Below are 144,179 nucleotides of genomic sequence, written 5' to 3' on the forward strand. Positions count from 1 at the left end.
TCGTGGTCTAAAATTCACGTATGCTTTCGCATATCAAGTATGGACTATGCTAGTTTGGACTGGCTTATATAAAACATAAGCCATAGAGCAAAAGAAAGGATGCCTTGCCTGTATACTGGTAATCTCCTTGATGAAAAATAGAAGTTAGAATGCTCCTTTACTTCTTTAAAACGCGAGAATGCCATAATATTCCGATGTTCTTTTCTACCTGTGAAGAGATTTCTGAAGAAATGTGTAGTGGCAAACTCCTTCTGCGTTTTACATTTGATTGAACTCGGAAAGCACAAATTGTTGAATAATATCATAATCAAACTATAAAGTATTGTGCAACATCATTTCTTATGCGCCTTCCATGGCTTTTTGTAAAAAAAATAAAATAAAAACAAAAAACAAAAACAATCCTTGCAGGTTTCCATTATATCATATGTAATAATTTGGTAGTTAAGTGCATCATTACCTACGTGTCTTTCATTTCACGCTGACATTGTTCATAATAAACATAGAGAAACGTACGAAACAAAAATTAGCCACGACATTTTGGAATTAGGACAATAAGATGGCTGCAAGGCACATGCACGAGGAATTTAAATTGACCCAAGGCAAGACTCGTATACCCTCACTTAATCCCTTACCTAAAGGAACTACTATAATATCCCACCAAGAAAAGCTGTATCTATACCACAAAAGAGGACAAGGTTTAATGTTCGAGCATGCCTGCATGCATGGCGTTCAAGAGCGCAAGGCAGTATCGCCTCAAACTTCAAACTTTGTCTATATACCGTCAGATTGGGAACATTCGAGGTCGAGAGATCAGCGAACGTGATCATGACCAAAACTGTGTTTACTTATATTACTCCTATCATTCTCTCAACAAGTCCGTTCAAAGTCCACGAGCAAGACATATCTACTCTGCGGTGAATGGAAATACCCAGTTTCCGTTTAGCAAAGAGAAGTTCACACTTAAAGGAATTTTGCTAGTTCTTGATACAGAACAGGGTGATTAGTATAATGAACTTGATGCAAACGTCGTTACATACCATCTCCCCCTCTCTCGCCACACCTCCCCACGCCATATTTCATGCCACTATTTTACTTTATTTTTCTTTCCATATACTACCATCATGTTACCATCGATATAATGAAAGTGTATACTTCCAATGATTAACTTGTACGGTACATGGATTGTAGTTTTGTAAGCTATGTATTAATGTATTGTAGTAATGTAACGTGACTTCGTGAGGGGACTACACTATACAAGTTCGCTTTTTAGCAGCCCCTCAATTTTCATTTCCACCAAGTCCTTTATGAAACGAGATGCATTATAATGTTACATGATCTGTTATCATTTGACGTTTGTATTACCTATGTATATTGATTGGAAATGAAAATAAAACATGAATGAATGGATGAATGAATGAATCACGATACGTGTTCTTACCACTCGCTTCACTCTGTCGTGACCCCATCTCCTACACAATAAACTAGCCTTCCGATTCTACCCCCTGTTTCCAGCCAGAGTCTGTGTTACACCTCCTTTGTCGTCTCAGTTCTCATACTACCCTCTCATCATGCTCGTGAACAGCCCGTTTGAAAAATAGCGTATTTGTTTACTGGTCTGCAAACCCACATGTACATTATCTTGATTAATCTTTCAATCAAACCTGTGAATACTGAATTGTTTTCCTGGCTAGAAAACTATTGTTAACTGGTTTTGAAGGTGAAAAGCCACCACACCGCAATTACACCAGGCAGTACACTTCAGTGACTTTTATCCATATACCTGCCTGTTACAAGATGACTATAAACAATTTCGTAAGAGACCCTACATCATATCACTAAACTCTTACAGCCTCCAATTACACACCTTTTCAAGCTTAAAAACTCAGTGAATGAATGCTCAGCAGATAATGATTATATTCAACTAAAAAGTTTTTATATACGCATAAACCAACAAGCATGTCATAAACATTCATATACATACACATTGCTCATCAAATTTTAAGATAGGATTTACAGACAAATAAACACACACATATTATTTCTTAAAGGGAACGCAAACCCAAAGATTGAGTGAAAGCAGTAACATTAGTAGAACACATCAGTGAAAGTTTGAGGAAAATCGGGTGCAAAAGTTATGATTTTTTAAGTTTTTGGTGTTGGAACTGCTGGGTAAGAAGACTACTAGAGGTTATGACGTATGAGCGGACTATAAAGAAAATATAAAGGGAATTCCATAATAATTCACTTTTCATGAAAATTACACATTCAATCAACTTGATACTGACATATGTTAGGGGTAGCACTTATCCCCCCTGCTTTCTGAAAGCATTTAGTTAAGTACTCTTTCATGTTGCTAGAAAAGTGAATTTTTGTGGAATTCCTTTTATATTTTCTTCGTATTGTTGTCCACTCATGCGTCATAACCTCTAGTAGTCTCCTCATCCAGCGGTTCCAACACGACATAAAAATTCATAACTTTTGCATCGAGTGTCCAATTTTCCTCAAACTTTCACTGACGTGTTCTACTAATGTTAATGCTTTTACTTAATCCACATTGCTCTTTGGGTTTGCGTTCCCTTTAATGAGAGAGATATTTTTACAAATAATGATACAATGCATATCACCTACACGATGACAGTAACGAAACACACACGAACATATGAACATGCACACACACAAATATATATATATATATATATATATATATATATATATATAATAAATAAATATAATATATATATATATATATATATATATATATATATATATATATATTGCTTTATGTGTGCGTGTGTGTGTGAACGACATGTAATGATGCTACCGATTTACGTTTTTGTATTATAGGTAACTGGTGATTCTCTTCGTCTTCACATAGGGCAGATATGTAGCAGAAATTGGTCGAGATGCTCACATCCGGCGGAAAGTATGAAATTTGCATTGGGGTATTTTGGGGTGCTGATTTCAAATATTGCCGGATCCAAGAGATCTGACCACGGGGTCGGCCGCCATTTTGAATTCCAATATGGCCGTCATCAAAAAACAAATTTAAAGATCCCTATCTTCAGTTCTGAATGAACTGTGGCACCAAAATTTGGTACCCAAGAGCGTTTTGACATAATTTATTATTGAATATAATGACTGATCAATATGAAGTGTCTGACAAACATCGAATGGCCGCCATTTTGAATTCCAAAATGGCTGCGAAGACAAACATCACGACTGACATTCACGGGCATGCCAAAATGTGCAGCAAAAATAAAGCATAATGCACCTTTCACTGACGTCACAATGTAAATACAGCAGCACGCACTCAATCAGTTACAAACGCGCGCTCAATCATGTAGCCCAATTTACAAACCCGAGATAGAGATTTTCGACACTCCAACATGATAACTATGTAGGAAAGTTCAAATTGGCTGCTGTGCAGTTTGTCGGACATATCAAATAAGTCTGTTATTGAAGTCATCATATCACCACGCATTTATGTATCAAATTTCAATGGCTTATGTCATTCAGAATTGAAGATAGGGATCTTTGACGGCGGACATATTGGAATTCAAAATGGCGGCCGACCTCGTGGCCAGATTTCTTGGATCCGGCAATTTTTGAAATCAGCGCCCCAAAATATCCCTATATGCAAAATTTCATACTTTCCGCCGGATGTGAGCATCTTTCTCACATATCTGCCCCACAATAAAAGGCTATAATAGTTGTAAAAAGTACAATGAATATTATAAGTTTGAATAAACTTAATGTTCATGACATTTGATTTTAAGTACTAGTAGTCATTTCGAAACAAGATGAATGTAAACGCCGTGAGATTGTATTGACGTAAACTACGTTTCAATACTCTAAAGTTTGTTACATTGTCATATTTTCAAGATTTTTTTCCTCTTTTTTCTAAGCTTTAATCACCTATTTGTTTGTTTGTTTGTTTGCTTGCTCGCTTGCTTTACAATGCCTCCAGTGTATGCTAACAACAAGCTGGGCATACGGTTTTATATGAAGTATCGATAATATTTATGCTTCACTAATAGGGTGTTTATTTCATAAGACTTCATAAAACAAAGAGAATTGAATGAAAGGTTGGCTGAGATTGGCCAAGTAGTTGTATAAAGAAAAGGTGAATGATATTCCAAGTCAACAATCATCGTTAAAATTAAATCTGGCTAAACAAACAATCAAACAAACAAACCGGTAACTAGAGTCATGAGATGAACAGCTCCTTCCTTTAACGTCTCAAAAAATACAAAAAAGTGAAGACGTCGTCGTTCATTCTACTCCGTGTAATAAACCTGACCATATCGCACTGCTTTCTTTCTTATTATATTTTTTGGGCTGGAAAATGTTTTTATAACAATAAACACAATGTCTGTTATATCAGAATGCCCATCATTATCATCTCTCATGTTAAAGAATGCATTTAACAGGGATAAACAAAGATTTTGATTTACCCCAAAATATCATGTGGGTTCAGAAAACGCAGAAATATTAGAAGAATACAGGAGTAAAGTTTGTGGAATCACTCGAAGGGTTCACGCGTAGTGTGTTAAAAAAGAATAGTTCAAAACCATGTGCCATCATTGATCGATAAGAAATCTACAAACACAGTGTGATAGTATCAGAGTAAAGAATATTACATTTCTCTGATTTTGATATAAACCAACTACCCTTATTATCATTGCATGCAGGCATGCAATGTGTATTTTTGTCTGCTTGCAACCGGCAAAGTACAATAATTAATTGTGCTCTTGATATTAACAATTTAACCACTGATAAGAATGATTATGAAAACAATATGAAAGAATGAGGAAAATACATCCGTTAACACGATATGTCAGTTATAAGCCGAATGAATGTGCACTTTCATAAAATCATCAGATAGATTATGTAGACTTCTCTTCGTATTTTTTGGTATTGTATACCCATACCGTGATACCACCGACTATACGATGACATGGATTTAACGCAAACTGTACAAAATTTCTATTTTCCCAAAGAAATGTCTGATTTGTACCAAACTTCACAAATGGGTTAGTCTACATACATCAGTATACTGAACGCACATAATTTATGTCTTGGGTAAATTCCCCTTCAAAGTATCAACATGCAGGCTTGACGAGCTCATGTAAGAGACATTACTAACGGAACGACTTAACTGGTCCCTGTTCAACAGATGAATAGGTGAGGGGAATCAAAGGAAGTTGAGGGCACTGATAATTTATATATAATGTACTTGCGTTGATTTTTACTATTTTCATTCTTGCCCCTGGGGCTAATTAGAACAAAAAAATATTCATTTTCTACTGAAAGGTGTAAGAACAGTCAAAGCAGGATATCACAATAATACTCATATCGCATTTTCTCCATGACTGGAAAACTAAAAGATGGGTTCTCTCTGAAAATGAGTATTAGGAGCTGAAATTAACTGAGAAAAGAGTAAAGAGAAATTTGCAACGGGAGAAAGAGAGAGAAAGAAAGAAAGCAGGAGAGAAACATATACACAATACAGGCAATAACAATGACCCAGATGGAGAAAGAGAGAGTGTGTAATAGAAAGAATGATACCCGATAAACCCGAATAATGATATGATTGACGTTTTGCATCAGTTTCTTTCACTTCTTGTGTCTATATAACGCAATATAGACTACAAACGCCTCGTCCCTATCTTGTTACACTCATTCCCATCCACGCAGCATGGACCATGGCCCCAGTTGCATTTCTCACATAGGTGACACTTGTGAGGGGGGCCTTCGCGGATTTTGTTGGGGTCCTTATTCCTTCTGATACCACGCTGACGGTCTTCCATTCTATGAAAATAAAAAGGCAACAAAGGAAACATAATAAAACATAGAGTATGAGAGGGGATCACAATTTAACCTGATAAATGAAATAAATCAGAAGGCCATACATTTAAAGAGACATTCACAGTAATGACAGACAAACCACACTTTTGTGCTTCCATCCCGTTTGAGACTCTTTCTTCAAAGCTTTGCCGCTGTACATGAGGCATGCATCTTGTGTCTAATCAGCATACACTTGTTTTTTCAGTATTTATTTTATTTCCATTCCACGTATTCATGCACATACTTTTTTCAGCTCTCTCAACTCAATACAAGGATTTCAAAGTTTTCTCTAGTTTCCAAAGGAACGAGCATCAGAAGTCTGGAATTCTCTGGCTTTACCTCTTTAAGGCTGTCCTGGTTATTCTTCGAAACTCGTCGTCCTTCATGTCCATGTTGTAAGCATTGTCACATCTTCTGCACTTCTGTTTCCAAATAGTGACGTACTGAGGAAGTAAAGGTTGGCAAAGACATATTTCATCCGTTGTCCTATAAATCTATCTCAGACTCTCAGAACTGATGCATTTCGTTAATCTGAATGTTAATTGAATCGCTACAATGACTAGTAAGGAGACGCAACGACCAATCGTGAGACTGGGAACATAATTGACTAATGTAAATTCAGGAAAATCGCAAATATCACTGTATCTTGAAATGGTTTTCAGGGATGAGAGAGCAAGCTTCTATAGTGGAAAAAAAAACTTTTAATGAGACCCAGCTCCTCGTGGGAAGAAGCTTCTCATGTGTCATGGGAATAAGCTTCCGATGAATAGAAAAAAAAGAAGAAGCTGCCAATGGGAACAAGCTATAGTGATGGGAACAATATTCTAATTGGAACAAGCTTTGCAGGAAGTTTCTAATTGAGACAGGCTTCGAATGAGAACAATCTTCTGTAGTAGGAACATTTTTTTTTTTTTTTTAATGGGAACAAGTTTCTAGTGGGAAAAAGTTTTGGGAACATGCTTAACTCAATCAAACGAACAATCTTCTTTTGAGAAGCTTCTAATGAAAAAAAAAATCTCTCAGTGGAACAATTACTTAGTAATGGAACCAAGCCTCTAATGGGACTTACTTTTTCGTTTCGTGACAAGGGCCTAAAATTGAAAGACACGCTGGTGTGATGACTGGTCCATCTGTTCTTGCATTTTCCGCATTTCCCCTCTCCTTTTCCTTTGGTGTCAATCTTAGCGTTCTTTTTAGCGATATTTGCCAGCTTCAGTGATTGACTATCCTCCCATGTAGCAATCTCTTGGTGTATTATCTCTATATAGTCCATTCTGGAGCAGACAGAATATCAATATAAAATGTAATCTTCTTCTGATTGCTTTTTCATTCAAGTTCATTGTCTGTACAAGGTGATCTCGGCTATTTGACACAACACCATGTCCTCGGTCATATTCAGCGTAAAAATTATTTCCGGAAACAAATTGAATTATATGTTACACACTCACACACACACATACGCACATACATACATACATACATAGACATACAAACACATTTGCGTTAATGTCATTAGATAAAACGATCTCGATAATCGCACATGTAGGATTGTATAATTACACAAATAAGATTATGGCTGAAACAAATAAGTGTCTTTATAGTTATCATAATCATAATTGAATCATTTGTTCTTTTGTGATATTGTCAATTTTCCCTGAAAATTTTCCTCAAAATCCTTCATAACTGTTTGAGTTATTATACAAAAATATACAGACAAACAATCCAGCACCGGCAACAACATTATCTGCTTGGCCGTGGTAAAAAGGTGAAACATAAAGAATATTGTGTTAGTTCATTAGGAGACGTGAGAGCTTAAGTCTGTCAGCCTCAATGTGTATTTGGGACTAATATATGATATCATCATGCAGGGTAAGGAAAAGAAGTTTATCTAAATCCCGGTCTTGATGAATCCATTACCATTCCGGCCAGTTGATTTACTCCATTAAATAAGGCCAACTTAATTGAACATGGCATAGTGTTCCACTAATAGAGCTTAGATTTTTCAACAGCCACAGAAGGTCATCGGGAGCGCTATGCCTAGAGCTAACTGTTTTGGTGACACCAGGACAGATGTGGTTGAGTTCGGCCTATCGTATAATATATGCTTATTTAGTAAAAGGGTTTCTTTAATCGATAAATCATTTTAGTTTTCCTTTCATGATAGTGTATGCATAAAATCCTCAGGGAAACAGAAAATAAATCAAAAAAATATGTGTGGAAAGGTATTTTTCATAATTATTATATCCTTTTAACAACAGAAACGATACAAAAGAAAGCAAGAGTCGGTGTACGTGATGTTTTGATTTAATTTCCACAACTTCATAATATATACTCATGATGATTTTCATAACGATGTTACAATGATTAAAATAAGACAAGAAACACAATAAGAATAACTGTGATGATGATGCTGATGATGCTATATTATTCTCATTTAAGCTACCAACCTAACAAATTTCTGCACATTTTCTCCGCACAATGTGAAATACAACTATACAGAGTCGATTGGAATAATGAACCATAACGCTGGTTGAAAAATGATATGCTGCATGTGTTCATATTGTTTATTTGTTCGTTTGTGTGCGTGTGCGTTACGTTTTATTTTTGTTCTTGCGAACTAGCTATAAGTCGCTGTACACGCACTGAACTCAATAACCAAAGAACTGAATACACCACCGTATGACCGAGGCAGAAGGGCACAACAGCGACTTCATCTAAACTAATAAACAGACGGCTGGTATACAGCACCTTTAAACCAGACAGCTAAAAACAAATAGGAGACAGTGATCCTTCTTCCAAAACATTATAGGACCTGATAGTCGATATATACGCTCACATCAAACATCCGTTCTGTTACTTTTCTCCAACATAATATCATTATACAATGCATATAAATAGTCATACTATCAGCTTCAAATACATGCATGCATGCAAGGTATCATAATGAAAAACAGTCATGCCGTCTGTTTTCAGTGAGATGTATTTACATTTAATTGGTTAGAAGATATCGCCATTTCCACAGGAAAAACACCATGACAAACTTAAGTTTCCCGTCATTAAAGGGTTAAAACACATTCAGCTAACTCTGCAATCTACTTTTTATCGCTCTTTCTTTTCCTTATCAGTACTAGGAACTAAAGTCACCTCTTTGCTGAAGGCACGTGCTGGTTGGAACAGCTCTCAGAGATGTCGACTCGTGGCTCGGATTGTCCCGATTCTTTCGTGGTCACTTTAGCACGAAAAACAGACTCTGTTGAAGAAGAAGAAGAAATGTCATTTTTATGAACCAATATGGAAGTGATGTTAATAAGAATGATGATGATGTTAATATAGTAATACTAACAATACTGGTTTAACAATCACAGCTGCTAAGAGGAGTGTGAGCCGCCCCACTTCTGACAAAAGTATTATCCACAAAAAAGATACTCACATGACATATATACACATAATATAAAGGGGAAAAACTCTTTTTATTATTCTGTTGAAAACGATAATATTGCGTACAGTTGGTCCGCACGAAGATCTAGAATTACTGTATCGAAGCACGTGACACCATGATCCTTGACTCATAGTCACAGGCTATTCGTCTTATGGCAGGAAGTATCTAGTAATCTGCCTTGAAAACTTGGATATTATTTGATTTTTAGAAGTGTTTTAGGAGTAGGGACCCTGTTATTATTACCTAGATTTTTTTTTTGCATGACATCTCAACGATCAAATTTGACGGGGGCGCCACCTACGTCAAGCTTTATGCTTCACGAAATGAATTGTTATGAAAGATTGATTGAGTAAAATTTTTTCTCTCCTTGCCAGCCCCATCGTTTCTTTTCATAGGCCACAACATTATTGTCGCTAAGTGGGTTACCAACTATGCATAAACATCTACCTATCAAGTTAATCAAATAGATGACTGAATAAATTAATGAATGACTGAATAAATGAATGAATGAATAAATAAATACATAAATAAATATGCATATATATAAGCAAATGAATAAGGCACTCATGAAGAAATCATGCTGTCTCTGCCAAAGCAAAGTACATTCTAACGATAAACTTCTTTCTTAGTTTCTTTAGATAGTTTAAAGTAGCCGTAGCTCGGAGTCGGCGGGGATGGGAGATAAAGCGTTGGGAGAAAGAAACAAGACGGAAAAAAAAAAAACACACACACGAAACGAAACAAGGCAAAAGCAAAACATAAGCATCTTCCTCGTGGCAGGTTCATTCGTGATTTCAAAGAATTTGTTAGTAGATCTACGAAACACCTAGGAAAATTGTTATAGTTGATCATAAGCCTCAAGGATCAACTAATTGATTCGTGCATATACTTTATAATGTATTCGACGAACTGTCCTTATGAGACAAATAAAAAAAATCAAAATTGACAGCCTGTACCGCTTTGGAACGAGTTTTCTTTTTCTTCTTTGATGTAAATAAATAAGCTATTAAATTGGATTGAATTGAATTGATTTACAGAAGGCAGAAAGCTTTTCCATTTGAGGTCAAAGAATCTGACTGGTAAATGGTTGATTGGTGGTCCAACCCTTGACATTGATTTTGTGAGTGTACACTTTGGGGAGTATACTTCCTGTGTGCCCTTCGTCTTACTTGTTTAATCAGTCACATCACGTACCGTCCCTTTAATTTCATGTGTTAGACTCCACATTGGACTGTTCCAAGTCCGACCTGATGGTGATTCACAACCCGAGTCTTTGCGCTCATAATATGAAATAAATGAGTCAATAAATACGTCTTATAGACAAACTAACAAGTGGATTCATCAATAAATGGATAAGTGTATTAATTGATGAAAAGAAGTCAAGACTCTGAAAAGATAATGCAGGAGTAATGTGGTAGAGAAAAGTGTGAATGATCGAGTCAAGATGGAAATCGGCAAACGAAGTTTGTTCTTGTATTTATTATCCACTTTTGTCCACAAGTATGATGCAACGGTGCAGTGAGAACGTGCAAAACGAAATAATAAGCATGGTTGATAATGTAATATAGGCGATTTTGTGGGCTAGCTTGGACTCTCTTACCTGAAAATTGTCTTGTTATGGTGACCAGTTTTAGCCCACTTGCGCAGAGCAACTTTGCGTACCTGCTTCCGAGGAAACACATTGCTTTTGTATGGTTATTCTGTGAGATAGTCCATGGAATCTTATACCTTCTCCTCCAAAAATCAGGTTGAAATTTACTTATTGGAGGGAAAATATCGTACATTCGCCATACAAACTGGGTAGTTCTACTACGCATGTTGGCACTAGACTTGGCAGCAGCGCTATAATGTGAATAAAATCATGTGCATGTTATGACAACGTGAATGGAGTGACTTTGGCGGAAGTTGAGGTACATTGAATGTCAGCCATACTGCGGCCATACTGCGGAAACAATCGGTACAACGGACTGACTCATACTCTCTGAAAGTACGCAGCAACTGCATAAACGTAAACGGGACCTAAATACACCAATCGTAATGAAAACACAATATTCTGGTCTTAATTCACACAGATTTTGTTAAATCTCGCGATGAAACATTTTTTTTTACCTGTTATTTTTGTTATTGTTAAACATTACCATTGCAATGAGTCTGAGTTGAATGTATTGTTTTCAAGTTCCCTACAAAATATAAGGAAATTTACGTGTCTTTGTCAATGGAACAGGTATACAAGTATGTGCAAGTATTGTTGTAAAGTAATTAATCATAATATACTCTTCATACTGTGTGTCACTCTTCACAATGTCATGTTTATGACACTGAAAAATGAAGGAGAATAGAGTGAGAGTAAGCGAGATCATAATCCTTTGCGAATATAATAATTATGTGAAGACCAACAATTTCAAAAGTGAGTCAGAGAACAAAAAAACAAAAAAAACAGAGGTAAACTACCCTTAAAGAAACTGCTTACCTGGGATGCAATTTCAAAATATCTCGTCAGCTGGGAGTGACGCAGTTTTGTGCTAGCCCTTTTGGGGTTTGTTTACTGATACCGAGTCATAGAGTCTGCGTTGATAAGTGTTGGTGAGTATAACTGCAACTCATCGCCCGCGCACGCACAAAGCGATTGCGAAATTTTGACTCATGTTCTGCCAAAATTGCTCAAGATGTTTGCATCCTGAAGTCAGCGATCTTAAACACGTGAAATTTATGAGTGGCCAATTTATGGCAATTTAATGGGACGATTTGCCTTTAGTTGTGATGAGGATTCAGGTCTTAACCTTTTGCGAGATATTTAGAAATCAATGGTATGAAATATTAAAGAGCATAAAATACTAAGAAGATTTTTAAGAAGTTTATTTGGTTGAAATTATTGTTGAAAAAGCTGAAATATTGAGGAACAAAATGGTCCCAATAGAAGAGGGGTACTGCCTTTTATTAGGACAACTTGTATCACTTTGTTTTATGTTATCTCTGCCATTTCAAAACTGACTTTCATCAGAAAAACTCTGAATTCCTATTAGTATAGTATGCTCTCTACTATTTCGTGTGAATGGTTTCTAATTACCTATCAAAAAGTTCAAACCTGAATCCCCATCTGAACCTAAACTATACCAGCCCCTTAAGTCTCTCTTTTTTAAATTTATTTATAATACCCCACACCAGCAAATACACATTTTTTTCAATGGTATACATTATTTATTTTCATTCAAACGAAATATGGGGATTTAGGACAGTAATTAAAACTGGTATTTCTGTACCACTAGAAAAAAAAAACACAAGCACTCACCGGTGCATACAGATACACAATGAAAGCCAAATAAAGATAAAACAACACTTAATAATCACTGATCCAAATTTCGGTGCGTTGAAGATTTTGCATAGTTTGTATATTTTCCATCATCTCATCAGTTTCTTGTTATTATGATGTCAGAAGAAAAGTACATGATCACGCTATTATTTCATTTTATCATTACTTTGCAATGTTAAGTTAAAAAAAAGGAAAACTAGAGTTAAATCGTTAGAATCCAAGTAGTGGAATAAAAACATCAAACATGATATTAATTATATTGACCTTTGAACGCAGCATTATTTTGCACTTTTACATGTTAACGTGAGCTTAAACTTCAAACTAAGTACAACAGTCAAACTATAACGCTGACACAATCAGACAAAAGAAAAACGCTTTAAGTGTTATCAAATCGTATATAAAATCCTAACACGAAGAAAGCACTTGTTACAATGTTGTACTTACTATTTTAAACTATGTACAGGTACATGCTCTCCCGTTGTTGAATTTTTGTTGGAAAATAAATGAAAGAAAGTAAAAAATGTTGGTTGCAACCACAGAAGAAAACTGGACGAGATGATGGCCTCAAGACTCTCACATTGGTTGGTGTACATACAAACACAGTAACTTTTTTAAATTCTTTATTCGAATTTCGTTTATTTTCATTCACAAAATTTTACATTTAAAGAACAATATCACTCTTACTTTATTAAAAAAAAATACACAAACATTGTGCAAACATACATTGTGACTCTTTTTTAACCAAACACACGAAATCCGTTTTTTTTCTTTTTTAACACACATATAATGATTATATACATTCTCGCAAAATACCTGCCAAACGCTGATTTGATGGTTTGCTCAAGGCAACTGGGCACATTCCATTACTTGTTTCTCGATAGAAAAAAAAAATCGACGCCATTTGCGAGAACACACACGCCACGCACACACCACACACACACACCCACACACGCCAACATGCACCCTCAACCGCCCCTATGCCTTCAGCCCTTTAAGTGATGTGGAAGTGGTGGAGTAATAAAGAGAGAGAGAAAAAAAAAAGAACGACAACGATGTGACAATAACTCGCAGATACGGCAAAATCAAGAGAGAAAAAAAATATCATATCTCATCCTCACCATGCATCATATTATTCCCACGACATGATGGCAGTAACAAAACACACAAACGCAAGAACACACGCACGTGTGTGTGTGTGTGTGTGTGCGTGTGTAAACTTGTAATGATGTTGCCAATATATGCTTCTCTATATAGGTAACTGATTTAGAGTTCTCTTCGTCTTCACATCATTAAGAGGCTATTACTGCAAAAAGTAAAATACTTTAACAAATAAACTTAATGTTGATGACATTTGATTTAATTTCTATTTGATTTGATTTATTCACCCTTTGTATGGTATTATTTACAATTCCTTTTTTTCTAGCAATATAATCAAGCATAATATATACATATACACACTTTTTGGTTTTGAGTATAGTAGTCATTTTGAAACAAGATGAATACCATGAGATTGACGTGTATGGGCTACTCTTCAATACTCCAAAAGTTGTAACATTTTCATGTTTGCAAGATTTTTTTTTTCTCTTTTAAGCCTTATTCAACTATTTGCTTGTATGTTTTTATTTTCTCAATGCCTCCAGTGTATGTTAAAAACGAACTGGGTATACGGTCTTACATGAAGTACCGAAAATGTTTATGATTCACTGGGGTATTCTTTTCATAAGACATTTCCTTACTTTTCTCTTTAACATTGAATTTAATTTTCTAAACAGAGAGAAGATAATAGTATGATGATTGGCTGTGATTGGCCGAACAGCTGCAAAGAAAAGGTTAATGATATTCCAAGTCAACAATAACTTAATCTTATCAAAAAACATAACCAACCAGTAACTAGAGTCATGAGATGAACAACGTCTCAAAAAGGTGAATAAGTCGTCGTTCATTCTACTATATGAAATATATCTGACGATATTGCACTACTTAGATGTAATGAGTTTATAAAGCTTTTCGTTCAGAACCAAGTGCCATCATCGCTGGATAAGAAGGCTAAAAAAAAAAATAGTTTGGCGTCACAGTTAGAAATCTATTATCTCTCATTTCCATTAGAACAATAAGATTTACAGAGTATTAGGTACACACACACAAAAAAAAAATCATGATACAGCGGACAATACCTCGACATGACAGTAACCATGGTAACAAAACACACTCGAACATACGAAAACACGCGGTGGGTGTGTATATCATATATATATATATAATTTATATATATATATATATTGTAACGAAATTCGGTGGAACCGATTCGATTTAACCGTTTCGATTATAATTTGTTATGATCGATTGTGCCTATAGCATAGAAAGGGGGCACGATTGGAACGTTTGGCAAATGCTGTAATGTGGTAGTGCATTATTATGAGTTTTAATATTTATCATTAGATATGTGGTTGCTTGTTTGTCATGGGCAAGTTTGGATTATTTCAATACCAACTTCGGTTTAGACCGATGATACATGCCGAAATATAGCAGCCATGTACAAGAGATATTGTTAAAACGTATAATCATTGTACGACTTTTGTAACCACGCCAACATTGTAAATAATTTGAACGAGTACAGCGGGTATATTCCGCGTTGCTCACGGCCGTGCGGGATTGCCTCCTTACTCCGCGATAGGAGGAGAGGCATATAAAGTGGCCGTTGTGTGACATAGTCCGCAACAAGTAGCCCGTGTATGATACATTTCCAATGTGTTGTTAATGTTCACTTCTTTGCGTAATAAATTGTACATATGTTCCTGAATTACTACTTTCAATGTGTCTTCTTGGGAATTACCACAATACAACAGCTTGGAGAGTGGTGGTACATGTTCCTGAGCTGGAGCGCCTTTCCTGAGAAGACCAACTAGCAAGTCATTGGATTTTGGGTATAATGGTAATGTGACTTGTCGCATAGTCCGTACCCAATCCAAGTTCCAGTCATCGCCGTTGGATTTCGGGTATATTGGTAATGTGACTTGTCGCATAGTCCGTGCCCAATCCCAAGTTCCAGTCGTCGCCGTTGGATTTCGGGAATAGTGGTAATGTGACTTGTCGCATATGCCCTGTGCCCAATCCAAATTCCAGTCGTCGCCTGAGGAAGTTGGTATACGGTGCGATATAGCACTTTACCCCGTGCCACCAACGATACCTGTGCCACCATAATGATTGTGAAAGGTGTTCCACGTTAGCGTGACTGAATTGGTAGCAACACTTGGTAGCAGAACTTGGTAGCAAGAGTTGGTAACAACACTTGGTAGCAGAACTTGGTAGCAAGAGTTGGTAGCAAAAGTTGATAACAAATAAGTGTACCAACTTAACATCCTCTACAAGTGACGTTTGGGAGTGGCATACTTTAAGTGATGCTGAACTTGGTATGTGTGCCGCTTGTGTTGGTGAGCTGCTTCTGACACAACATAATACATGGTAGCATACAGACTAGTAGTTTTAATAATTTAAAGGGATCGTTGTAAACTGCAACAAAACGAACCCCGCCTACTCGGCCATCCTGACACGGCTCGCGGAGGCATTTGTACAGACAGTCAAATACACTCTCTTAATTCACGACGAGAAGGCGAGTCGTCACACATGGTGTCAGGAGTGGGATCTCTATTTGTAACTTTTGTATGAATTAATGTAGTTAACTGTGTTTTCACTATGGCACGCGAAACGCCATTGTTGGAGTTGTCACTTTTGCTGGAGAGCAAGATCAGTGAAATCGACGACTTGATTGCTCAGGTGTCAGAGTCGGTGCGCAAACAAACTGGAGTAGCACCAACTTCGGTTTCTAACTTACGCTGCTCACCGATGACACTTGGAGGGCGCCCTAACCAGTCGTCACTGCCACCCTCACCAGTGGTGTCACCTCAGGTGTTTGGAGATGCGAATGGAGAGGTGGAGTTGTCAGCTCCGCCATCGGCAAAGCTACTACCTCAGCAGCATCAAACTCCAATGCAGCAGTCGCATTCATCTCGTACAAGTGACCAGCCTGTTACATTTGGAGGACAACCAGATGTAATGCCACACCAGTTTGGCCCGAACCAGCGACGTCGAACAGAGCTCTGGGACCAGAGACGTCGTTATGATGTTCAGGGCAACGGAACCAGCAAACCGGCTGTCATACCAGATAGATATGATGGCAAAGGACCTGTGCTAGATTATCTTTGTCATTTCGAAGCTTGTGCTGGAGTTAACCGCTGGACGGAAGTGGAAGCTCTTCAATATTTGGCTGCCAGCTTGAAAGGAGCTGCTGTCAAAGTACTAGCACAGCAGACGGGACGTCAGTTGACGTACCAAGAACTCGTGAACCGCCTAAAGCGCCGCTTTGGACCTGTTTCGCATTCAGAAGTATTCCTGGCAGAACTGCGCGCCAGACGACGCAGACCGAAGGAAAGTTTGCAGGAGCTAGGTGTCAGGATGAAACATGTATTTCCTTAGGTTTCCAAGCATGTATTGATAGATCACGATAGTTGTTTTTTTTTATTACAGAGAACAGTGTAAGCTTAGATCAATGGAAGTATAATAGCCAAGATATGGTGGGTTTGAAAATTTGCGTAGTTGTTTGTTTATCGTATGCAAATCAGTAGACCATAGGTAAACAGCTGACACGCGACCACATTCCGTGCGCCGTGGTCTGTATAGGACGTATTGTAGTGTCGTACATTCGGTATGGGAGGTTATGCATTTTTATAGTCGAGAGATTGGTAAGGTAGACGTGCGGGGGATTAGATAGAGCTGAGGGGAGAGGATAAGCAGGAAGCATGGACGACCACGATAGGCAAGTCTGCTCTCATCATGGACAATGACCGTGACGCTCGTTGTGCTAACGGTTTACCAGTGGAGGTCGGTGAGCTCTCATCGAAGACAATGATCGTGACGCTCGTCGTGCTGTGCTGAGGGTTTAGCAGTGGAGGTCGACGATCTGGATCCGGCTGGGGAAGGACGGACGATGTCGAGACGTTTTGTGGGGACATCTTGCGAACACAGACAATGCTGTATTGGACGTGTGGTGTATTAGAGGCTGCGTGTTTTGGTATAGCCAATGCAGACGTCGACTACAGTATCTAAGTTGAGTGCTCACACTAATGATAATTTTTATGTGATTGTATAGACTTAATGCCAAGCTCCTTCACGAGGCATCATTACCCTGTTGTAGAATTTACACATGAGTAAATAAACAAAGTGGTGTCAAACGGTCAGTCAAACATTGATTTGTGTGCACGTGAATTCAATCGTGTTTACATCACGGGCTTATTCAAGTTTTAGTGTGGCTGTGTAGCGATAATGGTAGTTATTATTGCTACTAGTAGATGAATTAGCAGGTCTAAAAAAAAAAAATAAAACCACAGAGTGACAAGGTGCTAGGTCACTATGTGACAATTTTGGAGGTCCCACCGAGACCTGCTAACGTTAGATCTATGTTAGGTGGTGTAAGACACAGCCATAGGCTGGTAAAGAAAATTAAAGGCTTCCTTATCATGTGGTTGATTTAAGGTACTATGTAGTTGAGCATGGTATTGTATGCAGTATATGCATGTATTAAGGTGTGTACTGGTTAAGAGTAGACCTGGTTGAGGTTGTGTCGAATTCGCAGTTAAAAGTCTGAGCGGAGTATTCAGTGATTTGTTGTGAATTGGGAGTGGATTTTTCTCCTGGTTGATGTTCTTTTGGTTGGCTGTTGTTGGATGATACGATGGCAACTCCAGAACAAATTAGAGACTTTGCCACCCTTGGTAGGGAACTTGGTTACTCCGGTGGAGAGTTGAATAGTTTCGTGAATGCTCGTTGTGATGAGGCTGCAGAGAAAATGCGGGCTGAGGAAAGAGCCAAGGTCCGGGAACATGAAATGAAAATGGCTGAAATGAGATCGACAAATTCCAGTAGTAGTACGCATGTGGATTTGAGTGGTTTGCACTTGAAAATAGGCAAGTTTGACGAGAATCGGGATAGGTTCGATGCCTATATCAACAAGTTTGAGTTGTTTGCCGACAGTCAGAAGATCCCTACTGAATTCAAGGCCTTATATCTGATTTCAAATCTGAGTGGCAAAGCCCTTAAAGTGGTGAACAGAATGGAGCCTGCTGATAGAGATGATTATGCTAGAGTCAAACAGGAGTTGATGGTGCATTTTCAGTTGACTGAAGAAGGGTATCGCAGGAAGTTTAGGACTGCACGGCCAGAGAAAGGAGAAAGGCCACATCATTTTGCGACGAGGCTCAGAGGGTATCTGTTGCAGTGGATTGAGTTGTCAGGGATCGATGAAGAGTATGATAAGTTGTTTGATCTAGTCCTACGGGAACAATTTTTGAATAATTGTTCGAAGGAAGTGGTGGCATTTTTGAAAGAAAGGGATTGTGATTCAATGGAGGCGGTCAGTAAGAATGCTGATGTGTATGTAAATGCACATGGTGTGCACACATTTGGACAGCAATCAAAGACATCTGATCAGAATCAGAAATGGGGAGGTTCAAAGCCCTCACAAGGTGGTGTGAAAAACACACCAGGCAGTCCGAAACCCCCACAGCGCCCATTTGAAGTGAGGGGAAGGAATCAGCCATCACAGGGTAAGAAGACCCAGTATGGGGCTGGGCGCGGAGATGGCCCGAGGGGTTGTTATCAGTGTGGGAGTCCTACACATTTGAAGAGGGATTGTCCCATGGTACGTGTGAAATCAGCTCAAGCAATGGTTGGTACAGAGGTGCTAACTGAAGGATCAGAAATGACACGGTCAAACATGGATGCTAGCACGCCGTCAGCTGGCAGTCCAGGAAACTCAATAGGTAGTTTGAGGTCAAATGACGGGGGTGGCAAACAGCCACAGGCAACAGGGCAATCAGCTGCGTGCATGCCTGTTGGAAATCATGTGCCCTTGGACGGGTATCAGAAAGTTGAAAAGCTGGGAATGGCTTACGGACAAGTAAGTGCGATGATGAATCGTATGCCAGTTGTTTCAGGCAGGTTATATCCTGGTGAAGTTCCAATTTCAGTACTCCGTGACACAGGATGCAGTACATGTGTTGTTAAGTCCAGACTGGTTGAGAGACATCAGCTGACTGGGAAGTGTCAAACAGTGAGGTTGATTGATGGAACAGTCAAGCAATTTCCAGTCGCCAAGGTAGAGTTAGACTCCCCATATTTTTCAGGTGAGATTGAAGCATTGTGTATGCCGGATTGCTTGTGTGAAGTGATTGTTGGGAATGTCACTGGTGCACGTGAGCCCAATGATCCAGATTTGAAGTGGGTGCCCAGAGGGGGCAAAGCATTGAGTGACGATGCTGATCAGGAGGATGATGGTGGTAGATACGTCATTGGAGATGGTGAACAAACTGTAGATACCAAGGTTGATGGCGTTGACAAGGAAGAGGTTGACAATCTTTCTGAGGTGAAAGAAGATGATCCACAGGTGATGGCAGTCGAAACCCGATCTCAGAAGGAAGACCAGGTGTTGGGCGAGACAGAGTGTTCAGTCAGGAATGATGACAGTGGAGTGCCAGCTGTCATGGCTGTGGAGACACGGGCCCAAAAAGCACGCAGTGTAAAACCCAAGAAGGGGTTAGTTGTGGTCGATTCGGTCAAAGTCGCAGATCCGCCAGAGTTTCGTCAGAAACAGAAAGATGACCCCACTCTTCGAGCATCGTGGGATAAGATTGGTGTGACTGATAATTCCAGGTATCTGTTCCGGGTAGATCAGGGGTGCCTATTGAGGCAGGAAAGAGATCCGGAAAACCCGACAGAGGGGATTGGCCCAAAACTTGTTGTGGTGCCAAAGGCATATCGTGCTGATATCATGCATATGGCACATGAGTCATTGTTTGGCGGTCACTTAGGGATCAACAACACATTGTCAAAGGTAAAGACACAGTTCTTTTGGCCGGGCATGTATGAAGACATTGCCAATTTCTGCCGATCATGTGATGTATGTCAGAAGACCATCAGCAAAGGTAAAGTGCCAAAGGTGGAGTTAGGTAGACTACCAACAATCGAGGTACCATTTCAGCGTATCGCCATCGATTTGATGGGGCCGTTCACTCCCTCTGAACGTGGTCACACCTACATATTGACAATTGTAGATTATGCCACGAGGTATACGGAAGCGATTCCGTTGAAGTCAATAACGACAGTCGATGTCGCAGAAGCACTGGTGACAGTGTACAGTCGAGTGGGTATACCGCAAGAGGTTATGTCTGACCTAGGACCCCAATTTGTCTCTGACTTGATGAAAGAAGTCTGCCGGTTATTGTCAATCAAGCAGTTGACGAGTTCCCGATACCATCCCATGTGCAACGGGCTAGTGGAACGGTATAATGCTGTGGTGAAATCGTCTTTGAAGCGGTTGTGCACAGAGGAGCCACGCCAGTGGGATAGGTATCTTCCTGCCCTTTTGTTTGCTTTGCGAGAGGCACCAAGCTCAAGCCTGGGGTTTTCTCCATTTGAATTACTATACGGTCGGCATGTGAGAGGACCCATGGAGGTTTTGAGAGAGCTGTTGACAAACGATGCTGTCGAGCCAGAAAGAAAGAGTGAGTATGAGTATGTCATCGAGTTGAGAAAGAGACTTGTTGAGTCATGGCAGATGGCACAGGAAAATTTGAAGCAGTCGGCAAAGCGGTACAAGACCTACTATGATCGAGGTGCGAAGAAACGGAAGTTGAAGATCGGAGACAAAGTCTTGGTATTACTGCCGACGGAGCAAAACAAGCTCTTGGTCAAATGGAAAGGGCCATATGAGGTGGTCGGTGCCAAGTATGACTATGACTACGTAGTGGATGTAGATGGCGTGAAAAAGACATTCCACATAAATATGCTCAAGCGATACTTCAGCAGGGTAGCAGAGGAAGAAACTACTGGAAGTTGTTTCGAGGTGTGCCATGATGGTGGTGTAGATGAGTTGTGGAGTGACGAAGGCATGGAAAACAACGATGATGTGGTCACTGAGATACCAGAGATGCCTTGTCCGATTCAGAGAGAGTTCGTTGAGGATGTACAGCTGGATGTTTCCCTAGACGAGGTGAAACAAGAGCAGATCAGACGATTATTGTGTGAGTATCAGGATGTGTTCACAGATGTACCAAAGAAGTCAAGTATTGCAGAGTGCAAGATACACTTGACCACAGACGCACCGGTGCGGTCACCACCATACCGCGTACCCCAAGCGTTGCAAGGTGAAATCCAGAAGGAGGTTGAGATGATGATGAAATTGGGTGTTATTGAACCATCTGACTCTCCCTATGGTCATCCGATTGTGATGGTAAAGAAACCGGATGGAACCAACCGTTTCTGTATCGATTTTCGGCGCCTTAATAAGGTTACGGTTTTCGATCCTGAGCCGATGCCGGTGCAGCAAGACTTGTTTGCGTCACTTGCAAAGAGCAAGTATTTCAGTAAATTGGACTTATCAAAGGGATACTGGCAGCTCCCTTTGAGAGACTCAGACAAGGCCAAGACAGCGTTTCTGACACCGATAGGACAATTCCAATTCAGATACATGCCATTTGGACTTGTCACAGCAGGGGCCCAATTCACGAAGATGATGAGAAAGCTGCTATTGGGTGTTCCCAATGTGGTGACCTATATTGACGATGTGTTAGTGCACACAAACTCGTGGGAGGAACATGTGGCCACACTCTCAGCCGTGTTGAGTAGACTGCGGGAGGCCAACTTGGCAGCTCGACCAACCAAGTGTGCGCTGGGATTTCAGTCCATAGAGTTCCTTGGCCATGAGGTGAGTGAGGGGATCCTACAGACGAGCGAACGTCTCACAAAGAAGATTGCCGAGGCCCCAAGACCGGTGACCAAGAAGCAGGTCAGATCCTTCCTAGGCCTTACCGGCTATTACCGGGATTTTATACCCAACTATGCCGATGTGGCATTGCCCCTCACAAATCTCACGAAGAAGGGAAGTCCCGAGAAGGTGAAGTGGGGAGAAGGCGAAGAACAAGCATTCCTCGGATTGAAGAAGAGCTTGATCAAGCCACCCATTCTGCACCTACCCGACGAGAACAAGGTATTCAAGCTGAAGGTCGATGCCTCAGACACTGGCCTAGGTGCTGTTCTAATGCAAGAACGGGATGGCGAAGACTTCCCAGTGGCTTACGCAAGTCGGAAACTCCTCCCGAGGGAATGTCGTTATGCCACTATCGAGAAGGAGTGTCTTGCGATCGTGTGGGCCATTCGCAAGTTCGAGTTCTATCTGTGTGGCCGGTCTTTCGAAGTCCACACAGATCACAAGCCGTTAACGTACATACAGGCGAAGAAAATGCACAACAAAAGAATCATGCGATGGTGCATGAGCCTACAGGAGCACAGGTTCAGGCTCGTCTCTGTAAAGGGCAAAGACAATGTGGCTGCAGATGCCATGAGCCGCATAGTGTGAACCTACAACACAGAGTAGACGGTCAAATTCAAATGGAACATAGTAAAGCCAAAATAACAAATTCTGACAAACCATTTTTTTTTATACAGTGTTTATTGCATATATTTGACGTCAGTACAGTATTATAAGATTTTTCTTCATGTTACAAAGAAGCATTATTATGGAAGTCTACTTTAAATGTACAGGCAACATGGTTGGCTGTAGACAGGTGTTAATATGGACATATACATGCAGAAAATTCAATAAGTTCAGTAACTCCTTTGTACATGTTTTGTTTGCTAAGAACAAAATGCGCGAAGCAAAGAATATGATGCTTGTTTTTATTTCTGTTATTTCTTTCAGCGTTGCGACAAGACTACACCCGCACTACATCAACGTCGCTATTGATTAGGTGTAGGGCAATCGCATTGTAGTGTGTAATTATGTACATGTACAGATTGTAGTTTGAGTTGTTATCGCATATGTAATGTTTAATTACATAGCTTGGGTTATTATCCAACTATTATTGGATACTACTATACAGGATCATATAGGTGATAATTCAGAGTTGAGGAGTGAGACAGGTTTAATGTCTCTCCTTAGACACCAGATCTTCAGACAGTCGAGAGGTTGCAAGGTTAGCATTGATACTCTGTAATTATGGGGCATCATTGACACACATACATGTATTATCCAAATCTCAAACTTATGTATACATTCACGCAAAGCATGATGTGCAGTGTGAAAAAAAAAATCATGCTGTTCGTAGAATTGTTTTATGATTATTATGTAAGTTTAATAAGTCTGTTTGAACTTGGAATGTGTCACTCTTATTACCAAAAAAAAAAAGGAAATTGGTTTTGTTTGTTTTGGAAGGTTTTATTGTAGTTTTAATAATTTTGGCATTAATTAAAGAGAAGTTGTGATATTTAAGAGTTTCTGGTGGTTTATTAAACATCTACACAAGTGCATATAATGTGACTGATTCAAAACGATAGGCACAGTGGTGATCAGTGTATGTTGCAAGTGTTTATCAATTACATCAGGTTTAGGTGAAACCGATTAGAATTATGTGCTACACATGCGAAGTACATAGAGAGCACATTTTTTTGCAAGCTTATTGTTTGCTTAGTCAGTAGTAGTGAAATCATTGTTTGTCATTAGGTAATGTTTCAGAAAGGAATTAGAACTGGTATGTACAAGGTGTAATTGCTTGATGCACAGGGTTGCATATAATTGTAGGGTATATGGTTGTTTTTTTTTTGTTATAGTTTAATAAAGGTGATTTTCAGTTGCTAGGTTTTTCTTTGTATAGAACATAGCTGTTATACTGTATATGCCAGTGTTTTACAAGGAAAATACATTGTTGTTGTTGTTGATATAATTAAGATTTCCCCTTGAATTATATCTTAAGGTGGGGGATATTGTCAGGATGAAACATGTATTTCCTTAGGTTTCCAAGCATGTATTGATAGATCACGATAGTTGTTTTTTTTTTTATTACAGAGAACAGTGTAAGCTTAGATCAATGGAAGTATAATAGCCAAGATATGGTGGGTTTGAAAATTTGCGTAGTTGTTTGTTTATCGTATGCAAATCAGTAGACCATAGGTAAACAGCTGACACGCGACCACATTCCGTGCGCCGTGGTCTGTATAGGACGTATTGTAGTGTCGTACATTCGGTATGGGAGGTTATGCATTTTTATAGTCGAGAGATTGGTAAGGTAGACGTGCGGGGGATTAGATAGAGCTGAGGGGAGAGGATAAGCAGGAAGCATGGACGACCACGATAGGCAAGTCTGCTCTCATCATGGACAATGACCGTGACGCTCGTTGTGCTAACGGTTTACCAGTGGAGGTCGGTGAGCTCTCATCGAAGACAATGATCGTGACGCTCGTCGTGCTGTGCTGAGGGTTTAGCAGTGGAGGTCGACGATCTGGATCCGGCTGGGGAAGGACGGACGATGTCGAGACGTTTTGTGGGGACATCTTGCGAACACAGACAATGCTGTATTGGACGTGTGGTGTATTAGAGGCTGCGTGTATTGGTATAGCCAATGCAGACGTCGACTACAGTATCTAAGTTGAGTGCTCACACTAATGATAATTTTTATGTGATTGTATAGACTTAATGCCAAGCTCCTTCACGAGGCATCATTACCCTGTTGTAGAATTTACACATGAGTAAATAAACAAAGTGGTGTCAAACGGTCAGTCAAACATTGATTTGTGTGCACGTGAATTCAATCGTGTTTACATCACGGGCTTATTCAAGTTTTAGTGTGGCTGTGTAGCGATAATGGTAGTTATTATTGCTACTAGTAGATTAATTAGCAGGTCTAAAAAAAAAAAATAAAACCACAGAGTGACAAGGTGCTAGGTCACTATGTGACACTAGGACAGAGCATTCGCGAGCTTACATCCATGGCATATCCTGAATTCGAGGAAGCGGGCCAAGATAAATTGGCTCGAGGTCACTTTCTCGATGCAATAGTTGACCGGGATATCCGAATCGGCCTCTTCCGGGCTCAGCCTCGTACGCTCGACGAGGCCATCCAAGCTGCTCTCAACACAGAAGCCTTCCTGCGGATGGAGAGTGACCGTCGACAGTATAACCGGGTCTTGTTGTCACAGGAGGAAGAACAAGACGTGTCTGTGAAGGATGAAGACACTGCTGACAAATCCATGGGGGTGTCTGAAAATAGCACCACCCTCATGATCGAAGCAGTCAGCGATCTAATAAAGAAGAGGGAGAAGGAGCAGCCAGCGCCAGTGCCGAGAAACGACTTGGCATTAAAGACTGAGACACTCCCTACAAGCGAACAGAAGGAGGATAGTCAGCCTTCTAACAAGGAGGACACATCCAAGGAGGGTACGAATCCTCCAGACGACGGGTGCACACCAGCCAGAGAGGCACCCGAACCAGAGATATCTCAACCGCCACTACCTAGTTCCGCAGCTCCACTTCTGTCATCCACGTTCCAGAAAGGACTGTACGTGAATTTGAACGTGAATGGGCAGGAGGTGATGTTTCTGGTAGACAGTGGTGCATCGCAGTCATATGTCTCAGAAGGAATGTACCTGCGAATGAGACCCGAGCGAAAGCCACCACTTGAACCAGTGACAAGCATCGTTCGTCAAGCAGATGGATCTCGGTTGAAAACAAAGGGACATGCAACCATGGAACTTCAGCTTGGCTCCTGCTTGTGCCATGTTGACTTGGTAGTAGCTGACATAGGAGCTGAGGGCATCCTTGGTCTGGATCTCTTGATTGGTCTGGAAACCACGCTAGATTTTGAGAACATGCAGCTGCATACTCCATGGGTATCTCTCCCATGTATAAACAATGAGAAACAGATATGTGCAGCAACGACAGCACCGACGTTGGTAAAAGGGACAGCGCCAGCCAACCTTACCAGCCTTGCTGAGGACGACACGGAGACCACGCCTCTCGACGAAGGCATATCTCAGAATCGTGTGCCGCCACATCTGGTGGACTTCTGTCAATGCAGTTGGACAGAAACTCCCCCAGAAAGCAATTCATCGGCATACCAGCTTCTGAGAGACGACTCAGAGGTGTTCTCTACAGGCCGAGCAGGGACACGTGTCAGCATCAGCGCGACAGCACCAGTGGTTGCGGGAAAGCTACCTAGTGGACATCGCCGGTGTGACGACTCTTCCTCACCTGCACGCTATTCTCGGTCACCGGGAAGACCACCTGATTATCTACCCCGATCGAGGAGCCGCTCTCCGTTGGGGCACGCCCGTTCATCTCGTCATACATCGGATTCATTCTGGCACACCATGCCAGGGTGAAATGCGACATCCTTCGTGTCGACCTGTCTGCTGCAAGGGAGCAGCCAGGTCAGGAAATCAAATGAAGAGACTTTTGAACTCTTAAAAGATGAGATTCTGACGAACAATTAGTCTATATGACAGTTGGACAGCTTTGAACTAAAGACTGTAGTTGTCGCATAACGTTGTTATGGACTGTACGTAGAGTTTTGTAAAGGAGCAAAACGTTCAATAATGTTTATAGTAGTACATTTTTGTTGTCATTTTTGCTCTCTATGGTTCGGCTCCAGGGACGAAGCCTGCATGGGGAGGGAAGCCATGTAACGAAATTCGGTGGAACCGATTCGATTTAACCGTTTCGATTATAATTTGTTATGATCGATTGTGCCTATAGCATAGAAAGGGGGCACGATTGGAACGTTTGGCAAATGCTGTAATGTGGTAGTGCATTATTATGAGTTTTAATATTTATCATTAGATATGTGGTTGCTTGTTTGTCATGGGCAAGTTTGGATTATTTCAATACCAACTTCGGTTTAGACCGATGATACATGCCGAAATATAGCAGCCATGTACAAGAGATATTGTTAAAACGTATAATCATTGTACGACTTTTGTAACCACGCCAACATTGTAAATAATTTGAACGAGTACAGCGGGTATTTTCCGCGTTGCTCACGGCCGTGCGGGATTGCGTCCTTACTCCGCGATAGGAGGAGAGGCATATAAAGTGGCCGTTGTGTGACATAGTCCGCAACAAGTAGCCCGTGTATGATACATTTCCAATGTGTTGTTAATGTTCACTTCTTTGCGTAATAAATTGTACATATGTTCCTGAATTACTACTTTCAATGTGTCTTCTTGGGAATTACCACAATACAACAGCTTGGAGAGTGGTGGTACATGTTCCTGAGCTGGAGCGCCTTTCCTGAGAAGACCAACTAGCAAGTCATTGGATTTTGGGTATAATGGTAATGTGACTTGTCGCATAGTCCGTACCCAATCCAAGTTCCAGTCATCGCCGTTGGATTTCGGGTATATTGGTAATGTGACTTGTCGCATAGTCCGTGCCCAATCCAAGTTCCAGTCGTCGCCGTTGGATTTCGGGAATAGTGGTAATGTGACTTGTCGCATATGCCCTGTGCCCAATCCAAGTTCCAGTCGTCGCCTGAGGAAGTTGGTATACGGTGCGATATAGCACTTTACCCCGTGCCACCAACGATACCTGTGCCACCATAATGATTGTGAAAGGTGTTCCACGTTAGCGTGACTGAATTGGTAGCAACACTTGGTAGCAGAACTTGGTAGCAAGAGTTGGTAACAACACTTGGTAGCAGAACTTGGTAGCAAGAGTTGGTAGCAAAAGTTGATAACAAATAAGTGTACCAACTTAACATCCTCTACAAGTGACGTTTGGGAGTGGCATACTTTAAGTGATGCTGAACTTGGTATGTGTGCCGCTTGTGTTGGTGAGCTGCTTCTGACACAACATAATACATGGTAGCATACAGACTAGTAGTTTTAATAATTTAAAGGGATCGTTGTAAACTGCAACAAAACGAACCCCGCCTACTCGGCCATCCTGACACGGCTCGCGGAGGCATTTGTACAGACAGTCAAATACACTCTCTTACTTCACGACGAGAAGGCGAGTTCGTCACAATATATATATATATATATATATATATACATATATATAATATATATATATACATATATATATATATATATATATAATATATATATATATATATATATATAGAGAGAGAGAGAGAGAGAGAGTAAGTTGTCCACGTGTTGGTGTGATAATGTCATCAAAAATAAAAGTGAAACCAACTTCATGGTGCAATCACCAACAGTTTATTTTGGCACACAAATTTTCCACTCAGAATCAAGAACACTTGAGAAAGAGCGAGTCGCTGGAAAATGTGTGTGCCGAAAGAAACTGTTGGTGATTACAGCATGAATTTGGTTTCAGTTATATATATTATGTGAGTGTATGTATGTGTGTGTATACATTAATGATGTTGCGGATACGTTTTTCTAATAGGTAACTGGTGTAGAGTTCTCTTCGACTTCAAATCTAGCTGCAAAAAGTATAAAACGGTTTTGAGTACAAGTAGTCACCTCTGAACAAGATAAATGTGAATGAGATCGTAATTGACGTGAACAACTCTTCAATACTGGAAAAAGTGTTACATTTGCGTATATTCAAGATATTTTCTCTCTTTTTTGAGCCTTATTTACCTTTTTGTTTGCTCGCTTTTTTATTTTGTGTACAATACCTCTAGTGTATGCTGAAACGAGCTGGGCATACGATCTCAGATGAAGCATCAAACATTTTTTTTTTTTTTGGTGCCTCAATAGGGTGTTAAGACTTTTCCTTACTTTTCCCTCTAACATTCAAAGTTATTTTCGAAACAAAGAGAGACGCTAAAAGTATGAAGATTAGTTGGGATTGTCCAAGTAGTTGTAACGAAAAGGACAATGGTATTCCAAATCAACCATCATCTTTAAAATCTAATCTTGTTAGAAAATAAAACAACTAGTGACTATTATCATGGAATGAACAATTCTGTCCTTCAACGTCTCAAAAAAAAGTGTAGAAGTCGTCGTTCATTCTACTCCGTGTATAACATTAACCTGACCATAGTATGAACTGCACTACTTTCTTTTCTCGAAAATGTTTTTACAACGTATTGTTTGTTATGTCAGAATGACCATTATTATTATCTCTCCTGGCAAAGAAAAAAAAAATGGTACTTAACAGTGATAAACAAAGATGTCATTTACCCGAAAATGTCATGTGGGTTCGATGAATTCAGATACATTAGGGAAGTTTGAGGAAAATCGGACGAAGCGTTTAGTAGTAACAATGTTTTAAAGCTTTTGGTCAAACTAAGCGCCATCATTGCTGGATAAGAAGGCTACAAAAATAGTTTGACGTCACAGTAAGGATCGTTAATTTTTTTGTACAACCGGAACCTTTTTGATTTACACCAACTACCGTTATTGTCATTGCGTGCAGGCCTATATGTGTATATTAACTGTTTGCAATCGGCAAAGTACTATAATTCTTTTAACCCATTATGATAAATATGGAAAATGGGTTGCACAGAATATAAACAAAATATGACAGAAGAAAAAATACACCCGTTAACCCGATATGTCAGTTATAAGTCGAAGGAAATTGCATTTTCATTAAAAAACAACAAATAAATTGTGTTGAATTCTCTTTTCATATCGTCTACCTACTGTCACACCACCGATTATTGTAGCCTTCTTATCAAACAAAGACAGGAACGAATTTAACCCAAACTGTATAAAATTTCTGTTTCACAACGAATCGTCTGATTTTCACCGAACTTCAAAATTAATGACTTGTGTAGTCTGATTTCACTAAATGCTATCATGTCTGGGGTAAATTTCCCTTCAAAGTACCAACGTGCAGGCTTGACAAGCTCAGAGGCATTAATATAAACCGAACAACTGAACTGGTTCCTTTAAATACTTAAACTTGTGAGGGGAATTAAAGAAAGTTTATGGCATTAATAACGGATATTCTTGTATTAATTTCAAGTATCTTTATTTTTGCCTCTCCGGCTAATTAGAAAAAAGAACAGGCATTACAGCTATCCATTATTAGAAAAAAACGTGTAAGAAGAATGATCAGAAATGAACATCATATCATAATCTCTTTTCATCCTTATGACTGGAAAAATGAAAGGTGATTGTCTTCAGAAATGAGAAGTTTATATTATATTTATAAGATTATACTGAAAATGGTGTCAAGAGAAATGCACATAAGGATAGAAAGAAAGAAAGCAGAAGAGAAACATATACAATAACAGTGATAGGGAGAGAGAGAGAGAGAGGGAGAGATGGATAAACAGCGAACGTATAGATTACACGAGAGAATGATGCTCAATTAGCTCAATGCCGTAATACGGTTTACGAATTGCATCAATTTCTTCCATTCCTTGTGTGCAACGCATTATGGACTTCAACTTCAGTGACACGCTTTCCCATGCACGCAGCACGGTCCTTGGCCCCAGTTGCATTTCTCACATAGCGAACACTCATGACGGGATCCATGGCCGATATCAGAGAGGTGGAAAGAGACCCTTGGGATATCGTTTCTGTCCGTTTCCCTTGTGATATTACGTTGACGGTATTCCATTCTATCAAGAAAAACAACAACAAAGAAAACATCAGAATATATAAGGCATCGCAGGAAGTGAAATAAGCACATGAAAAGCCGCTAGGCTACCAAAAAGACTGCATTTGCACGCACACACGCACGCACGCACGCACACACATATTGATATGATATACAAATAATTATATAATATTGGATGGCCTTGAGATTAATACAAGGAAATATTGGACGAGCTATGCACAAATATTGGACAAGTTGAAGACGAGTCCAATATTTTGCTTAGCGAGTCCAATATGTCCTTGTATTAACCGAAAGTAGGACATTCAATAATTATTATCATTATTATCCTACAGAGGATTTTAGCAAAGAATGTTTTCACTTAGGCCTACCCTTTCTGTCTCCGAGTGCTGTATGTTCTCCTACTGTACTTGATCCTGACATGGAGTATGGTACATGTACACTCTAACAGTGCAAGTTTATCCATTTCAGTCTCTGATAAAACATTGATCTATGTATCCAAGGTAGACGTCATGTACTGTTTGACCGAGATCTAGCTAATTTAGACCAGAATTAGATGTATTTGTATCCGAGATCTGAGAAACAATTCACGTCACATCTACCGTAGATCGTGAAAGATCGAATTAGGCTACTACCACAACTAGTGTACTGTAGTCCTACTGTACTTCCATAACGTACATGTACAGTTACTGTAATATGCATATTGCGCATGCAAATGCAAGCGGCGGCCGGCTACATGTATATTTGTATATCGCGCGCGGGCTATCTAGCAGTAGCGCTGAGCATGCAGAGCTGATCAATCTGCATGCACAAAAAAAAAATGCAACTTGTTTTCATCAAACCTAAATTTAATTTCCTGTTATGAAAGTGATATTTTGAAAAATTGTAGGAAAAACAATTTCAACTAATTGATATATGAAATTTATTTGTATAAACACAGAATTTTAGAAGAAACGATATTTTCGTTAAGTTATGATTGACCAATCACAGACGTTTTTACTTCACATTTCAGGTCATCTCGTATATATCTCAACCAATCACGGTGCAGTTTATAAAAACTTTGGGGAATCCCCCTCTTGCCGTCCAATATTTCAAATATTGGTCACCTCGGCAAAAAATATTGGTCGAGTTCAACAAACTTTCTAAGTGGGTCGGAGGTTATGATTTGCATCGACAAAATAATACTTGTAATTGGGCTCTAAAAATCCTCTGTATGGATAATAATGAATGTTTATGAGTGCAATGGACAGAATATTTCATGAGGTGAAAGATAAAAATCATGATCCATTCTACGAGGCTGCGCCTTGTTGAATGGATCAAACATTTCATCTTTCACCGAATGAAATATTCTGTCCATCGCACGAATGAAAAGCATTTATTTGTTTTATATAACGTCTAATATAGATCCTTGTCATTTGATGTTTTATCAATTTAGAAACAAAGAGAGAATCTAAGATCGCGAAAGTGCTCGCTGAGCGCTTACGCTAGCGCGCTGTCGCATACACACACTGCAAACGCAAGCTTCTAGCGCGCTGTAGCATACTACACACACTGCAAACGCAAGTGTTTTACACGCGTGTGTGCCGGGCTCTCAGCGAGCGTGCAATGGACCAAATCGTATGGATCCAAAATTGCACGGTAAATGGAGCCACAATTGCACGGATGATGATGTCATAGTGAAATGGGCCGAATGATCAATGTCAAACAACCAATCAAATGACAAGGATCTCTCCTGGCGTTTTATATATAAATATAGATATTATATATATATATATATATATATATATATATACATATATATACATATATATATATATATATATACATATATATATAATAGCCGAAGTAATGTCTAAAAAACAAAAGAGAAAATCTAGATGTGATTGGAGAACGAAGGACATTATAGATTGAGGTGTACTATTTTTTTTTCATTGTAAAAGGTTACAAGGAATGGAAGTAGTTAATCACAACTTAGGGTTGGTATGTGTGTTTGTTTGGGTTTTTCTTTTTCTTTTTTTTATCAGGGGGATGGATTGATTATCATATCGTTTGTTGATGACTTTTAAACCGGCCAATCGCTGCCTGCACGTTCATATAACTACATGTCCTTTATAGGGCTCACACCCGTAAATACAATGGAATGTCCCAGACCCCTTCACAAATTCGTACCAAAGATACCAAAATAAATGAAGAAAAAAATTGATTAAAAATCAATGATGTAGTTTGGCAAAAAACTGAATAGCTGTAGATATTGAGTATGAATTCCTCTACAAATTGCATTTTGGTTGGAAGATGAAAGCTTTTCTGGTGGAATTTGAGGGGACTATATTTCATTGGGTACGTGTACGGAAAATGGGTGATTTTTTGTGTGACAAGAACTCGTAGTCTGGCTTTGCGGACCCCTGGACAGAATTTGAACTGAATTATCCACCCTCAGAATTTGATGGATGAAAGGGTATATCTAACTTATCCAGGTAAGTGAAGCTGAAACACCTCATTTCTCCCAGCTATTTTACAGAATTTTTTGAAATTTGATTTTTAACACACATCCCTATGGGGAAATATTTATGGGTGTGAGCCCTATAGAGGATGCATGCAATGCACACAAGTCTATGGGAAGTGTTCATCCCATACAAACTCTGCTGGTTTATGTTGATCTATTGTGTCTGATTTCTTCCTCCCTCCCCCTTCCCCTTCCTACCCCCCTACCCCCCCCCCCACCTCTCTCCTCTACCCCCCCCCCCAACTCTGTTTGGCTACAATTTGTTTTCTTATTATGTTGTTGTCGTATAGATAGATCTTTGTACATAGCAGTCATCAGTATCACACAACTTTGAATGACTGTGTTATTTTAATGTATTTCTTTGTTTGGCTACCACTGAAACAGGTCAAAATTCATAAAGTTAGTCTGTTTGACAAAACAAAGTCTTTTCAAGTATTTTGTAGGCAATAGTGTGATGATGACACCCCCATAATCAAAGATTACTGCCTGAATCTAGGTATTCATCTTATGAAGAACTGATCAACACTACATCTTTATCTTTTTTTAAAAAACCTCAAAGGGCATGAGTTTAAGAAATGTCCCTTTGAGAAGCTTTATAAGTCTTGAATGTGTAATTTCCCATATGATGTAGGTGCAAATATCATCAAAAACACATTTATGATGTTTAAAAGTCAAATGAGAAATATGACCTCCACTATAGTGCTCACACCCGTAAATACAATGGAATGTCCCAGACCCCTTCACAAATTCGTACCAAAGATACCAAAATAAATGAAGAAAAAAATTGATTAAAAATCAATGATGTAGTTTGGCAAAAAACTGAATAGCTGTAGATATTGAGTATGAATTCCTCTACAAATTGCATTTTGATTGGAAGATGAAAGTTTTTCTGGTGGAATTTGAGGGGACTATTATTTCATTGGGTACGTGTACGGAAAATGGCTGATTTTTTGAGTGACAAGAACTCGTAGTCTGGCTTTGCGGACCCCTGGACAGAATTTGAACTGAATTATCCACCCTGAGAATTTGATGGATGAAAGGGTATATCTAACTTATCCAGGTAAGTGAAGCTGAAACACCTCATTTCTCCCAGCTATTTTACAGAATTTTTTGAAATTTGATTTTTAACACACATCCCTATGGGGAAATATTTATGGGTGTGAGCCCTATAGTCCACTCCCTGGTGATCGAGATCGTATTGCTGGCGTTGAGGGCGTAAGCTACACCCACAAATCGACGGAAGGATGTCAAAGTTTGCTACCGTCAGAAGGAAGCGAACATAATTCTACGAACAAAAGTCGGGAATTCGTTGGCCTCACCTTATCAAGGCTGCCGCTGTTATTCTTCGAAACTCATCTTCCTTCATCTTCATGTTACAGGCTGTATCACATTTTTTGCACTTCTGTCTCCAAAAAATGACGTACTGAGAAGAAAAGTTTAGCAAAGACATATTTATTAACTTCATATTCCTCATTTTGCAATCCCCTGTTTGGGCTCCCGGAGTACGAGGGAATTGCCAGATAGCTTAGACAGGGTGTCGTGCACAGTGTCCCGCTAATCTCATTCTTCTCACACGCACTTTGTCAGACATTTTTGGTAAAGTACCACACCAAACCATCATTCGCAAAAAGAGGAAGTAGGACTACTTTCATCAGTGTACTGAAGGACACAGGCCTTTATAGTATTAATGAACTGAGGACAGCCATGTTAGATAGACATGTTTGGAGGTGCAACTTCGTTAATGGAACCCGAGTTGGCATAGGCTGAAAGCCAATACACGCCCTCGAATTAGAATTACTATTATTAGTAGTAGTATTAACTTCATCAGATGTCTTAGAAATTTACCTCAGACTCGTTAGAACTGCATGATCCGTTTTGATATTAAAGCTGATTCGAATGTTTGCTAATTTTCCGATGGGAACAAGCTTCTATAAGAACAAGCTCCTTATTAATTATGGAAAGAAGCTTCGAATAGGAATAAGCATTTAAAGGGAGCCGGCCTCTGATGGCAACAAACTTCTAAAAGGAACAAACTTCTGAAGGGAACAGGCCTCCAGTGGAAACAAGATTCTACAGGAAACATGTTTCTAATGGGAACAAGCTTCCACGGAAACAAGCTTCTCATGGGAACAAGCTGTAATCGTGGGAACAATAGGGAACATAAGCTTCTAATGGAACCAATATACAGTGTAACGATCGAGAGTCTGTGGACTTACTTCGTTTCGTGATTTGGGTCTGAAGTTGAAAGAAGCGTTTGTGTGATGACTGGTCCACTTATTCCCGCATTTTCCGCATTTCCCTTCTCCTTTTCCCTTGATGGGGATCCGGTTGGCGTTCTTTTTGGTGACATCTGCCAGCTTCAGCGATTGACTGTCCTCCCATGTGGCAATCTCTTCGAGTATGATTTGTACGTAGTCCATTCTGAAGCCGATGAAATATCAATTCAAATTGTTTATCTTCTTCTGGAGCACCCTTGCAGAATTCATAGTCAACGTAAAATCGTATTCTATCCCGGCATAAAACGCAAAAATTACAGCTGGAAACAAATTAGATTACGTTACAGACGTAGAGGCACACACTCACACATTCACACACAATATTTATGTCGTGAAGGGAGACGAGATCGACAATCAAATATAGTTGTAACTTTATGAAAACAGGAAAGAGGATAAGGGATGAGAAAGTGTTGATATCACCATATCCTCATACATCTTCAGACGTTTGATCCTGGATCAAACTCAAAGTTGCGCTTGATTTTTGTTGCCTTAGGAAGCAAGTTCTTTTAACAAAGCAACTGCATTCAAACGCAAAGTTGATTACGGGTATCTGCATTTGATTTCTCGAGTTGCCTTTAAATGCTAAATTTCTTGAACTGAGGCCTATGATGTGCTCTCATACACAACCTTCTTACAACGGACAACTATCTACTAGTTTATAGAGAGCCACGTCACGGTAAACTCAGAATTACGCAATTCTATACGTCACATTCATGTGAATTTCAATGAATAAGGTAAATCAGCCGGATAGATTTATATATGTGTCATTGAATTCGCTCACTCTCATATGGAAGAGTTTTTCGCATTCTTTGACATGAAATCAACAATACCGAAGCTTATTACTGAGTACGAGTATTAGGTGGAATATTTTTTGAAATCGTCAATCAAAAAGTACGAAATTTGACTATTCGATGACATGGTTAATGGCTGAAATTCTTGTATCTGTCACTCCTTTTTTCATTTTCTTTTGATTATTCATCGTCGGTGGCATACATTTCTGTGGTACTTTTCATAAATATAAAAAAAACCCAAATCTAAGACATCACAGACTATTCCCATGTATTAATAGAGCCTATGTTGTTTCGACTTGTGGAGAAAGAGAATGATATTATATTACATTTATATCTCCAACTGTCGTATACTCTCCCCCCCCCCAGCCCATTCAATTCTGCATGTCTTTTAACAGTTGCCCCTCGCCAAATCATTTTCTTAAACAGTGCACCAGTTTCGCGGCGATTTAAGGTATAAGCCCTAAATAGTTGTAGGTACTATTAAGAAAAACAACAATTAAACGTTTCCCGTTTCCGTTGTAATGTAACAAAATGTAGGGCCTGATACAAATTCTGCACGGAGATATTTCAGTTTTCAAAAGAATAATACATGGTAAACTTTAGTTCTCGTAAACCAAGGGTGAAACACTGCCAACTCTGCATAATTTGCCGTTTCCGTCATACGTTGGCTAGTCTGTCTCTTCCTCTTAACAATACAAACTTACTTCTTTGCTGAAGGCACGTTCTGGTTGGAACAGCTCATCGAGATGTCGTCTTTTGCCACAGATTGTCCAAACTCCTCCGTGGTCATCTTAGCAAGAAGAACAGAATCAGCTGTCAACGAAGAAAAAAAAAAGAAGAAGAAAAAGAAGAAGAAAAGAAGAAGAAGAAGAAGAAATGTTATTGCTGTTACCATTATGCAAATAATGAAGATGATAATAATAGCAGTAATAGTAGTGATAATGATAACGTTACTTAATATTACTACTAATAATGATACAATTATCCTTTTTTCCTATTATGTGATTATCTTAACCATAATCATTGTCATTATTGCTGCTGATTTATCTTTGTTACTCTCATTACATGTATTATGTAAATTATTCTTTGATTTGCTCAGTTAAAAAAAAAAAATGTTTGTTTTTATAACTATACTATGCTCTTAGAATATGCAGGGTTAAACGAAAAAGGTGAACAAAATATCGGTCATAACTAACAACATTTAAATTCATCACTACAGCTACTAAGGTTGTGAGCCTTCTCGCATTTTTTTTTCAAAAGTAAAAAAAAGAATGAGTATTATGCACATTAGATTTTAAAAAACTGCTTTTCTGCTTCTCTTGGAAACGATACCTAATCATTGTTGCGTACAGTTGGTCCACGCGCAGACCTACTGTGAGCACGTGACACTCATGACAATTGATACAGATTCACATGGTAATCTACTTGGATGTATCTAGCAATGTGGCTTTAAGAGGTAGATACAATCTATATCCTAACAATATTATTTGAATTTAAGAAAAGCAGGAGTGCATATTACTCTGGGCTAAACAATAAATGCTGGGACGCCACGTACGTCAAGAATCATATGCTTAAGGGGAGGGATTTTGGGCCAAGATTAATATTGAGCAGACTTCTAGATCTGCTTTCTCTTCTTGCCATCCTCATCGGTTATAGTCATAGGTTTACACTAGATTATCGCTGAGTGGGATACCAATTATGTTCCTTAAAATTAGACCTGTCTAGTTAAATGAATGAATAAATCAATTAGCACTTATGACGAAACCGTGCTTTCTTTGCCATACCAAAGGTGTAACATTGTGCCAACGAACTTTTTTCTTTATTTCTTCTGAGAGTAAATAACTTTGGTTTGAGGAAAACAACGACACGCATGCGTGCTCATTAACTTTTTGGCAGGTTCACTCATGATTTCAAATATTTTCTTTTCACTTAATCTGCACTACTTGCTAGGAAAATTATTATGTGGCTGTACTAAACTTCAAGGATCAATAATGATTAACCCAAGGCTTTTCCTTTTGCCTTGAAGTCTGTGACTGGTGATGGTTGATAAGTGGCCCAATAAAAACCATAAACATTGCACACAGTGAGTGTAGTTACACACTTTGGGGAACATTATGATACTTTCTGTATGGTAATATCTAATTGGCATGCTGGACGCACACGGCACTAACACATAAGGTGTGTCAGAAAAGTTCCAAAACTGGTGTCACAAAAGATTTATTTCAAACCCAAACTTTAACCGAAGAATTTTCACCTTCAAAGTAATCTATCTGGAGTATGTAACAGTGATCTTAGCTCTCTGCAACCATTAGATTTTTTTCTGCATTATTTTTTAAACACATCTTCTGTTTCAGGTCGTCCGGCAATGAGCACAGATCAACGAACAAAAAAGAAGTTTCTGGTACGGTTGGGGAAAACTCAGTCAGAAGCACTGAGATTGCTGCAGCAAGTGTACAGAGATGAGACAATGTCACACACACGTTTATGAGTGATGCAACAAGTTTAAAGAAAGATGAGAGGCTGTGGAAGCTAATCCCAGGAGCGGAAGGCCCTCAACGATCAGGACTGAGGTGAACATTGAACGCGTAAGGCAGATATTGTGCATGGCGATCGTCGGCCGACTGTTTGAATGATGGCAGGTGAGTTTGGCATGAATCGGGACAGCGTCTGGAAGAATCTCACTGAAGATCTGAACATGCCGAAAATCTGCCCAAAGAGAGTGCAATACTCCTGAGTGATGACCAGAAGAATCGACGCATGCAAGTTTTGTGACCAGCTCATTTGCCATCATTAGAACGGTCGGCCGACGATCGCCATGCACCATCTGCTTGATGCACTAAAAAAAACCCACACAAATCTGATGGCTGCAGAGAACTAAGATCACTGTTACATACTCCAGATAGATTACTTTGGAGGCAAGACCTCTTAGTTTAAAGTTTGGGTTTGAATTAAGTCTTTTATGACACCAGTCCTGGAACTTTTCTGGCACACATCGTACATCTTCTCTCCCACTATGTGCCATGTATCGCAAAAAAAAAAAAAAAAAAAAAAATTACCTCTTGGTGAGAAGCAAACCCACGTTCAACACCCGATGAGATCGTCGGCCAAATCAAGCCATGCTTATACTGACGGTATCTTGCTTCCTGGTTGAATCAAATGCACTGCCATTTATGATTTATGCAACAATGGGTATTTCATAAGAATTGTGCTATATAGCCCCTATTACATGAGATTATACTTTTGTTTCGTTCCTTTGTTATTCATTTTTTTTTTTAGCTTCGTTTAATTCTTTACAACAGTGTATTTCTATTTTGCTTTGACTTGAGAAGTAGGACGCCAAAAACAATACACATGAATTTAATAAATGAAAAATAACAAAAGCATAGATAAGGTATTGACATTGATGAATGCAAAAATAAATACAACACATGAATAAACTAACGAATAGATTGGACATGATGGAATGAGTTCAGACTGAGAACGAACGTGCGAGAATCCCTATCAAGTGGATATAGGACTCTGAATGTATAAAGTATGAGTCCAAATGAAAGCCCGGAAGTAAAATTTCTTTCTTCTAACGTTTATCCATCTTGCTGGTCTACCAGTAATGTGACTGTACATAAAAGGGTGTGAGATAGGAGAGAATTTACATGGTGGACAAAATTATGTGTGATCATTGGAGGGCTACTTGTAGGACTCTCTTACCTGAAATTTGTCTTATGGTGGTTAGTTCTGGCTCGCTCTTGTATAGCAATTTGGAGTACCTGCCTCCGAGGGAACGCATTGCTTTCGTGTGGTTCTTCGAGATGGTCCATGGAATCTGATACGTGTACCTCCTGCTCCCAAATTCAGGCTGAAATTTACTAAATGGAGAATAGACATCGAGCATTCGAGATACAAACTGGATAGTTCTACTTCGCATGTCGGCATTAGACTTGGCACGGCTGAGCTGATGTGATTGTGTGCATGATATAATGACAATGTGAATGGAGTGAGTTTAGCGGAAGTTCAAGTACACTGAATGTCAGCCCCAACTGCGGAAACAGTCGGCACAACGGATTGACTCACAGCCCCGGTGAAAGTATACACCGACTGCATAAAGTAACGTAAACGGGACCTAGATACAGCAGATAGGATGTGAACAAGATATACTTAAATCAAGACAAATTTTGTTAAGTCTCCAGATGAAATAAACCGTCTTGTTAATGGAACAGGATGTAAAGCCCCCGTTCCACTATGCCGTTCTCGCTACGATTTGACAATTTTCTCAGGTCGGGAAGGATCGGGTAGAACCTGAGCCGATCTGGACACAGTACGATGTTAGAACGCTCTAAGTACGCTGCAGTTACGACTACCAAGTGCTTGCTACGCTCTTACTACGATGATCGGGAATTAGACATTGCGATCTCTGCCGCTGCCGGTACGCTTTAGAACGATGTAGCTACGCTGTTAGTGCGATGTTGCCGATGTTATCCGATCAATGCACGCTGTATCTACGCTCCGAACGATCTATACGATCTTATCACGCTGTTACCCCGTTCAGAGAGCTGAAAAGTACCCGATGTGCCCCGATGTACCCCGATTCGACTGTGGGTCAGCAGTCAGTCAACTCATTAGCATGCAGAACCGAAGAAATATACTGTGGACCTCGAAGATTCATTCTTCTTTTTTTACTTTTAATTTTTTACAAAGTTGTTGTTGCTTCGTTATTCTCACTACTCTTTCTTCATCAGCGAGCCCGTGCTTCTGTGGCTCCAGTGCCCTGGTTATGACCCACCATTTCCCTCTCCTCTCCCCTCCCCCCCCCCCCCCCCCCTCCTTGTCCACCTCGGACTTACTACCTTCTTCACTACTATATCTTTCTATCCTCTCATCAATTTTTCCCTTACAAGAGAGCCGCCATGTGTTTGTTAATGTGCGTCCGTATGTGTGCATGTATGTGTGTATTACTCTGTCTGTCTTTTTTTTTTTTGCTACCGCTTAGGGAAATTTGTTGTTGTTTTTTGCAATTACATATATTTTTCTCTATGAGGGGACTGCATTCTAATACTACAAGCTCTACATTTTAGCAGTCCCCTCCATTTCCTGTATCTCTTTTACAATGTTATTCTGTTCATCGCATTGTGGTACTGGTTTCATGACGTCTGTGTATATGAGCGTTTCTTTGTATTTTTTTTTATAATTTGTTTGTTGGAAGTGAAATAAATCAACTTGAACTTGAACTTTAAGAGCCTCCTCAACTCACGGTTCTTTTGCAGCAATGCATTGTATAAACAAAGACGTGCTGATATTTCAAAGGATTTTTCTTGATGTCCTTGCTTTTATAGTCCGTCTTCCTCCAGTTGTAGATGATTTCATATTCTTCAAAATTCTGCTATGTCCTCTTCCTCCTCTTTCAGCATCACGTGCAGTCTCTCTTTCTTCGCCTATTGGGTAGCTGCTTCGCTGCTTTCTTCTCTTCTTTTTCTTCATCTCTTCTTCTTCTTCGAAAATTACAGCTAAAATTACTCCCCGTTCTTGTGCCGATGTTACTACGCTCAGAAAGACCTTGTTACGCTCATCCCGCTGCGTTTACGCCGTCATTACGCTCTCCCCGCTGCGTTTACGCTGTCACTACGCTCTCCCCGCTTGCCGTACGATTAAAAATATGTCAATTTTGATCGGGGAGATCGGGAAGAAATTTTGAACCGGTTCAAAATTTCTTCCCGATCTGAAAAACTGCCCGCTCCAACCCCGACCTCCACACGCTGCTGCTACGATGCTTCCGATCCCCGTACGCTTTTGCCGCTCTCTCCCGATCTGCTAGATCGGGACAGATCGGGGTCCAAATCGTGATAGTGGAACGGGGGCTTAAGGAGAAGCTTTGATTTAAGATTGTAATATATAACTATGTCCTTCATTCTGTGTCACTCTTCGAAATGTCATGTTAATGGTCTCGAAAAAGAAAGGAGGATAGAGTGAAGGTAAGAGAAGTCTTGATCCTTTACAAATACAGTACATGTAGTTATGTGAAGACCAATTCCACAATTTCAAAAGTGTCATAGATGTAATCTACTCTTTAAAAATTGCTTACCTATAGAGGATGAAATTTCAAAATATCTTGTGAGCTGGGAGTGACGCAGTTTGTGCTGGCTAGTCAGATATTGGCAAGAATCTTTCGGGTTTGTTTACTGATACCGAGTCGTGTGGGTGAGCGTGGTAACGTAACTGCGTCCCATCGCCCGCGCACGCGCAAAGCAATTGCGCAATTTGGACTCGTCTTCTGCCGAAATTGCTCAAGCAGTTTGCATCCTGAAGTTAACGATATCAGACCTGTTGAATCTGTGAGTTACCAATTTAAGACAATTTAAGTCTCTTATTTCATTTGTTTGATATTGATACTACTTTCAACTTTTAAAGATACAAATGTGGAACTTAAGTGGTAATTGAGTTACTAAATTAGCCGACGATCTGCTTTTTAGTTGAATTCGGTATCTTTTCGCTGACATCTTGGTGCACTGCTACACGGCAACGAGCAAACGGGCAAAATGTTGGCAAGAGGACCTACGATATGAGCAAAAATCAGCTATAGGGCCTTTTAAGGGTCGCATCCATATTGTTAGTCATGATCGTTAATCCAATAGTGGAATAAGGCTTGGTTATCCATGCACTCGTTGCATTTAAGATCCAATAGTCGGAAGTTTTGGTTTTTCCGATAATGAAATACAGAACGATATGCCGCACCTTTGTTCATCTGAAAATTTTAGACTTGTTATTTCAATGCACTTTTTTTTTGCTGTTATATATGAAGAGCGAGAGAGAGAGAGAAAGAGAGAGTCAACACAAATATTTAAGTTATGAAAAGAAAACGTAGCCAGCTGAGTTTAGCGTTTAATGATACGGGAAGACACGACTTTACAAATATGCAGCGGTAACTGTAGTTCTGCTCCCTGTAGAGATTAATCAATATAGACATGCAAACAACCTACCCCCCTCTCGCTCTTTCTCCTTCTCTCACTTCCTTGGTAACTCGTTCAGCCTCTACCCATCCACTCACACACAAACTCACACACACATACACACACTCACACAAACTTTTTTCAATGACATTTATTCATTTCCATTCAAATGATATAAAGAAAGTAACCCACTCACATGTATACACTCATGAAAGCTAAATGAAGATAAAACAACACTTAATAACCGCTGATCAAAACTTACGCGGCCTGGAGATTCTGCATAAACTTAAATAAGTATAAAACATAACTATTCCTATGTATAAAATATGAATATTATATTTCCATCAGAAGCAAAGTACATTATCACGCCATTTATGCTCGCACTTTGCAACGTAAAGTAAAAACAAAAACGAAGAGAGTTTGAAATATAGGAGAATAAAAACATTGGATTATCCTTACATTGACTTTTCGCTGAACAGGACATTTGCACATCCGCATGTTAACGGTAGCTAATTAGTGTAACGTTCAAATTATGTAGGCCCTACTATACAGTCAAACAATGATGCTGATACTAAATGGGACAAAAGAAATGCTTAAAGTGTTATTAAACTGAATAAATTATACTAACACGAAGAAAGCATTTGTTACAATGTTGTATTTATTTTTTATAAGTATATATGTGCACATATATGTTTTACTGTAATTGTTTGAAAATACATGAAATGAAATGAATTGAAAGCAGTATTAGTTGCAACCACAGAAGAAAATTGGAAGAGGTGATGGCCTCAAAACTCTCACAAATTTTCTTTTTTTTTGTGAACAGACAGACATACACACACAGACACACACAGACACAGACACACACTCTGAAAAACATTAGTACAAGGATATTACAAAACTGCAATAATATCGTGCAAAACTAATGTCATATCATCGATTTCATATATATATATATATATATATATATATATATATATATATATATAATTATAAGAAGAAAGAGTCTCAAGTACGCCATGGATCCAACGAGAAGTTTTTTATTACAATAAAAAAAATTGTAATAAAAATCTTCTCGTTGGATCCATGGCGTACTTGAGACTCTTTCTTCTTACAATTACAACATTCGAAGTCCAACACGTAGAAAGTTCCAAGATGAACATTTATATATATATATATATATATATATATATATAACAACTCACATTATCATAACAAAAGGTACCGATTAAAGCTCAGCATATTCCACACCGCTTGTTACAAGTTGAATTGCAAAGAGATGCTGCATTGATCCATCACCACGCCAATTCAACTGAACAAGCACGTGAGAGAAAGAAAGAAAGAAACAGAGACAGAGCGAGAAAGGAGACAGAGACGAAATAGATAAAGGAGATAAGGGGGAAGGGGTAGAGATGTAGAGCTGTACTGTGTTTCAATTATGTGAAAATGTATAATTCTTTGAAGTCAAATTACTTGGATGAGCGTCAAGAACATCGGCACATAGATATCCATTTCTTTTTCCAAAATCTCACTCAAGATTACAATGGTCGTTAAATGCATAACGTGTGACCTTCATTACATATTCTTGAGAAATCGTGTGATGCTTGCGGCTAGGTATATGTACCGTCGTCTCCCGTGTAATGTGCTACATCCTGTCATACTTTCATCTTCTGTCTTTCCCACGCATAATTCTATCTCTGTGGTATGGTACTATAGCATTACAATGATTTATTTTAATTTTGATTTTATTTTATTGTTCTACATTTCAACACAAATGTAATGATACAATCTGTAGAGTATAAGACAAGACATAGCGTCATAATCAAGAGAAAAACAAATTTACAAAGATGAATATGAGGAAAAGGAAGGAGAGGGACGAGGAGGGAAAGAGAGCAAAAAGATAGAAAGAATCAAAGCAAGAAAAACAAGCAAACAACGAGAATGCATTAGAACAAACCAAGTTGATGTTGGAATGCATTCTATTTCTCATCCATTTTAGGGAAATACGTCTTACATCAGTATTTACGATATGCAGAGTGATCAATATCTACTGCAACTGCTTTTCTACGAAAGCTGACATATAAACAATGATTTATTCGAATCATTGACATGATAACGATACAAGAAACGCACGCATGCACACAGAAACCTGTAAAATACTTAGCATAATCAATCAATTGATCAATCAATAGTTATAAAATGATTGAGAGTGACATTACTAACGCTACCAACATTGGAGGTTAACCATTATGTTTTATCATGACAAAGTTCATAGCATTGACGTGAATGTATTCAACGACTACTTAGTGCGTTATACCAATATCTATACTCTCATATATTTTCAATCAGTTTTCTTTCAATTTGTTTAATGATTTAGGTTACACGCAAAATGGAAACGTTTCAATAAACTCACCTGTTAGGAATGAGGGAAAGCAATTTTTTTTTTTTTTTTTTTTTGCACCACGTTTCCGGTGCCACCGGTCTATATGCTAAACTGAGGAGGGTATATAGACTAATAGACAGAGCATTTACAATGTATTTTCGTGGCACTTTTTTGTCACAAATATACTTTTTCCAACGCGCTCTCTCTCTCTCTCTCTCTCTCTCTCCCGTTACGAGTATTTGCCAAATAGAGACACGTCTATAAAATGCTTACTTTAAAGATCTGGTTCCGAAAAGTTGGTTGTATATCATGTCAAATTCTCAAAGATGATGCATAGTTGAAGAAGTTGAAAGAGTCATGCATTGACCAACTCCTTCCTTTGTAGGAGATAAACTTAAAGCGAATGATTATTAGCCATAAGGTTTTCCGTCTCATGAATCAAAGAAATAAAAATATGATTTTTTTTTGGGGGGGGGGGGGCGGGTCAGAATGGCAGGTCTCCAAAAAAAAAAAGTTAAAGGGACCCAAACCCAAAATGCATTGTGGATTGAGTGGTGAAAGCAGCAACATTAGAAGAACACATCAGTGAAAGCTTGAGGAAAATCGAACAATCGATGCAAAAGTTATGAAATTTTAAAATATACGTCATAACCTCTTTTAGTCTCCTCATCCAGCGGTTCCAACACCAAACCTTTAAAAATTCATAATTTTTGCATCGATTGTCCGATTTTCCTCAAACTTTCACTGATGTGTTCTACTAATGTTGCTGCATGCTTCTCTTAATCCTGATTGCTCTTTGGGTTTGTGTTCCCTTTAAGAGAATTCAGCATAAAATAGAGGAAAGTGGGAGAGAAGTAAACGAATTATACAGACAAATATCTAGACGGAAAGAGATTCACAAGTCCGTTGCTATCAAATTTCCCTTCACCAGACTCTTTCCCAAAGCCGCTATTTATATTGGGTCTATGTATTGCAAGCATTCCCACTGATGCAGCATGAACCATTTAGACAGTCCTCACACAGATAGCACAAATGAGGGGGACCTCTTCTCACACGGTTCCCCACTGAGTTCCCTCCTCCCTGTCCGTAGTGTCGCTCTTCCATTCTATCAAGTATATATAGAAAAACAAAGAGCCACTTTAGCTATGTTTATAAAGACATATAATTCATGTGTATACTTTGAGATGCGTTTGAATATACGTATCTTGTATATACATACTTATATCTATCTACGTATGTTTATTTCATGCCTCTACATGCACTAATATGTGTTTTGGGGCAACACGTTCATAAAATTTCTTTTTCTTTTTTCAGTGTCCAAAAAAAAGAAAAAGAAAGAAAGAAACGTACTGACGATGAAATCAGTTAATATTTGTAGATGATGAAATAACCCGTGATAGTTACATAAAAAAAAACTTGCAGGTATCATAAAGTGCTCTAAATACCAAATATTTCTAAGAAGTGTAAAGGAAGAAGACACAAATTACACAATTAAAAAAAACCATTAAGATACTTGTAAAGCATAATGATAAATGTGTGAAAATATGCAGGTATTATAACTGACTATCTAAGTCACTTAAAGTGTAACATATTCAATATTGAATTGAGGCATAATTATTTTAATGATTTTCCATGACAGATGTTTATGAACAAAACATATTACACAGAGAATGTTCGAAAACTATCATTCAGATGCATAAAACATCAAGGTGATGTAAGAACACAATGACATCTAACGTGAGAACACAATGTTTAAACACGAAAGTACAGTGTAATTCTCCGTGTGCTGGACATTAATTTTTTGCAGACATGAAAAGGAAAAGTTCAGTCGTTGTTGTTTTAGTTATACTCTCTGTCTCACCTTTCCAGCGCTTCGATGGTAATGCGCCGAAACTCTTTCTCCGTCATACTCATGACATAGAAAAGTTCACAGAATTTGCAGCCTTGCGACCCAATTTTGTAAACCTGTCAGCAAATAATTTATATCACATAAGATTGTACTTAATTTTCTGCTCATTGTGGATAAATATTTCAGCAGTGATTTGTTTTAATTAGTTTTATGAATGGACACATCTATATAATTCTAAAACTTTTTTTTTGCAGCTACCAGACATTTCTAACTTTCTAATAAAACTGTAGAGGACCAGGTCTTAAAGTTGAAACAGGAATATTTGGGCCCCGCGCCCAAAGTGAGAGAGCAGCATGAACATGTATAATCGTGTTATAAAATTACAGCTCAATTGATGTATCAATAAATATGCGTAAAATGAACCATCCCTAGACTATCTTAGAAATAAAACAGCAACTTTATTTGAACTTTGTTATTTGAACTGAAGTAACTTATAAACTATTAATATCTTACTTCGGTGTTGCCTTGTTATTTACAGCCTCAATTCAATTTGATAAAACGTTTAAAACAGCGATTTGCAAGCCGCATGGTTATACATTCAGCGTGATAAACATGATAGAGCAGTGACGAATCCAGGGGGTGCATCCCCTCTAATTTATCTTAGAATAAAAGAAATAAAAGAAAAAATGAAAGGGGTCGCGTGCGCGTAATGGCAACACAAAATTGGGCTGAAGTCTGGGTTTTTTTATGCATGCCAACCGATGAAACCCAGAATTGACACCAGATATACCTTTTTCCTTTTGCGCCCCCCCCCCCCCCTTACGGAATTCCTGGATCCGCCACTGAAAAGATTTGAATCCCAATGAAATTAGAAAGTATTTTCATCATCATATCATTAACTCAATATACACGCGGCGACCCTCGAAGATTACATACGTTATAATATTTGATAATCCAAAGAATTATATTCGTTATAATATTTGATAATCCAAAGAATTACATAGGATTGAAATACTTCATGGAAATGGAATTGAAGAAACAAAGCAAAACAAAACAAAAAACAAAACAAAACAAAACAATTTGTGTGTTTGATTATTATGAACAATTGATTTCAAATATTGACTCTTTTGGCCGAAATGTTATCGTTATGGGTGATGTCAATTGCGATATTATGAAAGATCCTATAAGCAATGAAACTAAGCATCTTAATCAAATAAACATTATCTATTCTTTAACTCAGATTAATACAAGAGAGCATACAAGATGTTCCGATGCTTCAGTTAGTTTAATCGATCATATGACGACAAACTCTTGCGATATGGTCAAGTCCCATGGTGTTATACGTTCAGGGATAAGACAGTGATCACTCAATTTGTTATTTGATTTAGAATTATAATGTTAGTATCAAAGCCCCTGAGATAGTATCTTACAGAAAAATGAAAAATTTTGATGAAAATACATTTCTTGATCAATTACGATTGCAACCATGGCATAATGTGTACGATAAAGACAACATGGAGGGAGCCGTTAAAGAATGGGAAGAATTATTAATGAAAGTTATAAATAATCACACGCCTATTCGGCATAAACGTGTAAAGAACAGATTCTGTCCATGGATGTCTCCAGAGATCATTGAATTAATCAAAGATCGGGACAAACAGAAAAATAAAGCACACAAAGAAAAGATTGAATTGTTAAAGACGCAAGAGGAGTCCACGAAAATCGAGCTGAAAAGAAAACATGAGGAACTTAGGAATAAATATAGGAAATTACGTAATCATGTTACACTTAGAATACGGAGATGTAAACGATCTTATTTTTCAGATAAATTAGCTTCCGCAAAGACATCTGGTGAAATGTGGAATGTGTTAAAATCTGTTCTCCCACATCGTTCCCCAAACAATTCTCAACATGATAAATCTAATAGTGAGAGATTAGAAGCCAATGTTTTTAACCAATATTTTGCACTGTGGGTCAGAACTAGCATCGAATATTCCATCTGTTTCCCCTTTGTCTCATGCCTCGTATCACGTTGACTCCTCTAACTCTTCCATGCAAACTTTTCCAAAGTTCTCTTTTCAAACTGTTTCTGAAGATGAAGTTAGTGATCTCATCAGAAGCATGGAAAACAAGAAGTCTGTTGGTGTAGATGGCATTTCTATGCACTTGTTAAAAATTTCTGCTCCTGTCATTGTCCCTTGTCTTACTTACCTTTTTAATAAGTCACTCTCAGAAGGCGATTTTCCATTACGCTGGAAACAGGCAAAAGTTATTCCTTTGCATAAATCAGGCGATAAAACATTACCTTGTAATTATCGTCCAATTGCAATCTTATCTTCTGTCTCAAAAATCCTCGAGAAGATTGTAGGCAAGCAATTCTCAGAGTTTTTAAATTCTAGTAATATACTTTCGGAGAAACAGTCAGGGTTCAGGCAAAGGCACTCAACTGTGACAGCTCTGGCACGTGTTTCCGACGATTGGTTAAACGCGTCTGACAATGGTCAATACACAGGAGCAGTTCTAATTGACATGAAAAAGGCATTTGATACGGTTGACATCAGTATTCTATAAAAGAAACTTATGGGTGCTGGTGCGCAAGGAAATAGTTTTGCCTGGTTTGAAAGTTATTTAACCAATCGTCAAATATGTACTTATTTTCGTTCTGAAATGTCTGAGTTTGTTGATGTCAATTACGGCGTACCTCAAGGTTCAATCCTTGGACCATTACTGTTCACTCTTTATATAGACGATATAGTTCAGCAGGTACAACACTGCGACCTACAACGTAGACGATACCATTTTGTATTACTCTCACAAAGATGTTAATTGTATAGATTATTTTCTGAACGCAGATTTGGAACGCATACACGATTGGATGTGTTTGAACAAACTTAGCTTGAATGTCGATAAAACGGAGAGTATATTGATTGGTACCCGTTCAATGTTGACAAAACGCAAAAATTTAAATGTTTATATTAGTGGAAAACATATTCAATGCAAAGAAGCCGTGAAATACTTAGGGGTGATAATAGACCAAGAATTAAAATGGAATGATCATATTGAATATCTTTGTAAAAAAAAATCGGTAAATTGGTTAATTTCTTTGGTCGTCTTCGAGTTTATATTAATGAATGTAATTTGAAATTGATTTCTTTCTTTGTTTGATTACGCAGATATAGTGTATGATTCCTCCCACCTGAAATATACCGATCGATTGCAGAAATTACAAAACAGGGCTGGTAGAATAATACTTGGAATAAGTCCCTATAAACATATATCCAATCATGAATTACAACAAATTTTGAATGGGGAATCCCTAAAATCTCGCCGTATTAAACACACTATATTTTTGGTGTATAAAAGTTTAAATGATCTCAGTGCACCATATGCAAATTTCATTTCAATTTGTTTCACATCCATACAGTTTACGCTCCTCTGGAAATCTCTCCTTACCAAAGCCTCACACTGATTATTGTAAAAGAATGTTCTCATATCGTGGAGCTTATCTTAATGATTTACCACGTGACGTTAAATTTTTAACTTTTTACAATTTGTTTCTTAAAGAAATTGATCAATATATATCAAAATGGCTTAAATTGATATATATATATATATATATATATATATATATATATAAAGGTATCATGGATATTTTGGGCGGGGGGGGGGAAGAGTGAGTCATAATGATGGGATAACTGGGGTTGCAATTTATTTGATTCATCTGGTAGGTGTCAGAGGTATGTTTGCATTTTGTGCTTATCTTAATTTTGATTTTTTGGTTTGATTTAAGGCATATTGATTTTCTTCATTATTATGTACTAGTAATTCATGTCTTTATCATTTTGTGTATCGCAACATTGTTATTTCTAGGACCCCTCTGGAAAACAGCTGTGTTATGACAAACATAGCTGAGTAGGGCTATCCTTCCGTTTATTTTATACGAATAATTTATGAGTTGTGAGTGCAAAGGGCACGAATATCGCACGAGGCGCGAGATAAGCCACTGGTCTATTCAACAAGGCACGTAGCGCCGCGTTGAATAGATCAGTGCCGAATCTCGCGCCGAGTGCGGTATTACGTGCCCCAATGCACGACCAAAATCATAAATTATTCGTTTTATACAACACCTTGTCCACAATCACAGTACTAAATTAGTGACCGCCAACTCAGGAAGGCCCAAAAATAAATGTAACAATTAGGCCGAGAATTGCAAACCACCCTGTGTACTGCTTTCAAACACTCGTCATGATTCAACCACACAGTCACATGAATCACAAACTCCGCAGGGTCTATACCCATTCTACACTAACGTTAGATCGAGTTAGGCCTGACTGTTAAGTGTTATACCCCGTTCCCACTGCCGATCAGATCAACTCGATCAAGCGAGATCAATCCCGATCACCCATTTTTAGCAGAGCAATCCCGACCAAATGCTCGATCGTCCTTCAACACGATCCCTTCCCGACCGCTATTCGATCTTATACGATCCACACCCGACCATTCTCGACATCTCCAGAATTTCTTCTCGACAACCACACAGATCTCTACTCGATCATCCAAATCTACACACAATCAATACACGATCGCTACAAGGTCAATATTCGATTTCTACTAGACTTCTTAGACCAGCTCGACATGACTCGATCTGTGTAAGATCTTGCATCGAACGGGTCGGCAGGTTCGTACTGTGATCGAGTGAAAGAAGAATTGGTTACAGTTATTCGTTTGGTTATGAGACAACTCAGTATTTAAACCTGAATACGGCGTGGCCCAAAAGAGTGCTATAAAACCGACTATTAATTGCAAAAGCATGAATGAACGACAGAAATGATTATCTTTAGTATAGGTTTTCCCGGCCAATTTCGCATTTGATAAAATGTTCATACAATTTAGCGAAAATCCTCGTCACTGCACATTCTGTCATTAAGAATTGCAAGTTGTTCGTTCAATTTAGCATTCCGAGCAATGAGATTTGCACATGTGCCTTTCGAATTCGTAAAACGGGCATTCAAATTGGCACGTGCTCTTCAGTCATTCAAATTCGACAGCACTGGCGAAAGGGGTATTTCAGTCATTTAATTTCGCGTATGGGCAGTCAAATTCCTAACATGTTCATTCAAATTAACGTCATGTTATTTCCTTTTTGAAAAGGTGATAACATTTAAACGCGTGTTTCTATTTTTCATCCACGCACTGCTTAGCAGTGGAAGTATCGTATTTTTGACCATATAACTCGAGTTTGCTGTTCTGTAACGCCCCTTTTCTTTCATACATGACATTTTAGGCCTACATGTACCAATACCATAGTTTAACTTTATCTTCTTACAGTCATGACGGCACAAGTTAGATTCAGACGTATTTCTCAAGGGGACAGAAAAAGAATTATAGGAATATTTGATGATCATAACCTTGACTTCCTAGAACTTTTCCTCCCCTGGCAACCAGCAGCATGCACCTGGAACCACCACAATTTTTATATCATGTATTTACAATTTTCTGTTTGTATTTTATGTCAGCTTGTATTGTATATTGTATATTGAATTGCCGAATAAATGATAATAATAAAATAATAATAACACACGGAATAAAGCGCTCAACGGCGAGATAAGTTGATGTGGCCATGCACATGTTACACTATCTTCGGACTTGAAGAGTCACTAAGCACATTAAAGAAAAAAAAAATGTTGCCAAAATCTCTAAAATGAGTGCGAAAATATGAAATGTAATGACGCTAGGAAAACGATAACTATGTTAAACTAGAAATGTCGCTACGGCGACTGGTGTATGCCTCCGCCATAATGCATGGTTCTCCTAATACGTCTGTAGTACAATGTCTTGACAATGTGTGATGACACTTTCACACAATTGGCAAAATATTAAAATGACAGGTTTGCCACAAATGTGCTGAATGTTCACTTTCCTAGAACTAGGTTCAATTGGATGAATGACTGAAACGTCAGAGTGCAGGTATTTGGGGGAACTGATGATTTTTACTTGACTTTTGACCCTTTTATAAGTTTATGCATTGAGTAATTTTCAAGGTATTGAGAAAAAGTATAATTTCAGTATCAAATGGTAAAATAGTATTATCTAAACCTGGCCTTTTACCTTTGACCTCACAGTTCCAAAGAGAATCACTGTTAGGTAGGACATGCATAAATGTGTAAGTTTCATGATAATGCCTTGAGTTACTTTTGAGATATGGAGGAAGAAGTGCAATTTAGCACTTTCACTTGACCTTTGACCTTTTGACCTTTGACCTTTTGGCAAGAAACTTCCCACAGAATATATATTGGGTTATACATGCATACATCAAGTTAAAAAAAATCCTTCAGGCATTGCATAAATATAAGGAAAGTAGTGATATTTTGAGGAGTTGACCTTGACCTTCGACCCCTGACCTTTGACCCATGACCCCCAACTTCCGTAGATAATCACTGCCCATCGGTACATGCATATATACTAAGTTCCATGAAGATACCTTGAACCATTTGCGAGATATGGAGAAAAACATGAAATTTCAACCTTTTTTTCACAAAATAACCTGTGACCTTTGACCTTTGACCCCGTGACCCTAAAATCCAAACAAAGTATCATCCCCCCAGGATATACCCTCATACCAAGTTTGATGCAAAACCACCTCACGGTTCTTGAGATATCGATAAAAACAAAACGGGACGGACGTACAGACGTATAGGACCTACGGACGGACGTACGGACGGACGGACGACCCGAAAACATAATGCCTCCGGCCACTTCGTTGGCGGAGGCATAAAAAATAAAGAAAGAACCAAACCATAAATATGCGTGCTAAATTGACTGCAAAAGATGTTAAATTGATTGCCAAAAAATGAATTTGAATGAAAGAGAGCAGCATGTCCGTGATCACGTGACTATATCATTCTAAACTGAATGAATGAATAACGAAATGGTGCTTGTTTTACGAATTTCATTTGAAAACGTGTTAATCAGAATGAGGCTAAAGGTAATTTGAATGCTCCAAATGAATTTCAATGAAGAGATCATAGAATTGAACTACCGAACATGTCATCTATGCTATATTTTAGTAAATTGAATGCAGCAATTAGGAATTGGACTGGCAAAAGTGCGAAATTGGCCGGGAAAACCTACAGTTGATAGAAGAACACTTCCTATTTTGAAACCGCAACCATCAATTCTCATGCAGGCGTTTCGATTCTATAGTCATTTTCCCTGAAAAAAACGATGACAATGACTGATCACTACTGTTTGTGAGCCACTCAAAAAGGTACAAAAAATGCATTCAGTTGTATTCATTCATTTTATCCGTTTTCAGTAGCTATTTTGGACGCGTTCGTTATCAGTTTTTTACGGCTTCACTATCGCTCAGTCAAGTAGGATATCAGTGCCCAAAGTTACAGACTTAGTAAATCACAAATTTTCATGGAATCAAAGCGCCTGCACGAAGATTGACTATCATTGTTTCAAATAAAATTTTAGGTGTTCTTTCTATTGAATAATGTAACGATTTCATTCAGTCGCTCATATCTTTTTAGATAAGAGACAGTTTTGTAGCACTCTGTCTGCCGGGACACCATGTATAATATAATAGGTTCGTTCATATGCATTCAATATTTGCAGTGGATGTGAAGAATAGCAAATCTAAGTTTGATGTCTCATTAAAAAAAAAAAAATGTTGTCCCCACCGCCAAGCTTCGTAAGTGCATTACATATAGGCGGGCTGAAATTAATTTGGTCTAAAATGAAACATAGGCCTATATGCCCATAAACGCATTATATAGAGTTGAAAAAATTGACTGTTCTACAACCCTAGTGAGTCGTGTTATCTTTGTCATTATTGTTCTCATTATTAAAGAATGAAAAAGTGAATGAAAAATATTAATGTATTCATTGATAAAGTATAGGCCCAAGAGTGTGTAAAAGAAAAACATTTATCATATCAATTTTTAAATTCACGAAGTGTGCTGATATGTGGAACAGAGTACATTATTATGAAAATAAAACAATATAACATTTTACACTAGCAAAAAATGATGAAAATCTTGGATGTACATTTTTTTTTTGTCAGCTCATCCCAGCCTATCGATAGCAAGGTGGACTTCAAGCAATGTTCATACATCACAACTCTCGATAAAAAAAAGCAAAATTGTAACGTCTACGTAAATAAATGTAAAGTAAGTCACTGAGCATTTATGAATCTACTTTACAACTACTGTTTTAACACGTCAGCGTAAGAATAGATTTTATATCAACGTAACCAACTTCAACTTTGAAACAGACAAGCCAGCAAAAGAATTCAAAAAAACATTTCTCAATTTATAAGTAAAGTAAATAATCTAGAAAATTTCCTTTCACGTTACAGTCATATTACCAGAACACCTAATTTTTCTCAGTTTCAGTCGTGTTTCCTTTCTTTCTTCTGGTATTTTTGTCTGGAGAGTCTAATTCTGCCATGTCTGCTGTTTAGGTTTTATTGTCTTTTCTCTCTTCTTGGCCCTTTTCTTTTCTTCAGTGGGCCAGGAGTGACTGAAGATACTGACGACATTTAACTTTTGAACGTGACCAAGGACTGCATATATTTTTTATTAATACCTGAACAATAAATGAGTGCTAAGAAAGTACGTCTGCACCTGCTGCAACAACACCATTGTCAAAAGGTGCTCGGTATTTGATCGAGTGCCGGTCGAAGTATGATCGAGTTTAGTCGAGTATCAATCGATAGCAGTCCTGTATCGGTCGTGTAGCAATCGAGTTATTCATGAAACTGATAAATCCTGGATCGAGATGATCTGAAATCAATCATGTAGCGTTCGAGTATAACTCGAGATGATCGGGAACTGAGCTCGGGGAAAAATCCGTCCCGACCACACTAGATTTCTATACGACCGATTCCCGATCAGCTCGATCTCTTCTCGATCACTACCCGAGCTGTTGGTGTTCGGGCTTCCTACTCGAATATTTTGGACATGTCCAAAATTATCGTGAAGGAAGCAGGAGCGATGCCGATCAAGGTAGATCGACCCAGAATACCAATGCCGAGCGAGCCCGACCAGGCCAAAAAAGCTTGATCGGGATTGATCGAGTTGATCTGATCGGCAGTGGGAACGCACCATATATAGGCCGATCTGAGATGTCGGTAGATCTAGTCTAGACTTTGTCTATTTCCGAAAATGATTTTGTATAAAACACAGAAAAATAATCAAATTACGGTTTCTCAACTTGAAATGAAGTCTTGATTTTGGGATCACTGTGGTCCACGTAGATCAGAGTCAAAAGTAAAAACACAGCAGTAGGTAAGGCCGCAATACATGCAACTAGCTAGGTAAAGTAGCTGCGCGTACACGTTAACGTTGCAGTACTACTCCGTCGCGCCTGGTCTGTGAGACTTACCGGCAGCGCAGCGCAGCCGGCCAGCAGGTAGTTTGCTGGCGCTTTGCTAGTGTGAGCCACAGAACTGTGTGAGCGGCCATGCATTAGTAGCCCCCCGTGAAGCCGTGCTATAGTACCTTCGAGCCGTGCAATAGGCCCATGCCAGGGGCCTATTGTATGGCTGTCACTCTCAATGAGTTTGATAGGTATTTTCTATTGAATGTCATGTGACATGTTCTTGGCCAATCACAATTCGACATCATTCTGAGGTGTTGTATAATATGTACTATTTTGTTTATGCAATGATTATTGACATTATGTAATGTGACTTTTTAACGGAAAATAAATTCAAATCAATTCAAATCAAAAACTCTGTGAAACTCTCAGGAACAAAGTGTTAACGTGAACCACTAAAAATGCATGCATACTTTGTCGTCCGTCTCAGCCCTAAAGTTGAAAGACACTCTTGTGTGACGGCTGGTCCACTCGTTTCCGCAATCGATGCAACTGGCCTTCCCTTTTCCCTTCACTTTGACCTTGGCGTTCTTCTTGGAGATATTTGACATTGTCAAATTTTGACTATCTTCCCATTCCTCGATCTCCTCGTATACGATATACACGTAGTCCATCCTGCAGGCGAGAAAATGATATAATATTATCTCCCTTTATTTTCTTACCGGTGAATCTAGTCCCAATTCGAGCTCTTCTTCTTGGATACGCGAGGCAAAAAATGAGGAGTATCAAAACATAATCTCAAATTTGTCTTATGGTGATAATTAGTTTTAGCGAATTCGTGTAAAGCAACTCTGAGCACCTGCTTCCGAGGAAACATATTGCTTTTGTATTGTTCTGTGAGATGGTCGATGATGTTTCACCTCAAAAATAAAAAGACTTTGAGCCGAAAACGTGCGTTTATAACTTCATGTCATTGACTTAGTTACAACGACGATATCAGATTGTGATCTGGATAAAGATCGATAGTGCTGTCTTATCTCCCTTCCTTAGAAAATAAAGATAGTTCAAACCAATGGAAAATCCAATTGTATTTTCAATTCTTTTTTCTTTTCTTCATTATCTCTCTCTCTCTCTTCTTCTTCTTTTTCTTCTTCTTTTTTCTTTTTTTTGTGTGTTTATGGGTATCCCAACTATGTTACAAGTTTTACTGCCAAACATTGCAATAGATGATCCTCTGAGTTCTTTGCGCCGTTGAAAGCTCCACCGGTGTGCGCTTTAAACCAATGCTCATTAACAAAGTCAACTGATACCATGGGGTTGAATAGGCGTCATTCTCTTCAGGCTATTGATCAAGTGCAGTTATCAATACAGTTCACATGATAGTTTAAATTTTCCAATTGATATGAAACAATCTTATACAATATTTTCAATCGTGTTTTTTTTTTTTTGCCTTCAAACAACTCAAAACAGTCTGATCTCATGCGTGCACAGTTCCACTTCTTCATATAAATCCCAAGCATTGCTGTTTTTGTTTTATTTTGTTTTTGGTTGCTTTGGCTGTTATTGCGCTTTCTTTTCAAACTATCCACGATCAAACTGCTGATATTCGCTGGAATACGGATGTTTTGCCTAGTTATGATAGATCTTGTGGGCTAGATTTATTCATTGCTGCTGAGCATCGCGACCAGTGCTGGCTGACGTTTCTTTAGATGACAGGCCAGTGGAGATAGTATCCAACTTCACGGACTGCTGGGTTGCTCAGGTTCCTTCTCAAGGTCTAATCCGTAATATGTCAGGGTAACATATGACTTCGGACCCACTTTCTCCTTGCAGATTCCTAGTCTTCACTCTTAAACTGATGATGGGATTTGAACCCTTTCTCCAATCTCCAACTCCGGAAGGGCACTGCCTATTTGTCATGCTGCTTTTTGGCGAGTTGCTTCCGGTGTATATTTTCTGGTACTCCCTCTACCACTTGTGGCTTAAGCAGTGCTTCAGGCGTTTGTAGGAGAGTAATCATTCGTCGTGCCATCAACTTCTGTGCTGGACTATCTCAGTGCTGTCAGGTGTGTTCCTCCAATCTAGGATGTGTCGGAAGACATCCTCTCCTTGCCTTGCAGTTGTCTTCCCGATCATCCTTGCGATCTTTACTGCATACTCCGCCTTTCCATTGCTTTGTGCATGCAGTGGTGACGAAGTCAGATGCTGACACTCCCAGTTGTATACAAATTTGCTACTGAGTTGCGCTACTGCGCAACTCAGTAGCAAACATTCTGCGACTGACGCAAACCTTGCGTTAACATTGCGCTACTGACGCAATGTTACTAGTCACATTGTCCAGTTCTCAGTAGGCCTAGTCACTGTAATGGTCGACTGTGATGACAGATAATCATCACTCTTCAGTGAGAACAGGTTCTTTGAGACAATAGTTCATGTTGCGTTACCTTTTCTCTCACTGTTTGACTGCATCGTAGGCCAGAACAAGACATCTCTTGCTCTGCAAACACATGCTTCCGTTCCCAGATGGCTGCTGTGGATCCTGCTCAACATCAGCTAGGGGCCTCATTGCTCTGAGTACAATAGCCTCCATTGCCTTATACAGAATTTCGCTCTGCACAGTTATTTCATTTTTTTTTTCATGTTCAGCCTACAACAGGCACTTCGACTCTGATCTCCGGCGAAGTGTTCATGACAATGTGTGTCAAGGTCTAGAGAACTGCATCTCTTTGTGTTTCCTAGTGTAATTGGAGTAATGTGGCATCACTGATCCTCACATACTGACTCTGGTTGATTTGTTCCAGCTCATAATAGATCTGGGGTTTTTTTTCCTTCCAGTGTCATGCAGGTAGGCTCTGCTGAGCCAATATGCAAGCAGCATATCCTTCCCTGGGCAGCACTTCAGCTGGTCAATGTCGTATTTCTGTAGCCGAAGCAACATTCTCTTCAGCCGCGTCAGGGCATTGTGAAGGGCTCTCTTGAATACCGGGACCATCGGCTTGTAGTCAGTACTTACTGTCACCTTCCTCCCCTGTATGAACAGATCGAACTTTTCTGCGCTGTAAACTAAGGCCAGGCATTCTTTTTTAATTTGAGCATAGTTTTGTTCGGTCTTTTCGAGGGTTCTTGAGAAGAAATAGACTAGTTGTCCATTCTGAAGTTGTGTGGCTCCAAGCCCTTTCTCTGATGCATCACGTTGGATCGTCACATCTTTCTTCACGTTGTAGTACTTCAGTATAGGAGCCTTTATCAGTGGACCTGTAACTCATCGAGAGCTTTTCATGGTCATCTCTCCATTCGAAACGGACATCTGCGTATGTCTAGTCTCGGCAGAGATCTGGACAAGTACGTGACACTTCCAAGGAGTCGTTGTACAGTACTCTTTTCTTGTCTATGGGAGGTGGCATCTCCGCGACTGCCTCCACCTTATCTTGCTCTAGCTTGAGGCCATCACTCGTCAAGAGATGTCCCGTGTACGGCGTTTTGCTGAAGCGCAGCCGCAGATTCTTCTTAGCCAGCAGCTTCAGGTTGACCTTCCGTGCTCTATCCAGGAAGTTCTGGAGATTTCTGTCACGGTCAATCAGGGCTTCCTCCTGTGTAGCTCCACTGCCTAACACCAAGAAGTCATCTACTACAACTTCTACGCAAGTCAGTATTTTAATGATCTCAAGTTGGCGGCGCTGAAACTCTTCCGGCGCTGTCGATATGTCAAAAAGCATGTGTTGCCATCGGTAACTCGACCGAAGGGTGCAGTTCACCGCTTACCTACCGAAAGCCATCCTTGGCATCCAGGACCTTCGCTCTTTTTACATGTCTTCCAATAAGCTGGATATCTTTCGCGGTCTCCCTGAACCGCTGAATCTGCATCAATCTTTCTGCATGCTGACAGACTCTTTCCAGGATTGTTTTTGTCCTTGTTTTGCTTCTGCTTTGCCGAGGACGTACGCTTCCCTTCAGCTTCATCATTTCTGGATTTCGTTTGCACAAGGTGAATGCTTTCTTCAACTTGTACAACTTTCTAGGTGCTCATCTCAATCACTTCTGGAGTTGCTATAGCTTTCTTGAGGGTATGTGTTGTGTCTTGCTTGAAGGACATGGTCGGTTGTCTCAAACGCACAATGTACTGTCCAATACATTCATTCCGCTGTTGGTTTGCATTATGGAACATATTTCTGTCATAAAACACATTTCTTGATGGTGCAAAATGATAACTCAGTTTTTCGAGAATTCTCTCAAGTGTCCTTTTCTCTTCATCACTCATTGGCAAGAAGGTATATCTAGACTGTCCTTGCACTCCTGTCCTATCATCACTGCTCGAAGAGTGGCTACTTGCACCGTCTCTGGCTTCTTATTTAACTCTGTGGCAATAAGGTAATCGTCCCGTGATTCCTTAAATACCCTTTCAGATTGTTTCAAAATTCCCCTTGCAGTGCAGCACATCGGCTGCAGCGCAGAAATTTGACGAGACGCCATTCTAAATTGGTAGGACTATACGGACACTCGTGCAAATTCAAAAATCGTACTTACAAGTTTAGGGTGCAAGTTCCAGCGCTATGCAATGGTTTTACTAGTCAAACTCTGGTTCAGGGTAGCAGCAAGTGTTTTTCCTGAGGATTTATATCACTCCAGCACTAAACGGCACTACGGTACCTCTGATACGATGTTTCGCTTTGATATGAAGAGACTACGAGACGAGAATGTGCGTTTATAACTGCATGTTATTGAGGTAGGCACAACGACAGTACCAGATTCTGATCGGGATAACAATCGATAGTAGTGTCTGTCACACATGGCATCCGATGGAATCGTCCTGCTCCCCCGGGCCTGCTCCCAAATCAAATTGAGCTTAAATCAAAGGAATGGTATAGTATTGGTTGAGATGAGGTTAGGGCTTTTAACTTTTTGCCTGGATACCAAGAAACCACTTATGAAATAATACAGAGCATACCACTTTAAGAGGAATTCAAAGCTTATTAGATGACAATCGGTTTTAAAATGGCTGAGATATCCAAAAGCAACGCCATCTTAATAAAGGTGGGTATCAACTTTTATTAGGATTGCGCTGTTTTGGATATTTCTGCCATTTCAGAACCAATTTCCATCACATTAACGTTGAATCCCTCTTGGAATTACATGTTCTTTCATATTTCATAAGGGGTCTCTCATTATCTCAACAAAAATGTTAGAAACCTGAAGTGAGGTATCAACTAAAACTATACGATCCCTTTAACTAAACAATGTGAATGGAGATAGATACCGAGCATATTCGCGATGCAAAATGGAAGGTGCTACTGCTCGCATGTCGGCATTGCTTGGCAGCAGAGCTTGTGTGACTACGTGCATGATATGACAACATCAATGGAGCAAGTATAGCGGAAGTTCAGCAACATTTATTGTCAGCCCTGCTGCAAAAACAAGTCACACCACGGGTTAACTCACAGTTAAGCATGCACCAATTGCATAGTATTATAGGAGCGTACGTCGGTAAAAGGGACCTATATACACCGCCGATATATGATGAAAACAAAATATTACTTTTCCAATTGAAAGAGATTTTGGTAAATCATCTAAGAAAAAAAAAATCGGATTGATATTCTTTCGCCCTATATACGCAGTATAAATATTTTGTTCAACACCGGCATTAAAAGTGTAATCGAGTTGAGTAAATCCTCTTATCATGTCACATACAATATATGGGGAGGGGGTGTTTGTATTTCTTGTTGTGAAAACAAGATGTAAGAAGACGCATGTATCATCAAATTACCTCTTTTGCAGTATTTTGATAATTCTATTGCTCTTCAGACTTTGTCAACCCTAGAAATACCACGAATACTATACATTGTAATTCACATTGATGGAATTGCACAAAAAGAGAGGATAGAGTGGAATCAAAAGAGAGTTTAGAAGCTTTACATATCACATACGAAGACAATTTTAAAGTGCATCAGAACAACAACAACAACAACAAATCACAAACAACACAGAGGTAATCACCGTACGTCCCCATTGATCAGCTTACCTTGAATGCAGATTTAACAATCTTGTCAGCTGGGAGTGATGCAGTTTTATGCTGGCTTGTCAGACATTTGCAAAATCTTGGAGGTTTGTTTATTGAGAACAGACGAGTATAGATTGCTGAGAACGTATTGTCTGCGTTTGTTGTGAGCATGCTATGAATGAGCTTGACAACGTAGCTGGGTCTCATCGCCACGTAGGCGCAAGTGACTGCGCAATTCCGGAGTAGTGTGAATTGTGAAGTCAGCGATTTTTAAAGGCCCTGTCTCATCTTTCCGGGCAAGCCTTACGTGTGATTTGCGGGGAGCAATTTTTGCTACCCGGAGATCCCCGCAGATGGCCCGCACATGACAGTACATAGTACGTATCTCCCCTGTAGTCCCCCGGAGGTGCGCACGCAAATCCTTTTTACCCGCAGCCATGTTTAGGCCCTGTCACACCTTTCCGGCGAGCTACGCGGACTTGTTGCGTATGGGGATTTTCCAGCACGCAGGACATTTATTTTTTTTTTTTTAAGGATTTTAAGGATTTTGGCGAGTTTCGCGTGCGTCCTACATGCTGAACCCGTGCCACGTACGTTCTACATACGTGCATTCCGTGTGACCTGCGTGTCAGGCGCATGGGTGGCAAGTGAGGGCAACGGCTGGCAACTTGGTGAAGGAATCCCTCTGAAGGAATTTGATATGGCAGAACTCCCACAGAATGCCATTATCTTGGCCGCAGCCGACTGTCAACTAACCAGCAGAAAGGCAGTAACTGACCATCAGCATGCACACAGAACTGACCAGCTACACGGATATTGGCAGTTTCGACACCGTTCCTTGCCAGTAAAACACCCGTATTATGCTTGTAGTATGCCCGCAGATGACACGCGCTTCCGGCGCATAGGCATAGATCCAGGGGCAACTTACGTACTTCAAGCGGGTCAACTGCTTGTGACTTGTGGCGGCTACGGGCTTCCTACGGGGGTTTTGCGTGGACCTCTGCTGGCAATCCCCGCGAGTCACCCGGAAAAAGTTTTGAGCATGCTCAAAAATTGGCTGCGGGTAAATTGCACGTGCTTGAGCAACTACGAGTGGCTATACAGCCTCTTCAGCTACTACTGATGGTCAGAGGGTGGATGAACCGACTCGTCGATCTAAGCCCTATTATCCATATTTTGATATGTGTTATGATTTTTTTTTTGTCGCAACACGAATACCAGCATATACAGGAAATTCAATATACATTCAAAGGATTGTTTACAGGTTTATTCACTCACTTTGAGTTATATATGGATATTGTGGATGACTGCAATATTGTTGAATTTTGAATTAAAGTCATCAAGCATTTTTAAGATACTTTGTGGGATAGTTCACAAACAAGATTTTAGCCAGTTTCGCCAGTGGATTGGATTATCAGCAGTCAAGAATTGGGGATCCCTTTGATATCAAGTGGACATTCACTGGGCCAAATGATTACGATTATTTGGAACTCATTAAACGAGTCAGTCATTTCTAAACTGCATAACTTTTCAGTTAACCCCATGTAGATGGATAATTCTTGCGCAACCTTATCTCATGTCTCTTACAAAGTGGCCAGTGTTCACTAAAGCATTAAAACACATTTTCAGACGATTTTTGGGAGTCATGATGTGATAATTGGGACTTCTAGCTTTACCCATGTATAGTTTGTCAAAATTTTATCAAAAAACATTTGGGGGCTACGCCAAAAAAAAAAAAAAAAAAATCATTTCTGTTGTGTTGTTGTTGGGGCTTTTTTTTTAGGGGGCACCCTGAGCTTCACATATCGGTGCCATATTTCATAAAAGCTCTGAAAAGGGGAATAAAGAAGGTGCATATTAAAAAAAGGAATTAACTTTGAAGAGCTATCATTTCATTTAATTGTCAGCTATGGAGAGCGCAATGTCAGTTGTGAGTTTGGAAGAACTCTTCTTCTTTCATTGAAATCTATTATGTTGACAAATGTCATGCATGACTGACTACATGAACTTTAAAGACAGCAATGAAAAATTGCATTTTTTCACAGTTTGAGTGTTACACGAAGGGCCAAATAATTAGGATCATTTAAAACTCGGCTAAATCACTTCATCATCTTGTAATTTGCTTTGAAAAACAGCTGGGATTGTGATAGATTCTTTGAAATTATGCACATCAGGTATAATCAGGTATGGTCTAAAGTTTGCTGTGACAATGTATATGTCCCTTCACTGTGTCGGATTTATCAATGATGACTTTTTATAGTCAATTGCCATTGAGTTGCTCGCCATTACTCCAGTGGCTTGTCACATAATACTCGACTCAAAATGCTGTTTAGTCCTGTTCACTCGTACCTTGAAATGTTTGTGTCAAGTTAAGTCATTTAGTTGAAATATTCAGTAAAGTAAAAAAAAAAAGCGTCGCAAGCCTTAGTCAATAAATCCCAATCCAAATGATATTTTGCCCTTCAGCGCCAATAAGGTGTAAATATCCCTGAATTTTAACTCAAACTAGATTCTTATATCAACAGAAACGACCAAATCTTCAAGCTTTCAGTACATTGTTAGACAACATAGACCCCTATACGTTTTCTTTTTGTTTCTGTGCCGTCCTTATTTGGAACTGTCTACCATCGTAACAACACCACTGCTGCTTTCTATCAAGAGGCTTCCCTTCCCATTTTTAGAAGGATGAAGCCTCACATAGGCGACATAATGCTATAAGTTGAACAACATCTTTTACTTGCTTATGCATCATGGTTTTATTGTATATTTTGGTATCATAACACAAACTGTCACTGCACCAACTCATATCTCATTGTAGTTGTGCAGGTACAGGTTTTTATAGGGAACATTTCGTCAAGTGACGTCAACATGAATGTCAGCATAATATTTTGGAATCATCAATGGACATCTGGAGGCGTCTCTACGGCTTTATTCCTGCACTTAGAGTTACTCTCCTGGTGTATGGAATTGTAGATGACTACAATTTCAGGATTCTGAAGTACAATTATGGTCAGGTGAAGGTTTCTTTTATCGACACCGTTAAAAAATTCAGAAAACATTTCATGCTACATACTGCCCACATTTTAAAAAACGTATATTACGTAAAAAGAAGTTTGCGCAAGAATTCACTATCCATTTTGGCTAACATGAGAAGTTCTCCAGCTGAGAAGTTGCGTATGGTGATATGACGAGTTTATGATAAATAATGATGGATATGATTTTGTGCGCTCTATGTTCTATATGATATAGTATTATGTACAAAATGAAATTGCATGCAACAGTTATCATAATATGTTTTATTGGGGAAGTTTTAAAAGGATTACCCGCTGGTGATCTGCCTTAATTGATAATGAATTATCAGGGTTCTGTTTTTGTGCTGGGCATGACGTGGTTTACGACACTATAATTCAGGAAGAGAAATACGATAATTCAGAATCAAACACCTATCCAATCAATCAATCAATCAATCAATCAATCAATCAAACGCTAATTGATGGTTCAATCAATCGCTCAGTTACACATCTACACACAGAGAGACACACAACCACCCCTACACGAGCTACCAGGAGCACTGCTACAATCACAAGACATCAACATCAGCAGATGTTACTATCAAAACAGCTTCAGTGGCCAAAATGTAATCGAAAAGGCAATACATGATCACTCACGCATAACCTCATGAATGCACAAGCTATGTTATTCAGTGCACAAACTCATGAGTTTCATGTCTATTATTTATCATAAACTCATTAGACAAGTCAGTCATTTCTAAACTGCACAACTTTTCAGTTAACCTAATGTAGATGGCTAATTCTTGCGCAAACTTATTTCATGTCTTTCACAAAAGTGGTCAGTGTTTACTCAAGCTTTAAAACACTTCCAGACTACTAGTATTAAAACTTGTTGTTTGTGTTTGTTTTGTTGTTGTTCTTATTGTTGTTGTTGTTGGTGGTGGTGGTGGTTGTGGTGGTGGTGGTGGTCGGTGGTATTTTTTTTTTTGGGGGGGGGGGGAGGCGTGGAGGGCACTCTGTACTTCATATACCTGTGCCATGTTTCACAAAAGCTTTGAAAAAAAGGACAAAAATACAGTGTGTTTCAAAAAAAAGGTAATCCAACAATGGAGGGCTATTATTTCATATTTATTGCTAATTGCATATCGAATCAAATATGCGATATTTTCCTCTAACATTTGGACTGTAACTATAATACAAAGGAAAGCAGAGTTTTGAAAATCATTCACTGTTGTCACCTTATCCCCATACGCAAATCAAAAATGCTTTAATGGCATGAGTAAAAATGGTAACTGAAACTATTTCACAGTTGTTTATTTGATTTTCTGGTCTGCCAGATAAATTATCAGCAGGAAAGTTATCATGCAAGTCAGTTACCGTGATTTTCTTGCATGACAAAATCTACAAGCAATGATGTGTAAATTTACATTTTCTATGTTTGTTATATTATGAATATGGAATTTAAATGAAACTAACCAATCAACACCCAAATAAAGTTGTTACCTTTAGACTTTTTTGCATTATGACTCAATCTCTGATGTTCATCGTAACAGACATATTCTTGTCATGTTGTCATGGTACATTGACACTGGGTGGACACAGTGGGTTCGTTACCTAAATTCCAATGATCTACATTGCACATGTAAAATCCCACATTAAATACACAAACAAACGACTAAAGGGAAATGACCTACTCTAATTACATTACTGTAACAACGACGACTTGTAAGCTATGAACCCAGAGCACGGTAATTTTGAATGACTCGACGTTTTAGCACAATTCTGATATAGGCCTACCACATTCACAATGGGTATGGAAACGGAAGTTTTAAGGATAATCAGGCAGGAAAAAGGACTAAAAGAAAAGGCCCTATAACATTAAGAGAAGGAAAAAAAACAATTTTATATATGTTTGAGATTTGAGTCACGGAAATTTTAAACAGTTTTACACTTACCTTTACCTCGAAATTTCCTTAGAGACACTTGTGCGGTGTAACATAGGAAGGCTGGACCAGCCACTCAACTTACGCATATTGCTTATGGCGCCTACGGATAGTAGTGTGGGTATCGCGAAACAGCGAAGCGTTAACGGGGATTCCCCACTGTGGGCAATTTAAACAATGTATTGTTTTGGTAAGCAGGTTTACGTCATTCAAATTCATGAAATTCTTTTACGTCAGCCATTTATTATAATGTACTGAGGCGACGAAGGCATGGCAACTGAAAGCTGGATTCTTCACAGCCTCCTCACAGCATAATAATTTATGTATATATGTATTATGCAAGAGATCGATCCTGACCAAAATCATATTGCATTACTTTCTTAATATTTTATCATATGAGTATATTCAATTGTATAAAGAACAACAGTTAGGACGATCCAGCTTTATACATCCGTACATTGTAACACTTCTGTCGATAGATCAGGAGTACGTTGTATGTAATCTGTACACTGCTGTGATGCCAGACGCCCCACCACCTTACCACTTATATGCCCCAGGTGATTTCACACTACCATTATTGTTACCAGCATTATTGTTACCAGCAATCCGAAGGTAGACATAATTCATAAGTTGTTCTTATTACTATATCTTGTTGTTAATAACCGAATGAATTATATGCTGACCTAAAAAGCATTAAATCGGCAACATATTACACTAATTAGCATATAATTATCTCATTGTGTTTGAAATTATGGTAATGTATCAATATTTTATACTTCGGAAGTGTTATACAGGAATTGAATCTTTTTTGTATGCTACACAACACATGTGTGTTGATGAGATGATGTTGGATTCCATTTCCGTGTTGAAGTATTAGATTGATTTGTGCAAAGGTAATATTTCAGAAGAATTATATCATTTATCATCATCTCTTCAAATTAAATAACATTGCACTGTCGCTTCGCGGTTAATCTGCGATGGAGCAACGTGAGGTAGAGAAAGAGGCAATGAACCTGGCAGGTTTCTTCATTAATGATAATTGATGGAAAATATGAATTGCGTAATTTTGGATTATTGAACATCTTTAGTTCGACATTTGAGCTTAAATGGAAAACAAATCGAGCTTAATGCAGCATCCTTTGTCACAATCACGAAGAATAAGACTCATATGTTAGTACAAGCTGTTTCCCTAATTATCTTAATGATGATCGTAATGACAATGATAACAATAGTAATCACTATGAAAGTAACAAAGACAATGATGTCAGTTTATCAGCTTATGGTCTTGATATACAGAATTGCCTCTTCAATGTTGGCACTGGTCACTCTAATGGCCCTGTTACTTCTACTAATGAATACTAATACCCATACTCCTGAGACAAAAAGGACATTGAGAGAGAGAGGGGAAAAAATTGTCAAAGTATGCATTGGGGCAGGATTTGAATTCATGCTTTCCTGTTAAGAGCATCAAAGGCAGCATCAAATTTCTCGTCAGTGCTGATTTAAGCCTTCTTTCAGATATATCTCGAACTTTGGGAACTTTTGGATCGGGACATCTTAATGCAGCAGACCTTCTACTTACTGAAACAGGTCAGATATTGCTTGCATGGGGTTTGTATTCGGCTTCGGTAATATTGATGTTCTTTAGTTTATAGAGCGAATAATAGATTGCTGAACGTCCCCGGACAATCATTTCAAGAGACTTACCAAGAAAAGATGGTAATGAAGAAGAATTCAGTCATTATGATAACTTCAGTGAACTGCCGTTTGTCTTCCTGGCTTAATCATTGAACAATATGAAATAGTATCTCGGGGACACTTATCTAGAGATCATTGTTGTTCAGAGGGGAATAGTATACTGTAATATAGCAGATGATGTCCGGGTGGTTGATTAGAAATAAATGATAAGAAACAGAAACATACTCATGAAAACACTTTCACACACGCACAAACACACACACAACCATATCATATATAATCATAATATTATATGCATATATGTTTGTACAATTTATATATATATATACTGCGAGCCGACGTCCACCTCAAATCTAATTTCTTTAACTATATATATGTACGGGTGTATCATAGATGCAAGAAATGTGCCAACGTTTGAACTTCAAGGTCGTGGAGACATTATGCAGGCTTAAGACAGTATAATTTGTCTGTATAGATCCTGATGAAGGCCGACACGGCCGAAAGCTCGAACACAAAATAAAGGAAATAGGAAAAACAAGCTACGCCTCCCGTGGCATACTAATCACAATGTCTTACTCTTATATAACATATATATATATATATATATATATATATATATATATATATATATATACATATGTAATATACATGGCGGCCCAGAAAGAACGGAACACTTAAGATCTTTAATTTCAGAAATATCGTTGCAAATATGTCATTATCTTGCATACTATTGGAAAGGCCATTCTTTTTCCAATAGAATGACACCAAATTCTTAAATTTTGGTTGGTGCGTTATGATTTCAGGACCATTTTTGTCAACCCTTGCAATTTTCAAAATGTGATCATTTTGCACTCGCAGAGATACCGAAACCAGCGAGAATTTGGCTTGCTATAGAACCAGTAGCGTTCACAATGTGTGGAATGTGGGACGGAAGTTGATCGTTATTGTCCGTTATTATTGTGAATAATGTGAATGTCATTGTGAATATCATTGTGAATGCTACTGGTTCTATGGTAAGCCGAATATTTGCAATAATATTGCTGAAATTAAACATCTTAGGTGTTCCGTTCTTTATGGGCCATCCTGTATATGATATATATATATATATATATATATATATATATATATATATGATATATACAGTGTATTGTTTATAATAATGTATATATACATATATTATATGTACATATATATATATATATATATATATATATATATATATATATATATATACATTTGTAATAGGTCTAGTATGTATTCATGTTTGTAGTCCGCGAGTTGGTACCAATACAGAAGAGATGACAAAGGAGAGGAGTACGGCAAACAGTGATATTTATCAATACCAAATTTCGACGCATTTATACATCGTAAGAAAAAAAACACCACAAATTGAAATATTTGATAAATATCATGACAATTAATTAGATAGGATGTTTGTACATTCATCTACATTATTAGTAAAGTTTTTTTTTTTAGTGGAGTGCTAAGATTTTATGTTTAGGTTTATACAAGGAAAAAAGAATTTGAGATTTAGTTTATTGTTAGTGTATAGATATTATATAAGATTTGATGTTATATGATTTGATATTGTTAGTGGATTGTTGTTCATTTTAATGAGAAAGTTAAAGTGAAGTTTTTTGGAGGAGAAATTAAGAAGGTGTAAAAGGAATTAATGGGAAATGGAGTAAAATAAAGGTATAAGAAAGATAGGAGGGGAAGGTAGGGAGAGAGAAGAGAGAGAGAGAGGGAGGGAGAGAGAGAGAGAGGTTGAAGAGAACGATTTGTATAGTAAAAGGTAAAGAGATGAAAAAAATAGAATGAGATAAAGTTGCATTATTATGGTAGAAAGGTATGTTTTCAAATCAAATATTGCATATTTTAATTTGTTCGTGTATGAATGTATTTTTTGGTAAATTTGTTTGTGATTATGTTACGGTACTTGTCGAGTGTGTTTCTTACTATGTAAGATGCATTTACATGTTTTTCTGTATTGTCCTTTGTTTGTCTTGTGCCTCCTGTTGTTTAATCCAGGAGACAACCTTGGCCTTTCATGTTACATTGTTTGTTGATATGGCAAAGAATGTTGAACAACAACAAAAAAAATAAACTGTGACAAATGTGTTATTATTGACAGGTATAATAAAGGGTTTGAAAAACCAAGTACTGTGACTTCACTTTGAAAGTTCACTGAGTCTAACATATTTGATATTGAATTGAGGCATAAACCTGACTTTACCTATGACACCCCAGATTCATGAAATCATTACATCAATCATAGACGTATACCTAATTCTAATGTTTGATAAATTTTGATCATAATAACTGGCAGAGAACACACCGAGGAGTTAAATACCCAACAAGAACACGTCGAACCATAGAAATGCATATCCATATCTTCACTGTGACAATAGGCATGATAGGAAAATGTTCGACGGTCTTTAGCTAGACTTATTGTATGAATCGATAGTGATTCATTCCCAACGTATAGAGATGACACAGCCGTTTCTGAAACATGAATATGAGATTCTCTTTTCAGCTCAATAAAACAAAGAAAAAGTCTTTTCTCTCTATTTGCTGCCAACGATCTAACCTATCACTACCGTCAGACCTCAGTATTTGTTAGTTTGTCATGGCGTTTGTGTCCACCAAATCAAATCGAATGTATGAAGATAACAAAAAAAAAATGGTTAGGCAATTTGCATCATTCAAGAATTAATATAAAAGCATATTCTCTAACAGAGAAAAAAATCATTGTTTTAATACCATCAGGTTATGTACTGTATAAATGAAATACACCTATCCTTCAAAAGGGTTATCCCATGAGATCGACATCTACGAGTCATACAGTCCACGAGTTCGACATTGGAAAAAAAAAAGGTCCATGTGTCATACAGCCCATGAGTTCGAAACTACGCAAATAAAGCCCATGAGTTCACTCTAGGTATCAAAAAAGAGCCCACGAATTACACAGACAGAACAAGGGGCTTAATGTGTCGGTCTCGTGGGCCTTGTTTGCTTGGTGTCGAACTTATGGGCTGTATGACTCATGGGCTGCATGACTCGTGGGCGTCGGTTTCGTCCCCTATCATGAGCGACTGAAATAGTGAGAAATTCTTGAAAGACGTTTTGTTTGACTAGTAAAGATCCATCATGAAAATTGCGTATCAAGCACTAGACAAAATGTGGTCTTTCTGGAAAATTTAAGAAGCCAGTTACAATGGCTTTTGTCTAGCTGCCTTTTTTTTTTTTTTTTTGCTTTGCTTTGCTTTGATTTTTTAGGGAACGAAAAGAAGAAAGCAAAACATTAAGCTGTGGTTCTATTCTGCACAAGAAGCTGAAAAAATGAAGGTTGTTGAAAATGATTGCCTCTAAAGAGTTCATAATATTCTGATTATGCTACTTGTTCCGTCCCTGCTATTGATCAAAACATAGGAATGCGGACGCTTCAATGCGATTCCTGCAAAGATAAGAAAGAAAACAAAGTTTCCGGGATCATGGTGTACACTGTTTGATTTGTCTCAAAACTGTCACATTTTTATACACACGATGATAACTATTGCTTTGTTCTATTCTCCACGATTTCCCATATCCCTCAATATCTCACTCTAATTGGTGGTTGAAGACCTCTTCTTCCAGCACTGAGTTTTGCCGTATTCACATTTTTCACAGAGACTACTCTCATGCGGAGGTCCAGCTCGACGTCCGCCATCATCGTCGACGACGTCATCATCGTGCCTGAGCATCGGATTCCGGTATTTTTTCTCTCTGTGTATTGACGGGAAAAATGTCGTGAAAATGTGAGCTAGGGAGTGCAAACTGCGAGACGTTGTATGATGTGCAAGCGGCTGATTCTTTTTTCGAGGGGGGGGGGGGGGGGTGTCAAACACATGAGTTTGATACAGGCCAAAGAGATTATACCTATAGAGTAAGTAGTCGCCATACGCGTGCGTACAAATAGTGCGTCCAAAATTGAAGAGGGAGCGCACACTCAGCTCCTGGCACTGGATCTAAGTCTACGTTCAAGTCATATCTTCTCATATCATATCTGGAATGATATGTTATTCTTCATTACACATTTTCATTTTTAGAATCACCATGTGGTTAATTGTTTAAATATTAATTTCTACGATGATTTCATATCATTTGAACCATTTGGTAGAGTCCAGACCTTTTTGTTGTTCGCAAAATAAATAGTGGAAACTTGGGGGTAAACTAGACAGTACTTGAGCATTATGACGTTTGTTTCGCGTACATTCCCACTCATGCCATAAAATCAAACAACATCAGCACCATTATGACGCTTAAACATGACCATTGTGACGTCACAATGAAACAACGCGCGGTCACTGCGCCGAATATTCAAGTCGAGCGCATAAAACAGTGCGCTGCCATCTATTGATTAATAACTGTACAGGATCCGTGCAATGGCGGCTCCCACAACGCGAAATGGCAGCTCCCTCGCGCGGCTGCCTCCCCACCACAATCTCTTTGCTCCCCACTGGACTACGCCCTCTTGTGGTATAATCTCTTTGATACAGGCATTGTGCGCATTTGTTTGTTACACTGAGTGCGCTAAACTACTGGTGTTCATCAGTATAAGCTGATATAAGTAAATGCGTTAGATTCAGAGCTATAAGCATATCGGCACATTGATACATCCAGGAAAAAAGAAACAATGCAAAACATGCAAAAACAAATGCAGATCATAAAGATAAGACTAAAATCAAGAAACCTCACAATTCTTCTTCAGAATTATGGTTATAGTACAGCGCATTTAACTCTATTGTTAAATGACTATGCCCAAGTTCCATCAGGGCTTCTGTGTTTTTTGTTTTTCATTTTTTATTTTTTATCTATTTCTGTTTATTTATTTATTTATTTTTTTATTTTCATTATTATTATTATTTTTTTTTTTTTTGGGGGGGGGGGGGGGCTTTGTGCCCATTTGTTTATGATATAGGCCTATCTTTAATTCAACTGCCTTCAAATTTTCAGTTTAGCCGAAGGATTATACCATCATTATAATATCGTCACTACATGATAGAGTGTATTCAGCGAAATGGATTTAGGTCTAGGGAAGAGTTATCAACTTCAACACAATGTATGATATTTTGCTCACATAAACTTATCTGCATGAAATTAAGAGTAAATGAACTTGAAACGACATTTTTTTTTCAAGTTTATGAGCTTGCTGGCTTGTTGTAAGTGAGGGACATCGGACCGTATCAAAGTATGTGTAAAATAATGATCAACAACACTGCTAACTTACTGCTCTATGGCCTTTTCGACGAGTGACTGGAATTCCATACCGTTAAAGGACATTATAATCGGCGTGTCACACTTCTTGCACTTTTGCTTCCAGATCTGTATGAGAATAACGAAAGGAAATTTGAGAAAATGACAACTCTTCTACACCTGTGATAAATGGATACCCATCAAAACACTATGTTATTACCAACTGAAGATGTTGGAAGACTGAACAGAATTAATATTCCGATGTGTGTTTAGAATTGCACAACTGATTGACAAATTGCCGTACATCGACGTAAATAAGTACTAAAATGATCAGTGTGTTAGTAGTCGCCATGATAAAAAATTCATGGGCGTACATACTCGGGCAAGATTCGAACCTACGACCTCCTGATCTCCGGACAGGCGTCATCTCTACTAGACCACTGAGCTTCCGCCCGACAGCAAGTGTTGGTTCTAATACTTATAGCATGCAGCGGGTACTGCGTAATTATTCAAATTCATGAAATTCTTCCGTCGAGATGTTTTCATTGCAATTGATTGACAAATTGCCCTACATCGACGTAAATAAGTACTGAATTAATCAGTGTTTTAGTAGTAGCCAAGATAAACCATGATAAGCCATGACGCCTGTCCGAAGATCAGGAGGTCGTAGGTTCGAATCCTGCTCGAGTATGCTCGTACTTATTTACATCGATGTAGGGCAATTTGTTAATCAGTTGCAATGAAAACATCTCGACGGAGAAAAAAATTCATGAATTTGAATGAGTATGGCCATTAATTGTTGCGCAAACTCTGTTGCCTCTCTACTGTCACCTTTACCGATTCGCTTCGTTCAACTGTTGTTTTTACGTCTATAGATAAAGGATGTACCTTTCTCATCAAAATAATGTAGCGTCGTATAATAAAGTATAGCAACAATCATTTCTCGTGTGTATAGGGTTGTAGATTAACTGCAGGAGAACATAGTTTTATGATATCTTTCCTCACTCCCAATTGGTAGTCGTGAGGTTATGATTTCAACTCCTCTTTTCAAAACTTTCTCATGGTTTTAGTGATTTTAATGAAACTTCTTCTACTCTGTTTGCTGAGTGTACTATTCATCGTGAGCTATACATACCTGACAACAGGCCTTGTCGTTCATCAACAGGGTGTCGTTTATCCCCCCCCCCTCTGTGACTGTGTGTCATCTTCACTTCTTCACATCTTCTTCAATTAGCAGACTGCACCCAGCTAACGATGCCCAAACACTTATCTCGCTGGTGTGTTACCAATGCAACTACTGTACCAAAACAACTACTATTTCGACGTATTCATTTCTTGCCCCACATGCCAACAGCACGTTGAGACAGACTGTACCCCCAACGTACAGAAATTTGCAAACAAGCTTAAGTTAACTAAGTAAGCATGGAATGCATTTTGAGAGTAGAGGTTTTAGATGTTTGCCGCTTACTTTGTGCACCGTCTGTCTCTTTAAGTCAATGACGACATGAGCTCGGTGGCTACTCCAGGTCCGCGCGCATCCACCACAACGCCCCACTGCGAATCCACGGACCCCCTGTCTGGCTGTCCTCTCGGGAATCTCGTCGGGAAAGACGCCCTCCGTAACCATCACGTCTTTGATCGCATCGGAATATCGGCTGTACTCTTCCACCTCTGCCATTGCTGGTGCCCAAACTCTGAAGATTTCTTCTTCTTTTTTTTTCAGCAAAGATGCGATGCAATGGCGTAAGCACAAGTGCCCGAGAGCAGGCCAAATTTTGTCAATACTATTCCGAGTCAATGTAAGGTGTTTTTTTTTTAAAACATATATATCGATTAGGGGGCAAGAAATACCTTGTGATAGTAACAGCTCTCAGTGACCAAGTAAAGAACCCTCAACCCTCATAAGGTAAGCAAAACGCAACTTAAAACCAAGGATGATATAATGCTAAAAAACTATCACATCGGGTTATTAAGTATTAAAGGAATGGTACAGTCTTGGGTTGAGATGGAGGTTCTAATCAGGTTTTCAACTTTTTTGAGGATTTTTTTTTTTTAAATGAGAAACCTGTTATGAAATGTGAAAAGAAATGTATTTCTAAAATGAATTCAAAGTTTAGTTGATGAAAATTCTTTTTGAAATTGCTGAGATATCCAAAAGAAAGCTATCCTAATAAAAGGTGGGACCCAAAATCAATTAGAATTGCTTTCTTTTACTTTTTTTATATCTCAGCCAGTTGAGAACGGATTTGCATCGAATAAAGTTTGAATTCCTACTAGAATTGTATGCTCTCTGACATTTTATAAAGTGATTTCTAAGTATCTCGCAAAAGTTAAAAGTTGAATCCTCACCTCAAACAATATTATACCATCCCTTTAGGACGTTCATTTTTTTTTTATACAGCAAGCATTTTTAACGACTTTCTTACATTCGAGTGGCTTTAAATTTTCTCACTAATTCAATTTTATTTCCGCTGATGACACGAAGATAAGAACATGGTACCAATGTTTCCATTCAAGTTATCTTGCGTGTTGGTGAAAACGCTAAAACAGCACGTTATCTTCCGAGATGTGGTGTGTGGTATACATTGGTTCTTAAGGCCGTGTCACACCTTTCCGGGTACACTCTAAGAAAAAAAAAGGTTCTCAAATGGTTCTCGTCGGCTCCAAAATGGTTCTCATCAGATGGTTCTCGCAAAATGGTTCCGATGAGCACCTATAAATGGTTCCCAATCGAAATGGTTCCGTTCGTCACCATTTGCTAGTATGCGACCCAGTCCCCGAGTTTTTTTTTGTGGTACTCCTGCAGGTCAAATAATATCTTTAGTTCCACTTTCATTTTTCCCCTTGCTGTATATTCAAATGCCAGATGTAAGAATCACCAAAAATGTAGTATTGGTAAAAAATATTGTATTTGTTTCTACTGCTGTGATAATAAAAAGTACATATTGTTTTTATCGTAGACTAATGACTTCTCTTGGCTGCGTGCCAACTGACAGCTGCTACCATCCAATTTTAGCGCTCGATCAGATATGCGTACGCGTAAACGCACACATACTAGTACTGCACTGTTGCACCACCGCATGGGAATCTTGTGTATGTAACCGCCGCCGCACGCGCCGAGGCTATGTAGCCCTGTGCTGCTAGCTGCTGGCCTGCCTGCCTATATCATGCAAACTTACCACCATAGCACAGGGCGGGCAGAGTGCCAACGCAATACCCCTTTATGCATGCAGCAGCTGCAGACGACTACGTAGACACAGATATACTAAGTGTACACAGTATAGGTCTATGCATCACACCCATAACGAACGGCACCCGGTAACGTTAGACATTAATTTTGTCAAAGTGGACTGGAAACGTGTCACTGATGTCAATTCCATTTTCGCCATGGCAGTCATCACAATTTAGGAGAATAGGTAAGATTTTTAGTTTTAATGTGGTTTTATCTCACTTTTAGATGACATTCATTGGTACGTACAAAATCAAGTTAGATTCATCACTCAGTTTTCGTTTTAAGGCAGTGTGTGATTAACCTTTAACGTAACGGTTAGATCCTAATGTTAGATCTAATTTGATCGAAGCTGCTATCTTGTGTAATGTTTACCAGGTACAGTAGATCCAGATCTAACAATAACATGTTAGACCTAACGTTAACACTTTACAATTAGAAATTTGGCATAACAATGGGCTAGACCGAACAGACGCCGTGCGGAGCATGGCTGTCACGTTTTTACAGCGACTGGGCCGGGCTAAGTTACTTAGTAACTTAGTTAGGCCTGCATGTAACGTTTATGCCTATTAAAATTAGAGTCTATAACTCCGAAACACAGCCCGGACGCCGAACGCAAAGATATAACTGTGTACAAGGAGCGCCCAGTAGGCCTAGGTCAAAATCACTTCAGTATGTTTTCAGGCTTGTTCTAAGTAGGAGTCACGTCATGTAATGCCGTGTTCTGTTTATCGAATTATAGCAATGACTTTGTTTTATTCCCGCGGTGTAGGTTTATTGTATCTTTCAATTCATATGTCAGGGAAGTGGACACACCAACATGCACAGAAACCAGGGAACAAGTTCTCCGGCCGGGACGATAACCAGTACGGACGTGTTTGGGTCGCTGGTGCGGTTAGGGAACAAGGTAGACTCTACATGTACATTGATCAGAGAGACAGCCCGTGACAGACCGTTGACAACATCGGCCAGAACCGTAAGCTTAACACTAGCCAAGAATGAGCTGGGCGGCCACAAGAATTCATCGATCTAGAGCCCGGGATAGCCCATCCACAGCATCAGCCAGAACCCTGGGCTAGTCGAGAATGAGCTGTGTGGCTAAGTAAGACAATACATCGATCAGAATGACAGCCCGTGATAGCCCGTTGACAGCATCAGACAGAACCCTGGGATAGTCAACAATGAGCTGGGTGCCCAAAAGAATACATCTTTCAGAATGACAATTTTAGCGCGGATAGCCCGTTGACAGCATCAACCAAAAACCTACGCTAGCCAAGAATGAGCTGAGTTAAAGAGAAAACACTGATGCTGCCAGAAAAAACCTTATAGAAATATGTATGTAGATAAGGTAGGTAAATCCGTTTGCATTGACTTATAGTGTATTGTATAGCTGCTCTTTCAGAATCTGCCGTCAACCAAAAATTCATGTCTGGCGACTTTTTGTTGGTTTGTGTGATGGAGGGTCACATTTGTTTTGTTATGAATGATCCCAATACAGTATTTGCAACTTACAATGTACCAGTGATAATGTTTCACTATAATTTGCATTCAACAACTTTGAATCAACTGTATTTGGGGGGGGGGGGGGTAGACGTAATGAGATCAGACCAGATGCCAATCTGAGAAGTGGAGTCATTCATAGTTTTAAACTTTAAAAGCACAAACGGAAAATGCTCTTTATACTTCTCCAGTCATTGTGTGGTCGATTTCTGCACACTTTTAAAGTTTGCACCTAGGCTGGTAAAACTTATTGCATTTATACCCACGCAGGAATTACCTATTGTGTAGAGAATTGAAGATTATGTAATTAATTTCAAAGCACTGATGCACCTCTTGTCACCAGTTTGTTTTTGCAGCTACAAAATGTACATGTACGGGATGTACGTGGTGGTGGTGTTTAAAAGACTGTTGCCAAATTTGGTGAACAAAATGACAAATGCTAACAACATATTATTGTCATAGGCAGGTTATAGGACAGCAAATTCAAACCTCAGCTTTAGGCCTGCATTGTATAGTTTACTCTAATGAATTTATGGCTCTGCTTTTAAAAAAGTGTAAATTTTTATTGATTCCCATTGTTACATATTTTAAATCATGGTTGAGGAATTTTGTTCATTCATGCTTGTGAAACGGTGTGGGTGTGGTATCCTAGCTCTTTTCCCCTTGGGATTATTATCCTTCATATTATAAAACAATGTGTTCTTTTGTGTGTTTGTGAGTGTGTGTGTGTGTGTTATTTTTTTTTTTTTCGTAGGACATGCTGTAAATTGTCAGAGGTCATGATTAACCTGAATTGATACTCTTGTATTTGCAGTTGTATAGATACATGTCTATGGTGCTTTCAAATTGCAGAACAAAAAAAAAAATAAAAGGGTCACTCGTATACAAACAAAGATAAGTTAATTCAAGTACTCGACGTTATAAATGTGAAGTGAAGTGGAGTGGAGGATTGTAAAGCTTATCCTCTCCCAAGTATCATACCAGCAATATACATTGTAATGTATGTTTTCTGTGGCAATACCAAAGGTCCTGTTTAATGGAATTGTTTTCCTGCCCTTTGTAGTTGCTTTTAGGACAAATATGCTGCAAAAGAAAAAAAAAACACCAAACGAACTAGCAAATATGTGGAAAAAGTTCCTCATACTACTTAAGTAATGTACTTGACTTCTTCCTATCTTAAGACTGACACAATTACTGTATCTCATCCATGCAGGAATTATTTCACAGAGAATTAGAAATTTTGTTATGTATTTCAAAAGCCTGATGCACCTCTTGCTATTTCATATCATATGTACAGAGATGTGTGTTGGTGTTTCAAGAACTGCTCGGTACACAAATGACAAATTTTGTGGCAAAAAAAAAATAGTGAACAAATGAAAATATTTTGTTAAGAATATTTGACAGATTATAACATGACAAATACAAACCTCACCTTAAGATTGTAAAAGTTAAGGTGAATAAATACATTTCTGCGAATTTGTGAAAGAGCAAATTTCTATGGTTTTCAGTTATTGAGTGATGTTTCATGAAAAGTAATGGTGAATTTCATGTACATGTGAAAGTTTGCAAAATCCGATAAGTCCATTTTTGAAGATTTTGAAGTACGGTCTTTGTCATAAAGTACAAAATAATACCTTTTGAATTATATATTGGTCACTGCATATAAAGGTACATTTTTGAAGTTATGGTCAAAAGAAGCAAAAATTTTCTTATTATTCTCTTTATTTTTCTTTACCTTTAATCGCAAATATCTCCATTTGGCAAATATGGACTTATCGGTTTTTTTCGAACAAACTCTTCAAGTACACGTTTGTATTCATGCTTGTGAAACTGTGTGTGCATGGGTGTGTTATCCTTGCTTTTTTTTTCCAGTGTCAACGATAATGTATGACATGCTTATGTATTGCTAATATGTATGTTTTGTACGTATGTTTGACTGATGAGATGAAATTCAGTTCAATTCATTTCATTTCAAATGAGTTTGTGATGCACATTTTCAATGCAGATATGTACAAATGTACCTTTAAGAATGGTGCCAGTGAAGCAACTTACCAGCACTGCGTGTGAAACACACCAAAAATACACAGACATCCATTCACATACAAGCTACTACAATCTAAGAAAAAAAAAAGGTTCTTTTGAGCACCATTAAATGGTTCTCAGCACTGTCACAATAGCGACACCTTTTTTGGAGCCTGTGAGAACCTTTTTAAATGGTGCCTGTCAGCACCTTTTAATATTGGTGCCCATTAGAACCTTTTCCACTGAAATGGTTCTCATGAGCACCTTTTGAAAAGAGTCAAAAAGGTGCCCATCTTTAGTCAAAAAGGTGCCCATGAGCACCTTTCAAATGGTACTCACGAGCACCATTTCATCGGGAAAAAGGTTCTAATGGGCACCTTTTGCAAAAGGTGCCGACAAGCACCATTTAAAAAAGGTTCTCACGAGCACCAAAAAGGGTGTCGCTATTGTGACAGTGCTGAGAACCATTTAATGGTGCTCAAAAGAACCTTTTTTTCTAAGAGTGTAAGCTACGCGGGCTTGTGGCGAGGAGATAGTTTCCAGCACGTAGAAGATTTTCCGCGGGCGAACAAGAATATTTGCAATTTTCGCACTCGTTTCTTACCTACTAGACGCGTGCTACTTAGCTTCTACTTGCGTGCATTCCGTGTGACCTGCGTCAGAGCTTTGAAACCGATCCGTTTTCTGTTACGAGCGACTTATGGGTACTGAGAAGTACCTGCCGGTAAGGGTCTCCTACTGGTGTTCTGCGTGTACCTCTGCGAGCGAACCTCCACGACTCACTCGGAACAAGTTTTGAGCATGCTCAAGTTGAGCATGCTCAAGGCCTTGTCATACCGTATCTTGGGAAGTTTTGCGGCTTGACTTGCGGGGAAACAAATTTGCTACCCGGAGCTCTCCGCAGTTGGTCCGCACCTGACAGTACCTAGCGCGTATCTCGCCTGTAGTTGCCCGGAGGTGCTCACGCAAGTCCGATTTCACAGCAGCCAAGTTTTGAGCACGACCAAAACTTTTTCCGGATGAGTCGCGGGGATACCCGGAGAGGTCCACGCAAAACGCCAGTAGGAGGCCCTTAGCGGCAGCACTTCGCATGCAACTCCCACGCAGGTACTTCGCAGTCCCCGTATGCAGCCAAGATAATGACATTCCGTGGGACTTCTGCCATTCCTTCAGAGGAATTCCTTCACTGAGTTGTCAGCCCCCACGCGACTGGTACAAAGGTCACACATTATACCCGCAAGTAGAATTTAAGTAGAACACGTCCAGCAAGTAAGACACATGCGCTGACTCGCTCAAATCGTTTTCCGCCCTCAGGAATGTCCGTTATGCTAGAAAATCCCTACACCTAACAAGCTCGAGTAGCTTGCCCGGAAAGGTGTGACAGGGTCTAAACATGGTTGCGGGTAAAAAGATTTGCGTGCACACCTCCGGGTGACTACGGGTGAGATACGCGCTAGGTACTGTCATGTGCGGCTCATTCCGGGGACCTCCGGGTAGTAAAAATTGTTCTTCATAAGTCGCACGCAAGGCTTGCCCGGAAAGGTGTGACACGGCTTTTATGGTTATCTAGGCGGGGTAGAATAGACCAAAAAGGGGCTTACTCGTGAAATAGATTAAAAAATCCAGAAGTTAATTCTAACTTTATGAAGAAAGCAAATATTACGCAATTCATTCTTACCTTTCCCTAAAGATGCCTTCCGACACAGGTATTGGTTCCTTCGAAAGTAGTGTCCAGACACAATAATCGTAACAATCTTTCACAGGCGTTGATACAATTTGTTTAACGACGTGTACGCGAGTTACAATATCAGCTGCACTGGAAGCATCGAATTGCTTGGGAATTCCCCGCACAAAAATAGCAGGTCCGCTGCTTGACGTGGTTACATTGTTGTGCGTGCATGCCAGTTGAACGGAGTACATCTACTGAAGAAATTTTGTCTCGACGCCATTTGTCTCGACGCCATTAACGCGGTACCAAAGCCTGAACTTTGAGCGGTATCTCAACAAAATATGGGCTTGTGGTTCCTGTGGCTTTGAGAGTCTGGCCAACTCATAAACTGGACGCCATGTCGTTACCCAGCGTACAGTGCGCTTATGGTTTTAGCGTGTGCGCTTGGGGGTTAGCGTCCCAAAGGCGCAAGACTGTGTTGCTTGACTTTTTTTTATAGAGAGAGAGTAGAGAGGGAGGGAGAGAGAGAAGGGTGTAGGTTGGGGGAACATATTCTTTCATTCCATCCACGTTGAACAAAGCCAACAATCAATCATTTTTACACATTCAAATAGACACAGGTTTTGTATACACAGAAAAATAATGGGGCGGCTGTCTAAAGGACATAATTCCTGAATATTGATATGATAGATTATTGCTGTCAAAATAAAAGAAGAAATCAGAGTATGCAGTTTCGTAAACTTTCACTAAACTGTATGCTAAATACAATATTATTGTACTTAGCAAGTTGTCCAAGGAACAAAAGTATAGTATAACAAAATGATAATGACATAAATTTACAAGTCTATAGCTGTGTACAGACAATAGACAAATCTGTTTCGCACGTCATAAGGAACCATCAAATACCATCCTATTTAGTACCATTATTATGTATGCATTAACCCTATTAAGCCCAAGCTATTTTGACCCCTCGCTGGCCCAAGGGGGGGGGGGGGGGGGGCACATTGTGCCCCCCCCTATATAACTTTTTTATTATTTGATGTATCATCGTCATATTTGGCATGTGGGTAGAGTAACTCATACTCTACATGATCGTACATTTGAATTTTCACAAGGTCACCCATGGAGGGCGCTATTAACCAAAATATAAAGAAATACATAGGAAATATGCTAAAAACATGATTTTTCTGTATAATTTCTTTATCCCCATTATATATGTCTTATTATAGACCAATCATTTTCATATTTGCTACAAATGATAAGCAAGTGGAATTTTATTATTTGTTATGGTTGAAATTTCTCAAGGTCACCACATGGGGGCGCTATTCATATCAACATAGTGATACATTATGAGACCTGAGATGAAATGTTTGGGATGGGTACATGTATAGTTATGACATTTCATATTTGCATTATACTGGAATTTTGAGATTGCAAATTGATAATAAGATAAACTAATGATATTAGAGGCATAACTTGGGTGAAGGAATCAAAATAACTCAAAATATAAGGGCAATCTTTAGAAAATATTATTGTTTTCAATTATCTCTATTATATCTATTGTTTTATGCGTTTGTCACATAAAAACAAAGGAAATAATAAGAAAAACTTTCCAGGACCATAATTACTTCGTATTTTGCTCCTTCAACAAATTTCAGCTAAGAAACACCCATTTTATACACTGTAATGCTGTTAAATGAAATGGGAACAGAAAAAAGATGCAAAATCTGACTGACATGGTTGTCAGTTTATGGTTGCCATGACAACCAACAACATCAAATATAGCTAAATTATATATCAAAATGTTCGCAATAAGATTTTAGGAAAAGTCACCAAATTTGGTTGAAATCGGATTAAGGGCAAAGGAGTGGCAAACGAAAATCTGGTAGGGGGCACAATGTGCCCCCCCCCCCCTTGGGCTTTATAGGGTTAAACTGACATGAAGGTATACTAGTATGTAATTCAAAAGGAATTATATAGGCCTACACATGTACAGTGTACAGCATAAAACGTCAGCGGCAAGTGCTTATTAAGGTATGTGAAAGGATCTCAGATTGTTTAAAAATACTTTTAAAGACCTGTAATTGAACGAAAGCACAAGTACCTGGATAACATGATTTGTGGGACATCCTCAGTGACATCCGTACCAAAAGAAACGATGATCACGTCAGTTTAATAGAAGATTATGAAATAAGTCAAGAAACATAAAATAAAAATGTCCAAATAGCGACCGGTACCTCCGCCATATTACAATGTTCTCTTGGCAAGTGTAGAGTACGTCTTGACAATGTTAAACGACAGTTTCACATAAGTTGGCAGAAAAAAAAAATGGCATGTTTATCACAAAATTTAATGCGTCGAGTGTTTCCTTTCATTGAACTAGGTGTGAATGGATGACTTTTATTGTTTAAGAGAGCAAGTATTAGGCATTTGAGCATTTTTACCCGTAAGTTGACCAATCTATTTTCATGGCAATATTTTGAGCGCTTATTTGAAAGATATATGGAAAATCCTGTCCTTTTTGTATATTCACTTGACCTTTGACCATCAAAGCCAAAATCTTCCCTACGCGTCATTATGTAGTAATGGTTGCATGCAAATATCGTGTTTGGTTTTGAGTTTGTGCATTGGGCAATCTCCAAGGTATGGAGGAACTGGGTATAAAATAATATTTCAACAATGAGATAGTAGAATTTTAACATGTTACCTAACATTGATCCTTGATTTTTGCCCCCCCCCATGACTCGCCCCCCCCCCCCCCAAAAAAAAAAAAACAGCGAACAAACAAACAAACAAACAAACCATAAAATCACAAGAGAATCACGGTCGGGCAGTAATTTTCGTCTGGAAATACGACTGTACTCACCTTCAGAAATTGCATTATGGGGGAAATAGTAATATTTTAGGAATTTGACCATTATGTACATGATTTTGACCGTGTTTGAGCGTGTTTACACAAAAGTTTATAAGCTAAACAGAACTTCGTCCACTCACACATGCATGAATGTCAAGTTTCATTACAAACGGTGTCCACAAAATTGATCATACGGAATGAAGGACAGACGGAAGGACGGACGGGACGACCAAGACAAGCTATAATGCCTCAGGCGACACTTCATACGTTATGGCGGTGACATACAAATGTGAATACAAACTTGGATAGTCTGAAAGACACCGCTAGGAACCTAAAGAAGACAAATCATAAAGTTTTCCCCTCGCACTCGGATTTCCCACTTCTTTTTTCTTTCGCTTTGGATCTGTCGGAAAGCGGTACATCGTTACATTTGAGCCAGGTCAGTTCGCGCAACGCCATGCTGCGCAGGAATTACGGCATGATGAATCTTCAGTTTATCGCAGTAAGATATCAAAATATATTTCGTGTAGGCCTATTAATCTTCTACAGGGGCGGTGATGACGAACCGCAAATTGTCCATCGCCACAAGGAAACGGTTCTTGAAGACATACATATGGTCAGCTATGACATACGGCGCCGAGACATGGACAGTTAATAAGCCGATGAGACACAGAATAGAAAGTTTCGAGATGTGGTGCTACAGGCGAATGTTGAAAATATCATGGACGGAAAGAAAATCAAACACAGAAGTACTAGAAATGGTGTCGGCTGAACGTGAGCTGCTCTCCACCATCAGGAAACGCCAGATGCAGTTTTTGGGCCATGTCGTGAGGAAGAGGCAAACTGAACATCTAGTCCTGTCTGGATTTGTGAATGGGAAGAGATCACGTGGACGACAGCGACTCACTTTCCTTTCTGCAATGGCTGGATTAGTCGGCGAGAGAGGATCTACATTGCTGCATTCGTGCGACGATAGAGGGAGATGGCGGAAACATACTGCATCAGTGATCGCCAACGGGCAGTGACGTCCATGGCAGAACAGAGAGAGAGGGGCGGATCCAGGAATTGTGTAAAGGGGGGGGGGGGGCGGGGGCGTGACTAATTTTTCTGGTGCCACTTTCGGGTTTCATTTCATTTTTTTCTTTTTATTTCTTTTGTTTTTAACGAAAAATAAAGGGGGGCGTGCTCCGGTTGCGCCCTCCTCTGGATCCGCCACTGTTCAACTTCAATAAAGTAGACAACGGCAAGACCCTCACTGCACCGTGACTGATACTGGGGATGTCCCAAAGTCCAGCAATGTTAGTGCGTAGCTGCGCATATTGAACAATGGGCACTGCGTATGAGCTCTGCTCGCGCCCGCGTGATTGACTGTGGTAACGACATGGCGCCTGTAGATCACGGGACCAGCTTTTGACCAATCACAGGCTTCAAAACACATAAGCCGAAAACCGAGTTGGCCAGACTCTATTAATATACGGCACTGGTTTTGAGTTAATGGGAGCGCCTTGAATCACTGCAAGAATGCATGACGATGTTTGTCTTCAATGTCCCACATACAGCTGCTGAGGCATCGAGCCAATTCATTATACAGTTCTCAATCTAAATGGAAAGCAAACAAACAGAACAGTATATGCGGGTCATATATATCATGAAATATGTTGTCTCGTCGTGTGTAAGATGCCCAATGTGCAATGCCAAACATGTTCAAGATTTTCATGTTTTCACTCAACACAGGCAAACTGGAAGAGAAATTGACGGTATCACTTCACAACTCTCCTTTAGATTAGAAAAACATACAAGAATCGTGTTTTTGGTCAATGATTCATTAACTGCAACTCCCCCCCCCGAAGTATTGTTACTCACCTCCTACTAGGAAATAACATATGAAAAAAAAAATCTAGATATATCCAGATGTAACAACTCTCTTATGGAGCTATTGCTGCGTATTTTCTTGAATTTCGTTCTTCTTAATTCTCGTATTGAGGGGCCGCAACTGATTTGACTGAGCACGTTTGTACTTATTTTGCGTTATCTGAAGAAGAAGGAAACAACATATTTGTCATGTTTACTAATTGCTACAGGAACTGTAAGTCATATGGTGTTACTTTCTATGTACATTTCTCTTCCATTGATTACTAAACAAACTTTTTTTCTCAAAATTACGAATCACTCAATGGGATTGTAAATATATATATATAAAAACGCTTTATCCTGGCGAGGAAAGCGCATGATTTAGAAACAAGACACCAAACAGGTTAGTCATCGCATTCTTCATCAGCGACCAGGGGGGCATTTCATGAAGGAACTTGTCGGATGAAATGTCCGACAAGTCAATTATATCCCACAAGTTCAGAGAAATCAGCCAATCAGACTAAAGAATTTCTCAAAACTTGTCGGATATAATTGACTTGTCAGATATTTTATCCGACAAGTTCCTTCATGAAATGCCCCCCTGGATGCGATGTGATGTTAGATTAAAATCCGTTTCTGAAGCAGACATACACACAAGGGTATACGTCTGCTCCTGGTAGGACGGATTTCAAAACTAACCTGCCTGTGATGGAATGCGTCTAGTCTGGTAGTTGCTGCCACAGTGCATGGTAACCGCGCAGTGTGTCTGTGCGCGTTAGGCGTAGCAACGACGCATCCATGGACTGGTTCCCTCCATGAAGAGCCAAAGATGAAAGGATGAAATCAGTGTTAAACAAAATGAATCCCTGATAGCTTTTCAATGGACTTACATTGCCAACGTCATACTCCGATTTACTATCACGAAGATAAACGGTTCAGAGACCCACCTCATCTTGTCTTTCACTGACGCAACCTCACACCTCCGGCCCCCAAAGAGACATCCCAGCCAGTAGTTGTGCCTTGATAAGGCACAACTAATTATATATAGTATATATATATATATATATATATATATATATATATATATTAGTATATATATATATATATATATATATATATATATATATATCATTATATATATATCTTTTTTGTGAGAAAGCATTGAATAATCTGATCTGATTGAAAAAAAAAAGTAGTAATGATAACGAAATAACGAACCTTGTTACATTTTTGGAATAATGAACCTTTGGAATAACGCCACAAACGTTCGGATTAATGAACCCAATTTCATTTCCGGATTAAAGAGTCTTCGGAAAAACGAACATCACCCTCAAAATGTACATAGATTGGGGCCCAAAGCATTGATATTGCTAACCTCATTGCTTATGAATTACAAAAGTGTTTACAAAGATAGTTATGAATCTAATGCGTCAGTGGTTGTGTGAAAATTTGACTTAACTGTAAAAACAGGTAGCCCTCGTGCTAATTAAAATATGAAATTGTGGTATGTAATACTTGAGCCTATACAAACGAATCATCATGATCATTCGGTCATTTCAGATGGGGGTTTTGCTATTTATTCAACGTACAGCACTGCACGAATAAGGGAGTTCACAGTTGTGATTTGTGCACGTGCAAAATAAAGGTCAATCTTAATGAGAATATTGTTTTGTGCTTTTGCCATTGACATTAAAACGTAAGGAATCCTCAAACAAGTGATGATTATGTTTTGGAGTTTTAGTTTTGTGTTTGACACATGTTTCAGTGATTCATCAATTACATGGATTTACATTGATATGCTTCAACAAAGAATGCTTCATCACAAGACCTTTCCATGTTATAACATGGAGCCACCACCTCATATAACCACCTTGTTGTGTTTGAAATTATGGTAAAGTATGATTATTGTATATTTCGGAAGTGTTATACAGGAATTGAATCTATTTTTCTATGCTAATACTTCATAACATATTTCTGTTGAGGAGATAATATTAGATTACATTTCCGTGGTGAAGTATTTGATTAGTTTGTGCAAACGTAATATTTCAGAAAAATTATATCATATATCATCATGTCATTAAATTATTGCACTGTCGCTGCGCGGTTAATCTGCGATGGAGCAACGTGAGATAGTGAAAGAGGCAATGAACCTGGCGGGTATCTTCATTAATTAAATGGTATCAGTTTCTTTGGTAACGGCGGGATTTCTTTTTTTCACAAGGTAATTGAAGGAATAATATGAATTGCGTAAACATCTTTATTTTGAATTTGAGCTTAAATGGAAAACAAATCGAGCTCAACGCAGTATGTTGGTCACAATCACGAAGAATAAGACTCATCTATGCGTATAGATATAATAAGTACATCTATTTCCCTGATATCTTCATAATGAAGATCATAGTGACAATGATAATAACAATTACAATTACAATTATTATATAACAATGACACTGATGTCAATTTATCAGCTTATGGTCTTCTTACACAGAGTTGCCTCTTCAGCGCTGGCACTGGTTGTTCAGATGGCCCTGTCATTCCTACTAAGAGATACTAATATTCATATACCTGAGACAACAGGGACATTGTGAAAAAAAAAAAGATCTCCAAGTATACATTTTAGGCAGGATTTGAACCTCCTGTTAAGAGTATCAAGGGCAGCATCATTTCCTTCTTTTTTTTTGTCAGTGCTGAAATAAGCCTTCTTTTAGATTGTGATCTCGAACTCCATACCCACTTAATTGTTATCCTTCCAAGCATGCATAGGTGTTCTTAATTATAATATTCATATCTAATTATATACTATAACATGCGACTCACTCTTCGTTTTGCATTTCTTTTTCCGTGAGTGAAATTAATCAAACGATGTGATTGTTTCATGCATGCTTTATATTTAACTATTTTTTGTTTCAGTCCTTGTTGGATGGAAAATGAGAACTGAATTGAATTGAACTGAATTGAACTTTGGGAACTCTGGGGTTGGGACATTTCAGTGCAGCAGACCTTATACAACTGAAACAGCACAGATATTGCTTGCAAGGGGGTTTGCATTCGGCTATAATAAGATTGACGTTCTTTAGTTTATAGAGCTAATGATAGATTCCTAAACGTCCCCGGACAATCTTTATAAGAGCCTTACCAGGAAAGTTAGTAATGTAGAACAATTGAACCAAACATTGGCCTTAGTATACTGCTGCTTATCTCCCATCAAAGTCTCTCTCTCTCTCTCTCTCTCTCTCCCTCTCACTTTCTCTAATATATATATATATATATATATAACATCAGGGGCGGATCCAGAGAGGACAGCAACCGGCGCACGCCCCCCCCCCTTTATTTTTTGTTGAAACAAAAGAAATAAAAAGAAAAAAATGGGGGGAGGGGTGCGTGCGCCCCCCCCCCCCTTTAATTTTGTAAACACGCCCCCTCTTTACGAAATTCCTGGATCCGCCCCTGTACATACATATCCAGGCTCGAAACTCACTTTATTTTCTTGGTGGCCGGTTCGGGCAAACAAAATCATCAAATTTTAAACCACTTAAAAAAGGAGAAAAAAATAATATTCCAATAAAACAATGAAAATAAAACATCAAAACTAATGTAGATAACAATAAATTCATGAAAATAAGAAGGTACAAAAATGGGTTTGAAAAGCAACTTATTGTCACTTGGAATAAGAAAAAAAAACAGTATCAATTGAAATAAATCTATTTGATAACTACCAGAACAATTACAAGCAATGATAGGTGTGTCAATATTGACAGGTATGATGAAGGGCTTGAAAAACCAAGTGCTGTGACTACACTTTGTAAGTTCACTGTGTCTAACTATATTATTTGATATTGAAATGAGGCATAAACATGATTTTTCCCATGACATGCGATATTCATAAAATGGTTACCTTAAACATATCGAGAGGTATATCTACTTCTATTTTTTCAGTAACACTTCACTCGCCACTCTCCGACCTTGATATGAGGTATACTTGACATCCCATATTTGACATCCATGCCCAACATGGATACTTCACTATATATGAATTCGAACCATGGAAACGCCTATCCACCTCTGCTCCACTGTGACAATAGGAAAATGTCTTTAGACAGACCTACTGAATGTCAGATTTCAGTCGGGTAAGCAATTCATTGTCAACGTGGAGGAGTGGATACAGGCCGTATCTAAACCATGGTGCGAGATTATCCTTTCAGTTCGGTTGATAAAGCTGAATACAGCTATAACCTTTTTTTCTCTGCTATCAGAAGAAAGCAAAAGAAAGAGGTTTAGAGCTAGTACATAGTCTTTGTCCATTCACTCATAAAAGAACCAGTTCGCCCGAACATTATGTGTGGACTGAGTGAATGCAGCAATATTAGTATAACACACAGGTGAAAGTTTGAGGAAAATCAGACAATCCGTTGAAAAGTTATGAATATTTTTGAAAGTTTTTGTGCAGCTGTTGCTGCTTGAAAAGATTGTTTGTGATGTCATATTTGAAGAACGAATCAAGCTATAAGCATAACTGTGTAATAGAGATGAAAGTGATTATTTGAATACCATCAGGGCAAACACTGTAGATAAAATATGACACCCATCCTATCAGCAGCTACTAAAAATTATGAACGTTTTTGAAAGACTTAAATTATTAATGGTTGCTTTAAATTACAAAACATGATTAAAAATGAAAGTTTCGTATCAGTAAATGGAAAAAGGTGGTGTTTCTTGAAAATGTAAGAGCCCAGTTATATAGGATTTATGTAGCTTGTTGGCGGCTTGTTTTGCGTTGTTTCGATTTTTATATGGAAAGAAAAAAAGGAGGTAAAACATTTAGTTTAGGTACTGTCCTACGTAAAAAGCTGAAAAGCTTAGGTTGTTAGAAAAGTTTGCATCAAAAGGGTCAACATCATATTAGGCCTATACTCTGTTCCTACTAATAATCAAAAGACAGGAATGCTTATGTGCTTCAATGCTCGGATGCAATTTGTGCAAAGCTTACAGGGAAAAAACACACATTCTTGGATTATGATGTGCATATAGGTTAAATTGATGTCAAGCAAAGAGATTTTTCGTATTACCTATTCATTATAAGCTCTTTGGTGTCAAGACAGTCAAATTCCTACACAAGATAATAACCATTGTTTTGTATTCTCCCCGAATGTCCATATCCTTCAAAGCCTCACTGTCTTGAAGCTATACTTGAAGGTTTAAATCCAGCACTGAGTTTTGCCGTATCCACACTTCTCACAGAGACGACTCTCATGCGGAGGTCCACCTCGATGTCCGCCATCGTCGACGTCATTGACTACGTGACTTAGCGTCGGATTCCGGAATTTTTTCTCTCTGTACATTGACGGGAAAGAGGCGTGAGAAGTGAGGGCAAACTGTGGGATGCATGTGCATGTTTTTATGTGCAAGCGGGCCAAGTGCAAGAGTTAGGTACTGATTGCGCTAAACAGCTGTGTGTTCATTGATATAAGCTGATACAAGTATCGTGTTTAGAGGTAAAACCAAATCAACAACAATATTGATACACATGCAAAGCAACTACATATCGTGAATATAAGACGAATATTAGAAAGCTTCGTAATTCTCCCTTAGAATTATGCCTATAGTACAACTCATTTAACTATCTATAATGTCAAATGATTGTTCCTATGTTCTGTAAGAAATTCTGTGTAATTTGAGCATTCTTCGCATGTGTAAATCTGTTATTGATTCAACTTGTTGAAATATTTTAGTTTTTGTGGGCAGATAATTCCACAGGATACTGTCAGTAAAACATGAGCAACGAAATCGAGTAAGGTCTCGGCCTCGGGAAGAGTTATCAACTGTTTATCTTTAGACACTTAGCTGTAAGAAAATAAAGAGTGCTGAACCGACAACATTTTGCCAGTTCTAGGGATTGCTGTAATAGCGCTTGGATATCACGATGTTTCAATATAATATGTGCCAAATAATTATCAACAACATTATAAACTTACTGCCCTAAGGCCTTTTCGACGAGTGGCCGGAAGTCTATATCTCTAAAGGTCATCACATTTTCCGTATCGCATTTCTTGCATTTTTGCTTCCAAATCTGCAAAAGAAACACAAGTGTAATTTCCAGAGAATGACAGCCTCCCTCCATCATTACGTGACAGGTGCATACCTATAATAACACTCTTGGTTGTTATTTTATCAAAGATAAGGCTTGAAAATGAATTACCTCAGCCAATATCGATATCAAAATAAACAATATAAAAAATTGATATTTGAACTCATGCTAATGAAACGTCTCCAAGAAGGAGCTCATAATAACCAATGTCCCCATAGTGGAGCTCACATAAATTAACGAATAAGATTATTACATAGTTTCCACATGGGAGCAACATTAGTGATGCGCTCCGTCGGAATGAGTCAAAAGTCGCAAAAAATGAAATCGTAGTTATGCCTATATGTGAATTCTACAGACTCTAAGCTTTACACTGATATGTAATACAACTCATTTCGACATCCCTATAGATCATTAAAACGAATATCAACTATGTTCATGACGTCAGTCCATTTTCTAAATAACGGAGAAAATCGTTCTCAAAGTTCAGGCTATGTTCAAGCTCACAACCTGTTTCTTTCACGGGACGAAACAATACAACAGTCCCGCTTAGCGACGGCGTTTACGCTCCATCGCACGTACTACCGTATTAAGGCGATAGCTTGGGTATGTAAGATAATTAACCAATCGCAGGACAGGTCTATCATTAACAAATCTGACCAATACGGCAGCCCGAATGTAAACTTCGGCGCGTTTGTGTCCGTGCCGCTGCCGCCGCATGAATGAGTCGGTACGCGTTGCGTGTCGGCTGCATTGTGGTTTGCCGCAAGTTTTTAACTCACAAACAATAGGAAACAGTAGAAAGAAAAAAAGGCACGCAATGCGTCTTACGAGAAGCGTCTTTTAGCGAGGGCGTTGATCGCTTCCATTCTCCTCCCATGTTGTTGTCAATGGAAACTAAAGAGGATGCGTTTAGCAACTACCAATACCTAAATAGAGCCTGAGAACCTATTGTAAGCGGGCACGCAATGCGTCTAACGAGAAGCGTCTTTTAGCGAGGGCGTTCATCGCTTCCATTCTCCTCCCATGTTGTTGTCAATGGAAACTAAAGAGGATGCGTTTAGCAAGTACCAATACCTAAATAGAACCTGAGAACCTATTGTAGGCGGGGTTCAAAAGACAGCATCGGTAGAAAAAGTCAATGACGTTAATTAACGATAGTCGTCTTTTGAGATCGTGTTCTTTGCGTGTACTAAAAACCCTCAAATTACGCACATGGTCGTAATGTTGCAGAGCATCAAAGACTGCTTTCGCGTCTGTTCTGCTGCAGCTGTATACAGCCGTAACATTCTGAATTCCCGCCATATTAGGCACATTTCCTTTATAGGCGTTGCGTGCACAGTAATCATCGCTTATCACGCTTGCCAATGCTGCACATATTATACGTATATCAGAAGCAAAGGTTGATGTATAGGCTTGACAGCTTCACGTTGGGTTTACAATGATTGTATCATAAATATACTTCTTATTCTCAGTCATTTCTGTAATACCATAGCATATAAAAAAAAACATTAACTTGTAGCTTAAGCTGATTTTTTTTTTTTACATCACTTTTGCAGTTGGAGTTTGGAGTATAGATAATAATACTGACAAATATTCGGAATTAATACTTAGGCCTTCTTCACTTCGTTTTATATTCACAAACCTTATTAGAAAAAATGATTGCTTGATTACTTTCGGGTAAAGGAACCACCGGAAAGGAACCGCATTTAATTTTCTTGTTAACGAACCTAAGCTAATAGCGAACCATGTTTCCTTGTGTGATTAACGAACCTTCAGAATAATCCATTGTATTAACCCCCCCCCCCTCCCCCAAGGATAAAAAAACACATTTCAATGTCATGCGTTGTCAATAGTGATAAAAGGCCCGTTTTTATTTCGTAGTGTGTCTCAGTACTCCTGTGCTTACTTTTAAGGATGTGCCTCTCTTATATAGTGATTGCGATTGATGTTCAACTATTTCTTTCAGGCTTGAACAGGAAGAAGCTAAAATTCAGGCAAGGAGACGAGTTTTCTTCCATGAGATACAATCATTAAGACATACATCTATTCCCGAAAGTTGTGTGATTGCTTATGTGCTGAAGAATTGTGTCCATTACATGAATCAGGCACTATACAAAACAGTTGAAATCTACTGAAAGTCGAACTTCGTTTTTTTTTTTCATTTCCATTTAAAGCGGGGATAGACTAGAATTTAGTTTGTCTATACTGGCAGGAGACATTACATTTTTCCAGTACATGCTCCGCATTTGAACAGTCGCCATATTTTCGTGGTCAGAATCAGATAATGGACAAATGATATATTATGAAAATGAAAATACAAAACAACGAACACGCCATATGTACAAACATTATGAACTTCAATGAATTAAACTTACTTGTGATATTCTGCATAAAAAACAAGCACGCCGATCAAATAATTCAATAGAATTAATAGAACACACAGCGATGTCATGCATGGCAGATCAAATTAAGTTCAGTTGGTGAGAAAGCTAAATGAAGTTAAAAAGTTGACTTCTTTTCGTTTCTCTTTCAATTCATGAAGACAGAATTACATTGTATATCTAATGAAGAGGATTGTCTCTGTTGCGAACGATCGCCATATATAGCACTGTTAGTCTTCTGCGCAAATCCGAATCCCTAAATACTTTAATTTTGCTTGATAATGTAATAACCCTGCTTATAACTTTATAAAGGACTCGCAAATTCAAAGTTTCAAAACGTATACTAAAGCATTATATTGTACACTGTGTATTTTTATTTAAAGAAAAAAAAATGTTTGAATGCGTTGTGTGTTAGCATGTTATAGTCAAGGCGCTAATTCCTGTACGGGCCTTAATTAAGGAGTTCGTTCAACCCACCCCGCAGAAAAGGTTTGACCACACAGAGTGGTAGATGGGACCTCCAGGAACACCCCCAGGTAGTATGTGAGTCGAAATTGTGGTATCAATAAAATTTTACAGGCCATTTTAGTTGCGACAAGACCTTCTTGTTCGAAAAAGAGTCTGCGAACGCCAAGACTACTACACGCACCACTAGCACTGCTACAGGCGCAAGTGCCAGTGGTGCGTGTAGTAGTCTTAGCGCACGCAGACTTTTTCCTCGGCAAACAAGGGTTTTTGCCAGCAAACTCACTAGCTGAGGTCATTGTAGTTTAGTTTCTAGCCGTTTTTATTTTGTGTATATTTTTTCCGAGTTGCAGCAAGCCGAGTGAGGTTGCATACCCAGTGAGTGTGACCCCAAACCGTTCGGGCGTCGCAATCACTTGGTATGCGCCTTCGCTCGGCTTAGCACAATAAAGTGGGCTTCTACACATGCGCAAGCTGCAACTCGGAGAGATGAAAACGAAATAAAAACGACTAGAAACTAGACTGGGGTCGGTTGCGGCTGGCACTGAAAATTACAACATAATCACAGTTTTTTGCAGTTATTTCATGAATAATTCCTCAAAACACCGTAAAACCATATATATATATATTGCTAGAGATGTCAGCAAAACAATGGGATACATTGTAAGTTAAAATATTGTGCATGGTTACCATGGTAACCAGATGTATACAGGTGATTGATAATCCAAAAAATGCCTCCAACTGCTGCAAACTTTGGTATTTTTTGTTCAGTTTTTTTTTTGTAGATAGGTGAATTAAAAACAAACATTTCTATTGATTATTGTTCAAAAAAGTTTTTTCCTGTTGCCATGGCAACCAGTAATATCCAATCAGGATTCAGCTGTCAATACTTAAGAACTAATGCCCATGATTTCAAAAAGCTCAATAAGCATGTCATTCTGCATAATTGTACCATTTACCGTACTTTTAACACATATTTGACTTCAAATTACAGGCAAATGTTGTTTCCAGCAATGTATGGACACAAAATTCCCTCCAAAATCTCTGTTAATACAGAGAGCAAAGCCGACGATATTCTGATATTAGCTTTTTAGAGTATATATTTACAGAGAAATGGTTATTCGAAACAACCTTGGAAAAGAGCAGAAGAAAGCAAATGATTGTTCTTGTTCTTAAAGGAAATTTATTCAAGAATGCAGATAAGTTCCTTTCTAAAGAAGGAATATACACGTACACTGCATTATCCATCAATGGAATTAAAAGCGTACTTTTTCGTTGGTAAGCTAGGGTTAAAAATAAAAAAATAAAATGAAAAGTCATGACATGTAAATTTGTATTAAAACGTGCAGTAATGAATTAATGCTATTAAGGAGATAATGAGGGAAAATCTTAGGGGTCCTATCCGTTTTATCCAGGTTAACTTTGTAGTGTTGAGGTGGGTAGTTTAACCCTATAAAGCCCGGGGGGCACATTGTGCCCCCTACCATATCTTCATTTGCCGCTCCTAAACCCTTTACCCGATTTCAACCAAATTTGGTGGCTTTTCCTAAAATCTTATTACAAAAATTTTGATATATAATTTAGGTATGTCCGATATTCCTGTTTGCTATGGCAACCGTAAACTGACAACCATGTTAGTCAGATTTTGTATGATTTTCTGTTTCAATTTCAGTTAACAATATAATTATGGATGAAATTGGGGTTTTCTTGACTATAGTTTGCTAAAGGAAAGAAATGTGAAGTAATTATGGTTGAGAATTACCCTGAAATGGTTTTCTTATTATTTCCTTTATTTTCTATATAATGTAGGCATCAAACAATAGATATAATAGAAATAATCGAAAATACAGCATTTTTCAAAGATTACCTTTTTATTTTGTGTTATCTTCACACAAGCTTTGCCTGGAATATCATTTGTTTATCATAATATCAATCTGTAAACTTAAAATTTCAGTATTTTGAAAATGTGAAATGTGATACCAATATATGCACCCATTCCAAGCAATACGTAATAGGTTTCATATATTTCTTTATATTGTAATGAATTACGCCCCCACATGTTGACCTTGAGAAATTTCAACCATAACAGATAGTGAACGTTCACTTGCTCTTCCTTTGTAGTAAATATGAAAATGATTAATATAAAATAACAACATATTTACTGGGGATAAAGAAATAGAAAGAAAAAACATGATTTTAGCATATTCTCTATGTATTTTTTATATTTTGGGAAATAGTGCCCTCAGTGGGTAACCTTGAGAAATGTTGGGTCATGTAGAGCATGAGTTGCTCTACCCATGTGCCAAATATGACGGTCATACATCATATAATAAAGAAGTTATGTAGGGGGCACAATGTGCCGCCCCCCCCCCCCCCCTTGGGCCTGGAAGGGGTCAAAATAGCTTGGGCTTTATAGGGTTAAGACCCGACCTACAATGGGTGATCATGAGCACGTAAGGCAAAATAAACAAACGTGTCTGGATTCCAGATATTTTTTTCACTTTATCCTACTTTGTTGTGGCAAACTTATAAATGACTGTGGAAAATAGAAAGTTATCTGAGCCCGAAATGTCCTTAAAATACCCTGATCCACAAATAAAATTGTTGAACAAAAAAGTTACAAAACTTGTACTGTAATGTATAACAAAGTACTGAAAGTCAGTCACACTGTGAGCTCTAGTAACAGGCATAACAAGAAATTCATATCTAACAAAGAACTGACGATTCGAACTTGGTTATGAAATATCACCATAAGTTGTCCAAATAATGATACCCTATATCGACAGAATGAATCAAATTTCGTGCACTTACAGTCCACGAAAAGCACCAAAAAATGTATCTACACTTTAGATATAACCTATAACAAACAGAATGATTCAAATTTCGTGCACTTACAGTCCCCGAAAAGCACGACAAAGTATTTACACTCGAGATTTTTTTTTTTCACTTTAATCGCACACTGGTGTGGTACAAACATTGTATGCTGATGGTATATTTGAGACAGAAAGTTGTCTGAATTGTCTGACCCTGAGACGTCCTTAAAATACCCTGATTCACAAATACCTCGATCCACAAATAAACTTGTTGAAAATAAAGCTAAAATACTTGTATATATATATATATATATATATATGTATATATATATATATATATATATATATATATATATATATAACGAAGTACTGAAAGTCAATCCATCACACTGTGAGCTCTAGTAACAGGCTTAACAAGAAATGAAAAATTGAATTCATATTTAACAAAGAATTGGTAATTCGAACTTGATTATGAAATATCACCACAAGTTGTCCAAATATATATAGCTTACCAACGAAAAGTACGCTTTTAATTCCATTGATGGATAATGCAGTGTACATGTATATTCCTTGTTTAGAAAGGAATTATCTGCATTCTTGAATAAATTTCCTTTAAGAACAAGAACAATCAATTGCTTTCTTCTGCTCTTTCCAAGGTTGTTTCGAATAACAATTTCTCTGTAAATATATACTCTAAAAAGCTAATATCAGAATATCGTCGGCTTTGCTCTCTGTATTAACAGAGATTTTGAAGGGAATTTTGTGTCCATACATTGCTGGAAACAACATTTGCCTGTAATTTGAAGTCAAATATGTGTTAAAAGTACGGTAAATGGTACAATTATGCAGAATGACATGCTTATTGAGCTTTTTGAAAATATGGGCATTAGTTCTTAAGTATTGACAGCTGAATCCTGACTGGATATTACTGGTTGCCATGGCAACAGGAAAAAACTTTTTTGAACAATAATCAATAGAAATATTTGTTTTTAATTCACCTATCTACAAAAAAAAACTGAACAAAAAATACCAAAGTTTGCAGCAGTTGGAGGCATTTTTTGGATTATCAATCACCTGTATACATCTGGTTACCATGGTAACCATGCACAATATTTTAACTTACAATGTATCCCATTGTTTTGCTGACATCTCTAGCAACATATATACATATGGTTTACGGTGTTTTGCGACGGTGATTGCGACGCCCGAACGGTTTGGGGTCACAATCACTAGGTATACAACCTCACTCGGCTTGCTGCAACTCGGAAAAAATATACACGAAATAAAAACGGCTAGAAACTAAACTACACTGACCTCAGCTAGTGAGTTTGCTGGCAAAAACCCTTGTTTGCCGAGGAAAAAGTCTGCGTGCGCTAAGACTACTACACTCACCACTGGCACTGGCGCCTGTAGCAGTGCTAGTGGTGCGTGTAGTAGTCTTGGCGTGCGCAGACTCTTTTTCGAACAATAAGGTCTTGTCGCAACTAAAATGGCCTGTAAAATTTTATTGATACCACAATTTCGAATCACATACTACCTAGGGGTGTTCCAGAGAGTCCAACCGACCACCCTATGCAGTCAAACCTTTTCTGCGGGGTGGGTTGAACGAAGTCATTTTTTCTGGGTCCCTGCGCCTGGACTATTAATAGCATCAATCTGCCTTTTATTTTCCGTACGTAAAGCGCACAGAAACGTAACGAAACGTTACCAAATACAGTGAAATGCATTGTACGGCGTGGCACTATCATTAGAAGTAAATCCCATTCCTTTTTATTTTATTTGCTTGAAGCAGTCGTCAAACCATTTTCGCAGCGACATCACTTAGGAATAAGAATGTATGAAGATAATCGTTACTCATTTATTCTGCGCTACTGACATAGCATTTACATTTTCCAACTTTTATTGACATGCAGTATTATGTTACTGTATGGTTACGATTACGAATGTTGGTTATGAATTCAAAAGACTGGTTTATTAATTGAACTATAAAGGTAATAGCTGTTTTGAAAGTAGTTCGATGCAAGTTCAAAACGCAATCGAAGTCATCGTCATAGGGGGAACTGATAGCTCTAGAAAACTTGTTTAGGCTAGTAAAGATTGCCGTACGCAATCTTTGTAGAAAGTTTTGACCTAGGCCATCTTTCGAGTATTTTGAGAAATTATATAAAGAATTATTTGTTTTGATTATGTCAAGAATTAGTTTGAACTATGAGAAAAAAAAGGCACGGTTACCCAAACAATGTCGTGGTTCGATTAGACATGATGGGTAAAGTGAATTCATGACTTGACTAATCCTTACTGAATTGATGATCACTTCTGTAAACCATCAGTTATGTCTTGTAGATGATACCTCTGTAATCGTAGTCAAAATTCTTTTGAGCGATGAGACGAAAACCAACAAACAAAATGCCGTGTATCATCGCTCGAGATTCCAACATTTGGCGTCACCCGACCAACAATAAGTGACGAATCAAATGGAATATTATGTTGTGGGATAGCAGACTGTGTTACGATTTTCAAATGTTTCGAGCAATTGTTTTTAAAAAAGAGAGAATGAGGGAAAGTTCAAGAAATTAGAAAAAAAAAGCACGTAAATGCAGGCGATCACGTTTGATAATCAAAGTAAGAGATTACAATCGGCCGTGCGGATGTATATGATTGCCATATTTACATGTCTGATTTCTGTAAACTATGTTATATTTAAATTTAAGTTCCCTTCCCTCCTTGATAAAAGTTGTGTTGGGTTTTCGCTATAGGCATTTATTAGGAAACGCTGTAAAAACGACAACAAATGCCTACTATACGGGTCTAGGAACAGTACCCCCTGAAAAACCACCCTCCGGATAACTACCACCCGGATAATTACCCCCCAGGACAATTCCCCCCTAGGGCAACTACCCCCCGGACAACAACCCTCCAAGGGCAATTACCCTCCAGGGTAATTACCCCCTGGGACAACTACCCCCCGGACAACTACCCTCCTAGGGCAATCACCCCCCAGGGCAATTCCCCCTTAGGAAATCTACCCCCTGGATAACTACCCCTCGGATAACTACCCCTGGATAACTACCCCCCGCGGATATCTACCCCCTGGATAATTACCCCCCGGAAAACTACCCCCTGGATAGCTACCCCCTGGAAAACTACCCCCTGGATAACTACCCCCAGGAGAACTACCCCCTGGGTAACTACCCCCAGGATAACTTCCCCCCGGATAACTACCCCTCGGATAACTACCCCCGGATAATTACCCCCGGATTATTACCCCCCGGATAATTACCCTCCGGATAACTACCCCCCCCCCCCCCCGATAATTACCACCAGGATAATCATCCCCAGATTAATTACCCCCTCCTCCGATAACTAGACCCCAGATAACTTCCACCCGATAACTACCCCCTCCGATAACTCCCCACGGATGATTACCCCGGATAAGTAGGCCTACAACTTCCCCTCACCTATAACTATCAAGAGGAAAATTACCCCCAGGACAGTGCACCACGTCAATTACTCCCTGGGTAACTACCTCCCGGGTCACTGCCCCCACCCCCCCCCCCCCCCGACTCTTACTTTTAATAAAAAGGATATCATTACTACAGAAAACGAAGTTCTTTGTATTATTTGCCAGGAATCACGGAGATGCCATACTGAGACATCATCTTATGAAAACAACATCTTAAGGATTTACGATTTGTATCGTTTGCATTTAGGACGATTTATGTACAAGCTTAATTTCTCCCTCTGTATTCTAGTAGAGCGGTTAAGCCCTCAAAATCACAAGAATTGTGCAAAATTTGACTTAAGTATGAAACTTTCACCAGTGTTAGTACATACCATAAGATTCATTTTAAGATCGGGATGTAAGTCTGATTTGACCTCTGATGACCTCCAGAGGTCAATGAACTTTAAATATCAGAATATTGATGTTTGGAGGCATTTGTGAATGACAGGCTTAGATCTTGGTTACGCTGCACTAAATATGCATTTGTACTACAAATCTTCTGATTCCACAGGGCATTGACAGGTTTCTACCTTTGACCTCTGATGACCTTTAGAGGTCAATGACCTTAAAATACCATAATATTGATCTGTGATGTTATTAGTTAATGATAAACATGGTTAAGATGTGCAAAACAAGCATATCTGTTTTGCAATGAAACTGTCTTCATATTCCAAAGAGCAAAGACAGGTTTCTAACTCTGACCTCTGGTGACCTTTTAGAGGTCAATGACCTCAAAATATCATAATATTGATCTGTAGTGTCATTAGTTAATGATAAACACGGTTAAGATGTACAAAACAAGCATATACCTGTTTTACAAGAAATTGTCTTCATATTCCAAAAAGCACAGATAAGGCTCTACCTCTGACCTCTGGTGACCTTCAGAGGATGTACAAAACAAACACAATTGTAGCCCAGATGGCTACTAGCACGTGTTTATAATAAAGAATAAAATATAATAGAATAGAATAGAATAGGATAGAGAGTAAAGGAAAACAACACTGCAGTCCTTTTCCTAGACACCCTGTGAGGTCAATATATGCTCAGTCTTTTCCCCTTCTTGGAGTCTATAGCCCTTTTTACACTTGTGTTTCTTAACCCGGACTTTCTCTGACCCAGGACTATCGTTAGTCCCGTATCAATTGTTTCAGCTTTTTACACTGGCCAATCAGTCCCGTACTATCTCTTGTCCGGGGCTAAGGAGAAAACTGACCTTTTTACACTCGTATTTCTTAGCCCCGGACTTTCCAAACCACATTAATATTCATGATTACGCTGTGCACTGTACACGTACACGCACGCACCGGCATCACTTGATTACCTCGTTTCTGATTGGTCAGTGGGGGTCGGACTTCGTCTCCGTTGCTTAGCCCCGGATTATTTTTTCGTTCTGTTTACACTCACTTGCTTGGCACCGCAATTGCGGTGCTAACCCTGCTATTTTGCAGGGCCAGATAGTGGGGGATTATCGGTGGGACTAGCCCACTTTGGCAAAAACGAGTGTAAACAGTGGGCTAAGGATAGTCCCGTACAAGCGGTGGGGCTAAGCCCCCCCCCCTCCCCTTAGCCCCACCTTTGGTACGGGACTAAGCAAAAATTTACAAGTGTAAAAAGCCCTTATGAAACCGTTTATGTTCCTTCCAGCTATTTCCTTTCTTTTGTGTGTGTGTGTCAAAACCACCTCTTCCAAGAAAAGTCTATGGTCATAGGAATTTATGAGTTTGATGTTGGCTACTTTCCCCGCTAGTGGTCAGCACTCTCCATCCCCACAGCCCCGCGCCAAATTACGGGGAATGACGTGATGACTTGTTTTTGCCCTCTGATCCCCAAACATAAATGACCCTCTGAGCTGGAAGGTGGCCCTCCTGCCAGAATTTATCCCTCTATTTTAGCATTTATTGTTTAGTGGAGTGGGTCAAACAGGAACTCCAAAGACAAATTCAGGGATAATGACCCAGAACAACGATGACGTTGGTTGCCATAAGGACACTAATATTCATTTGGTTTATCATTTTGATATCCAAGAAACAATAAAGTCTTTACCAGTGGTTACAGAGAACAAGTGAATGAAGAAACTAAAAGACAGTGGGCGAGTTAATCAGAAATTGAGATGAATCATAGAAAATTGAGTTTTCACAGAAACGAATAGGAGGAGCAAATTGAACATTTGACCAGTAAGAAATTAATTTCCAGTGAACGCCACACCCCAATGTAAGATTGAGCCAATGAAATGCTTTAGGGAAAGGAAGTTTGTTAGTAAATTAGTTATAAAAAAACATGTCTCAGCCGAGAAATCAGTTAGAGTGGCAAGCACAGTGGGAGCGGCTTCACACTATGTAGTGAAACAAAGGCTGCAGAGTATTTTGGAATTTTGAGGAACTTTGAGAATAGTTGGAGACCACAGAGATAAAGTCAGGAGTTCCCCTTTCTTGGTACATCATGCCCCCCCCCCCCTCCAAGTCAACCAACTAATCTTTATCGACGCCGAATGCACCATCGACCTTCGCTGTGAATGTGATGAGGATCTGACTGTCATGACTGAACCGGCGAGCAGCAGGACATTAGGAAAAACTGGGAGTCACGATAGCACAAAACTTTGGTTTACGCCAATTTGGAGTGCAATTACAAACTCCAAATAGTCAACTGGTGTCATCGGAGATGTTGAAGCGCCCTGTCAGACTGATACAAAGTGGAGAGTGATGGTGACGAAGAGAATAGGCCTACTGACAGCGTGACGGCAGACCGCTCAACGGACGGCCCATGCAGTCACACTGACGAGATCGACAATGACATGCAGACGAGGACCTCATTCGTCGACCGAGAGTAATCATTTAAGAGGAATGACTTTAATTTACGTTTGAAGATATTTCAAGAGATGTAGTAGTCTGACATGTTAAGGGGCAAATCATTCTACTCTTTGCAGTCTTGTGAACATCCGCTTGTATATTTAGCGAAAACTGTTCGAATACGTGGACAGTGATAAGTAGGCCCCTATAAGTCACTCTGTCGAGTAAATTATATATGAACCAAATGGCTTCTTTTGAACATGTATTGTGTTGAAAAGTTCTTGGTAATTCTTTTCCAGGCAGAATGTGTACATGAAAATTCCGATGTTAAAATGCATGTGATGGGAAATGTAAACAGTATGTGCGAATGCCTCTATTATGTTTCCTGCTATACTTGTTTGTTAGTGGGGAAAAGAAAAGAAAAGAGAAGTCTCGCTCTACCACGACTACATACTACAATGCCTACGGATATCTTTGTTTCACATTGTTAGTGGGGAAAAGAAAAGAAAAGAGAAGTCTCGCTTCATGAGAGATGTTCAGATCCCGCTCGACACCACAACGTCTACGGATGTCTAGGCTGAAGGTGGGTTTGAATGTCTTATAGGGCCGATAGAGCACTAACAGTAAGTGCAGATTAATTGACACGCTAAAATGCATGTGATGGGAAATGTAAACAGTATGTGCGAATACCTCTATTATGTTTCTTGCTAAACTTGTTTGTTAGTGGGGAAAAGAAAAGAAAAGAGAAGTCTCGCTCTACCACGACTACATACTACAATGCCTACGGATATCTTTGTTTCACATTGTTAGTGGGGAAAAGAAAAGACAAGAGAAGTCTCGCTTCATGAGAGATGTTCAGATCCCGCTCGACACCACAACGTCTACGGATGTCTAGGCTGAAGGTGGGTTTGAGTGTCTTATAGGGCCGATAGAGCACTAACAGTAAGTGCAGATTAATTGGCACGCTAAAATGCATGTGATGGGAAATGTAAACAGTATGTGCGAATACCTCTGTTATGTTTCCTGCTATTGAAAACTTGTTTGTTAGTGGGGAAAAGAAAAGAAAAGAGAAGTCTCGCTCTACCACGACTACATACTACAATGCCTACGGATATCTTTGTTTCACATTGTTAGTGGGGAAAAGAAAAGAAAAGAGAAGTCTCGCTTCATGAGAGATGTTCAGATCCCGCTCGACACCACAACGTCTACGGATGTCTAGGCTGAAGGTGGGTTTGAATGTCTTATAGGGCCGATAGAGCACTAACAGTAAGTGCAGATTAATTGGCACGCTATCTTTTGAAGAGAAACAATACTTTGTTTCACACAAAATGAAAAAGCAGAAAAAACAACTGATAATCATCCGCTCATGTAAAAGCAAGCAGAAGTTTTTCAAAACATTTCAAGAGGCATATTTGTGAGTTACAGTCTGTTAAACATGCCAATATACTCTGAAAAACAAATTGAAGGCCACCTTCAATAGGCCACCTGCAATACAGCCTCGCATTTTCCGACATCACAAAAACTTTGATCAACACGTTCCATATATTATACTCGTGATGGAGAGGGAAAATAATAAACAACAACATTGCAAGATTGATGCATTTCTTCCAATTAAGACAACAGACAGGAACTGATTCCACGTAAAATACATAAACATGTATTTTGATTTTTCCATGCATTTTTCCCATATCATTACACACAATCATTACACACTTATACTTGATATGGTGTTCAGCTCACTGTGTGCAGACTGAGCACGACCTGATAATTCAGAACCTCTGCCTGAGAAAGGAGTGTAGCCTATCCCGCGATTCAAAAAGAAGCTTTCTTATCAGCTCGTGCATCCTGTACTCTATGTGCAATGCACTCATCATAGAGACAAAAGCTTGCCTTCACCCAAACTGTTTAGATATTGCCATTGGAAGACTCTGATGATCGCATACAGTGGCTGTGGACCTATAAGAACACTGGTCTGACTACAGGATGTCTATCCAGTTTAGTCGTGGAGGAGATCTGTGTGCCGATCGCGTGCTTCACTGAAGACGCAGATGCTGCCCTGTCTTAAAAGAGATCGAGGGTATAGATCTAGACCAATTTCAGCAGGTTACACTGAATCACCACTTGCTGGCAGAGAGTCTTAACCGGATCATGCAGGTGATATTACCCGCTGCCAGCGTACCCTGATTCACACATATGATGCAAACCGGATGGCGGCATATTGGAAACAACCAATATTTGGGCATGGGGGCACAACTCTTGGCCAGGCCCAAGTGTTAAGGAGTATCGAGCATAAAGAAGACAATTAGAGTAAATAGTAGTTCCACTCCTATTTGGAATTGAGGTTCCTAAACAGGTCATTGAAAAAATGCCCAAAATTGCCTGACGTAATGACCCAAACTTAATTGGATGACAATAGCAAGTTGCAAGACACAGGGTTGCTTCATGTGGAATGCATGTTATGCCTCACAGTATGTCGCCTTCCAAATGGTCCATGACGTCACTGTATGCTCCTGGACCATGAGTCATTCACCGGAACCATACAGCCCACGAGCTTGACACTGACCAACACAGGCCCGCCAGCTGGAAACTAGGTAGCATTGCCCATGAGCTTGACACTTAGGCAAACCAGGCCCATACGAATCCGACACATGGAGGGGGGGGGGGAGGTGGAGGTCCACAAGACCTACACTGAATAGATTAAGCTTTCTGATGTAATACATATATTAATCTCGTGGGCTTTGTTTTCCTCGAGTGTCGAGCTCGCGGACCGCTCAGCTTGTGGGCCTATTATATTTGATGCCGAGCTCATTGACCTTGTTTATCTAGTGTTTAGGTCACGGGATGTATGACTCGTGGGCTGCGTAACTCATGGGCTGTACGAGTCGGGTTGTTTGACTCGTGACGTACATCGCTGATGAGGTGGGCCTGTTGTTTTCTGGTTAGCATCTGTCACCCTTTCATCCAGTTCAAGGGACTTTGCCATATGCCTGTTCACAAACTATTAAGCATCAACCCAAAATATGGTACTCCTCTCCCCACCTTCCATGTTTAAGCGTACAAATTTTGTCCAGTGTAAATTGGATAATGTTGCATATAATTTCATGCAAGCTATAGTCTGCATAACTTACCCAAACAAATATTATATTTGAGGTCACTGCCATCACTGAAGACACGTAAGCTTCATTTCTGAAATAATTGACCGCTCACATTCCTCAGACCTGTTACTATGAACCAATGCTTTAAATTGGAATGTGCATACATTCTTTGATTATAACGTCAAGGCGTGATTTGTACATGATTAAACATTTAGGATTAAACCAATGAAGCCAAACATCAATATTTGCAATCCTACACAAATTTTTAGTGATATTCTAAAAGTCTGACCTCACATTGTCCTTAGAGGTCAAAGTTGGATATACTCAGGGTAATGACCAATGTTCTGTGGAATGAGAAGACACTTCTTATACAATGGAGTATATGCTAATAGCATAATGCATGATTGCACACCAGGTAAACAGTTAACCACTGAATATACATCAAATATCAATATTTTGATATTTTGAGGTCATTGACCTGTCACAGTCCTCAGAAAGGCAGAGACGCGTAAATAATTTCCCTTGATCTGAGGAATAGGAAAAAGATTCAGTTGTAACACAAATTAATTTTTAGGACAGCGTTATGTTTATCATCAACCAATTGCACCAAATATCAAAATTCTGATAATTTGAGGTCAATAATTGACCTCTGGAGGTCATTAGAGGTCAAAGGTAGAAACCTGTCAAGGATCTATGGAACATGAAGACAATTCCAATGTAACAAAAATGAGTTTTTAGTACATCATTACCATATTCAACATTAATCAATGACGCAAAATGTCATTTTCTATCAAATTTTGAGGTCATTGACCTCTGGAGGTCATCAGAGGTCAAAGGTAGAAACCTGTCAGGGTTCTATGGAACATGAAGACAATTTCACTGTAACGAAACTGAGTTTTAGTACATCATTACCATATTTAACATTAATCAATGACGCAAAATATCAATTTTTATCAAATTTTGAGGTCATTGACCTTTGGAGGTCATCAGAGGTCAATTCAGACTTACCTCCCGATCTTAAAATGAATCTCGTAACATGTACTAACACTGGTGAAAGTTTCATGCTTTAGTCAAATTTTGCACAATTTTTCGGCTTATCTGCTCTACTATTCTGACTCTATGTTCATAAAACACGAAGCTGTCCCTTCATATCCTACCCGGTAATCCAGTAAATGTCAATGCCTTTCACCAAAACTATTTTCGCTAAATCTGTATTTTCTTTTACTGTTCCGAAATTTCGGATTTCTCTTGATAGTATAGTATAAAAGAAGTTTTAAAGGGTATGTACAGTTCTGGTCGAGGTGAGAATTTTGCTTTTAACGTTTTGCGAGATATTCAGAAAGCACTCTATGTGTGTCAAAGATCATGCAATTCTAAGGGGTATCAAAAGTTTATTTGATGAAAATCGATTTTGAAATGGCTGAGATATCCAAAAATCAAGGTGAAACAAAGAGATCCTAATAAAGGTGGGCATGTCGCCTTTTATTATTATCACTTTTTTTGGATATCAGCCATTTGAACACCAATTTTCATCAAATAAACGTTGAATCCTTTTAAAAATTACATGCTCTTTTCCTTTATTTTTCTTTGTCAGTGGTGCTCAGAAAATACTTCGTGATAACGAAAATTTTTATAACGGTCTTCGTTATAAGCGAATTGTGTACCATAGACTTTAATGGCGATAATTTGGGGACCAGAAGTTTTGCTTCGTTATAACGAAATTTCGTTATAACCGTGTTCGTTGTAATGGGAGTGCACTGTATCTTTATTTGTGTTCTTCGTCTCTGTCTTAATTTTCTCTCTTTGCATTGTTTCATCAATTTTGTAACTATTTTACTGTTATACCGTTAACGCTCATTTCAGAATTGCCCTACTGCATCATTGGGCATTAACAACTAGTATATCAAGAATGTGGGAAGAGATTGTCACCTCCTTGGTATGATCACCGCAGAGCATTACCTCCCTTGACAATTACTCCTTATTAAAATTAGGCTCCAAACAGTCACCCCTCTTACAATAACTCTCCCCAGAAAATTACGTTTCTTATTGTTATTTTCGAACAACGTTTGCTATTTGAATTGAAAAAAAAACAACATTTTTTCACTACATATCGTCTGGTTTTGGTCGAGACCTAACTTCAGGTTTTAAATATCTTTTGGGTGAGAAAATTAGAAATCCCTTACGAAATATTAAAGAGCATGTTATTCCAAGAAGGATTCAAGTTTTTTGTGAAAAAAAAATACTCTTGAAATGGCCGGGATAAAACAGAGCAGCCATATAATGTAAAAAGGATTCTGTCAACTACAACTCTCTATAGATCTATTAAAAAAGAGGGTGCAGGACAAAAGACTTCGTTAACAACTAGGGGTGTTTTGTAAAAAAAAAAAGAAATACCGTTAAACTCGTAATATTTTACTCTTTCTAATCAGACTAACTTATATATGAACTGGATTTCCCCTTGAAGTGTCGAGAACATTTAACTTGAAAACTAGCACAATTCTACTTGTATGTAAAACAAGCTGTAATCTTACTCTTATGACAGATTAGGGCACCGTTTGATAAAAGTTGCCAGTTATGACATCTTGTTAGTCTCTAATAATTTCAATAAAACCATGGGTTCTGCTTGATTGATAAGCTCGAGTCACCGACTTGTTACCATGGACCTGCTTTGATCGACCTACAACGATTGGTAATTGTGTGGAACTGACAGCTTGTCAGGACTGACTTCATAAAACCGTGCCCGGATCCTATCAGAAATTATGGCTTTATGTCGAAGGGTCCCTCGCTAATGTTAAGGAAATATGAATTGCAGTGAAATCAACTCTCCTTTTCTTATGTTTATCTTCTAATGTGTTATAACGGTAGAAAATGACAAGCCAAAAGAGTAAATGATGACAGTGTAAGAGAAAGGTGCATCTTCTGATATGGTGTTATGAACTTATGGAAAAATTACAAAGGGTGGTACTTCTTTCGGGGGGCGGGGAGGGAGGGTTGTCCAGTAGGTATCAGGAGAGGGCGGGGGTGGGGATCGGGGTATGGTTATGGGGGGGGGGGGGGTAGTAATCCGGGTGGTAGTTCTCCGGGGGTAGTTCTCCGGGGGGTAGTTCTCCGGGGGGTAGTTATCCGGGTGGTAGTTATCCTGGGGGTAGTTATCCGGGGGTAGTTACCCAGGGGGTAGTTCTCCGGGGGTAGTTATCCAGGGGGTAGTTATCCGGGTGGTAGTTATCTGGGGGGTAGCTATCCGGGGGGTAGTCATCCAGGGGGTAGTTACCCAGGGGGTAGTTATCCGGGGGGGTAGATGACCTAAGGGTAATTGCCCTTGGGGGTAGTTGCCCTAGGAGGGTAGATGACCGGGTGGTAGTTGTCCTAGGGGGTAATGGCCCTGGAGGGTGATTGCCCTAGGAGGGTAGTTGTTCGGGGGGGGTTGTTGCCCTAAGGGGGAATAGACCTGGGGGTAATTATCCGGGTGGTAGTTATCAGGAGGGTAGTTGCCCAGGGGGTAAGTGCCCGGATACGCTACTATACATCAAGAGATGATACATACATGAAACACAAAAATTTGTATACGTTCTGATATAATGCAACTGCTGGTTTGTTAGTTAGTTAGTTTGTTTGTTTGTCTGTTTTGAATTACCTTGGTCTTTGTTGGGGGAAAGATGAAGAAAAGTAGTAGACGGTGTATCACTCTCAAATCCGGATGATTGCGATAAGTGTGTATCCCTGCCCTTTCTATACAGGTAAACGATTTAAGCTTGGTATGCTATTATAAAAGCCTGCATGTGTCACGCAGAAGAACTGATTCCGCGATCACTTTTAACCTTTCATAAAATTCACGTTTTAAGATAGTAACGACAGCTTGTAGGAGATAGAGTAAGTTAGCGTCCCTGACTGTGGTTCTGAAGACAAAAGGGGACTGAAAAATTCTTTTGCAAATTAGCAGACATAATGCCGATCCTCCAACACTGTTACTCCATTCCGTCACTGATTCTGCTATCAATGGCGACGAAAGAATACTGGTTGCGTGATTATCCACCCCTTGATAGCAGGAAGTTTACCTTTCATTGTTTAAGGCTTCGTTGATGCGGGGTTTATTCGGATACAAGGCGTGAACAGTGTCGTCCGAGTTCTTTCATTCGAAATTCCTCAGAATACGCAATTCAATGGGCAATTAGCGCTGCTACTTCGCAAAGCTGTTAGCCAAATTCTTTGCAGACTTGACCTCTCACATGTCAGCTACACGCAATACACGACAAACAGCTATCATTACACACATTCTGATTAAAAAACAAAACAAAATGAAAAAACACACTTTTGAGTAGCGACACAGCTTTCTGTCCCTTTCTCAATTAGGTCCTACTTCTAAAAAATACACAGATGACAAGAGTCAGAATATCCTCAAAAGGGAACACGACATATTTGGGCATTAATAATGTTTGTCTTCCGATTTCTCTCCATGCCGTCACGGCCCAAACCATCATAAGAAATAGGGCAATAAGTTTTATTAACCAGGGAAATAATAGTACGCATTACCAGGGAGGTGAGACCTCTCACCTCCCTGGCATTACATACATTTGGCGAATTATCACACGAATTGTCGACTTTATAAAAACGATAATACATTTAATTGACAACTTAGGCCCTACTATATCTCCAGAGATGAACTTTAAACAGCAAGTCACGTACCAGGGAAAGAAAGTTATGATTATTTGAATGAATTCATTAATGAGGCCAATTAAAAACCGTTGTAAAAGTACACACTCGCATAAAGAGGTTTCAAGTTCGATATATGATCATTGTATTAGCTCATAGATAAAGTATCATAAATTTTGCGTGATCGTTCGATGGAATTATTTTTTTCAGCGCGATTTGTGCGTCACATCAATCACCACTTCATGAAATGGAGGGCATGTATCAAACGAAACTCGCTGGTCATGCAATCGATAGCCTTGGTCAGCTCACTATTATTGCGTAATATTCTAAAGCCCTCGCCGCTTGGCCGCCGACGCCGCCGCGCGCATCATGCTTTGTTTTGTCTTCAATGGGGTCAAGAGCAATGCCTCATTAGCATACACCCTAGCAACGGAGGCGGAGTCTCGATCGGGCAAGAACAATAGGTGCGAAACGCAACGCAAAGGCGAGAGTTCGAAAAAAATGTAACCGAAAAAAATTGTCTCAGGAAAACTGTGATTTGGGACACTTGTACTCATTCTTACACGCTAAAATTTTCTGTACAAACAGATAAAACATCAAGGAATCAAAATCCGCAATAAAAAAATTTCGACCAGAGCAGTGCTTCCCCTTCATTTTCGGCTCATTACGGGAAAACTCCCCGTGCGACTTATGACTCATTTCGTCGGAGCGCCACACCAATGTTAATAACTGACGGTGTCGGATGACTAAAAAAATATCAATACATGTATCATAGTGTAAATTTGTATGGCCATGCGACTTTTATCGCCTCTCTAATACCACTACCGCTTCGGCTCTTTCCACTATTGTTTTTGTTGGCGATTCCTGTTACATGTTAAGCGTTACACTGACCAGTCCTCATTACTGGTATTCTTTTATCTTTGATGTCAGAAACACTTACACGTGTAGAGATATGGGATGTGTTCTTCTCCTCGATGTGTTCGTATAGTGTCGTAATAAACGAGCAATGTTCATTCAGGATGGAAAATTGTAGATTAACAAAGCACGGGATTTTATGACACTTTGCATAACAACCAATGGGAAGTAATGACGTACATTGTTATCGTCTCCTCTTTTTATTGTCGATCTTGGTGCTTTTTGATTTTATGAAAACTTAGGAAACTCTCAAATTCTCTGTTTTAATTCTCTTACTGTTTTATCAGATTCTGAGTGAAAAAGGCGTGAGTTTGCACTTTCGTTTAGCTATACACGCTAGATAGCAAGCCTTGAATAAAGGCTAGATAAGAAGGCGATGCAAGCTTTATGAGTCGTCGTATTGTCATGAATGTTTGACTATGCTGATTGCAAACTCAGCCAATGATACCTAATCACTTATCTAAAATTTATCATAAAAGTCACAACATTCAGTGTACTTCGGTTTATAGTATTCACCTTGATTACATTGTTTTACTGATTTTGTGTGGGTGCGTGTATGAAAATACGTTGTATTAAACAAAATGATCTGTTGTGCTGCCAATACACTTGCCGAATACCAGAGCAATATTGCGACATGTTTATTCCATGCTCCCGCAGTTCAACAAGACAGTGGGATTCTTACGTTAAAAAATTCGCAAAATCCATTAAAGTCATGAAAAATGAATGAACTGATCTCATGAACCATGGAAAGCATTTCAACAGTACAGGTTTTTAGATGTTTGCCACTTACCCTAACCACCCTCTGTTTCCTTAAATTAATGACGACATGAGATCTGTAGCTACTCCATGACCACTCGCAGTGGCTGCAATGGACCACTGCGTATCCAACGGACCCCCTGCCTCGCTGTCCTCTTGGGAATATCGTCGGGAAATACACCCTCCGAATCCATCACTTCTCTGATCGCATCAGAATACTGGCTGTACTCTTCCAACTCTTCCAACTCTGCCATGGCGCCCAAATTCTGACGACTTTTCAGCAAAGACGCGATTATACAGTGACGAAGCAGACTTAGTTCGCGATTCCAGTCTTGATCATGACACTCGTAAACATACCTGCGAGTAAGACATTTTCCCCACTGATCCTCATTGAAGTATAAAATTGGGTGTAAACTGTCAAAATTAAGAAGCCTGATGTTGAGCAATTCCAACTCCGTGCACGAGAGCAAGACGAGACGTATACTCAGCAATATTTTCGAATCAATGTGAGTTTTCTTTTTGTTTTAACACACACATATCAACAGAGGGGTTAGGAATGCCCTGCTTTATATCGGAGCAACCCTCAGTGATCAAGGGGACAAAAGCCTATAATTTTTCTTCAGCCCTCTGCACACGAGGTAAAATAGCAATGTAATGCTTAAGAACTAGCACAGGGTTATAAAGACATTTATAGTTTTTGAATACAACAAGCATTTTAAACAACTTTCTATTGCGTTGTATTATATTTTCAAGAATAGACTTCAGTCTCATTTCCGCTGATTACTTACACGAAGATTTTGCAACGTGGTCTCAATGTTTCCATCCAAGTTATAGGGCGTCTTCGTAAAAACAATAAAACAGCGCGTTATATCTTACAAACTGTGGTACATTTCAAGTTCTTGTTGTTATCTTTGGTATAATAGGGGGTATAGGGTACACCCCAAAACCAAGGGGTCTACTCGTTAAAAATATTTTTTTAATCAAAAGTTAAATCAAACTTAACTATTGAAGAATGGAGCTCTTAAACAATGCATTCTTACCGTTCCCTCAAAAATGTCTTTCGGACACTTGTAGTATAGTACTATGGAATGCTGTAGCAGGTTCCTTAGGAAGTTAATATCCAGACAATACCGTGACAGTCTCTCACAGATATTGATACAATTTGTTTGTGTGCGAGTTATACAATACCAGCTGCAATGGAAGCATCGAAGTGCTTGGGAATTCCCCCGCACCAAAATGAGCACGTAGACTTCTTGACATACAAATTGTTTGCGTATCTGTGCGTGCAATATCAGTTGAACACAGCAGATCTACTTTAGACCTTTTGTCTTGACGCCATTAAAGCCATACCAAAGCCTGAACTTTGCGCAGTATCTCAACAAAAATATAGGTTTGTGGTTCCTGCGGCTGTTTTGAGTTTTTGGGAGCGACACAGTACAAGTCACTGTGAGAATGCATGGCACTTGAGGAGTATTGTCATTTGTCAATGTCCTATAAACAGCTGCGATATGGCATCGATCGGATTCTTTATGGTTACATGAAGAAGCAATCCAGTTTTCAGCATTCTAGATCCTATATGATAACCATCGTCAAACAGATTCATTAACCCTATTAAGCCCAAGCTATTTTGACCCCTCGCAGGCCCAAGGGGGGGGGGGGGGGCACATTGTGCCCCCCCTATATAACTTTTTTAGTATTTGATGTATCATCGTCATATTTGGCACGTGGGTAGAGTAACTCATACTCTACATGACCGTACATTTGAATTTTCACAAGGTCACCCACGGAGGGCGCTATTTACAAAAATATAAAGAAATACATAGGAAATATGCTAAAAACATGATTTTTCGGTATAATTTCTTTATCCCCATTATATATGTCTTATTATGGACCAATCATTTTCATATTTGCCACAAATGATAAGCAAGTGGAATTTTATTATTTCTTATGTTTGAAATTTCTGAAGGTCACCACATGGGGGCGCTATTCATATCAACATAGTGATACATTATGAGACCTGAGATGAAATGTTTGGGATGGGTACACGTATAGTTATGACATTTCATATTTGCATAGTAGTGGAATTTTGAGATTGCAAATTGATAATATGATAAACTAATGATATTAGAGGCATAACTTGGGTGAAGGAATCAAAATAACTCAAAATATAGGGGCAATCTGTAGAAAATATTATTGTTTTCAATTATCTCTATTATATCTATTGTTTTATGCCTTTGTCACATAAAAACAAAGGAAATAATAAGAAAAACTTTCCAGGACCATAATTACGTCAAATGTTGCTTCTTCAACAAATTTCAGCCAAGAAACACCCATTTCATACACTGTAATGCTGTTAAAAGAAATGGGAACAGAAAAAAGATGCAAAATCTGACTGACATGGTTGTCAGTTTATGGTTGCCATGGCAACCAGCAACATCAAATATAGCTAAATTATATATCAAAATGTTTGCAATAAGATTTTAGGAAAAGTCACCAAATTTGGTTGAAATCGGATTAAGGACGAAGGAGTGGCAAACAAAAATCTGGTAGGGGGGGGCACAATGTGCCCCCCCTTGGGCTTTATAGGGTTAAAGTTCTTAATCAAGATCCAAAGCAAACTACCAAGAACACCATTGAGGGTCATACAACACAGGAATATCATGAAATAAGCTGTCTCGCCGTGTATAAGATGCGTAATGTGCAATTCCAAACACGTTCATATTGTTGTATAAAAGTCGGACTTAAAGTAAGAAAGCAAAAGCATTCTAACATTTCAAATTGTTTCATTCAAACATTAACAGTATAAGAGGCAGTTACGGGAACCCTTCACAGCTCTCCTTTTATTTGGACACGAAATATCATGAGAAATAGTGTTTTGGGTCAATGATTATTAATGGCAACCTCTTTCCCCTTGAAGTATTAGTTGCTCAAGTGCTACTGATGGGAAATACAATATTGTATATAGCGTAATTTAGAAAATAATAATCCAGATGTAACAATCTTATTAAGGAGCTATTGCTTCAGTATTTTCTCGAATTTCTTTCTACCCGTTCATCCTTTTCATAGGGACGGCAACTGATTTGATTGATCACCTTTTTACTTATTAACGATTTAACTTTTTTTTAATGTTCACTAATTGCTAGTCATTCAATGTTATTATAAACACGGTGTTTCTAATTTGTTTTTCTTTCATGAGTTACTAAGCAAATTATTCTTCCTAAAATTACCAATTCTCAATGGAATTTTACATATTCTTTTTCGTGAGAAACCATTGAATGAAATGCAAGTGCTATGAATTTTAAACAGTTACATTTGTACTCGTGGTCACAAAATATTGACAGTTTAGTTTAGGTCTAAATGTTTATTCCACTCTCTTGATATTCCACTCTAGCAGTAGCATGATTAAAGCACATTTCATTCAAAATGTTTGAAAAGGTGTTGCCAATTGCGTAAAACAGTTAATTTTAGAGACTTGAGAATTTAATTGGACAAATTTTTGAATTTACCATGCCCTGAACAATACCATTTGGAAGAGAATGTCAAGAAAAATAGTCGTGGATATGTTTTGATTAGTCATTAGTCACTAGAATCACTTCTTATGAGCACAGTACGTATTATACAGCTTGTCACCGCTCTCAATACTATGCTGGAAATGTTTTATCAAACCTGGCTACTCTTACACGAATATATTGTTGTTTCAAAGCATTTTTTTCTCGCAACCGTTTTGAGTCTGGACGAGTTAATCCGTCTATATTTCACCTACATTAGCATGTTGTAAAACTTGGTTAAGTCTATTTGTTCCAGTCCTTTCTCAAATGTTATTTCTTTGGCTCACGTTTCTCTTATACAAATTGTCTTAAATGTTGGATGTATCCTTGTTCTCCCAACAGGGCGAAACTACCCATGCCACACCGACGAACCAGCCCCATCAGTTTGCGGAAGTTTCGCCCTTTTGTTTTGATTGTCTTAATGAGTCGTGTTTGCGAAAATCATGTGCCTGCATGGCCAAAGTGAGAATGGGATATTAGTCAGACGTAACCTGTGCCTTGATGCATGAAAGGCATCGCATTTTAGGGAATATCCGCGCCAGACGAGTATGATTAAACAGACAATATAGTAGGTACACAGGCACACACACACACACACACACACACACACACACACACACACACACACACACACACACACACACACACACACACACACACACACACACACAAAAGTTTCTGAGTTTTGATGGGATCTAGGCAATGTGAAAATGATGTGGAATTTTACCTAAAAGGGTTTCTGCAATGCAAATGCATTATAACTTCGATGTTGATTCATTATACCGTCAACATCACTTTATGTGGTCAAGTGAATATCTTAATACGAGCCTTGTGATACTGTAGCAATAATATTTTCTCACTATTTTTCTTCAGATAGATTCGATAAAGTGGTATATGCCTCCCCCCCCCAAAAAAAAAGGAAACTTCCAAAACTATGTCTGTCGGTGACGTCATTTGTAAGTCATTGCTACAGTACTGATTATAATCAACAAAATACATTCGAATGCATTCTTTTCCTAGACAGAGCATATCTTTGCATATTTCCATGTTACTAAGATAATATAACAAAAGGTATTACAGGGAGACATTCAACCTAGGCTCAGTCTATGTATTATGAAGAGGTACTTTGTGGTGTCTTTTGTGCAGCATATTGATATAACACTGATTGTTAGGTATTGCCACTTGCAGGATCTCGGTGTAGAAAATTTCTGATCTGATGGAGAAAAATAGTAATGATAGCGGAATAAGGAACCTTATCACATTTTTGGACTAATTAACCTTCGGAATAACGCCACAAACGTTCGGATTAACGAACCCAATTTCATTTCCGGATTAACGAACATCGAAGCATAGTGAATTTGTGTGTTTCGGAATAATCAACCATATTTCATTTTCGGATTAAAGAGCCTTCTGAAATACGCTCATCACCCCCAAAATACATAGATTTGGGCCTACTGATTGCTAACCTCAACGCTTATGAATTACGAAAGTGTTTACAAAGATGTGAATCTCAATGCGTCAGTGGTTGTGTGAAAATTTGGCTTATATTTAAAAAGACAGCAAGCTCCCTTGCATATTAGAATATAAAATTGTTGAATGTGATATTTGAGTCTATCCGAACGAATCATTCATTGTGAAATACTTTTTGACTGTAATTTAGCATTATATATATATATATATATATATATATATATATATATATATACATACATAATAATATTTCATAAGCCATGTGTTGTTGTTGTTGTTTTATTTACTGTACTTTCGTATGCAACTTTGTATGTATTTTGTCTTGTTTTTATGCAGGGCCCCTTTGTAAATCAAAGTCATGAGATTAAAATCTCATATACATAATAATATTTTATAAGCCATGTGTTGTTGTTGTTTTATTTACTGTACTTTCGTATGCAACTTTGTATGTATTTTGTCTTGTTTTTATGCAGGGCCCCTTTGTAAATCAGTTTTTTGTTTTGTTTAACTGAAAGGGCTACCCTGTTAAAATAAAACGGAATACAAGAAATAAATAAATAGAAAAATCATTCGACGCATTCCGACGTGAGTTTTGATATACAATATTTAACGTACAGCACTGCAGGACTAAAGGAGTTCACAGTTGTGATTTGTGCACGTGCAAAATAAAGGTCAGAGGAGAATATTATTTTGTGCGTTTGCCATTGACTTTAAAACGTAAGGAATCCTAAAATAAGTGATGATCTGTATCTTTAGTTTTGTGTTTGACACTAGTTTCAGTGATACATCAAAAAATGTTTAACAAAAACGCTCCATGCATTTACAGTGATTACAAAGAAAACATGCTTCAACAAAGAATGCTAATTCATCATAAGACCTTTCCATGTTAGCTAAAGATCAAAATGAGACACGCGCTAAATCGTGAACTCCTCATTTATTGCATTGCATAAAACGCGTTAGCGCCCTCATTGTTGACTGTTAGTGTATTGCACAATCACAAACGTAATCAATACTAATTTTTATTCATTTTACATTTTATTTATTTTATTTCATTTATTTCATTAACAATAAAAATGCACAATTGCAATGAGATATTTACATAAACAAAGTTATACAAAATAAGTACAAGGAAAATATTGTGAACGGAGCATACTAAGGACAGGGACTTTTATGACAATACGAGTCAGATTTTTTTTCTTTTTTTTAATGAAGGAGACTGCTAAAAACCTACCACCCAAAATTGAAAGAGCGAAATTTCCTGACATGAAATGGAAGTACTGATGATATATAGCAAGTTTCATATACGAAATACCAAGGTATCGTTGCAGACAAACGGAGGAGAACGAGAAGCTTTGATGTCGGTCCATCAGAAGGAAGAATCCGTTGCACTGACGATAAAACGCGCATCGTGAACTCCGTGGATACAGTATGTCCCACAAAAAAAAATACACTCAGATTTTCGCATTGATAACACCCAATATGATTAAACTATCTAAATTCTACTTCAATGTCTGAAAATATAACATCTGAGCTCTATTTCGCAGAAAACCCCATTTAATTTTGTTAAGCGGTCACAAAGAAATGTGGATTGTTGTAAAGCATGTCATGAGTCTGATTTTTCCAAGTTTAGCACTATGATGCTCTTGTGTGTGAATACAATAGACAAAACTTGGAGGGAAGAGATTCCTGACATCCTCTACAAAATTCCTCATTTCTCTTTGACCACTGAAGCAAATCGAATAGGAGTTTCTGCAAGATGTGGGCAATGAGTTATAGTTTCATACCCAGAATTTGTATTTAGATTAATTCTCTATTTTTAAAGATATCACTGCGGAGCTCCCGTTGTAATTTTTGTAGGGACATACGGTATTACAATAAACTGATGGCACTGGCGTATAGATTGCCAATGTATAATGGAGACAAGCCGTTTTTTTTTTTTTTTAACAAGAAGTGCTCTGTATCATAATCTTATGGCAATCCCCCCCCCCGAAAAAAAAAAAAGAGAGACAAGAAAAAGAAACCAAGGTACTAAAAAAAAATTTAACATTGAAACAGAAATGTAGAGGAGGAATTCTTGAAGAGGGGTGTTCCTAAGGATCAATATTTAGATAAACTACATGAGAGTAATATTGATGGCCGCTTTGTTTCATGCAAAGCACTTGCTTGCTATCAAACTTGTGCTCAAAAGATGTACATAGGAGTGCGAGAAGCTCGTAGTCTATCATTGCACATCCCTGCCCTGCTTGTGCACAGTGGCATTAAAGTGCACCTGCGTACTCCTTTACTGGTTTCAAACACACATTTTGAGCTTATCTCGATTTTCTGCATTTCATTTTCTCAATATTGCGTTTGGAAATATCAATTCGTTCGTACCAAAATTCTTTTATTATTCCCTCGAAAAAAAGAAATAGTCAAAATCTTGCATGCACTGCTGAATAGAGTCATTATTTTCAAATGGAACATGTATGTTATACATATAACATTAAACACATATCCAGATATACAGATGTATTTTTAAACATATTATTATATATATATATATATATATATATATATATATATATATGTGTGTGTGTATGTGTGTGTGTGTGTGCGTGTGTGTGAGTGTGTGTGTGTGTTGTGTCAAGCGTTTGACAACAAAACGCATGAAGTGTCACTCTTAATCAGATAAACTGAAACATGATAATAATAATAATAATAATAATAATAATAATAATAATAATAATTGCATTTATATGGCGCTTCATACTGACGTTTCTAGGCGCACTTTTGCTACTCATACAAATAGACTAGAAAACACAATAACATTAACAAAATCAGCGTTAACAGTAACAAAAGAAGAAGAAAGAAAAGAAAAATACATGCGATACAATGGTACAATAATTGATAACTGTGTGCGCCTCCAGAAAAAAAAATACGACTGATTAAACAGGTGAGATTTGAGAAGAATTTTAAATGATTCAACAGATGAGGCATTCTGAATATAAAGAGGGAGTTTATTCCAAAGAGTGGGAGCAATGGAAGAGAAGGCTTGGTCACCATAACGGGTTTTTGTACGTGGGCCATGAAGTAATTGGAGAGAGGAAGATGAACGGAGGGGTCTGGCAGAAGAGGAGGAGCGGAGAGAGACTAGGTTTTGAAGATATATGGGTGCAAGATTACGTGTGATTTTGTACGTCAGAAGTAGGATCTTGAAAGTAATACGGGAATGGACTGGAACAAAACATTTCCAAAGATACCTCATTTATTTCATAACAAGGAATGTTGTTGAAATGATCATGGTTATGATTAATTATCTATTCTACTTATTTTGAGTAGTTTCTGTGTTTTGCAGCCGCTTCAACCGCAAATATCTCGAATCAACAAGAATGGATTTAATTTGACCTGTGATAACATTATACATATTTATCGTAAATGATTGTGTATGAACTTATGTATTACATTTGTATACATGTAATGTGTTCCTGATTATATACTCGCTCATAATTATTAGCAAAATCATAATTAGCAAAATAGAAGCATACAATAGTAATCCTTTCTTTTAGACCAGTCAATTATACAATAACACAATTATGAATATCATTATGATAATGTCAGATTGGATTCATGACAATAAGGAATTATTCAAAGCTTCAGATTCAGGGTAGAAAGTAAAAAAAAAGGCAACAATGTCACGCAGCGTCGTAACTTTCAAACAAACGAGTGAGGAAGAGTTAAATCTAATCTGTGTGACAAACGAAATGATAAGAGACACAGTAGTGCAACCAACCAAGGCAAATTACATTAGAATGAATGTTACATCAAAGATTCATCATGGTCCGGAGTGGGATTTCTCTTGGAGAACGCCATCAAGTGATACGTCTGTCGTAATGCCGAATGCAGAACTGTTCTAAAACACGCTGTCCCACGGATAGGACATACAACATGTAAAATTATGGAGGTCCCGCTTTGTGAGAGATTCACAACCCAAGCACGTATGGTTACCGGTACCACAGGTACATAAGCTGGTCAAGTGGTGAGCTTCAAATACTCCCAACTGGACAGGTGCAGGTGAATATGGACTATACCAATCTATCGTGTCATATAGGGGAAAAAAACATACCCATAAATTAGAACCAATACCTCCAATGTTTTTAGGATAATTTTTGCTACATACAATCGTCTAATGTGGTAATGTATATACACTTGTCCATTGTTTTCTACTTCAGTTTTTTTTCCTCCCTGTTCTAACTTCACAGCGCTTAAAATATATGAAATCAAGTGTTTTGTAAATGTTATACACTACATCATTATTATCATTATTATTATTATTATTATTATCATTATTATCATTATTATCATCATCATCATTATCACTTATTATTATCACCATTATACCTCATGGAGAAAGTTCACCAGAGTCTATAACAAAGTCAATAGAAGATTGTCTATAGAAATGAACTTGCCAGCTCATTTTAAGCGATATCCTGCGTAAAACCAGTAACTCTCTGAGTATGTTGCACTTCTATGCCCAGTTAAGATATCGATATCAACAAGGATGCTAAGCATCATCGACCCATTCAGGGACATCGTACCCAAATAGTTCAAAATCCAGTCTGTATCTCTCATAGAGCGCCTTGATATCCTCGGCAGGCAGCTGACCATAGAACTGTTCTAGCTTACTTGAGCTTCCGGTAGGACTGCTTCCGTTCGCGGAAGGGAAGTCGACGAGGTCGACGAGGTTAAACAATCGTAGAATATACTCAGCGTCTGTCGACATCGTCTCAAACTTACCGATGACATCATAGTCAATGTCGCAAGGGGCGCACATCTCATGCAGTTCATTCCAGTGACGATTGTGCTGTTTTCTCATCGGTTCCTCCACCGTGAGAAAGCGCACGAAGTCGACAAACGTCACATTATACCCTCCCGAAGATCCGATCGTGTTTTCTTCATGCAAGTGTCTCGTTATTTCTTCACCTATCTCTCTCTGCCAGTGCTTCGCTCGACTGAAAGTTGTATTCGGTGAGAGTTTGTTAAGATAGGCGGATAGCACTCGAGCGAACGGCTCACGGGCTACCATGAATTTTGTAAAGTTTGCTAAAATTGCCTCTCTCTCAGCGTAAGTCTGATTGGCGAAAAAATCGAGCCGACGTTGGAGTTTGTGGTTGACCTGGTACTGGTTGACGTCATACACGGTCTCAATGACGCCCTTGAGCACAAGGAAGACCTTCTTCCAACTCGTGCACGCCACCTTGGGGACGAAACACAAGAGGATCTTGTGTGGAATGTCTACAATGATGTTCTGCGGTGGATCGCGAAGAACATCGCGTTGCTGTCGGGGATGCCGACTGCAAGTTTCGGCCACTCGTTGCCGTCTCTCTTCATGAATGGCATCTTGTATAAGCATGAAGTCATCTCTGGTAGCTGCATCAACACGGTCCGGAGTGATCCCCTGTGATGACATAATAACACGCGACAAGAGGACATCACATTTGATATTGAAATGGAAGCCTCATCCCTCCCTCCCCCTTAGAATTACTAATATTAATAAAGAGAGTAAAGTTTCACAGAAATTAGGTCAAAATACAAGAAAGTTATGGGTTAAAATTGTTTGTTTCCATAATATTGTACATTGTCATGATTATGTGAATTAATTACTGACTTGTAAAACAACTTTGCATTCCTCAACAAAGTAGTTATTCATAAACATTACGTAGAAATTTTACGAGGATAATTATACAGTGATGATATTAATACAAATCATACAACATTGACAAAGTGATCAGAAACACAAAGAACTTATTAGCTATTCAAACTGTTTCTAAAAAATGCAGAAGACCGTCATCTTTTACAAAAACTTGATTTTGATAGCCTTCTCTGTATGAAAAGAATGCATTTTAGCAACTTACCATTGAAAGTTGATTCATAACGATATGTATTTTGGTCTAACAATTGAATAAATTTGAATTGAATTGAATAGCAAGATTTTTTTTAATGGAAAAGACAGAGGGAATATAATAGAGGTAAAAGAACCATTATTAATGAAATTATACATACCGATAGATTTTCAGTGCCATCTGTCTTTTCGGCTGTCTGAGGGTAAGTTCTGCCACTTTTAATAAATTCTGGATGTTCAGACTCTGCTAGAGAAAAAAAATAGATTGTTGTATCATGATAAACAGACACAATACGTGTATGATACTGTACACTAATTAGCTCGATTTTATCTCAGCAATTCTAGTCATTTGATTACAGCAAAATGTTCTACAGTCATGAGTGTTTGCTTCATTCGACGAAAACAGAAACTCAGTACACATTGTGGAAGAGTGAAATTTGATTTCCACCTGTTTCCATTTGTTTGCTTGTTTCATGCTTACAATGTTTACTAAGCATTTTGTTTCCAGATTTGCACTTTTATATCTTGAGAGTGCAATTATAACTGAGTAATCACTGCACTATGAGATATATTAGTCAATGCATATAGGATGAACACGAGCACCTGAATAACGAAGGAAAGGTCCGCTTTAAAGTCTGTAAGGAAAAAAAAACAATCAACTGAGACAGAAGCTGACAGAATTTTCGAAGGGACAGAACAGCCCATTGATGTCAAAATGCCAACGTGGAAGAATTTTTTATAGATAGTGACCGCAGTTTAACACAGTTGTTTGATGAATTCTTTTTCTTTCAACCTAAAATAATTTTTTTTCTTAATTTTTTCCAATATTTAGTCTACTGCTGGCAAACAGATAACAAATAAGAACAACAAGGAAAAAATACGAAAGGGGAGAGGGGATTCACATTGTCATAAATGAATACATTCAAACATATTTTTTATGTTATATGTTTATCAGGCTCGACATTATTTTTTTTCATCGATTGGCTCGTTCGGACCACCAAAGTAATCAAACTCCGTTTTTAGTGGTGCAACAATAAAGTTAGATGGTTCGAAAAAGTATATAATAAAAAACGTGAATAAACAAAGTCATGTGATGAAACATTGAAATGATGAAGATAAACTATGATAATCATGTCACAATTATAGCAAGTATGATTAAGTGCTTCAAATACCAAGTATTGTATGTGACTAAGAAGAAAGAAAAAAGTCAAGAAATGAAATAGTTTGATAAAATATCAAAAGAATATAAATCATGATAATGAAAACTGGCAGATATGATAAGGGCTATAAATAAGGCATACTGTGGCTAACTTTGCTAAGTCTAACGAAGTGGATATTGAATCAAGGCATGAAATGGCATGGAATACCAGCTATTGCAGCTGAATATGGGCTATCCATCTTCTCCGATGGCGATGAAACAAAAAACAAAACAAAACAAGAGAATAAACATGATTTTCACGACACATTTTCATGAAAGTATTATATTCAACACAACATACTAGTTATCCTAATTATATGATTCTGTGCATAACATTTGGCTTTCAGGAAAAGAAAAAATATATATACTTAGGTGATATAGACTAAGCTCAGCCATCAAGACATAGGCAGTCTTGCAACCCTGGCCACGGCAACTAGCTGAAATGCGTGCAGTTATGAAGCAATGAGGCGCGAGTTATTTATATCCTATTCTGGCTAAGAAAAACACACAAATCACACAAAACACACAAAACACACAAAACACAAGCACAACGTTTGCTTGCCCAAAATCTATTTTTGGTAGCCCTGAGCCCCACTTAATGTCGGGTGTTGTATATCTGTCCATATACCTTTCTATCTACATTTCACTATAGATAAAATGCGTGTGAGTGTGTGTGTGTGTGTGTGTGTGTGTGTGTATGTGATACAGCTGTATTACCAATTAATGATTTTAAGAATAAGAGGATAATTGTTAAATTTCAGTATATAGATGTGGTGTTTGATTTCGAATTGAAGATTTTAGGGCAAAAAATACAATTAAGAGATGTAGATTCACGGAAAATGTATAATGCCTTTACTAATAATTTGCAAAAATTGTACGATTTAGAAATGAAAGATGGTCATGATCATTTTGAATATATGAAAGAAAAAAATTAAAGAAATATTTGTTAGACCAAGATCCACAACGCTTCTTTGTAAACACAGAGAATTTCAGTTAAAGTCGTTACATGGAGTGGTTTAGACCAAAGAGCAACTTTTAGATTTTGGTGTTGTAGCAAACAGTTTGCGTTCTTTTTGTAATGTCGGATAGTAAAATATATATGGAGAGATAGTAACAGATATATGGAGAGCAGTGATATTATCTTATGATGTTGATGAAACATGTTGTTGATGTTGTTGGTGCTGCGTGCTGTTTTTTTTTTCTTGTTTTAAAGCGCCAAGTCACTATTTTTCTTTTCTGTTTTTTTTTTTCTGTAGCAAAATGTGTTTTGTGTATTAAGATTAAGAGTTTTATGAGTACATATATAATTGGTGTTGTATTACATTGGTATCACATATTCAGATAGGGCCTCATCCACGTCAAGCTCTGCTTATGATGACGGTCCCCTGTATTGATTTCTCCTTTGTTAATAGATAAAGTCTGCCTTAATATCTTATTTTGATTCATAATTATGCCACTTCAGACTGAATGTTGTTACGCAAATGATTTTTCTTCGTATTGATTTGTATGTATCTGTATCACTTTGTTTTCATTTGCAATTGTATTCGGAGAAAGAAAATGCAGAAATAAACCAAACAAACAAACAAACAAATACGTGATATGCATTGAGCTCAGTGAGAATTAAGCTAATTCTTTAATTATTTTGCTGAAACATATCATCTTTAACTCAAGAAGTACACGTTTTTTACCATCATTCCATATAATTCAGAAGAGAATACAGGAAAATATTGAAAAGGAAATGAAATTGGCAATGGAGAGGAAAAAATTAGCTTAGCATTTAATAAAGTAGGAATATATTAATTATTTGATATGATTGAATAAATCAATAAGTGTAGTTTATTTGATTTTTAGGGTGCGACCGGGGTTTGTTAGTTTGATAGGGTTCAAACTTCTGTACTTCTTTTAGGAGCTTGCTGTTAACACGTATTATTCTATTTTTTTTTCTCTCTCTCTTTCCTTTTTTTCTGCTACTTTCTCTCACTGCCAATGGCAATGCTTTGAATGGGCCCAAACTCGCAATGGACCCTGTGCACCAAACTCGCAATGGGCCCTGTGCACCTGAACAGGCTGTAGCTTCTGCCTGGATTTGACATTTTCTGTCATTTCTGCTGGATCTTACATTTTCCATTCCGAACTGTGTATTTTCCTATCGGAGTGTATGATTTGCCCAGGGGACAACTGAAATTTGCTTTTGGTCCGAGAGAATCTGTGAATGTTGTTGGTCTCTGTACCTTCAATGATTTGACTTGCTATATTGGTCAGCGACGTGCATGGTCCCACATGCACACTTTCAACGACTAATTGACTGCTGCTATACCAGGTATGTCGCTTGAACATTCGTCAAGATACATGGCCCGTTAATCCTTTCATACTGGTCTCGGAACTCACTGTCAATCATAGTTAGACAAAAGAGAGTAAAACTATGATGTGACTGTGATTTTTGCCTACATACTCTCGTGGATCCCGAACTATATATCATGATGGAACTGCTATTGCTACCTTCCTGTCCCGGATAACATCTCGCAACTACACGGATATATGTTTGTTCTAACTCTTTTTCTGTGAAAGCTGGTTTTTAGTAACATCGCCTGATTTTTTATCATATTTGTGACTTTTGTCAGAGATTTCACTTGTGTGTGTGAGTGTTTTTTTTTTCTACACGCGCCGAAAATTCAAAATGGCGCCCAATCCGAAATCAATTAATGATGCCGTTGATAAAATCCTGAGCAGTGAACGCTTGGCTGAAGCTGTTCGTCAAGCTGTGAAAGAAGCTGCGAGTGAAGAATTTGCTAAGCTGGTGGACCGCATTGAGAGACAAGAAGGCAGAATAATGGATTTAGAGACAACTCAGCAATCGCACGAAAAAGAGATAGAGAAGTTGAATAGGGTGATTGAAGGATACCAATCGCGCATCGCCTGCCTGGAAAAAGAAAGTAACGACCTCGAACAATACTCCAAGCGGAATTGTTTACTCTTTTTCGGGGTGCCGGAGTCAAAAGAAGAAGACACTACCCAATTAGTGTGCAAATTAGCGCGGGAAAAAACTGCATGTTGATCTCCAGCAATCTGAAATAGACAGATCACATCGCCTTCAGCGTCGAAACCATGGCAACGAAGGAAACGAAGGATCTGGGTGAGCGCCAGCGCCAGCTAGCGGTCGCATGCAAACTAGAAAAGGGCGGCGTGAGGACCAAAGCCATCCAAATAGTCACACGGCACCACGACCACTACTGGTCAAGTTTGTGTCATACCAGACCAGGATGCAGGTTATCAAAAATCGCAAACTCCTAAAGGGCTCGCGCATGTCAATTCAGGAACACCTGACAAAGAAAAACCAAAACCTTCTCGCCAAAACCAGAGCGCATTCGGCAGTAAAAGACGCATGGTCATCGAACGGGAAGATTGTTGCGTTGATCCGGGCGACGGGAGGAAAGTTTGTAACTCGAGGGATCCGTGGAGAAAACGATCTTCCTAAAGGCTAATTTAGAAAATTGAAAAACAAATGACACTGGACATTTGATTTCTATCACCATATCATATTGATTTTTAATATTTCAATGGTAAAGGGTTATCCATGTATTAGTTATTCAAAGCCAGTAAGAAATAATCACTAAGGAATACAATGTGTTAAGTGTCACTGAAAAGAAAACATGAGGAACTTTGGAATAAATACAGGAAATTACGAAATCATGTTACACTTAAAATACGGAGATGCAAACGATCTTAATTTTCAGATAAATTAGCTTCCGCAAAGACATCCGGTGAAATGTGGAATGTGTTAAGATCTGTTCTCCCACATCGTTCCCCAAACAGTTCTCAACATGATAAATCTAGTAGTGACAGATCAGAAGCCAATGTTTTTAACCAATATTTTGCAAATATTGGGTCAGAACTAGCATCGAATATTCCATCTGTTTCCCCTCCGTCTCATGCCTCGTATCACGTTGACTCCTCTAATTCTTCCGTGCAAACTTCTCCCAAGTTCTCTTTTCAAACTGTTTCTGAGAATGAAGTTAGTGATATTATCAGGGGCATGGAAAACAAGAAGTCTGTTGGTGTAGATGGAATTTCTGTGCACTTGTTAAAAATTTCTGCTCCCGTCATCATCCCTTGTCTTACTTACCTTTTTAATAAGTCACTGTCAGAAGGCGATTTTCCATTACGCTGGAAACAGGCAAAAATTATTCCTTTGCATAAATCAGGTGATAAAACATTTCCTTGTAATTATCGTCCATTTGCAATTTTATCTTCTGTCTCAAAAATCCTCGAGAAGATTGTAGGCAAGCAATTCTCAGAGTTTTTAAAATCTAGTAATATACTTTCGGAGAAACAGTCAGGGTTTAGGCAAAAGCACTCAACTGTGACAGCTCTTGCACGTGTTTGCGACAATTGGTTAAACGCATCTGACAATGGTCAATACACAGGAGCAGTTCTTATCGACATGAAAAAAGCATTTGATACGGTTGACATTAATATTCTATTAAAGAAACTTATGGGTGCTGGTGCGCAAGGAAATAGTTTTGCCTGGTTTGAAAGTTATTTGACCAATCGTCAAATATGTACTTCATATTTTTGTTCTGAAATGTCTGAGTTTGTTGATGTCAATTACGGCGTACCTCAAGGTTCAATCCTTGGACCACTACTGTTCACCCTTTATATAGACGATATAGTTCAGCAGGTACAACACTGCGACCTACAACTTTATGCAGATGATACTATTTTGTATTACTCTCACAAAGATGTTAATTGTATAGATTATTTTCTGAACACAGACTTGGAACGCATACATGATTGGATGTGTTTGAACAAACTTAGCTTGAATGTTGATAAAATGGAGAGTATACTGATTGGTACCCGTGCAATGTTGACAAAACGCAAAGATTTAAATGTTTATATTAACGGAAAACATATTCAATGCAAAGAAGCCGTGAAATACTTAGGGGTGATAATAGACCAAGAATTGAAATGGAATGATCATATTGAATATCTTTGTAAAAAAATTGGTAAATTGGTTAATTTTTTAGGTCGTCTTCGAGTTTATATTAATGAATGTAATTTGAAATTGATTTACCGCACAATAATTCTCCCTTTGTTTGATTACGCAGATATAGTGTATGATTCCTCCCACCTGAAATATACCGATCGACTGCAGAAATTACAAAACAGGGCTGGTAGAATAATACTTGGAATAAGTCCCTATAAACATATATCCAATCATGAATTACATCAAATTTTGAATTGGGAATCCCTGAAATCTCGCCGTATTAAACATTCTATATCTTTGGTGTACAAAAGTTTAAATGATATCAGCGCACCATATATGCAAAATTTATTTCAATTTGTTTCACATCCATACAATTTACGCTCCTATGGAAATCTCTCCTTACCAAAGCCTCACACTGATTATTGTAAAAGAATGTTTTCATATCGTGGAGCTTCTTACTTTAATGATTTACCACGTGACGATAAATGTTTATTCTCATATAATTTGTTTCTTAAAGAAATTGATCAATATATACCAAAATGGCTTTAATGTATATATATACATACATATGTATATATATATATATATATATATATATATATAATGGTATCATGGATATTTTGGGCGGGGGGGGGGAAGAGAGTGAGTCATAATGATGGGATAATTGGGGTTGCAATGTATTTGAATCAACTGGTAGGTGTCAGAGGTATGTTTCCATTTTGTTCTTATCTTAATCTCATTTTTGGTTTGATTTAAGACTTATTGATATTCTTCATTATTATGTATTAGTTATTCATGTCTTTATCATTATGTGTATCACAACATTGTTATTTCTAGGACCCCTCTGGAAAACAGATGAGTTATGACAAACATAGCTGAGTAGGGCTATCCTTCCGTTCATTTTATGTACTATTTTGTTTATGCAATGATTATAATTATGTAATGTGATTTTTAACGGAAATAAATAAATTCAATTCAAATTCAATGATGTATGTCATCACAAGATATGAATATATTGTGGACTTTGATTGATCAAAAAATACTTTATTGAAGTACAGAGATTGAGATATGGGCGGGGACCCTGGTACTGCATGGAGGAGGATGGTGGGTAGAGGACAGGTAGGGAGGGAATCCTATTTGTTTTGGCAGATCCAAGTCTATGTATGAATGTAAGTTGTATGTATTTCGGGTCACGCGCCGATTTTTTTTTTTGTATCAAAATATTGTTGAAAGAATATTGTGTTTAAACATTCAAGATGAATGCTTTTGTTATGCGAAATTAAAGAAATCAAATAAATCGTACTGAAAAACACAAAAGTGTGTGTACTCTTTTGTGTGTGTGTGTGTGTGTGTGTGTGTGTGTGTGTGTGTGTGTGTTATGCAAGATAGAGAGAAGAGAGAGAGAGAGAGAGAGGAGGAGAGAGAGATCTATGGGCCAGTGTGTTAACAACAACTCTAGTTCTGAACCGATGGCTTCTGCTGTTTATGCCTACTTGTTGCAGGTATGATACTGCGGTGATGGGAATTTAGCTGCCGTCACGTATTCTCTATATACAAACCTGAGAGCAGGGTCTTAGTAAGGACCTGTTGTGGATTGTTGTGGACAAGATAGATCGTGATTATCATGATCATGACAACGGTGGAGGAGAGGAGGATCTTCTGGATTTTTCCTTCCGTTATGATCGGCGACGACGGATGGCGCCCGCGCAGAGTTTCCGTCAACGCCATGGACGAGATCAATCGTGGAATGGGTCGGTTAGGATTGGAAGGAGAAGATTTCAAGAACGACGACCACGTCGCCACTGATCTCCTCCTTTCTTGAATTGTGACTGAGACAAGCCAAAGCAGATTCCACAGTGAGCAGCCCTCATCACAAACGAACCGCTCGGCACCCGTGGAACTCTGGAAAATAAAGAAAAAAGAACAGCCTTCAATTACTACTTGTTATTAACGAGGTTGTTGATTCTGATGCTTACTGGCCAGACGGGTCGGCTCTGGAAAAGCAATTATGTTCGATTAGGAAATATCAATCTAATTGCAGACATTAATCCACTGCTAGTATTGCTGCGGTTCCTGCAGTCAACAATCGGAGGGTGTGTTTAAACAATCTGTTTAAACATGTTGCGCATGCATTATGCTCGCCTCCATCTGATTGATTCCTATTAGGTATTCCACACAACAATATCCATTCATTACAAACCAATGCCCGTTTTTCTTTACATACATCTTTACACATGGACATTGAATGATGCATAATCCATAATCTAAATAAAAGACAAGGTTAACTTTTGTTTACATCAAAACATTGACAAAAGACAGAACGTCACATAAACACACAGCACGAACAGATTGAATGGATTGCCATATCAAGCTTGAATGCTTCATTGTCTGTTACCATGGTTACTGTGCTCTCTTGTTTGATGAATGGGTGGGACAAGCAAAGGGTTTTTTTTTAAAGACAAATGGAAAAAAAGATAAGAAACGTCTGAAAAAAAAACCCGTTTGTATGGCTCTTAAAGATTTTCATTCTTATCATGTAAGCATTTCTTATCAATATGATTTAATTTATCACAGGCGATACAAAAACCACTATCAGCAAGGTTATTAACGTCAACCGAAAGAATCAATTTTCCCCCGTCGGATGTTCAGTAAACTTTTATTCTCCACTGCACATTTTTCTTTTTTGGTTTGATGACACACATCAGTTATTCATATCACTGCAAAGCTGTTATTGGGAGTCACTATTGATTAAATCAACCCCAGATATTGATTTTAATCGAAATGATGGAGCTTGCATGTTACATACCAGTCCTGATTCCTTACAGTCCTAGTCCTGATATTGTATGGTAACTGTGGATAATTCCCTCTCATGAGCAACTGCGTAATTATGATTATCATGCGATGCAACAGCTTGAGTGAGAAAGCAAAAGTAATGACGTAGTGGGCAGATAATTTATGCAGCACATTTCAGAAGTAATATGATTAACAGCAATACCGGTAGGTAGCAGCAGCAGCAGCTAGCACTTCGTGATGAGAGCAGCATTTGCCTCGAAAGCAGGCAGTGGCGCCATTCAAAAAGCCGCGATGATTCTAATGCACAGCAGAAGGAACACTACCGTTTTTCCTTCTGTGTGCATCCACTGATACGTGGGCTACAATTGGCTTACTGCTGTTGAATATGAGTTGATCACTCAAACAATCACTCGAGTGCACTTAGCGATATTAGGTTGCTATTTTGCAAGGTCAAGAAGTGCGTTGGTTGGTGTTTGTATTGATATATAATGAAAATCTATATCATTACATTCTGTTGAAAATATTCAGTTGAAGCCAGTGGCCTTTGTACGCCATTGAAAGAAAGAAGGAAAGGAAATAGAAGGAAAAAATAAAGTGGAAAGGTATGGACGAGATGTGATTACAATGGAACAAAAAGTTGCACAAAATAGTACTACTTATAAATGTTGCAGGTATATGCCAATATTGAGTTCATTGTGTCAATGAGTTTTCATATGGACTGTTTAGGATTCCAGTTCTAGCCCAGAGCGGCAAAGTGGGCCAACGTTGAACAAGAGATTTTATCATCAATGCATGTAATATACATGACAAGCTTTCATGAAAGCGATTAAGATAATAACAAGTACTGCATGTCTGACCCATGTAGTGACATTACCTCTCAATATTTACACTCAACAAACAACTCTGGATAATTAAACTAATATCATGTAATAGCATCTGTGTGTTCTCCTGTGCTAACGACTGAGCGGCGTGTTATACTGTAATAGACCTCTCTACATCCTTCTCTGCTCCTTCTCCTTTTTTTTTCTGTCGTCTCTCTTCCTGTACTTTGTCTTTTTGTAATGTCATTTTGCTCTCTCCCTTATACGATGTCGAGTCTTTTACATGTATGCATGTGTATTGCTTGAATATTGTTTCACTCCGTTGGATTAAAATAAAATTGGGAGGAGTACGAACACGAATATTACATGAGTGTGGGCAAGCGCGTGCGTCTGTGTGCTTGTATATCATATTTTTGTGTGTTTTGCACTTAATTTTCCTGGTACACGCAGTTCAGTTAATAGTGTTTGTAGGTTGTAACACTGTTAGCTTTGTCATATTAGTATTTTGTATCTTCTCGTACTGTAGAAGAGCTATCTTTTAAATTGATGTTGCTTATTACATGCATTATATCTATCAGTCTATATTTTAGCTAAATATGAATAGATTTTGGATGATACGTAGTTACACTAAGCCTATTGGGCATTGAATGATCAACGTTTTACAAGCTTTGTTTTCAGTGGACCATTCTTTGCCATCATTATACTTACTTTTCTGTCAACCTTGCAAAGTATGCAATCGCTCTTCTTGGGTATTCGACTATAGGTTGAAGATTATTTCATCATATTGGCGTACACTATGATCCACACTGTACTGTGTATTTCTTGCAAATTGATTTAAAAAATGATATGTGCAATGTATTCTTTGCATTTTGTTTCATGCTTTCGTCAACTGAATTGAATTGAACTTGATGACATAGACTGCATGCTAAAGGGATTGTATAGTTTTGGTTGTGGTCCCAATAAAAGGTTGGACCCACCTTTTATTAGGACCACTTTGTTTTCGGATTATCTCAGCCATTCAAAACTGATATTCATCAAACCACTGATAAAATATGAAAGATCATATACAATTCTTAGAGGAATTCAAAGTTTATATTTTTTCTAATGAAAATCCATTTTGAAATGGCGGGGATATAATACAAAAACAAATTGGTCCTAATAAAAGATGGGACCCACCTTTTATCAGGACCACAATTAAAACTTTACCATCCCTTTAACTCGGAGTAGAAAGTCTTCCTCAAGTGGAATGGGATGCAAACGTAATTCTGTAAAATAATGCGTAGACACGCGGCATATTGATAGTTTAGCTTTAAAACTTACATACGCACATACAGACACACACGCATACTCACACACACACACACACACACACACACACACACACAAATCACACACGTTCATGTTCATGTACCCGGCCAGTTGGCGGTATAGTGCCCCATGATATGAAGAGGTGTCGACATGTCATAATAAAACAAAAATACATCAATAAAAACACAAAAGAAAGCAATTCTTCGACCCTATCAAGGCCTGTGATATAGGCCTGTACTGCTACGACGCGAATACACAAGCATTTTGACTATGGGCTTTATCTAAACTTGTTTTGGAAATGCAAAATTCTAGACATGGTCTTAAATGGCGTCGTATTTCACCACACCATCACTTTATACGGTATGGATGTAGACTATGTCTCTCTTTTCATTTATTCTTAGTCACTCTACTATCCCTCTTCAACATGACACCTCGAGTAAATGCCAATAATTCAATCCCACAGAAGTCAAGAATTGCTACTGTAAATATACCTTCATCAATCATTGTCCCGATTTGTCTAAATGTCATGCAAACACTCCAATACATACATAAATGTTTGCTTTCACTCGAATGCTAACAAATTGCTGAAGAAGGTAATACATTCCACAGTGCTTGGAGTTTTATGTGGAGAAGATATTCCGTGTTTAATTTCCGTAGGACGACTGCAAATCTCTGTGCGTCATTTAAAAAATAATAGATATCTTATCTTGAGTGGGAACTTTAACGTTTCTCTTTTTGTTGTAAGGCGAGAACAACGAAGGATACACTACACGATTACATCACAGATTTTTTTAAAGGAAATCTTTATGAGTGTTTTATCATAATGTGATATGCATTAAAGGGTGACATATGTTCATATATAAATATTCGTATACGTATATCCGCATGTTAGGCAATGGTTTGATTAGGAGATAAGTCCTCGGGCCGATTTTTTTTTTTATAAATGAGACAAGGCGTTATGAGTCTTCGATAACTTCGTCAACATCAACATTAGGAAGTACCCCTAATCAGTCGCGGAATCTTGTTCTCCATTCGTCTGTTGTTGTTGACATGGAAACAAAGTGATACCGTCCCATCAGTAAGAAGAAGCAGAAAGAAGCATGTCCGCTGGCAGACATAATGCCATGGAGAAGAATTAAGCGAAAATATGTCCATTTGCAGTTACACAGAATATATGAGTCTTATGTTTCTTCAAAACTTGGCTTCTCATATCCGAAGAGTTCAAAATCAGGTCTATATCTCTCATAGAGTCTCTGTAAGTCCTCTGGTGAGACCTGCGAGTAGTGAGTCTTGTAGATAGCTTGATCAGAGCTGTGTGTAGGACTACTGCCATTAGCAGAGGGAAAATGCACAATGCCATCGGCCTTGACTAGGCGAAGAATGTAGTTCGCGTCCGTCTCCAGCGTTTCGAAATGACTGATGACGTCATATTGAATGTGGCACGGCCAACAAGTCTTGTAGATTTCTTTCCAATGGGGATTGTTACGTCGATGACTCGGTTCAGACGAGTTTGTCAGAAACCTCACAAATTCTTCGAACTGCAAATTGTAATCAATTATTCGGTTCTGTAATTCTATTCGTTTCGTCTTGGTGTCATAAAGGTGAGAATTATTTAAGCGGTACGTATCAAGAATATGAACCCCATCGGTCTTCTGGAATGGCAACGCACTCGGTGAGGTTGAGCCTGCGTAGAGTTTATTATTGTAGGCAGAGAGGAGGCGTTGGAAAGGCTGGCGTACAACCAAAAATTTGGTATAATTTTGCAAGATTTCTTTATGCTTACTAACGTTAAAGGATCGGATGAATTTCAGTTTACGTGGTCCCACTTTGTTGTTGACGACAGGCTGTGGAAGCTCATCTAGATATTTCATGACACCATTGAGGACGAGAAAAACGCGCTTCCAGCTTGTGCAGGCGACCTTGGGTACGTAGCAATACATGAGCTTGTATTTGTCATCGACAATGATCGACGTACCCAGATTAGGACCTTCGCTGTCGACGTCGTTACCGAATGTCTGACACGCGTCTTTGAGTCGATCCCGTCGAAGGCGATGGATATTTGCCTGTTCCTCCATGAAGTCTCTTGAGGCACTGGCCGGTGGCATTATGGAAACAGCAGCTCTTGTAGATTGGAATGAGACGTTAGGCAAGTTAGGGCTGACAAAGTCCACAGGTGATCCTGATGTGATGAGACTGGTGCTGTGGATCCTATTTGGCGTAGATACAACCTGTAAAGGGACGTGTGAATAGACATTGCAATTAGACTTACAGTCTGCACAGATCTTTATAGAAACACAGTAAAGAAATAACATTTTGTATGCCTTCCATGAACGTCGTTTTCTCTTTTCTGCGGATATTAATATTGTTCTTTCCCATAAATATTCATGAAGATACCAGCGCCTTAATGTGGCACGTGAGTTGAAAAGATGATTTATTTTCGCGATTATCTTCACATTTCGAGACATATCGATTGTATTTGAATATTGGTACAACACAACATGTAGGCATACATTTTAAAGGGAACAAAGTGTGCAACAGAACAGTTGAAATATTGATGAAATCCAAAGGAAGATTTTATCCCCTCTCCGCGACTATCTCTTCTCTTCACCGTCACCAGGATGGACCATGCATGACGTAAGAAAGCCACACATAAAATAACGAGCCCCTAGAGTACAGCTCTAATAATTGCTGGTCGAATGATCATTTAATCGGCCATTGAAGATCATTCATGTATGAAAGAGCAGTAATAAGCATGATAAGGTTTGAAAAAAATCAGGATGCCAGAGACTGCATCTATTTCTCTTTGCCGCATACAGGCGAATGGTTGTATGGTGTTTTTTTAACCAATCTGTATGCACAAAAGTGTACAGCCACTTGCCCACGCAAACAAGGGTGACCTGCGGTTAAAGGGGATGACTAGTAACTGATCAGTGGGAATCAGTGGGAATGTTGGGGGATGATTGTCCCAATTCTTGTGGGATTCATTTAAGAGTACATTATATATCTATTGTTGTGTGAAAATTATTTGCTTCAGAATGGTCTCATATTCAAGTAATGTAAATGTAAAGTAAATGTTTCAAATAATTTTCACACAACAATCTATGTACTCTTAACTTAGAATCCCATAAGGCATGGAACAATCATCACCCAGCATTCCCACTGATTCCTACTGATCAGTTACTAGCCATCCCCTTTAACTTGACGATGAACCAGTCAAGGAAACAATGAAGGAACAATAACTGTCAACAACAATACAGTTTGGGGCAGAATCTTCATTTTTCTAATAAGCCATCTATACACACCCGGCGATTCCAGACAACTTTTTGCACGGACTCTTGACTATTAGAGATTCTTCTTCCCAGATGCTATCAGGTTATGGAACACCCTGCAAGAAGCCCCCTGATCTGCAAACCTCTTCAAGCAGGAGGTGCAGAGCATCTTGCCTCGTTAAGATATTAGATTTTTTTTTTTTTTAGGAGCACAATGTAGAATTTTTTTTTGAATGGTATACTGTACATATACTACACCAGGCCTGTCAAATAGTACGACTATACACCTTGTGGTGGACTATAATTTCGAAGAAGAAGTAAAAGATGATTATGGTGATTATACGTGTACGAATGTTGCATGGTTCTAACATACTTTTTTTGGATCAAAACGACCAGGCTCGCTTGTTTTGTTTGTTTGTTAATTTCCATCTGAGAAGATGGCTGGGTAGCCCATATTCAGCTATGCTAAGCTGGTCTTCCATGGGGTCCACTTGGACGTGAGGTGGGACCACTTCACCGGTTTAAATACGTACCCTGCTCTTTGCGATGAATGAATGAAGCGGGATCTTTTACGTGCGTGAGTTGTGACTCTCTCACACACTGGACCTCCATTTTATGTCCTGTCCGAGGGACAGAGTGTTTGCTTCTTCCTAGAGGGGACGGTATGATTATACACAACATTGCTCAGTCCAGACTTGGGCTCGAACCGGGGTCGCTTGGGTCAGAGGCAGACGCGCTACCGACTAAGCCAACACACCGCCCGTTGCAATAGCACTGGACTTCTCGAAAGCGTTCGACCAGGAACTCCACGAGCAACCCCTGCTAAAGCCCCATCACTACGGCATTAGAACTCATTTTCTTGATTGGTTCTGATCATTTCACACCACTAGGTCACGGATAATAGTAGCTGTTCTTGACGGTGTTTCATCTGGGTAGACCCATGTTTCATCAGAAGTACCACAACGAAAAGTTTTAGGGCCTATCTTGTTCATTTCATTCATCAATGACATCACAAAACAACAAGGTAACAAGGTAACTGTCAACATAGATCATCTTTTGACAATCATGCCCTACACAAACACTAGTCAGTACCATCTAGACACCTTCCCATTTATTCCTTCACGGACCCAACTGTACAAAAACTCATTCTTTCCAAGGACCTTGCTGGGACGGAATGCGCTCCCAACCAACATCCTGTTATTATGGCAGACGTCACAACAAGATCGCAAAATAACATAATAAGTTTGTCTGATTTATTTTTTCTCTCTTTTCTTATTAAAGATAATCATAATGAGTCTGCAGTTATCACAAACTCAAAATAGTATCAGCAATTGCGGTTAGTGTGATAGGAAATTATTGGTTCTATGTAGGGTACCTACTAACTGCGATCTCATGTTTGCATTTCGCACCCTAGATGCCACTTCTTTGCCTGTAGGTATATAGCTAAAAGGAGGGATAGTTTTATGTAGAGTTGTTTTATGAACTCTTGAATTTGCAATCATACATGGTGAGCAGGGAAAGGGTTGCGAAGTTTCTTGCACATTTTTTTTTCCATTGAGAGATCTTTCCTCATGCAAATCATCCGTGAAGAAAGGCTAATTCTTCTTTGTCAACCCATTCACTTCAAAATGACTATCTAGTATATGAGAAGATGAAATGTAGACAAATATGGAAACCACTGAAGTTACAAATGCATTTGATGCTGAATTAGAGGGAAGAGTGTTTATGTAAAGTAAATTGATAAAACTATCGAACAAATCTGGGTGTCACCGTATTTCAACACAACAACAACAACAACAACAGCAAAGAGATTCAAATCTAAACCAGTTGTTCATTGAGCGTTAATTGATCATTAAAAGTCTTTCTAAAGCACTAACATCATCTTAAATGACAGGTGATACTCTCAGTAACAACAGCCGGAGACGCAGCGTTAGGACGAAAAAACAAACAAACAAAACAAAACAGAGAGGCAGAAAGTTGATTGTAGAAAAACACGGTTTTTTTTCTGACTTGTTTTTCTGATTTTTGCTCATAATGATAAACATTTCACGAGTAAAGTCTTTACAGATAATTTGAAATGACAAGAAGTCGTATTAATTATGACAATTATGAATGGCTACAGAATAGGAGTGGGACACAACAATAGAATAGGACTACCCTGTATGGTGTTTGAAAGAAATTGTCAACACCCAGTCCCCAATTATTATCTCTCATCTAGATTTCTCAGTCAAGAAGGAGACTCAGACCGTAAATTAAAGATGCGTGCAATGTCTTTTGGTGTTGTCTTAGCATACAGGTCATACATTTTATGGTCCAACATGCTAAATAACATGAATTAGAGAGAGAGAGAGAGAGAGAGAGAGAGAGAGAGAGAGAGAGAAACACGCCACTTCAAATACGGTGATTTTTTTAAATCCTCAGTGGCAGGATTGAAACTCACTCCAAGCAAGTTGCTACTCCTACTGAATTGCCATGCGAATTCCGATGATTAGTAAAGTATTGGGATAAAGTTGAATGATAATATGTCGGCGTGTAAAACGACATCTGCGCGCAGATCCATCTGTTACCATGGTTACAACATTGTATTCGATTCGATTTGGAGGACTTTTTACCAGGATGTATCATAATATGGAACGCACTTCCTTCCTGGTGTGGTCCTGTGTATGGTCCTCTGCTGAGCATGCCAAGCGAGAGGTACAGCGCATCATACTCCGTTAGGAGGGAGTGCTGTCTTTTAGCTTTCCACATTATTTGAAGTAGAGAGTATTCAAAATGCATTGCACACAGACTGCACCAACAGACCGGTTAATCAGTACAAAAATACACAAGGTGGTAGACTGTACCGGACGAAGGAGAAGAAGCTTCTATCGGGGCGATATATACCACGTTCTTTCCCCAAACAGATCCATATCAATGTAAATCAATAGCCTAGAATGCCTATATGAAAAAGGAACATGTAAATTTTTCTCCGTACTTTTAACTCAAGCTCAAGCAATCTTATGCTTTCACGAGCCTTATAAATTTCTGCGCAGTACTGTATTCCATTCAGGCAAATTCATTTTGGAACTATGAGAACATCAGTCTCTCTGTCAACCCATATTTGTTTATCATGAACGTTTGCTAGTTCATGTAGAGAAGAGAACTTAATTAAAATCATGATATGGCTTTTGATATCTAGAAATGACGGACCGAAAACATCACTCTGTGCAACATCAAAGGCAAGATATGAATTGTACGATTACGTGGGATTAGGTGACAATCACAAACAAAGCGGGGGATCAAGCTCAATGATTTCAATGAAAAGAAAGTCTACACCAAGTTATCTCTATTGTCTGCTTGTGTACTTACCTTGGCAGGTTCTGGAATGGTAGAGTCTTTCTTCATTATATTTCCCTTTGCTAATCTATAAATATCTTTTACAAAGAGGTGGGAGAAAG

At 38.6% G+C, this 144,179-nt stretch overlaps 5 protein-coding genes across 7 annotated transcripts in view; 1 reads left to right on the top strand and 4 right to left on the bottom strand.

Annotated features, from left to right (window-relative positions):
* Nucleotides 1-18,324: 18,324 nt before the first annotated feature.
* LOC139709333 (uncharacterized) lies at nt 18,325-23,004 on the top strand. Its single transcript, XM_071621287.1, has one exon. It carries the CDS (start codon nt 18,325-18,327, stop codon nt 23,002-23,004), a length of 4,680 nt encoding a protein of 1,559 aa, XP_071477388.1.
* Nucleotides 23,005-46,564: 23,560 nt separating this feature from the next.
* Nucleotides 46,565-68,055, bottom strand: LOC139709315 (uncharacterized). Of its 2 annotated transcripts, none has more exons than XM_071621267.1 (4): nt 67,980-68,055; nt 57,492-57,693; nt 47,707-47,810; nt 46,565-46,950 (listed from the first exon to the last, which is right to left on the bottom strand). In XM_071621267.1, the coding sequence occupies exons 2-4, from the start codon at nt 57,690-57,692 to the stop codon at nt 46,809-46,811; spliced, it is 447 nt and encodes a 148-aa protein (XP_071477368.1). In that variant the 5' UTR covers nt 57,693; nt 67,980-68,055; the 3' UTR covers nt 46,565-46,808. The 2 variants fall into 2 exon arrangements, with proteins under 2 accessions (XP_071477368.1, XP_071477369.1); XM_071621268.1 differs by lacking the exon at nt 67,980-68,055 and adding an exon at nt 63,035-63,173.
* A 3,409-nt stretch (nt 68,056-71,464) lies between these two features.
* Nucleotides 71,465-83,518, bottom strand: LOC139709313 (uncharacterized). Of its 2 annotated transcripts, none has more exons than XM_071621266.1 (4): nt 83,330-83,372; nt 76,369-76,607; nt 74,935-75,029; nt 71,465-73,430 (listed from the first exon to the last, which is right to left on the bottom strand). In XM_071621266.1, exons 2-4 carry the CDS (start codon nt 76,576-76,578, stop codon nt 73,271-73,273), a joined length of 465 nt encoding a protein of 154 aa, XP_071477367.1. In that variant the 5' UTR covers nt 76,579-76,607; nt 83,330-83,372; the 3' UTR covers nt 71,465-73,270. The 2 variants fall into 2 exon arrangements, with proteins under 2 accessions (XP_071477367.1, XP_071477366.1); XM_071621265.1 differs by having other exon boundaries at nt 71,466-73,430; nt 76,369-76,610; nt 83,330-83,518.
* Nucleotides 83,519-125,031: 41,513 nt separating this feature from the next.
* On the bottom strand, nt 125,032-125,937 carry LOC139709334 (carbohydrate sulfotransferase 11-like). The gene has a single exon (XM_071621288.1). It carries the CDS (start codon nt 125,935-125,937, stop codon nt 125,032-125,034), a length of 906 nt encoding a protein of 301 aa, XP_071477389.1.
* A 12,423-nt stretch (nt 125,938-138,360) lies between these two features.
* Nucleotides 138,361-144,179, bottom strand: part of LOC139709348 (carbohydrate sulfotransferase 11-like) — a 6,887-nt gene continuing 1,068 nt past the window's right edge. Inside the window, exons 2-3 of the mRNA XM_071621307.1 lie at nt 144,091-144,155; nt 138,361-139,701 (exon numbers count right to left, since the gene is read on the bottom strand). Of these exons, the coding sequence (XP_071477408.1) occupies nt 138,655-139,701; nt 144,091-144,155 (1,112 nt within the window). The 3' untranslated portion in view covers nt 138,361-138,654. The remainder of the gene's footprint in view (nt 139,702-144,090; nt 144,156-144,179) is intronic.

Source organism: Diadema antillarum, unplaced genomic scaffold, assembly GCF_040938485.1.
Source record: "Diadema antillarum isolate AM-2024a unplaced genomic scaffold, OU_Dant_1.0 seq00001426_RagTag, whole genome shotgun sequence".
Classification (NCBI taxonomy): domain Eukaryota; kingdom Metazoa; phylum Echinodermata; class Echinoidea; order Diadematoida; family Diadematidae; genus Diadema; species Diadema antillarum.

What these genes read in the sequence shown, in the direction of transcription:
- LOC139709333 (XM_071621287.1), top strand. Translation starts at nt 18,325, where the DNA reads ATGGCAACTCCAGAACAAATTAGAGACTTTGCCACCCTTGGTAGGGAA.
- LOC139709315 (XM_071621267.1), bottom strand. Translation starts at nt 57,692, where the DNA reads ATGGACTACGTGTATATCGTATACGAGGAGATCGAGGAATGGGAAGAT. An exon ending in GGGCTGAGACGGACGACAAA is followed by an intron (nt 47,811 to 57,491) that starts GTATGCATGCAT and finishes ATTTGCTGACAG; the next exon opens with GTTTACAAAATTGGGTCGCA. An exon ending in ACCATCGAAGCGCTGGAAAG is followed by an intron (nt 46,951 to 47,706) that starts GTGAGACAGAGA and finishes TATACTTGATAG; the next exon opens with AATGGAAGAGCGACACTACG.
- LOC139709313 (XM_071621266.1), bottom strand. Translation starts at nt 76,578, where the DNA reads ATGGCAGAGGTGGAAGAGTACAGCCGATATTCCGATGCGATCAAAGAC. An exon ending in AGAGACAGACGGTGCACAAA is followed by an intron (nt 75,030 to 76,368) that starts GTAAGCGGCAAA and finishes ATTCTCATACAG; the next exon opens with ATCTGGAAGCAAAAGTGCAA. An exon ending in GTCGAAAAGGCCATAGAGCA is followed by an intron (nt 73,431 to 74,934) that starts GTAAGTTAGCAG and finishes GTCAATACACAG; the next exon opens with AGAGAAAAAATACCGGAATC.
- LOC139709334 (XM_071621288.1), bottom strand. Translation starts at nt 125,937, where the DNA reads ATGTCATCACAGGGGATCACTCCGGACCGTGTTGATGCAGCTACCAGA.